The 115,583-nt window shown below is 41.5% G+C and overlaps 3 protein-coding genes across 13 annotated transcripts in view; all 3 read left to right on the top strand.

Annotated features, from left to right (window-relative positions):
- Nucleotides 1-1,801: 1,801 nt before the first annotated feature.
- On the top strand, nucleotides 1,802-48,818 carry TEAD4 (TEA domain transcription factor 4). Of its 9 annotated transcripts, none has more exons than XR_014944990.1 (13): nucleotides 1,802-1,969; nucleotides 13,739-13,993; nucleotides 27,615-27,679; nucleotides 28,538-28,600; nucleotides 31,333-31,467; nucleotides 32,043-32,086; nucleotides 33,521-33,576; nucleotides 34,098-34,228; nucleotides 35,427-35,600; nucleotides 41,178-41,318; nucleotides 42,438-42,649; nucleotides 43,391-43,551; nucleotides 45,693-46,278. XR_014944990.1 is itself a non-coding variant. In XM_015871755.3 (13 exons), exons 2-12 carry the CDS (start codon nucleotides 13,987-13,989, stop codon nucleotides 43,502-43,504), a joined length of 1,083 nt encoding a protein of 360 aa, XP_015727241.1. In that variant the 5' UTR covers nucleotides 1,802-1,969; nucleotides 13,739-13,986; the 3' UTR covers nucleotides 43,505-43,551; nucleotides 45,693-48,818. The 9 variants fall into 9 exon arrangements, 8 of the variants coding, with proteins under 8 accessions (XP_015727241.1, XP_032302661.1, XP_015727251.1 ...); XM_015871755.3 differs by having other exon boundaries at nucleotides 42,438-42,590; nucleotides 45,693-48,818; XM_032446770.2 differs by lacking the exon at nucleotides 45,693-46,278 and having other exon boundaries at nucleotides 42,438-42,590; nucleotides 43,391-43,627.
- A 4,379-nt stretch (nucleotides 48,819-53,197) lies between these two features.
- Nucleotides 53,198-106,263, top strand: PARVB (parvin beta). Of its 3 annotated transcripts, none has more exons than XM_015870134.2 (13): nucleotides 53,198-53,442; nucleotides 70,325-70,414; nucleotides 72,983-73,053; nucleotides 80,783-80,885; nucleotides 83,973-84,113; nucleotides 84,881-84,996; nucleotides 90,084-90,142; nucleotides 91,738-91,757; nucleotides 92,641-92,702; nucleotides 93,957-94,025; nucleotides 96,232-96,333; nucleotides 98,906-98,978; nucleotides 103,276-106,263. In XM_015870134.2, exons 1-13 carry the CDS (start codon nucleotides 53,328-53,330, stop codon nucleotides 103,350-103,352), a joined length of 1,098 nt encoding a protein of 365 aa, XP_015725620.1. In that variant the 5' UTR covers nucleotides 53,198-53,327; the 3' UTR covers nucleotides 103,353-106,263. The 3 variants fall into 3 exon arrangements, with proteins under 3 accessions (XP_015725620.1, XP_015725637.1, XP_015725630.1); XM_015870151.3 differs by lacking the exon at nucleotides 53,198-53,442 and adding an exon at nucleotides 63,868-64,006; XM_015870144.3 differs by lacking the exon at nucleotides 53,198-53,442 and adding an exon at nucleotides 67,847-68,318.
- A 1,736-nt stretch (nucleotides 106,264-107,999) lies between these two features.
- The window catches only part of PARVG (parvin gamma), an 18,922-nt gene continuing 11,338 nt past the window's right edge, over nucleotides 108,000-115,583 (top strand). The window contains exons 1-4 of the mRNA XM_015870123.3: nucleotides 108,000-108,135; nucleotides 111,436-111,537; nucleotides 112,022-112,086; nucleotides 114,707-114,809. Coding sequence (XP_015725609.1) covers nucleotides 111,459-111,537; nucleotides 112,022-112,086; nucleotides 114,707-114,809 — 247 coding nt within the window. The 5' untranslated portion in view covers nucleotides 108,000-108,135; nucleotides 111,436-111,458. The remainder of the gene's footprint in view (nucleotides 108,136-111,435; nucleotides 111,538-112,021; nucleotides 112,087-114,706; nucleotides 114,810-115,583) is intronic.

Here is a 115,583-nt window from a genome sequence, read left to right as displayed (position 1 = left end):
CCCAGGTGCCATGAGTCTTTTTTTTCATAAAGGAGTCCAGTTGTCTAAGTCAGTTCTTTCTCAGGTGCCTTTAGCTGTAATTCGTGCTTCTCAAGGCCCAGGATAGTGTTCTGGACAGTGGCATGGGGCATAGGAAATGCTTTCTAGCCACCTGGTGGTTACTGCCACCACTGTCAGCATGTGGTGCTTACTGTATCAGATTTGTGGAAGTGATGTCTGTCAGCTCATGGTTTCATGATAAGCATAATGGATTTTGAAGTTGGGAGGGATACGTCTGTGCAAGTAAATGGAATAAACAATTGTTTTTAAATAGTTAAAACTAAAGGGGAGATAAAAATAGCCAGGTGAAGTGCTGCCATTGCAATAGTGCTTGGGGGAGAAATAGGTGAATTCTATGTATGTAAATGTAAAATGTAAAAACAGGAGAGGAGAAAGAAGAGTAGCATGGTGGAAGACTGATCCACTGATCAGAAATGACCACTGAGAAAAGAATTTGTAAAAGACCAGGAAGAACCTGTGGGACTTAATGGTGAAGATTTTGCTGCTGTGGAGAAGAGATGAGCAGTGTGGAGAGATGGTAAAACAGGTATTGAGGAAAACAGCTCGGTGTCTCTCCTTTGGATCTCTGTGAGTACAGCAGGCTAGTAAGGAGGTTTGAGGATTCAGAAATAGCTGCGTTGGAAGGCGAGCTTAAGAGATGAAGTTGATTGATGGGATCGGAAAAGAGAAACTATGTAGTGAATGAGACCAGCTGTCAGATCTATTTCAAACCTGCCCCGAGGCAAGTCTGGCAGGCACAAGGGGATAAATGGCTGCTACCGAGCTGGGACTGCCTACTTTGCCTGCTTTGCCAGTTAGGTGCGAATGGATGGAGTGATGGGTCGGTCATGAATATGCTCTGCACATGAGGGAAGACTGGGAATGCAGAAAGGGAGAAGGGATGCATGGAGCCCCCACGGGAACATGGGAGTCATGTTAGAGTCATCTACGTAGCAGGGTGATTTGATAAAAGCCACAGAGGACATCCCGACATCCCATTGCAGTTATGTGAATAGTTTCCTTTCTTTGATGCTCTGAAGACAGCTAAACTATCACTAAACAAGCATTTCTGTATTGTAGCTGTATAACTATGCGGGTTGAAAGCCACATCCCTGAGGTAGTTCCGAAGAGGCCTGTGAGTCAGGCCTGGCTGCAGGGGTCTAGCTGCGGTGTGCGCTGTGCTGGGATCACGGCGCTGAAGGGCCGAAGCCTGGCTTCACCAAGAGCGCTTGGACCCGGCAGTGGAAGGGAGCTGCAGCGGGGGCTGGCGGCTCTTTAGATTGAGCACTGTAGCCCCGGGGCTTCCGCCGCTGGCTTCTCGTCCGCGTACCCCCACGCCTGGGAAAACAACAGGCAGGCGGCTGCGTTTCCGCCGCTTGTCCATGGCTTGGGGCCGAGCCGTCCTGAACGGCGACTGCAACTTCTGTTCCCGACTCAGAGCGCCGCACTGATTGCTGGAGGCGGCCATGTCCCTGCGGCCAAACCCCTTCTGCTCTCCTCACGACTTTTCCTTCTCGGCCGCCTGGAGTTTCCTTCCTCTGCCGCCGTTTGTGGGGCAGCCAGCGCCCGCGGGCTTTTTCTTCCGGCCATTGCCCCGCGATTCCTCCTCTCCGCCCCGAGACAGAGAGAACCGATCCCCCTCTGGAGTTTGTTCCCAACTCCGCCTCGGCCTTTCTCTCGCCTCCCCCTCCTTCCCCCGGCCAGTCCCCTCCCTAAACCCTCTTCCATCCTCTACATTAGACTGGAGTCCCCTCCCTCGGTCGCGTTCATTTCATACCAACTCTCATTCCACGCGTTCCCCGTTTACTCCTTTCAAACTCCAGGGAAAATAAAAACCTTCTGTTTTCCTCCCAAACTCGGGCCCGATCGCTGCCAACCCCCGCCGCTCCGCGCCGTCTCGCCATCCCGCCCTCAGCTCCGTGCTCTTCAGGTAAGTCGGCGGCACACGGCCGGGCCGCTTTGTGTGCTCCTCTTTAACTCCGGCCCGACATTGTTTGTGCTGTCCTGCCCTCCCGGAGACTTCGGGAAGGGAGTGTGGAGAATACGGCCCGAGGGGAACCACCTGGAAACTTTCCTTTCTCTCTGGCTTTGGTGGTAGCGATGCTGAGTGAGAAGCTGATCCGCTTCCCTGCCCAAAGCCCTGATCTCACCCCTGCGGATTCAGGGGTGGGGATCGAGCAAGAGAGAGACAGAGCAATCAACTTTATCTGCTCTTTCGGCAGAAAGTCCTGGGGCAGGAGGAGGATTTGAAGCTAGTCCTCGTTTCTCAGGTCAGGACATGTTATTTCCCGATCGTTTTCCCTCGGGGTAGTGGGGAGCGAGTGCCTGCTGGAAATAAAGGGTAAAAGAAAGGGTTCAGAGCTGGTCGTGTACGACAGAGATGTGAACGTACGAAGGAAGTGGTCAGAAAATTCTCAATGGAGGCTACTGGTTCCTTTCCCCTTCCCGTGCCTGCGCAGGACTTTGGGAACTCGGTAGTTTGGTGCATCAGCGCAGAACTGCTAACAATTGTTATGGAAAAAATAGGTTTCTGTGCATCTTATAGAGGGACAGTTAAGGGGAGGGTCTGTGCTTCTTGTAGTAAGGATATAAGTTCTATTGTAAGCTACGGAAAGTGTTTTGGAGAAAAAACAATGAACAATAACACACACACAATAGAAAAAAACTGATAGAACCAACCCCACTCCCCCAAGCAATCTTTTATCTTGTGCAGAACTTGATTGTGTTTTAGAATGGGGGAAAGAGTGCAACAGTGCCGTTCGAGAAGGTATTCTGAGGACTAAGTGAACTAGTTTTTGTTTTGTTTTTAATTGAACCTGAAGTTAGACTCTTGCTACTTTCTAACCTTAAGAACAGAGCTCTGTAGGTCCTCTACAAATAATCAACATAAAATAACTTTTTGAACACGTGGGGGATGGGTGGCAGGGAAGGTTTTGTTTCTTGTTTCCTATGACTTGGAACAGATCTGTTTCCCCTGGAGTGAAAACTTTTGGTCTTGATGGCTTTTTCTCCGTGTGAAGAAGAAGTTGGGCTGTTTTGTAATGAATACAGAAGATCTTCTTTATTAAGGCTGTTGGATGCCAAGGGACTCTGGCACACGAGGGACTCTTAGTTCACAGACCAAAAGGCAGCCAGCCAATCAGTACAGTTACCTTGCAGGGTTTTTCTAAATCCTGGTCTGAACTATTCAAACTGGAGCATGTGACAAGCCTATCATCTCTAAACTGGACTATCAGCTCGTTGTTCTTGCCCCTTGGGTGATCCTGGGATGAATTATTGTGCATGAGAATTAATGTTGATAATGGATGTTTTAAATTTATCTTCTCTCTTGATTCCTGTTACTTTTATTTATTAATTATTATTATTATTATTATTTTAAATAATTTTGCTGATACTTTTAAACTACTTCAGGCTATTACTGTGGTGGTCTATTGTTCCTGTACTATGGAACTTCTGGGGGAAAATGGTATAAAAATAGTAATGACAGACTCTGACGAGAAAGATTCCGAGGTGCAGAATATTGCTTGTGGTTGCTGTTCATTCTTTCCCTCAGTATTTGTTTCACAGAACACAAATACATTATGAAGGTCACTGAAAAGTACAGTTTCTCCAGTTGATACTTGAGATTTATCTCCAGAGTGACACTGTTCTCATTCACAACTTATCTTAGTATTCCAGCTTTATTCAAACTGACTTCAGTTCTTGGTTCTATCACTACAGAATTATAGGGGTAGATCCACAAATACTGTGGAAATTCAAGCTAATTTTTGTTAGCCTAATGCATTACCTTTTGCCTTGGCATGTTACTATTTTTCCCTCTCCTTTTGCACTTGCTAATTCTAGGCTATTAGAGATCACCACCGAGACTATTTTTTTTAATTTTTAATTTTTATTTATTTATTTTTTTTGTATTTTGCAACATCTATTATTCTAGGTCTAATGATTATTCTTTGCACTAGTCCTTTTATTTAATTAGTCTGTGTTCCTTTTGTGCAATGATAGGTGATACTCCACGTGTTGGAGGTGATTTATCTTTCTCTGTTGCCTGAAGTGACAACTGAGCACAGGCAGACAAAAGTTATATTGGTCATTTTGTACAGACAAATCTCATTTGTTCAGCTTTCTCACTCATTCATATGTTTAGCTCCTGCTTTTGGCAGGGCCTTTTGTTACTTGATTTATCTCTATGTGTTTTTTTCTTCTTGTTGTTGTTTGTTTGTTCATTTGTTATTTCTTTCTTCTTCTTCTTGAAGTTGCTTCAGTTTCTTGCCATTACTTTTTCCAGGTAGTCTAATTTGTGTCCCAGCCTCCTTCTTCTTCCCCTCAACCCGTTCTCTTGTTTGAGCGGCCTTTACCCACTGGTGTTTGTAAACTTAATTCTGTATCATCTGCAAGTTTAATTAACGTTTTGTTTGTTCAGTCTTAGATCATTAATTAGGATGTCAATGAAAACTGGACTAAGATCCCCACAGCAACACAGTAGATACCTACTGTGTCTTTTCATTCCATTGGTATATATCATTACGCTTTTGAAACATTCATTTTCTAGTAATATGAGTAGTACTATTCAACTATCCAACTTGAATTAAGTTTTCAGCCATGATTTTCTTAGAGAGCAGCAAAAGCTTTTCTGAATCTAGACTTAAAACATTGCGCACTTCTACTCTTTTTATTTTCTAACTTCATGATAGCTCTATGCTTGTTTGAAAAGCAATTGGGTTTATCAAGATTGAACACAACATTCATAAAGCACTGATACTGATTATGGTATGTGCTTTTCTCCCTCTGCCCCAGCTTCTCCATCAAGAAGCTACATGCCCTAATCCTTACTTTGTAGAGCCACGATCTAGGAAAGAGCCTTGTAAAAAGTTGGTGATTTGCCTGCATGGAGCTCATTACAAGATATGAGGCCTAGATGATTAGATAAGTCATTGTTTGTTGTTGTTGGTGTAGTTGGTTTTGATTGTTTTTTCTTCCCCTCTGTCCCTCGAGTCCTACTTTTTCTGGAGATGATGCAGTCCCTCTCCTTTGTTTTTAACACCATATCAATTACACATTTTCCTGCTAGGGAGGGGCAGGTTTTCCAGTTCCCAGTGCTACTGACTGAGTCACTGGCTCCGTTTCTGTTCCATTGTAGGTTTATGATTACCATGTTCTACCTTTGTTAGAATACGATTGCTAAAAGGTGAATGTACTTGAGTGACAGTGGCTGGTTATACAAACCATTGAAGCATCTGCTTTGCTGTTGCCAAAGGCAAAGGAAATTAGCATAGTCCTCAATGCTTTCCTTAAAACAGGAGTAACCATTAATGACAGATGCCCAGACAAAGTCTAATCTCTTGTAACCATGACTGCTGTGCTTTAACTGAAGGAAAAAAAGTCAAGAGCACTGACTCTGTGTATACTGAAAATGGAAAAGGAGGGAGGATTTGTTGGTGTTCATCTTACCTGGTGATACTTCTTTATGGATAGGTCCTTGAAACCAACTACTGATACTGGCCTAGCAGGATTTAGAGCTTCTGCTGGTGAAAAATTCTTGTCAGTTTAAGGGGGAAATAAAAAAGAGAGGTGTTGAAGAGAGGCTTGTACAAGAAGGGTTTATTTAAATATACTTACTGCTTTAATTTATCTTCTTAAAAGAAAAAAATATTATTTTCTGTTCCTTTATTTATGAAAGATCTACAACTCCTGAATTATTCTGCTCCATGTTTTAGATGGAGCATATACTAAAAAGCTGAGCTCAGATTGTATCTGAATCCATAGAGAGATTGTGGCTTGATTGGTAGCCCTAAGTCAGGCTCAGCTTCACCAAGAAGCACTGAAAAGTCAGACCAGGAATAAATTGTTTATTCTTCACAGTATAAAATTGTAGAATCACAGGATGGCTTTGGTTGGAAGGAATCATAAAAGCTGTTTAGTTCCAAGCCCCGTGCCATGAACAGGGACACTTTCCACTAGATTTGCTTGCCCCAAACCAGCCTGGCCTTGAACACTTCCATGGATGGAGCATTTACAGCCTCACCAGTGGTGGGTGGGGGTTGAGAAGCCTTTCAATGTCTTCACCCTCATAGTGAAGAATTATTTCTTGCATCTAGTCTAAACCTACCTTTTTTGGTTGAAAACAGCTGACTTGTGTCCTTTCACTACACACCCTGACAAAGAGTCTTTCTCCATGTTTCCTGCAGACTCACTTTAGATACTGAAATGCCTTGAGGTCCTCTTGGAAACTTCTGCAGACTAAATAAGGTCAGCTTTTAGCCTTTCTTCATAGGAGAGGTCCACCAGCCTCTGATCATCACTGCCCTCCTCTCCACCCACCTGAACAGATGATGCAGATGTTTCACAGTTGCTCTTTACTTAGGCGTTGGCTTTTCAAAAGCACTGAAACATTTTAAAGCTCCTTTCTAACTCCTACAAAAATTGGGATACATGCTTAATTGGTTGACTGAACTGAGATCCCATTTTATACACCTCTTCTGCCTATTTGTATTTTGTTTCTGTCTTGAGGTTAGGAGCCATGAGAAGAAGTTAAACAGTCTATCATTCCACCTTTGCAAAGTGATGTTCCATAGACCTTACAGCTCCATTTGTGTGTGTCTTATCACATCCTGTATGACTGCATTATCTAGGGTTACACTAGTAGAAGTTCTCCTCTCTCCATGTTTTGATTTATATCTTTGTGTTGGATCTTACATCCTCTTGTTTCAGTCAAAACTCAGCTACTGCAATAATTAAAACCATTGTTTTGCTTTGCTCAGGAAGTCAGGTGCCTCTTGCACAGCAGCTGCTGCAGGTAATTTCAGTGTAGCAAGCAAACCAAGCTTGATTTTGTGCAAGGCATAAAAGCATTCTGCTGGAGTCCAGTTATATGTTGAATATGAACTAAGGCCAGTTTTTGTTCCTTTGTAAACTAAACTTACACAGTGGTAATACAGAGACAGAAGCCTCACAAGGCAATCTGTAGATGCAATGATTATATTACCTTGCACAATATACAGTTGTTCTTTTTTCCTTATCTGGCACTGCTGCCTGTTAAGAGCTTTTTGTTCACCTGCAGCATGTAACACCTACTTTAACTGGTTTTAGTCAGAGGATTCTAGTCGCAGCAATAGTGTTCTGGTTCAAGTAATAGCCAGCATTGCTCCAGGATTGCAGAAGTCTCATAGCGTAAGCTAAGACTGTAGTTAGTTTCACCATTTGGCTAAATTGTTAATAGAATGAGTGAATAAAAGACTTCCCAAAAAGCTCACTGAACTGTTCCCGCTTTCTCCCACTGATGCTGGATCTTCTTATGCAACTTCAAGCGGCACCAGCTCCAGGCTGATCTAATGACTACAGTGCTATTTCTTGGGCAGCCTGAGTAATTGGCTGCTGGGATGCTGCAAAAGTATTTTACCCTGCCAGCTGGTTAAGGACTATTTGGTCATGCTGCAGTTACATCTTCTTTCACTGCAGAGTTCCTTTAAGCATGTTGATGATCTCTGCTTGTTTGTCTGCAAACTTAATCACACCTCAGTTATTGCTGTATAACTGCTTTTCCATCTTTTCCTCTTACAGTGTTTTTCCTCTGCAGTCACTGAGTTGCACTCACTTGGAAATACTCATCTACTGACTGCAGTCATTCTTCTTTTTCAGAGGAAATAAACTATTACTACAGTGTCCTATAGATTTTCTCTGGTAAGTTTCAGTACTATGTTCTGTAATACCCTACAAACCATTAGAGGGCTGCTCCTCCTATTTGGCCCACAATGTCAAAGGCAAATGTTGGGAGTATGGCAGCAGATGTTGAACCTTCCTGCCAGTATCCCATTACATTTTGTTGTTGTGCAATAGATGGCAGCAGAGGCACAATCTGACAAAATGGCATCTGACATGGAAGTGTAGAAGCAAAGGTGTGGAATTAAATTCCTCCATGCATGAAAAAAATCACACCATTAACATTCATTGGCACTTGCTGAATGTAGACAGTGTTTAAACAGGGGATGTGAGCTCTGTGAAGTGGATGGTGGTGTGTTTCAGCAATGGTGACAACAACAGAGGGGTACGTCTGCTGGTACAGGCTTTTACAAGTGCAGCATGCAGGCTTCATGGCTGGCTGCAGTTTTTCATATCCTTAGGAAAGTATGATTTGGAGTTGAGCATCTGCCACAGAAACCTAAGAGGGAGCTGTTACCAACAGTAAAGAGTGTAGAACTGACAGCAGAAAGCAGATGCATTGGACTACGGAGTTTGTTAAAAATATGCTCCTTGTCAATGAGACCTCACTGGAGGGCTCGTGACAGCTGTCCAGCTCTGCAAGATCTCTGAATCACCATGAGATGCCATGTGTAAAAGAGAAGAGAGTTAGCACTGAAATCACCAGCTTAAGAACAATTAAACTGAAGGTGCTTTAGCTGAAAAATGTGTGCTTTCTCCATACTCTTGCTTTCCTCTGACTCCAAAGTCTGCCTCTGTGTGTGATGTGTATTAAGAGACAGACCATGACATAAAGAAGAACAGAGATCGAGAATAAACAAGAAACGATGTTTGAACAGAGAGAAATGTAACAAAGAAGTAGATATGGTGGTGAGGAGGTGGAGGTGCTATTAGGTGACCACAAAAAAAGGTAATTAATCATCTTAGTAAAATAAATAATAAGAACAACTTTAAAATATGAGACAAGAAATATAAGAACCCAGTAGTGTAAGATTCATCATGATGAAATCTGCAGAGAACAGATGTCAAGTCTAGGACCTCTGATAAATTTGCTGAAATGAGGAAAGGTCAGAAGATAGCCAAACGTCCTGCTTGATAGCGTATTTTAATGCTTACTGACTTAGCTGTAGCTTGAAATAAATAGGACTAACATTGTTGGTCAAGGAATGAAAAGCGAGAAAGTAACTTTAATATCTTTATAATTTCTTCTGTCGTTGCTTTTATATTCTGCATCGTTCTTGTTTTATACCAATGTGAGCTAAAGATCATATATGCTGTCTCTTGCTTTGAGGGCTTTCTTGAATACACAAGTGACATTTGCTGAAGTGAATGCAATTCTTCTTTTGTACTGGGAGAAGACAGTCTTGGGGGTTGACACAAAACTGAATGCGAAGTGTGTTTTCTCTATTACTTTATTCTGGATCTCGCATCAGAAAGGACCCAGAGTTTGCTCTGTTACTGGAGGTGCTTGGCACAGATATGAAGCCTTATAAAACACTGGATGTCAGGCAGCACCTCCTAGCATTTGAATGAAGAGTGGTGAGAAAAAGGAGCTATGCTTCAGATATATTAATGCATAAGAGTGCATTGTGATGAAATCATCTGCTAGATGTTAACCTGTGTCTATATGGGTCTTGAGGAGATGAAAGTAACTGAATTCAGGATGTTTACTTTTTATGTTTACAATAGTCATATATTCCCTAGGAGATGACTTTGTCAACTTGTATGTATTGATAGGGATTTTGGCTTCAGAACAGAGATCGTAGCTTCCAGTGACTGTGGCTCTGAAAGACTCAAAACTGCTGAGCCATATGAATCTTATCAGTTGGTGCAGATCCTGCTGGCTGCTTTAGTCCTACATGTCTAAATGCAGGTTGTACTACAAATACATTTACTTCATCAAACCTTAAGCTTCTTTCTGAATTCCATTCATTTCTCAGTGTGACAGCTGAAGTTAAAACCAGCCTGTGCACTATGTTTGTGGAGTTCTTGAAGGAGAACTGGCTGCTGTAGTTGCCAAGCCATTCCAGCTTATAAACAGGAGGGTAGGGAACTTTTTAGGCAGGTAGATAATGACAGGATGAGCGGCAACCATTTTTAAATAATAGTGCCTGGCATCCCTGCATGTGGCAGGGAGGTTGGAACTAGATCATCTTTGAGATTCCTTCCAACCCAAGCCATTCTATGGTTCCATCATCCTTATCTTTCCGTCTCTCCTTGGGAGCCTCCAACTTCTGCTTCCCCATCACTAACCTGTAAACTCTGCTGTTGATTCTTCACTGTTCTTCTGGCTTCAATAGTGCTTCTAAATTTAACATACTGAGCAACTAGTGCGGTATGGTGTCATGTTTTTGAAATTCATCGGGACTGCAACTGCGGCAAACACATATGGCAAGTGAAACTAACAGCAGTGTAGGATTTCAAAAGCAGCACGTTGATTTTGAGATGAGGTGCAGACAAGTCTTTAAATGATATATTAACAATAGCAGAGTTAACTCTAAGCAAATTCCTTTCCATCTGGTCGACCACATCCAAGCTGTGACCCCCTGGGACAAGAGAGATGTGGAGATGCTGGAATGGGTCCATAGGATGGCCACAAAGGTGATCAGAGTGCTGGTGCAACTCACACACAAAGAAAGGCTGAGGGAGCTGGAGAAGAAAGGCTTTGAGAAGACCTCACTGTGACCTTACAGAACTTAAAAAGGACTTTTAAACAGGAGGGAGACCAACTTTACATGGTCTGACAGTGATAGGACAAGGGGGAATGGTTTTAAACTAAAAGATGTGAGGTTTCAATTAGATATTAGGAGGGAATTTTTTTACTTAGAAGATGGTGAGGCACTGGAACAGGTTGGCTAGAGAGGCTGTGGAATGCCTAGTCCTTTGCCACACTGGATATGGCCCTAGTTAACCTGATCATGTGGATGGCAACCATGCCCCAGCAAGGGGTTTGAAACTAGGTGATCTTGCAACCCAAGACATGCTATCATAATTTTCATGTGCTCATTAATTTATTCTATTATTCTATAATTTTAATGTGCTTTAAATATGAAGAACATCAACAGGCACCAGTAAATAGGCGTGTTCAGAGAAACACTGAAAGAATAACAACTAAAACAGAGAGCTTTTGTTTCTATGCCGAGTCACTCTTTGGAAACCTTACTTATCTCCTCTCGTTTCCCAGCGAGAGAGTCTCTTGAATTAATCTTTGTTTGTTTGTTTGTTTTAACTAAACACCTGACAGTGAAAGGAGATATATTTCTGACTGGTAACTGGTGGTGGAACCAACTGTTACTGTTCATTTCAGGGCATCTTAAAGTCATATTGCCTGATTAAGTGCCATTCACAGTGTGCTTCAAATGTCTGTCCTAGAGTTAGAGTCCAAATATAAACTCTCCTTACTGATCCATTCACCCTCACAGTTTTATCTTCCTTCTCATGTTTATTAAAGATCTGCAAATCTATAGCATTGGTCGAGAGAATTCAAGTTATGTAACGTAAGGATTGAAATCATAGAATCATAGTATTGCTCAGATTGGAAGAGACCGCTAAGATCATTGAGTCCAATCACAACCTAACCACACTACCCTAACTCTAACAACCCTCTGCTAAATCATGTCCCTGAGCACCACATCCAAACAGTTTTTAAACACATACAGGGATGATGATTCATCCACCTCCATGGGGAGTTTACTTCAGTGCTTAACAACTCTTTCTTTAAAGATTTTCCTGCTATCCAACCTAAACTTCCCCTGGTGCAGCTTAAGGCCATTTTCCCTTGTCCTGTTGCCTGTCCCTAGTGAGAAGAGACCTACTCCAGCAACTCCATGTCTTTCCTGTGCTGAGGTGCCCAAAACTGAACACAGTATTCAAGGTGAGGCCTCACCAGTGCTGAGTACAGGGGCAGGATGACTTCCCTAGTCCTGCTCACCACACCATTCCTGATACAAGCCAAGATGCCATTGGCCTTCTTGGCCACCTGGGCACACTGCTGGCTCATATTCAGCTGACTGTCCATCAGTACACCAAGGTCTCTTTCTGTCAGGCAGCTTTCCAGCCACTCTTCCCTATGCCTGTAGGGTTGCCTGGGGAAGATGTGACCTAAATGCAGGACCCAACACTTGGCCCTATTGACGCTCATAGAGTTTGCCTTGGCCCACTGATCCAGTCTATCCAGATCCCTCTGTAGTGCCTTTCTCTCCTCTGACAGATCAGCACTCCCTCTCAGCTTGGTGTCATCTGCAAACTTATGGAGGGTGCACTCAATCCCTTCATCAAGATCATTAATAAATAGAAGTGGCCCCAGTACCAAGGCCTGGAGGACACCAGTTGTGACTGGCTGCCAACTGGATTTAACTCCATTGACTGAAAGTCTTTGGGTCCATCCAGCCAGATTGCCCATTGTATTTAGTCCCTCATAATTCCCTGTAACTGGAAGGATAGAAGAGAACACAACTTGTGTTCCCAAACCCTTTACCTGTCACCCCAGGGCTCTGAAATCCTTTTTCATGGTCTTTAGGGAAGTTCTTCCTATATCATTGCTGCCTACCTGAAATAACAATAGGGGACAGTAATCTGAGGGCCAAACTGGGGAAGGAATTTTCTTCCTTATGTCTTTAACCTGGGCTCTTGGGAGGCAATAGACCTCCCTGTGTAGAGGGTCTGGTGTACGTATTGGCCCTTCTGCTCCCTTCAGCAGAGAGTCAGCAATGACGATTGTTTTTTCTTTGCTGATGACGTTTTAATGCTAAATGAGGTCTGGTTAGACTTTGGTGACACTACCAAGTGGTGAGAACCATCATCACCACCATTGTCCAGTTGTCCCTGCATAGCACTGTACCCGTTCCACAAGAGCAGCTGGGGAGGCAGGGGAATCTCTCTTATACATTTCCTGAGCATTTGGTGGGCTACTGAGATATAAAAATCTACTGCTGTCTAATGTCATTAGAAGATCACCAAAACCATCTGAGAGCTAGTGTTGTCAACTTTTCCTACAACTTTACCTTTTGAAATGATAAAGTTCTCAAGATTTTAATACTTCTATTTAAAAACAAAATAAAACAGAAGTCAACTAGTCATTATTGGCTTTGAGAAGACTTTATGATCAATAAAATAAAAGAGGTAAGAAAACACTCTAAAAAGGAGTATATTGTGTAGCATATTTTTTATTTAATTTCAAGTTTCTGGAGACTTGAACCCTGACTTTTTGAACTTCTGAAGTTGAGCACATTGGTCTAATTTGTGGTTTATTATAATAATAATTACATACATACGTATTAAATCATCTACAGCAAGGAATAACCACACTTTTCTTTTCTAACTAGTTTTTGACATAGATCATGCTCAAATTTCTCCTCAGCCCTCTACATTATTGCTATGATGTTCCTGGGCTAATCTGACTTGGTGCTTTCCCTACTCTTTGGTTCAGTCCAACTTTGATGATCCTGTTGCTCTTGATAAAATAATTTTTGTGATTTTCTGTCTTTGTGGTTCAGACAATGAAACCATTAAAAAGTTAAACAACTTTGCAATTAAAACTGCAATTAAACTGCTTCTTAGAAATGCAGCTCATCCTTGAGAAATGTCAGTGACTGCTAACTTCAATTCCAGTGAAACAACATCTAATTTATTAATCACACCTTCACTTTGTGTAGTCTTTCATACAGACTGAACAACTGTATGTATGCTTCAGTAAGCTAAATAACATTTTCAATGTTAATCACTGCAGAAGGAGATTAGAAGATAAAGGCACAGGCAAGAAGATTGTTTCTGAGAAGAATGGGGAAGTGATGGAGAATCAGCAAACCAAATACTGGAGCAGGCTTTATAGAAGGATTTGTAGAAAGGGTTTCCATCTCCAACATAAGCGTGACTGATTTACTGTTTAAGATAAACCTGAAGTAAAATCCTTCCTCACAGAGATGTTTTAGTTTATTTAGTGTCACCTCATTTTTCTAATAAGGAGAATTGCCAACTGACAGATGGGGTATGTTTGTCATCACAGGTTCTGAGTCTGCTTCTCCACGTGGCACCTTGGAGCTTCTAGCTGGCACCATTACCTCCAACGAGTGGAACTCTCCTGCCTCCCCTGAGGGGAGCAACGATTCAGGGGGCAGTGAGGCCTTGGACAAACCAATTGACAATGACGCTGAGGGTGTATGGAGTCCAGACATTGAGCAGAGCTTCCAGGAAGCGCTAGCTATCTACCCACCATGTGGACGGCGGAAGATTATTTTATCAGATGAAGGCAAGATGTACGGTAAGGAGAAAGGACACATCACAGATTTTGTGACAGCCACATTCTCTTGTGCAAGCCACTGTTCCACATTCTGAATGCATTCTTTCTTAAGCTATCCCAGATTGATGTAGTTTGTCACTTCAAGTTGTATTTAGGGAAATCTATTAAGATTTTAATTAGCACAACATTCTATAGTCCTGTAAAAATTAGAAGGAAACTGCAAATCAGAATCCCCCCCCCCAAAAAAAACTATAGATTGGATGCTTTTTTTCAGAGAAGAATCAGTAAGATAGGTACCCAGAGCTGGGTACACTGCTGAACTAAATTTTGGATAGGTATAATCATTCCATAATGCGACTAAGTCTTCTGAGTTATCTCTTGCTGCTCCTGAAGTTTCATATGGAACATTTATCAAATCATTCTGCAGTTTGCTGTCCACCTGTCATTGTTCCCAGTTTGCTCTCACTGAGGGCATCGGTGGGATCTTCTTTATACAGTCTTATCTACAATTTATCATTTTCATGGCTATATACATTATAATATTTGTAAACGTGCAATATATTTTGAGTAAGTCTAATCGCCCTGAAGCTCCTTAAGTGTCAATATTCTGATGCAGATATCAGTTTCTGATCTATGATGCCTCTAATACTGTTACGGATGTGACACTGAATTGATCCAGCTAAAAATTTACACAGCCAAAAAGGAGGATAAAAAGAACATCAATTTGAATAGGCTTGCAGATTTGTTTCACTGCCCAGCTTGTGCCAGAATTTGGAGAAGGAATGATGAAAGTGGGAATGAAAAGTTTAAGTGAGGATAGGACTGTTTCTTTCAGAAGAAATGCTTGCTTAAAGTGTTGTTCGAAGTAAAATCATACTTGACAGTCTACTTTGTGGTGCCTTATGGTAATGAAGCAGAGATAGAGACATGCTCCTTGCTGCTCTAAGTCTGCTAGTTTTCCTAACAGTTAGCTTTTAAAATTACCCGTGAAACAGCTGTGTTTTAAGACTGTCTTAATTTACTAGTCATTCTATGCATAGTATTTGAACTACAGATTTAGGGTTAGTGTGTCAGAGCAGAGAGTGTAAGGTACCGGAAAATAAATGAGAGAGCAAAAGCAAAAGTGAACTAGAATGAACTGCCGAACTGTGAGAACTAGCTGGATTTTGATCTGACATTTTGTGGAAAGTCTCTGTTTAACTACAGTTGACAGCCTTAGAAGGTAAATAAGGTTATTTACCTTGCAGGGTAAAAAGTCTAATCTTGGCTCTGGGAGAAGAAATGTACCAGATTTTCTCCAAGCCCTTTTCCACTGATTCAAACAGGACAGTGTCCCTGCTTGCCTTCAGTGCACCTGTTCCCACCACAGATAGTGAACTCCTGACAAAATCCTAGGCCTCCTTTGCTTACTAGTCTCTAGGATCCATGCCAAGGAAGTGGGGCCCTGTCTGGGATGTGTAGAAAGATATGACCAGACAGGGAGAATAAATATAGATCCTGATTACATCTATACTGTTTATGAGTCAGGTCACAGAACAGGATATGCTGTATGTGGAGTGGATCCTGCCTCCAAGGGAAGGCTGTTAGCTGTTCCATGGCTGATTTGCACGCAATTCATTGAAACAAGAGGGGAAAAAATGTTACACAGAACCATATGTGCACCTTTCCCTTGACAAATGGGAACTATAGAATGATAGAGTAATAGAATATCTTGAGTTGGAAGGGAACCATAAAAATCACTTGAGTCCAACTACTTGATCCACACAGCCAAACCTTTTCATTGTTTCCCAGTAAGGCGTGACTTATGTGATACTAATCTTTCTTGTGTGATGTTTCATTTCCCAGAATCTCTACTGCGTGCAATTCATATAGTTCTCACCTGTTGAGAGGCAGCCTGCTATCATATGAAAATCAGTAGCTTTTACCAGTAAACATTTCAAACAAGTTAGTGTGCATCAAACCATTATGAAAAACTTGCACTTCTCAGTTTCAATCCATTTAAAATTACACCAAAATATGAGTTTTAGCCTGTACACAGGCCTCGTGCTCATGTTTCCTACCCTTTTGCAGTGTTAATGTTCTTACAGCTCTTCAGCTGACAGCCTTTAGGGCTGTGTAGAGTGTATGGAGCAGATATCATTCCTACTTTTTCTGCAAGTCAGTGAAACTCTTGATGCTTTTGATTTTTTATTTCTTTCATCATCTTTTTACCTCTAAGATATGTTACACTAATATTGGCAGCACACTGATTGAATAAACATATACTGGAGCAGTGCTCATAATGGAAGCCCTCTCTGTCTTTTCTAGTAGTCTTAACACTTTTGAGAGGCAAGTACCTCAGCCTTCTCCATGTCTGAGGAGGTCAGCTCTCCCTTTTCATTTATCTCCTTTGCCTTTCCCTTCTGCCCAATGAATCTAAAGAATCCCTTCTGGTTATTTTTCTCATCCCTTGCCAAGTTTAATTTTGTCCATGCCTTAGCTTTCCCAATCCCATCACTGCATGTCTGGACAGCACTTTGGTATTCCTCCCAAGACACTCATCCCTGCTTCTGCTGCTTATACTTTTTCTTCTTTTCCCCCCTCAGTCTGATCTGCAGGTCCTTGTTTAACCATGCTGCTTTCTTGCCTCATCTGCCTGATATCTTATTCTGGGTAAAGGGGTTCCTGTAGTATTTGTACCAGATAAATCACAGAGTTCAGAGTGGGAATCATTATTTTGTGATATCTTCATTACTATCTGGAGAAATGGGAGGGAAACCCTGGTAGCTTTGCGTGATGCTCAGAGAGATGTTTAAGAGACAGAATCTCCCATCAGTAGTCGGGATGGAGAAATGAAAATTAACTAGCAAAGTTAGATTTAGTTTAACAAAGCATCACTGAAATCTTGATAGGTGAGGAGGTAGAACTTGTGACAACTGCTAGAGTTAGTAGTTTAGCTGTACAATGTTCCCTTCCAGTAAGGAAAAATTAGGTATTGAACACATTTTTGTAACATGCACTAGAATTGGTGATTATTTGTTATAATGATGTTCCAAAGGAGGCAATAGTACAGCACATGGTTTATGAACAGCTAATTCTGCGTTGGGAAGTGTGGGGCAGACAGCTAGGGGCACTCACCTCTCATGCTAGTGCCCATCTGTTTGTTAATTAAAGCCCTGACACGGCTGACAGAAAATATTTTAGGATGTCCAAAACTCAGAGGCTGACTAACAGGAGAAACATAATTAACCACATTAATAGTTAAAACCTGGAGCAGGCATTAATTTGGTATTATCATACCTTCAGAGTGACCTTCAAAGGACATTCTGAAGCTGAAAACTGCCTGGTTTTCTACCCCTGTCCTGAAGTGTCTAGGTAAATCTGTAGAATATTGTGTTCAGTTCAGAGGAATATTACCAGTTAATGTTTTTCCCCAGCCTTAAAAATTAAGTGAAAAGTTAAACTGAGAAGCAGTCAAGGCCAAAGAAACATTTACTACCCGTTCTAGTTCATAAACACTTCTTCTTGAGTGGAGGAGTATTACAGCTTTTACAGATAGAAAAGCCTTCAATATTTTTGATGCTTTTAAGATCACTTGAAAGTGGAGCACACTGGTCCTTTGTGATTTTAGCAGATTTATAGTCCCGTTCTTATATGTCAGGCCTAAAAGCAAGCATGCTGTATGGGATTAAGTTATTCCCACTATATAGATCTGCAGCCTTAGAACATTGATCTTTTGGCCCTCCCTTTGGCTTTTCTGTTTTGAAATTTCAAACATTTAGTATTCTCCAATAAAAAGTTGATCAGTAGCAGTTTGCTATCAGCAAAGTACTTCTGCTTCTTTATTTTGGAGGTTGCACAGTGCATTGAATTTTTGTTTCTAGTTTAGTAAACCAGGCTTACATACTCTGGAACTTCATCCACTCTTCTGTATTGTTACCTGAGAGATGACTTCAATTTAATTCTTCAGCTTTTTCCCTTGTAGCAAGTCATCGTGATTCTGGGTAATTACACATTTGCAGTTGTTTTCTGAAAAGCATAATAAAAATCCCTAGTGTTTTCTTCTACTTTTTGAAATACTCCCTTCCTTCACAACTGGATCTACATATTTCCACTTGCTAACCTGCTCTTAGGTAAACAAAACATTCAATTACAACTTCAAGGTTGAATTCAAAACAATCAAGTCATAGAATCATAGAATTACCCAGGTTGGAAAAGACCTTGAAGATCACCAAGTCCAACCTCAGCCTAACCACTACCCTAACTCTAAAAACCCTCCACTAAATCATATCCCCGAGCACCACATCCAAACGGCTCTTAAACACATCCAGGGATGGCGATTCAACCACCTCCCTGGGGAGCCTATTCCAGTACTTATCTACCCTTTCTGTGAAGAAGTTCTTCCTAATATCCAACCTAAACTTGCCCTGGCGCAACTTGAGGCCATTTCCCCTTGTCCTGTCACTTTCCACTGCCTTGGGTTTATTTTTTTCCTGAAAGAACATGGAAATCTCTTCTTTCCAGCCTCTTGCATAAACATCACCAGAAGGATCTCACAAACAAGGACAGAGTTCTAAGAGCAATAAGTGTACTAGACTTAACACTGAGCTCTGGGAGTTGGAGGGACTGATTTAGGAAGAAGGACTGAAGAAGCTAAATATACATAGCTTGGCTAAGTGATGACTGAATGGTAGAGGAGTAGAGGTGACATAATAGCAGTCTAAAAATATTTAAAGGGTGTTAACATTTAGGAGAGAGGGATTTTATGTGGAACATTTGAGCAGGACTAGAATAAACTGCATAAAAAGAAGGAATATAGAATGAATATTAGACGAAGCTTCTGCATATCTAGAGTTCAGTGTCTAGAGATCTGTGCCATAGGAGTTACAATGGAGACGTGGTAACTTGAAATGTATCAGATAAAATTATAAGGAATTTGTAAAATTAGTCCTAAGGATTGTGTTTTTTATAAATGAGATGGATTATAGATTGACTAAGAAGCAGCTAAAAGAAGTGGTAGCAATGTCATTCAGATAGGATCTGGATAATGAGCACAGAAGAACTAGGACAATGTATTTCTTTAAACAGTTGCTCATTGGCTGATCCATAACAAGTTCTACACTCTGTGATTGGCAAAGATCTGGGCAGCAAAACTGGGAAGGCTGTGTGCAATTAATGCCCAGACAGATAGTCTTGCATCTTGGTCATTGCATAGTGGAACTCTGGGGCCTGGGTTAAACTGCTGCTGAAAGGTACACAGCAGCTGCTTCTCACTGTTGTCACCTTGAACTTCTGACCCATTCTCTGAGTACTCCTTCAAATTCTTTGCATCTCAGTGCATGCTCATAGACACAGTCATGCTTTATTGCGAGCTTCTGGAAGAGGAATTTAGACTGTTTCCATTGAAACTCTTCCATCTGAAATGTCTTAAAAATCCCTCTTCTTTTCACACTGAGCCATGGGATATGGTGAGAGGGAGTTAGGTGAAAAGGCAAGTACTTTTTCACCAGTAGCCAGCCATTGAACGGAGTTCAGCTTCCCACAAAGCTATGATGACTTGATGGTTTTAATTAATCTTCCACATACAAAATCTATATTCATTTCTTCCTGTAATACAAGAACAGTTTCTGGGTACATTCGCTGTCCTTATCTGCTGCATAATTAGTCAGGGGGGCAAAACTAGGTTCTGATATACAGGAAAGTGTAGCAGTCAGAACTTCATACAAGTAACAAGCCAGAACAGGCTAAGTGCTTGAGAACAAAGTTCTTTGTTGATCGTACAGCAACTGGCTGAATTAATCTCAGTGATCACTTTTTAGCTCCGATTTCTTGATTAACTGGATCTCTGAGTATTTGGTTAGCTTGCCATGTGGACACATGAACAAGATTAGATTAGCACCTGGGCAGAAATCTGCAAGAAGTGGAGTACTGTTGGTGTCAACAGAGGTAGATGGGTAGAAAATGAGGAGGAAGAGAGATACCAAAGTTTTTTGCTATCCTTTAAGGAATTACTGAAGTTGAGATTTGCTTTCACATACCCCTAAGCTATTGGCAGTTGTTGAAACAAGCAGAAAAGACATTCGTTGACCTAAGGAAGAGCTAAGCAGATATCTGAGTGTATAATGTAGAGCTTGGACTCACGAGCACTAGAGAATGTTATTAAATATAGGTTTCAGTGCTAGCGTCAGTGGCCATGTTTTTCTAACATGAATAAAAAAATGTTTATGTGTATTTAACATTGTAATTCTCAGGTGTCCTAAGAGACTAAAAGTTGTTAGTTTGGCATGCTTTTCCACATACAATTCATCTTGGCTTTTTTGTATGTTACCTGATACACTCTCTGACATATGAAATATTCATATTATTATATGCAGCTGCTTTGTTGTGGCTGTGGAATGCATCTAAACAATTGTTCATTAGTCTTACTTGGGAAAGAATCAGAACTACTCTGCTGCTGCAACCTTTACTGTGTATATGAGGGTTATTGGATGGATTATCTGTGGCCTGAGGTGATAATGTGGGAAAACACAGCTGATGAGGGCACTGAATTTTAATGTACTTAATGCTGAGGGTTGATGCAGGGCTGTGTAGCCCGAGGCTTCCATTAGCGTAATTGTGAGGGATTGCTACATGAATACATTGCTACACCTTAGTAAAAGATCGTCTTTACAGAGAGTAATCCCATGTACCTTTGGGAAAGATTAGGAGATTCTCTGTCTTCAGAGAAACAATTCAAGGGCAGTAAGAACGCTGCTCATTCTCTTGCCAGTATAGGTGTGTTTTTGGGTTAGGTGGAATACAGTTTCAGGCTACAGTTTTTCCGTCTGCAAGACAGGTTTACGTTTTGCCCTGATTCTTCCTCTGTTCTTTTTACTGTGTGGCCACAAAAGGACTTGGATAACCAATCCAATTAAAATAGACTGAAGGGAAAAGGAAAAACAAACAACAAAAAAACAGCAGCACCATAAACCCTTCAACCAACCAACCAACCAAAATTCCACATGCCCTATTATGGACTAGAATGTCCTATTATGAAAAGGTACTGTTCTAGTTTAACTAATGCATTCTGCCCCAGCAAATAAAGCTTTAACGTCTGCATCATTTCGGAGGAGGAAGGAGCTCAGCCCTTTCATGGTCAAATACTAAACACATATCTGTCAAGGTAGAGCTGAAGATGTGGTAGTGCTGATCACTTCATTACTGTGTTTGTATTAATCTGATTGTTTTGATAATTCCTCAAAAATGTATTCTATGGACTGCAGTGTACTCAGGAAGTTTTCTTATGGAAGGTAAAAATGGAGCAAATTTGAACATTGGATGAATGATCAAAGTGATCAAACTCTTTTCTCCTAGCTGAATATAAAATTCTCTGATGAGTGTAATTGTGCTACAGGGGCTCAAATTTGACTGCTAAGCACTGCGGTTCTGCAGTGACAGGGGAGAGATGTCTTCATACAACTGGCTAGTGCACTGTAGTAAAATGCAGCATGATTTTCTATGATCTATTTCATGCAAAGTCCCAGCGTGATGATCATAATGATGTGTTCTTTCATTGCTTACTAAATACATGTCATGTTTCTGAATTCAATATAGAATTTAGGAAGAAAAATACAATTTGTTAAAAATAGAGGAAGGAATTTGATTAGAGTTAACTCTGCTATTGTTAATATATCATTTAAAGACTTGTCTGCACCTCATCTCAAAATCAACGTGCTGCTTTTGAAATCCTACACTGCTGTTAGTTTCACTTGCCATATGTGTTTGCCACAGTTGCAGTCCCGATGCATTTCAAAAACATGACACCATACTGCACTAGTTGCTCAGTATGTTAAATTTAGAAGCACTATTGAAGCCAGAAGAACAGTGAAGAATCAACAGCAGAGTTTACAGGTTAATGATGGGGAAGCAGAAGTTGGAGGCTCCCAAGGAGAGACGGAAAGATAAGGATGATGGAACCATAGAATGGCTTGTGTTGGAAGGAATCTCAAAGATAATCTAGTTCCAACCTCCCTGCCACATGCAGGGATGCCAGGCACTAAATCAGGCACTAAAATGAATTGCCCAGGGCCTCATCCAACCTGACACTGGACAGTTCCAGAGATGGGATATCCATAACTTGTCTGGACAATCTGTGCTGGTGCCTCACCACTCACTCTCACAGTGAAAATTTTCTCCTGATGTGTAATTTAAATCCTTTCTCTTTTATTTAAACATGGTTGCTGCTCATCCTGTCATTATCTACCTGTCTAAAAACATCTTTACTCTCCTGTTTATAAGCTCCCTTTAAGGAAGGCTGCAATTAGGTTTCCCCAAAGCCTTCTCTTCTCCAGGATAAAGAAGCCCAGCTCTATCAGCCATTTTTCATAGGAGAGGTAATCCAGCTCTCTGATCACCTTTGTGGCCATCCTACAGACCCATTACAGCATCTCCACATCTCTCTTGTCGCAGGGGGCCACAGCCTGGGTGTGGTCCTCCAGGTGGAGCCTCACAAGGGCAGAGTAGAGGGGGACAGTCGTCTCCCTCACCCTGCTTACCTTACCTCCTGCAGCCCAGGATACCATTGGCCTTCTGGGCCATAAGTGCACGCTGCTTGCCCATGTCAAGCTTTCAGAACCCCTAAGTCTTTCCTGGCAAGGCAGGGAACTCAATGAGTTCTTCTGCCAGTCTGTAGGCATAGCTGGGATTGCTTCAACCCAAGTGGAACACCTTGCTCTTGGCCTTGTTCAACCTCATTATGTTCACGAGGGCCACTTCTCAAACCTGTCTAGGCTCCTCTTTTGGATGTTATCCCTTCCTTCTGTTTTATCAACTGCACCACTCAGCTCACTGTCATCAGTAAACTTGCTGAGGGTGCACTCAATCCCACTGTCTTGGTTCTGAGACAGACCCCTAAGAAACATCACTCATGACCAGCTTCCACCTGTACACAGAGCCATTGACTACAAACCCTTGGCTGTGACCACCAGACCAATTCTCTGAATTGTTCACCACCCTTCAAATCACTGTTTCACAAGGATGTGGTGTGGGATCGTATCAAAGGCATATAAAATGGAAATGATTATTGAAGGATTTTTATTGATTTTGGAGATAGCCTCAGTTTTGTTGGTTGAATTAATAGTAAATGTAGGAGCTGAAACCGTGAATGAGGGAAGGATTAAACCTTTTGAGGAGTCTGTGTGCTGAACATCACCAGTGTATTTTATACGTGTTATGTGAGGACAAAGATCTGAAAGAGGGATGAGAAGGACATGTGGGAGACATAGAGGCCAAAGCCTAATACTTCATAGACAATTTAGAGAGAAAAAAGGAGATCTGAAGGTTGAAAATGAGCAAGCTGAGTAATAAAGAAAGATGTGACATTAATGACTGTCAACAGTGAACAAGAATAGGAAGGGATGAAGCGAACCCAGAACTAAAAAGAAAACATCACATACTTCATACAAACTGGAAAACTACAAGAAGCTACTCACCTTTGGTGACTTGTGATAGAGGTGTCTAATAGTTAACGTTAAAACTTATGTTACTGTTGATATCAGTAAGAGATAAGTGTTTGTGCATCTTGGTGAAAAGATGGTAATAGCGATCAGAGTAATTAAAATGTTGTTTTGACACATGCAGTCCTGTTTGTGGAAAAGGTGATTCCCAGGAACGCATTAAGTGTAGGTAAATGAAGAAGCAGTGCCATGAGTGACAGCAAGTAAGTCTGTGCAAGGAATTACCAACTCACTGTACGTTTATGTGTACAGTGTAATTGTTTTGAGTGTCATTCTGAAGTAATCTAAAAGACTTGCTTTGTGTTTTGCTTTGTATGCATAGAAAAATGTTAATATTTAATGGGCAGCAGAAGTGTACTTAAGTTCCCTCTTCCGTTTAGATTTATTGGTCATATGACACATGATGCACAGTTCATTATTCATATCTTTACTTTCATCTGCAGTTAACAAGGTGCTTAGCCAGTTCAGGAGTTGTGAAACAAAGTGCTTTCCATAGGCTGAGAGCCTTCGGACTTCCAGCGTTGTAGTACTTGTTTACATCTAACTTCTGATAAAGAAGAGACACACATGCTTCTCCTGCAGTTTTTGTTCATGGTAATTTAATACTTTCTTGCTGCAGAGATTACTAGGCTTGACAGTTTGTATAACACTATCTTCAGTAACCCTTGTGATATTAATGTCTTTTCAGGGAGACTTGTTTTTCGCTACCAACATCTTTATTAGCTTAAAATACTCTTCCATTCTGTGTTTTTTTCTTGGCTCTGAGGGGATGCATTTCTGGAAGAGAAAGTTTGTATGTTTATTTGACAGGTGTCAAATGGGAAGTGAATTCTAAATCTAGAACTCTAAATCCATATTTAAATACTCTCCCTAAAGAATTTCTACATCAGTTTCTAATATTTGTAATTTGCACAACTCTGACATTTTTGCTAATGCTGTCAAAGACAAACAGTTAAACACATACTTGGGGAAGCAATTCTCACTTCTGCAGGCTCAACCTAAATTTATTGCCTTTCCTTTCCACTTCCTAATCTCAGCATCCCTAGCTTTATTCTCTGTGTATTACACCTAGTCCCCTCTGGTTCCTTTGTTGAGGTGGAAGGTGGCACATTTTTTTCCTACATGGGTTCTTGTCAATGGACTGGAGTAATGTCAGATTTGTCCCTGCTCTGATATGGATCCTCCATGGATTACAGTTGCCTCACACTGTACTCTTTCTGCCATGGGACACCTATTTCCACGAGTACCTAGCCAGCCACATCCCCAGCAATGTGAACTTCCACATCTCCTTCTTTTCTCCTTCCTCTTCTCCAGATGTGTATTTTCATACATCTTGCACACTTTTAATATATATACATTTCCCTTCTTGTTTCTTTCTGGATAAAAAGAGATGTTCAGAACCTGTTTTCCATCCATTTCTCACATCTGAAATGCATCAAACTGTCCTAAAAAGCCAACGTCAGTGGGATAAGTGCATTTTCTTATCACATCTGTTGTTTCTTACCTTGCAAGGTGGATCCGTATCAAACAGACAGAGGCTGTAAATAATTTTCTTGGCACTAGAGAAAGGTGTGTGTCACTAGTGTTCGGTATGAGATCTGTAAAAATGCTTACATTAGTTGGAAAAACTGTCAGGTGGAATGTAGCAACAACAGCATCTGCTCCTATTAAAGTCTTGGGCGAGTCACCATGCTTTGCTGAAGCTGGGAACTGAGAATGTCAGTGGTTACACGCTAGGCATTGTATTTCTGGTACAAAAATAGTTCCTAGTTTGTGTATGGAAGAGCTGGGGTTATTTTCTTTGTCTCAGATACAGACCTGATCCTTCCCTACACAGAGTAAGAAGAGCTTCTGAAATAATACCATTATGAAAAGACAAAAACAGGCATGTCTGAGCTGTAACTTGGCCCATGCCATTCCTGCAGCTGCCCCCACCTCGTGCCATAATGATGGCAGCTCTGCTTTGCCAAGTGGCCTGGCCCAGTACCAGGCATGCTGCCATCACTCAGCAATAACCAAACAGTGATGACTGAAGTTATGGCAAACAATTTAATGTATTTTGATAAATTGGCTAAACACAGTCCCATGAACAATGAAAAATCTGCAGTCTTTTTTTTTTTTTGAGGTACTGTATCACTAGTGTGGCCACCATAGATGTATCACTTTGCAGACTCTGCTCTTTCTGTCATGTTTCCTGCCTTGAACCAGCCTACAGTTCAGATCTATTGCTACTATTTTGTAATATGACAACCTGCTCTGGTGCTACCAATTACTCTCACTGTAAAGCAGAATTTTTTTCATCTTATGTTCAGATAGAATTTTGTGTGTTTCATTTTGTGCTCATTGTCTTGTCCTGTTACTGGGCAGAATTGAAAGGGGAGTGTGTCCCTCTTCTTCTTTCCCTCCCATCTCCCAGGCATTTCTATTCAATGATAAAACTACCCCTAAGTCTTCTCTCAGTCTTTAAAGATGTGTCAGTGTTATAACCATTTTTTGTGAACCTTTGCTGAATCACTCTAGCATGTTTATATCTACCTTGTGCTGGACACAATACTCCAAATCACATAAGAAGTACTGGGAAAAGGGGAATAAATGAATCACCTCCATTGACTTGCTGGCAATGCTGTTCCTAACATAGCCTTGGGTGCTGTTGTCCTTCTTAGGTGTAAGGGTACATTTCTACCTCACATTCAGTTTGTTGTCAACCGTGACACCCAGGTCCTTTTCCTCAAAGCTGCTTTCCAGATCATCAGTCCCCAGCATATACTGATAAGTGGATGGTTAAACTGGATGATCTTGTAAGTCTTTTCCAACCTTGGTGATTCTATGATTGCAAGGGAAGTGGTTGATCACAGCCAGAACCTCTGATTAACCATCTGAGGCAAGCAATGAGTCAGCTGCAGGAGCACAGGTGAAGGTAATTCAGCTGTGCTCCTGGAAGGGGTGGAGCTTGACTCCACCTCTCCCAGATCCCATTTAGTGGCTGACCAAAGGTAACATCTCTTTCTGGAGGTTACTCCTTTGTGGAGTTCTTCCAGTGAGCCTTGATATTGGTGAGTGCCTATCTTGAAGGCCTTAGAGTTGGTGAGTCCTTTTTCCTAGTTACACTCTGGCTATTTATTTTCAGCTATATTTGTACTATTCTAACTGTACATTATACTTGTATTATTTCAACTATACAATACTATACTCATATTATTTCCACTGTATAATGATTTTATGATGCAGGGATTACTTTTCCTGTAGATGTAGAAATTCATATTTCCCACTGTTGAACTTCAAGATATTCCTGCTGACGCATATCTTCAGTCTGTCAGTAGCTGTCTGAATGGCAACCCAGCCATCTGTTTTATCATACAGTCTCACAAGTTTTCTATTGTCTGTGCTCTCTGAGCATGCATTCTGTCCTGTTGTCTAGATAATTAATGATGATGCTGAACAATATTGGTCCCAGTACACTGCTAGGTACTTTGCTGTAATGGGACTTTGCGCCACTGTTCAAAATCTTCTGGGCTCAGTTGTTCACCTCCCTGTCTACTTACCCATGCTTCCTCAGCTTATCAATAAAGCTATTATGGAAGATAGTATCAAATGTTTTACTAAAGGTACACAATCCCTACCGCTCTCCAATCATCCACTAGTTGGTTATCTTGTTGTAGAAACTATCAGGTTGGATAACAGTGATTTCCCGTTTGTAAATCCATGTGAACTACTTACAAACTCATTCTTATCCTTTGTGTACCTGGAAATGGGTTCTAGTATTAGATTACACTTCCAGGTACTAATGTGTGGCTGACTGGCATGTTGTTTCCTGGTTATTCCTTCTTGCCTTTCTGAATGATTGAAGGTGAGTGGCCTTCTATTTTACTTTTCTGTTTCTAATTGTGATTTTGATCCATGCCTACAGATTCTACACGCTGTGGTAGTAAAAGTATTAAGCAGAATGTTTGATTCTACTTTCTTATTGGTAATTTTAAACTATATAGATGCAAGATGAGAGACAGAATTTGTAGCCCAAAGTTCAGCTCCTAAAAGTCAGACCTCTACCACATGAATTAATCGGTACCTTTCTAAAATCACCACGCTTCCAATCTTTATAGATAGAAGTGATTAAAAAAAATAAAATAGAAAATCTCAAAATTGGTATTTGCATTCTTTCCCTGTTTCAGGCCGAAATGAGCTGATTGCCCGTTATATTAAGCTAAGAACAGGGAAAACACGCACAAGGAAACAGGTAAGTGTAAAGTATTCGATTTAAACTTTAGGTGCTTTGGACCACTACACGTGCTGTGAGGACATAAAAGAAATTCCTTGCTATTCACTTGCTATTGGTTTTTAGCTTTCCTAGAAAGTATTTACTGGTTAATAGGAAATAGTAGGAAGTCAGATCAAGAATTTTATAATATGACTACAGTGTTTACATCTCTCATCCACCTCGTGACACACAATTTTTCTCCTGTTAAACACTGTGGGCTTTTATTTTGTTTACTAATGAATATTTTAGCTAACATAAATGGCAGGGTTTTGTTCAGACCATACAGATGGCAATAGTGATCTTGAAAACATATGGCTGATGGGATAAAAAAAGATGTTTCTTTGATTTGGGAATGACAGTACAGGTTAATCTGGACAAAGCCCTGACAAACCTGGACATACTTTGGGTAGAGGACTGAAAGGGTTCCTTGCAACCTGATTTTTTCTATGATGTGTTTTGGCTCAGATTCTGAAGTTCTCAGAATAAATATATTGTGGCCAATGTCCTATAACATTTTCCCAAGTGTAGGCCAGGGTGGAAAGAGGTCAAAACTCACAATCCTCAGGTTTATGGATGGGTTTTTCAGTTTCAGACAAGATCTCTGGCTTTATAAAGCCATCTGAATGGTAAAAGGCCTTCACTGGCCCATCTCTGATCCTCCACCTCACAGTAATCACAGTTACTTTTAGAAAAGCATCTAATTACTGCCTCAACTCCTCTCCATCCATCAACCTAAATAACTCCCTGTTGCACAAAGTGCCTAAAGTAAACTTTACTTCTGCGAGCAGCTACCAAATACCCCTCAGGACTGAAGACTGATTGTATCTTTCAATGCAGGTATCCAGTCACATCCAGGTCCTGGCAAGGCGGAAAGCCAGAGAGATTCAAGCCAAGCTTAAGGTACGATGGGTATCCTTTACCATATCATGCATTCCCTGAGTCAGCTGTTCTTTCATCCTCTGTCTTTGAAGAGCTGAAAAAAAGGGGGTGAGGTTAGCCACTGAACTGTGGTAAGCTGGGGAGGTAAAGGTACTTCCCAGGAAGTGCTGTGCAAACACTTGTATTGTTTGAGCTCTGTGACGTCTGAGGCAATTCTATTTAAAGAGTAAAGGAACAATGACTTTTGTTTTAATGTGTCTGATTTCTACCTCCGGTTTATACTGCTGTCTTTCAAGTTTGAGTGTATCTTGGACTTGGGAGCATGGGAAGAGTGTTCAACTGAGAAGTTGGAGTTTATGGCTACAAACGTTGGCCTCTAATCGTTCCCTGGTGCTTTCCCTTCCTTGGCAAGTGTAATTTTACAGGTATTGGTGTGCTATATAGTTCTACTAGAGGTTGTGATATGGAGTTGTCCCTGGTTAAGAAGTGTCTGAATTAGTATAACCACTGGAAGGAGGTTGAAATGCCACCTGACATCTTCTCCAGTAAAATGGTACCAGCTGAACAGATTTTGCACTTTGATTAATTCAGACCTTATCTGAAGAGTTCTGGGCTTATCTTCCTTCTTATGAGAAGGAAAATGGTTGACTTCTGTCTAGCTGCTTAAGTAAATCTGTGTTTTCCTTTCTGTAGTCCTTGTTTTATATCATTGAGAGAGCCAAGGAAGGAAGGTGCATACTGGCCTTCCTGATTTGATGTGATCTGAAGAGAAGCAATTTGCTTCCTTGATTTTTTCCATACTTCAGGTGACTATGAGTGTCCTGATATCTCAGTCTAGTCATGACTTTTAAGTGGACAGCTGTTAGTACATGATTCGTCTTCACTGTCTGGACAACTTCTTGCTGGGCCACACAAGGTGTGGACTGTCTGTGAGTGACGTTGACACTTAGTCTTGACCAGTGCTGGAGTGTGTGCATCTCTAGCATGAGCAGTGATTACTTCTAAAAGTTACGAATGAGCACTACCCTCCTTCCACCACCAGTTCCAGGTCCATGTTATAAGCTGGTGTTGTATCCATAATTTGCCTGTTGTGTTTCCAGGTGTACTGATAAAGGAGCCACAAATTACAACTAATTCAGTGCTTCTAGGTAGTGCCGCCTAAGTTTTAAGCCTGTGGTACTGTTAAGTGGAGAGGCAAGTTAGAGTGAGCAGCAAAAAACTGCCCAGGGTGTTAAAAAGATTTACTGCTTATATCTGTAACCTTGATTCCATTATTTGCATGTCACAGCATGATTGAAAAGCCAATCAGATGAGTCTGTTTGCACTTAGCATTTAAGAGCTGGCAGTTTTTGTTCTCAGGGAATGGAGGTGTTTTGGTGAGCAGCTTGGAGATATTATTTATTCTCCTTTCACATTACTTCTGTACATGTTGAGAGGTCTCCCAGCTGCATGTAGTGAACTATTCACCAGTACCAGAGTGTTCATTTTTGCCTGTCGAGGCAAGTCTGTAGCACTGTTTCAACTCATTTATTTTTTTTTGCTTTCCCTTATCATTTTCATAAAGCAAGGAAAAGGAATCACAATAGCTACTACCCTTCTTCCAGTTTCAGCTGGTAGCTGAGTTTTCTTCTGTCACTGTTAATTTTTCATACTTAATAAACTTATTCATATTTATATAATAGAAATCTGAGCAGCTACATACTGACTTTTCAAGGCAATTAGTCTAATTTCTCCCACACAAATTGAGTTATCTTCTTTAAGTGTGCAGTGTGCCTGTTGTAGATAGATGTGGGGAAGTAGGGTAGAAGATCAAAAACTCTGTTTTTGTATTACATCCACCGATATCCCTGTGATTTGGCCTTTACAAAACCTTATGGGGGAGGATAGAGAGAGAAGAGACCCAAGAGCAAGAACTTAGCGCAGTTCCTAAAATAAATGAGCTCGTGGCTTTGAGAGTTCCTGAAGAGAACAAGATCTTCTTTCAGCAGCTTCTCCAAGCCATGAATTCACCTCCTGCATTGCCATTATAATTATGATGTCACAGATAAAAGCAGAGTGTCTGAAGGATAAAGATTACTTGTATGGGACTGTAGGAAGAAAGGAAGAATATGTGGAAGTACTTATGGCTGTCCATTCATATCCTGGATTTCTTTGTAGAAGAAACAAAGAACGCGCTTTGTTTTCAACATACATTAGCTCCCTTCTTTGTGGCAACTCCACAGTCTTGCTAAAGTACAAAACAGAATGTTCTTGCATATGTTCTTATCCTGGGATTTCTTGTTTCCCCAGGGATGATCAGTTCTACCTGAGAATAAAAGACCTGAACTGAGATAATCTTTTTACAGTGATGATGCCAAACTCCCTTGGTACTGACAATGAGCTTGTTTTTAGAATTTTATTTTATTTTTTTGAGAATGGAAGGTCTTTCCATTAACTATCCTTACCAGTACTTAAAACACTAGTGAATTAGAGTACTAATTTCCATGAGAAAACATTTTAGCTGCAGACAGAAAGGAGAAAGGAGAAATGCTTCACAGTTTCTACAGTGTGAACCCAGCATTTCAGGAAGTAAGATTAGCCACATCTGAAGGTATAGTAATGGTTGAGAGTACTAAGCTTTGAAGAGTTCTTAGGGTATTAATTGGTGAGTCCTCTGCTCAGGTTTTCAGAAATGCTCAGAATCCATTAGATCAGGCAACATATTTATCATTATAATTATTCTGTTTTTTCTCTCTTTCTACTCTTACCCATAGGATCAGACAGCTAAAGATAAAGCTATGCAGAGTATGGCTACAATGTCATCAGCCCAGATAATCTCTGCAGCTGCCTTCCATAGTAAAATGGCCTTGCCAGGTCTCCCACGACCAGCCTATCCTTCTGTTTCTGGGGTGAGTGAACTAGTGTGTTAGAAGAGTTGGGCTGATGACACTTGAATCTTTGAAAGACTATCAAGACCTGCCAAAAGGTGTTTTCTTTGTACAGCAAATTGCTTGCTCACACTGATATGTAACAGTGGAGTTTCATTGTATGCTTTTAAAATAATGACACAAGCAAGAGAATTATCATATTCTCTGGATTTTTCAGCTGCTTGAATTTTTTTTCCTTTTCTCAGTCCATGAAACATTCTGGACCATCCAGACCCTTTGTCAAACTCATCGTTCCCTTGCTTATCCTGAGTGCTTAGATCACAAATGATGATGGCTCTTACACAAAGCTTTTAACACAGAGGGCCTGTCAGCATCCCCTGTCCTTGTGTCATTTGCTTTTACATCACTACTATTAACTATTACTGTGTAGAAAACACCCTCCAAGGATTAAACCAGGAAAGCAGAAAGAGGAGCTGCAGTTGTATCATATCTTTGTCTGAGCTTGTTGTTTCTTTCTTCAAACAGGGGCAAGCCTGGCTTTTTTTTTTTTTCTCTATCCTAAGAGTAATCACCTTTGCGTGTATATTCTCTTGCAGTTTTGGCAAGGAGCTTTGCCAGGACAAGCTGGATCTTCACAAGAGTGAGTATTCCTTTGTCTGAGCAGGTGTTTCCTCCATGCTCCTTGAGGAACATTAGCTAGTTCAAGAATTTTGAAGTGTTAATGTAATCCTTGTTCTTAGGCAGATTCCTTGACTATGGATCTGAGACCTAAGGCCCATGATAAACTTAAGAGTCGCAAGACAATCTTAAACAAATAAAGCCCTATGTCTTCATATGGTATCTTCAGCATGGATTGTACCCTTTTAACATGCCCCATGACTCATCAGACAGCCTAATGTGGGTTAACTTAATGAGCTGCTGAATCTAGCAGCCTGAGACAAGGCAGCTGCATCTCCTTGCTCCCATTTTCAACCAGTAAGGGCGTCTGAGCTTGTGTTCCTGGTGGGCACGCAAACATATGCATTGCACATGCATGCAGATAAACATTGGCCCCCACAAAAAAAAAAACACTGACTAATAGAAATACAAAAAACATCAGCAGCCTCGTTCTGTATCTCTCTCTGGATGACCCGGGTAAAGGTGTGTTAAGGGGATATAGACACATACTGTGGATCTATCCAGTATCTGGCTTTGTGCACTCTGTCCAGTAGCTATCCTTCGATCCTTTGTTTCCCTTTTTGCTGGTGCAGATCCCTCACTTGCACACACAGATAAAACACACATGCATATGAACAAATACACACAGTGAATCTCTTTGGTAGCTGGGCTTGGATATACAGTCCAGCCAGTAAATGGTCCTGTATCTTGACTCTTTCCCAATTTGCCACTCACAAAGATAAACACACACAAACTTGGCTTTCAGTTGCCCTTCAGACTTCACAGTCATTATGTCAGTTGGCCTGGATCTCTTTGTCCCACTGAAAGTAGCCTCCTCAAGGTGCCTCGTCCCTGAAGACATATAGTTAGCCCCAAAGTCATCTGTTTGCTGGCTAGTCTAGCTTGATATTCAGTAGTGAGCATACTCTTAATCGCTATAGCTTCCGACATTACAGAAACATGGCCCCTGCAACCCATAAGTTGGTTCTGTGAATGGCACTTAGATGTCCACAGGCACTACAAAGTACAAAGGAATGAGACCCTTACCCAGGAGAATAATTGGAAATATAATTTAATATGAAGACAGTACCGACTGTAGTGGTAATGTGTAGGACATAGCTAGACAAATGTGCTAATCGTTTTGTATGCATCTTTTATCCTTTTTTTTAATGCTTTTCACTCCAACTATGTGTTCTTGCTCTTTTCTTGTTCAGTTGCTGCTGTTTGTAAGGCAGATCAGGAAACAGAAACTAATAAGCTGTTTTGTGGGGAAAAGTGGTTCATGAAATACTGGAAGCTGTTCTGGAAGAAATGAAAAGTGTTTGTTTTAATAATCTAATCTAAACAAACATTTGATCAAACGTATTTTCCTTTTCCTCTTTCCTTCCCTCCCTCAACTATCTTTGCATACCTGTAGCGTGAAACCTTTTCCTCAACAACCCTATGCTCTACAGCCTTCACTGCCATTACCAGGTATGTAAGAAATACAGTTATTTCTTTCAAATTATGTATTAACTGTCTATTGTTCTTCCACCATGCTGCTTGCATTAGAACACTGAATTTCATCATAACAATTGCCTTTCCTATTCCTCATTGAGTGGAATAATAGATATATTTTTCTTCTCAGTTTCCTCATTTTGAGAAGTTAATCATGTTGGTGATGCTTAATTTTCTGATACTAAGCCAACTTATTTCACTGCTAATTTAGGGCATTTTCAGGTCCTCTTAAAGTCATGTGTTTTCTATGAAATCAAAACCAGGTAGATTATCTTCTATATCAGTTGGTACAACTCTGACAACTGCTGTCTTAGCAGAGTGTGACTGAGAAGCCATTTCTAGCACAGGGGGAGTGAGGAACATATGAATGGTATTTTGCATGATGACTGAAGTTAGAAGAAAATGTTATCGTTCAGCTTTGACAACAGGTTCTTTATTGGAGAGCTGTTACAAATCACCTGTTTCTAAATTTCAGTATATAAATCTTGTATGCTTAGGGTTTGACTCTCCCACTGGCCTCCCACCTTCCTCATCAGCACCAGCTTGGCAAGGACGAAGGGTTGCTAGCTCCAAACTTTGGATGTTAGAGTTCTCTGCATTCTTGGAACAACAGCAAGATCAAGACACGGTAAGATACACTTTTGACTTTCACTCCTCATTTATATTTGGTATTCAGGTAGCTCCTCCTCATTGTGAATATGTGCTATATATGTATGACAATTCTTGTTTAGAAGGCCATCTTTGGGAAACAAAGAACCCAGTTAAAACAGATCCTTTTCTGAAAGGACAGAATTGCTTACAGCAATATAGCCAGTTACATGCCATTTGCTTCTGGCCTCCCTTTCCAGGGTCATGAGACAGTAGTACAGCCCCCACAGGGCTATTCTAACTATCCTGTTCAGCCTAGGAGAATAGACCTAGAATCAAGTGATGGTTAGATCACATGGAGCCACATAATCTCTCTTGTGTACTGAGAACTTAAATTTGGGGTCAGCTGGGACAAATTTGCATCAGTGTGTTTCTGTGAAACCATATATAAAATAGGAGTGATAAGACTTGCCTGTCACACTAAAGCCTTGTGATACGTAAGAAATACATTGGTGATGAGCCAGTTATACTTCCTTTCTCTGAGACAGGAAAACTGCACTTCAAAAAAGACAGTTGCATTTGGCTGGTACCTTGCTGTGGTAACTTAGGCAGTACTTGACAGGATAAGGAGCTTTGATGTTTATTGGCTGAGTGACTTGTGACAGGTAGAATCCTGCATCTCAGGTAATTCCAGACTGTTTTTATGAGGCAATGGCTTAAGAGTGAACTTAGGGGGGAAAAAAAACACGGTAATACTTCAGAAGAAGCAAGAAGCTGGATGTATTCATAAGAAATTAAAAGCAGTATTAACTGGTATTAGTAGAGATCTTTCGGCTAATATTTCTGTTTTATTAGGAAGTGCTATCAAATTTAAAGAAAATTCCTGTAGTCAGGTTTTTCTTGCTGTTTCCTTCTGGATTAAGGTGACAGAGCATCTACTGTCACGGTTCTGGAGTGATGTGTAGAGCAGAGGTACAGACCTTTCCGTATAATCATTTGTATCATCTTCAGAACCCAGCCCTTCATGCACTGTTTATGCTCTCCGCATCAACTGATGAAATAACTGCGTACTTTCTGGGCTTGAAGATCTTTTGAAGTGGTCTTAGAAGCTTTTTGGATTTTTTTGTTGGGATGGACTCACCCAGTTTGCTAAAACGTCAGCTTTTCTTCCATGAAAAGCTGCATGTTCAGAATTTACTGAAAAATTTCCTAATCCCTTGTTTTTCGTGTTCTTGCAGTATAACAAACACCTGTTTGTGCACATCGGGCAGTCAAATCCCAGCTACAGTGATCCTTACCTTGAGGCAGTGGATATCCGACAGATATATGACAAGTTCCCTGAGAAAAAAGGGGGCCTGAAGGAGCTGTTTGAAAGGGGGCCAGCAAATGCCTTCTTCCTTGTCAAATTCTGGGTAAGGGAAGGACTCTTTGTAAGGTATCCATTTGCTATGAAGTTCTTACTTTAAAAGCAGTGGCCTCACAACCTGTTAGATGACAGCTAGATGGCCTCTCACTGAGAGCAGAAGACTAAATACAGTCACAACTCTCTTTGGGGTTCTTTCCTTAATTGCACGGGGTCTTAATTCTGTATTGGAGTGAGATGTATATTTCATGATGTCATCTGTACAGCTCTCATTAGGAGTTTGGTAATGGTGACTGGCACACTTTGAGTTGCTTAATTATATACAAGAGAAGAATTCACAGAAAGTTCTTCTTTGTGCCCTTGTGTTCAGTGTTGAGTGAATTCTCAACACTCAAATGTTGCAGTGGCAACATTTTTCTGACTCCTCTCCTATCTCACTAGCTGTGTTTTGTGCTATGCAAGTACCAGTGATGAACAGATGCACATTGACTGCAGGGACAGTGGTTGAGAGAGCAAAGATAAGAGAGATATGTTATGAAATTTTGATATTTTACTGAATTTATTTCTGGTACATTGGCAAAAGCTTTCTTAATTTAGCCAGGAAAGCATTTTCATTAACGTAAATTTGCAAAGACTGTGCCATTGTACTTCAGCATACAAACAAAACAGTTATGATCATGACAATTATCATAGGTATTACATGGTTAAAAATAATAAAACCTTGGGGCAGTTGCAAGATAGATAGCTGAAGGGAAAGTGTAATGTGATTTGGAGCTTTTCACCTTGAGCTTACAGCTTCAACCCCAGGTCAGGAATGAGATGATGAGAAATGAGCTTCCATATCTTGTACTCTGTGCAAACAGACATTAGAAAGCCTCTTAACTGGTGCCTTCAGAAGTAAGAAGCATTAATCTGTGTGCCTTGAGTTGTGACTTCCGAGCTGTCTCAAATCTAACCTTTCCAGAGCTCAGTTGGAGAATGCTGGCTAGAAGTCTGTGTTTCAATGTCTGATGCTTAGAGCATTAGTTATCAGCAATTCTTGCAGACATAATTTTATTACCCACATATTGTGTACTACTAAGCTTGGTCCCTAAAAGAATTAGCCTCTATCAGAGTACCATCAAGCCTGCTTGAGAAAATTAAGCTAAAAAATTAAATACCAGCTCTGTTTGCCTGTTAATGGAAGATACTAGAGAGAGCAGCACGTTGCTGGGAAGGGTCTCTTTTGACAAACTACTTTGTGTAGTAATTGCCCTGCTAAAAAATGTTTGAGAAAGGAAACAGAAGTCTGATGTGACAAAAGGAGAGGGTGGCTTCTGAGGAAAGGTCCTTGGAAAAGGACATGGAACACACAGTTGCTTTGTTCTATAGAGATCCTAAGCAGATGTTCATGCCAAGGTGAAGTACACTGTCTCCTTTGTGGTATCACATTGAAGTGCTTTGGAAGTTTCAGGAACAAAAATAAAATAGAGGGAGGTGTTAACCAGAGAGACCATCACAGTCAGAATTCCTTAAAGGAAGAAGAATCATAATGAACTTACAATCTAGTGCAAATGAGATTTTATTTATCTAAACTGACAGCATGCTCTTTTTGTGCTTGCAGAGTTGTCTTTGGGGATTTTGTTTGTCTGTTTAATAAGAGAGAGGCAAATGTGGCCTATGTACCTTGTCATACTAACCTAAGTTAGGCTTTGAAGGATTTACATGGTGGAATGTCATTAAGGCTGCTCTCACTGGGCCCACGTAAGGTATCTGGTTTTCAAAGAGCGCCAACTCACTGAAATTGGATTTCCATAAGGAGATGTGCCATAGGACTTGAAAAATCTGTACTCCAATGCCAGTGGTACAATGCACGATGCCTTGGGGTTCATGTCACGAGAGTTATGTGTCTGGGCCTTGATTTGATATTTTGATTTTTCTCTCTCTTGGGTTTTTTTTTTTTTTTAATGCTCTTTCATTCTCTTTCATTGTTGAGTCATATCTGGAGTTTATATCCAGTTTTGTTGGTGGAAATATTGACAGCTGTTTATTACAAGTGAGATAAGTTTACAAGTGAAGTCACTGATTTCGAGAGGAAGCCACTTAGACTTGTATAATGTAAATAATTCAGTCTTTTATATGTTTCTCAGCGTAGGCAGTAGGTAATGAAAATGTGACTTCTGCTGTGGCATTCTGGATGAGAAAGCTGGAGTGCTTCTATGATTCGTATTGTGTATGAAGTATGCATAGGTGTTACTTACATTACTCCTGTTGTAAGATTTCAGCTAGGATTTCCAGGTCAGGTCAGTATAACAGAACTAGTTTAAATAAACAAATATGTGGCAATTTCCTTTCCTTGAGGAAAAGTCCAAAACTTTTTCTTGGTAGATTTATGATTCAGCATGCAGTACTGCGGTCTTATATTTAAACAAAGCTTGTGAGTCATGCCTGTAATTCACTGTGGTACATTTGACTTATAAATCCCTGAGTTTGATGTAATAGATCTGTGTAGTGAAACTCCATCCAACGGGAGAGACCAGATAATATAAAGCAGCAAAACCTGGAAATTCTACAAGACGTTATACTGCTATTTCCAAATACAGACTTAAGTAGACTTGACCAAATGTTTTACAGATTTTGGTCAAGAGCTGTCATACTCTATCCCAGGCTGAAACAAACGCTTTTAACAGATCAAACCATGTGGTTTTAAAAAGAAGAAGAAAACTGAAGTTCAGCTGAGATTTTTATATCTCCCTGAATTTTTACATCTCTATATGTGCCTCAGGTGTTTTACTGTTGTATTGCTTGATTGCTATGGACATCTGTACCAAGTACACTGTCCAAAGATGTGTTGGATAAAATAATTGCTATACTACTGAATTTATAGCATTGTTTTTAACATTACAAAAAAGGTAGTGTGACTGAGAAAGAGTTTGTATTTATTCAGTGGTGTGGTAAATTGTTTATACAACAGCTAACAGCTAAAGCTAAAAGTTGACTAATTTGAGACATAGACAGTGTTTGTAATTCTGCCTTGATTTTGGCATTGGGAGCCTGATAAAATGAACTAGCTCTTGGACCTGGATTGTTGTGCATGACATCTCCATGACATTTCTTCTTGTTCCAACTGCATTCTAGCACATGACAATGAATATGAGACATTAACCTTCAAACACACGGGCAGTGGCTGCTCTGCTCTTTTCCAATGTAATATTATCTTTGCCATCTGTTACTTGTTTCTCCCCATGAACTCCTCCTAAATGCATCGTTATTAATAGTTTGAGGAAGAGCAGCTTTCAGGGCTTTGCCTGTTACTAGAATGGTGTACTTGCACAGTAGAGCTTTCAGAAGTTGTGAAACTATCTAGAAGATATATGGAAAATGAAATAAGTTAAAGACTGACAGTACTTTCACCAAAGCAGATATATGCAGATGAGCGTTACCACCCTCTGTAAGCACCTTTCATATATTGGAAGAGAGCAATAAGGTCTCCCCTCATACTCCACTTCCCCAGACTAGACAGCCCCAGTTCCTTCACTTACTCCTTGTAGGACATATTCTCCAAGCCCTTCACAAGCCTTGTTGCCCTTCTTTGGACCTGCTCCAGCACCTCCATGTCCTTTCTGTACTGAGGTGCCCAAAACTGAACACAGTACTCAAGGTGAGGCCTCACCAATGCCGAGTACAGGGGCAGGATGACTTCCTTAGTCCTGCTCACCACATCATTCCTGATACAAGCCAGGATGCCATTCTCACATTCAGCCGACTGTCCATCAGTACACAAAGGTCCCTTTCCATCAGGCAGCTTTCCAGCCACTCCTCCCTATGCCTGTAGAGTTGTCTGAGGATGTTGTGACCAAAGTGCAGGACCTGACACTTGGCCCTATTGATGCTCTCCATGGATCTCTCCATGATCCTAGAGAGGTTAATCTACCCTCTGGAAGTCCAGTGTGGTAGTTTTGCTGACTCGCCTCTGTGGTTCAACAAGGACTGAGAAATCTAGCATCTTGTGGTCACTACATCCCAGACAGCCTCCAACCTTTACATCCCCCACAAGACCTTCTCTGTTAACAAACAGCAGGTCCAGGAATTTGCTTCCCCTTGTTGGTTCCTTCACCAGGAAGTTATCTCCCACACAATCTAGGAACCTCTGAGACTGTTCCCTATCTGCCGTATTATAAATCCAGAAGATGTCTGGGAAGTTGAAGTCCCCCACGAGAACATGAGGTAGAGACCTTGAGACCTCACCCAACTTAAAAAATGTCTTGTCCACCTCTTCATCCTGATAGCAGCAGTGCAGATTCCCTTTGTCATCCTCTCTTGTCTGCTGTATGCCTTCATTCCTGATTTTTATGATCTTTGCACTTTAATTTCACTGGCAGTCAACAGCTCAAACTCCTACCTAGTAATAGCATATGTAAGGGATTTCTATGTCAGTGGCACGTTTTTCACCAAAGTAATTTCCCAGAGTGTTCAGCAGTCAAAACATGGTTGGCTGCAGGAAGCAGGTTGAATTGCTGAGGCAACTGATACCGAGTATTTAAATGACACAGTCCTGGAAAGCTAGCTAGGTTGCATTTACTCTTACTGTTGGCGAGGACTTCTATTATCTTCTAGCTCAGGAACTGTGTCTTCCCCCTTCTTAGTAGGAGTGTCTCCAGTTTTGAACCGTTCTTAAAGATTTGTTTAGCACATGCTTTTCCATTGACCACAAGGGACACGTGTGCAAAGCTATAGTTTCTCACAGCATTTACTATAGTTTGGATTCTTGCCCAGTCATTGTTTTTGAAAGCCTCAGATGAGCTGAAGACTGTGTCTCAGGGGTCACATTTTTTCAGCATGGAACTCATTGGCAAGTTGAAGACGCATATTTAGAAATAAAATTGGCTATGGCTGATAACAGTGGCTTCTTTTTTCTCTGTTAAAGGAAGTAATCCTATATCTCCATAGCAGGGAAGGCTAACAGATTGAATTCCACTCCTGAGTTGCTGCAGTTCTTAGGTTTTGTATTCATACACATTATTAACATTTTCAGTTTACATAAACCAAGTTGAAAGTAATTCGGGAGCAGATAATGTGTATGTTAAATCATCTCTCATACAAGGCCTGTAGCTTCCATGAGAGGATGGAAACCAGTGTCTGTGATCTGTAAGGCCAATACTCTCTTAGTTTTGAAAGAGGAAGGCAAGTTGCACATTCCTACATGCCCTCTGCGTTTTTGGAGGGAAGTGAATATCACTTCTTTTCTTACATTTGAATGCCCCCTGGTGGAAACTTCAGAAAAACAGCATTTTAAGGAGCTGGTTCCCAGCATTAGAACTTCCATTTGCCAAACTTAGACACAGACATTTGTTGTCCTGCACTGTCCAAGTGGTAAAGATCAGCTAAGGCAAGAGGCTGTGTCACACATTCTTAGGGTTCAATTTCCCTAAAATACATGCAAATTCCCCCCATCATTTTCTGAAGTGGAAACTAGTTTTTAGTGCATACTCTCCAGATTTCTCCTGCAGGCTTGATGCACATTAATCTGTTTTGGACCTTTGGACACTTCTGGCTAAACAAGATTACTTTAGTTCATGGCAAAAAAAAAAAGCCACCACAACAGGTACTTTGGTAACCATCTATTTTTCTTCTTTTTTTTTTACAGGCTGATTTGAACACTAGTATTGAAGATGAATCCAGATCTTTCTATGGTGTTTCTAGTCAATATGAGAGCCCAGAAAATATGGTCATTACCTGTTCCACTAAAGTGTGTTCCTTTGGGAAACAGGTGGTGGAGAAAGTGGAGGTAAGGAGTAGGAACCTTTGCACAAGGTTCTCTCTGGTCGCTATTCTATTATTTCAAGTATTTGTATGCTGAATATGTCTAAAAATAAATATATCCCATATTTCTTGCCAGGGAGATGGATGCCATAGATTATTGTTTCTAAGCTCTGAAGTTATAAAATTGCTTCAGCCTCCAACATTGCATTTTTCAAGACCTGACGGAGGATCTGATAATATTTGATGTTTCTTCCTTAAATCTTAGGAAGAGCTTCTTTACAGAAAGGGTAGTTAAGTACTGGAATAGGCTCCCCAGGGAGGTGGTTGAATCGCCATCCCTGGATGTATTTAAGAGCCATTTGGATGTGGTGCTCAGGGATATGATTTAGTGGATGGTTTTTAGAGTTAGGGTGCTGGTTAAGTTGCGGTTGGACTTGATGATCTTCAGAGTCTTTTCCAACCTGAGTAATTCTATGATTCTATGAAATCTTAGTTTCTGGAGCTTTGGTGATTCTCTGGACTTTCCGGGGAGCAAAGAAAGGTGAAAATAGATCTTCTATAGACTATAGTCAGTTAACAGACTGTGACCATTTATAGACTATGCAGTTATGAGGCTTATTTTAGTTCTTGCATATTTGCAGTTCTAGCAACTGCATAATTATATGTATATCTGGCCCTGAAGAAATTCTTTCTAATGCTGCATTCAGCTGCTGAGAGCTGCTCTTTCTTGCTTTGTCCTGTTGTTTTTTTCAAGGAGCCTTTAGATGCAGAGAGAGCAGCTGAGTGCAGAACGCCAGAAATGCTGTTGTCAGCAGTCAGTTCAAGCTACATTATTTCCCAAGAATCATCTCCAGCCATATGATAGACATATCTGGAATCTGGTTATGGGTTTGCATACGATGGGACTATGTAGATCAAGAAAAACTATTGTGATGCAAAGAAATCAAGCTGAGAAAATTGTAGGGCTCAAGAAGACTGAGGTCTTCTCTTGGTGCAGAGAACTGCAGATAAATGATTAATCAGCTCATTATTGTTAGTAAAATGACTTGAAAAAGTCGTAATTTTTCTGTTCTGAGTTTTTATATGACTGATACTGATGTGATAGCATTAACCTTTTAAGTCCCTTTTCTGTTTTAAACTGCAGACAGAGTACGCACACTATGAAAATGGACACTATTCCTATCGCATTCATCGTTCTCCTCTCTGTGAATACATGATAAACTTCATTCACAAACTCAAGCACCTTCCTGAGAAGTATATGATGAACAGTGTGCTGGAGAACTTTACTGTCTTACAGGTGGGACTTTGAACTGTTTTCCTTGGAAGCCTGTAAGCCCCATGCAAGAGTTCTCTCTTGTGAGTCAAAGCAAATTTCCTTGTACAGTTCAGCATCAAACTTTACTTCATTTTTCACAAGTGCTGTATTGTACCTCAGGACAGGAACTTTTGTTATACTATTGGTCTTTCCTGACTCAGATGCAGCGTAAATTTGGGAAGAGGGCAAAGTTATCTTAAAAAGTGGATTCTTGTAGCGGACTATGAGTTTTAGCCTCTACAAGATGCATTGCAGATCTTTCCCAAAAAGAACCTGAGGCCAGGTGAGCAGATGAGACCCTAGAGGCTGTATCATAGAATGGAAATAGAGTGGTGTTCATTCAGTTCTCTGAAGATGTAGGACTTCAACTTATTACTCTGTTCTGTGGCAGGAGTGGGTGTGTCACAGAAGGTGACCACTCTAAACACAACAAACAGAGCAAAACCATTTGTTTTTGCAAATCCCTTCTCTCTGCAGAAATCTCTAACATCAGGGGGCTGGGGAATAGCAGACCTGCATACTTGGTTGGTCACAACTTTCTTTTATCCTCAATAGACTCTGCTTGGCTCCCTGTCTCTTCATTGCATTGTAGTCCCAACACTGTAAAAGTGCTTTCCTTGGGTGTGCGAGCATGTAGATTGGGGGATGTGGTGACTGAGCTGTGTGTTGTTCCTGTGGAGAATTCTGTTCTTTTCTTACTACTGATTTTTGCTCTCTGTGTTAAAATGTGCAAGTAATCAAATAGCAGATGTGATCTCAGCTTCTTCTCCTTTTCTGTCTAGGTTGTGACAAACAGGGATACACAGGAGACCTTGCTGTGCATAGCATATGTTTTTGAGGTGTCAGCTAGTGACCATGGTGCCCAGCATCACATCTACCGGCTGGTGAAGGACTAGAGACTATCTGCCCTGAGTCATCCATGAGATGCATGTCTGAGGAAAAAGTCTGTGCTTGAAAATCCCTTGTCTCTTTTCACCAAATTGAAAAATAAACTGCAGATACTGTGTATTTTCAGAGAAGCACCTCCAATCTATTCTTTGATTCACAGTGGCAAATATGTATGTATCTCCAGGTTTGTGCAAATGGTGGAAAGGCTTAGAGTCAAGGAAGCTGGCAAATAACTGCTTAAGAGTTTCACTTGAACAGTGTTCTCTGGAATGTATTCCTTACGTTCTGCAACACAACCCTTAAGTACACATAGTGCTGTACATACAGCAGTAGCAGTGGACTGGACCACATACTTAGAGTTTGGCTAGGTGTATTTTATGCCTGGTCACAGTGTGTGATTCCACAAACATTCATCTAGAGGTCAGCACACACACAGACATGCTTACATTTCAATAGGCTGCACTGAAAGTAGTGCTTCCTACTTTTCCCATGGAAACTACAACATGCATAGTAACTCTTCTTGACAGAGAACATTCTCAGCTATAAAAAACTATTCTTCAGTGTAGTTGCCACCATTAGCAATGCATTTTTGTCAGCAATAAGCAAGAGCCTGCATGCCACACTTGCAAAAATCTGCAATAGTGGAGGTGATCCACACGTGCTGTCACCATTACTGAAATGCACCAGCCACCACCTCATTGTGCTAACATTCACTGTTTAGTGTCCGCAAATGTTCAGCAAGCATCCACAAATGTCAATAGGTGCCATATTTTCCATGTGGAGGAATTAAATTCCATATCTTTCTTTTACATGCACTTCCATGTCTGATGCCATTTTGTCAGTTTGTCCCTCTGCTGCCATCTGTTGCATGGCAACAAAATGGAATAGCATCGGGAAGCATCGATGTTTACTATCATACTCCCAACATCTGCTTCTGATGCGGTGGGCCAGTGTAATAAAATATGAGGCATTACTTTCAGATCAGCCCTCACATGTAGATACTTGTTCATCTAGACATGCATGGGAACATGTGTGTAGATATTCCACATATAACCTACACATCTCCTTGTCCAGCTGTTCACCTTAGCAGAGAGGCAGTTACAGGCTCCTCAAGCCTTCCTCCTGTTAGAGGCTGAACATGGTCTCCGTGGCCTTTAAATTACATTTATGCTTAGAAAACTTGGTTTGTTAAATCATGTTGTCTTGCCTAGAAGGTCTTCTGCATGTGTTGGATCTGGTCTCTTAACTGACTAAAATAATTCCTGATTCTTCTGTTTTCCAAATGCAGTTAATACAGCTCTGGGAGCTAGACTGCTCTTTTCTTATGCACCAGTGAAATAACTGTCTCAAGATAACTTGTTACACCTGTTGGCTGCAGACAGTGAGGTGCACAAGTATTGCCAAGAACGCCATTTGGACAGCAAATCACAAGTGGTTCTCTTTCATTTCCAAGGCAGTCAAACCCAATCCTTCTCCTTTAGTTGTAAATAGAGATTGTTTACTCAGGAATTGCTGTGAGTGAACAGTCTTGGTCCCCACAGTGCTACTGATGGAGGGGAAGAGGTAGCCATTCATGTTACTTTAAGGGAAGAGGTGGATGGAATGATATTCTCTGCAAGTCACTGAACAGGCAGTTTATTGCCTATGGCCAGGTAAAGTCTATTAGTGCAGACATGAAGAGGTGATGTTAGATTTCACAATGCAGCATAGCACCTTAAAGGAGACACTTCACACATTTGTTTCAAATGTTTCCATCCTTGCATTTTTGGCATAGAGAAAAATAATTACTCATACTTCAGGCATCTGATATACTGTCTAAAATCAAAGGATTTATTGGAATTCCAGCAGGTAAGGAAGACTTCAGTCATACGCATATGAAATCTGACTTTTTTCAAGAATTTATGGGCTTTGGTGGTACTCCCTTCTACAGATCTCAGTGTGATGGTTAAAGGTCTTTGTGGACTTTGTGAAAGTCCTTTATATTCAGGCCTATAATGCTGCCTCTAGGTTTGTAATACTTAGTTTATGAACTAAGGTTGAATATAACCATTTCTGAGTCTGTGTTGAAGCTGGGTGAGTTCATTCTTCGCAAGGAAGTCATGTCCAAGCAACAGTAAGAAACAAGCTACTAAAATTCAACTTAAAAATCAAGATAGTTAAGTTACTCAACAATGTTTTCTTTTTTTTTTATCTCAGTCTTCACTGGCAGTTGTCTCTCCCACATCTCCCAAGTCACAGAATCTCAAGACAGCCACCCACCACAGAAGAAGACCGGATCTGAGACTATCTGAGGAACCTGAACGTGTTGAAGTCCATGGGACGTGATGAAATTCACCTCAGGGTCTTGAAAGAACTGGTAGCTGAAGTATGCTAAGCCACAGTCCCTTGTATTTGAAAAGCATTGGTGAGGTGAAGTCCCCAGTGACCGGAAAAGAGGAAATATGACATTTGTTTTTTAAAAGGGTTAAAAAGAAAGACCCAGGAATTACCAACCAGTCAGCCTCACCTCGGTGCCTGATAAAATCATGGAACAGATCCCCCTGAAGACTATGTGATGGTATATGCGAGACAGGGAGGTGACTGAATGCAGCCAACATGGCTTGACCAGGGGTGAATCATGCCTGACTAACTTGGTGGTCTTGTATGAGAGAATGACAGCACTGGTGAAAAAGGGAAGAGCAATGGACTTGACTTATGTACAGCTTTTGATACAATCGCTCCAGAACATCCTAGTCCCTAAATTGGAGAGACATGGATTTGATGGATGGCCTGTTCAGTAGATTGGCTGTATGGCTGCGTCCGAAGAGTCATGGTCTCAATGTCCAGGTCAAGTGGTGTCCCTCAAGCGTTTACAACTTAATCCATGATGTAGGCAGTGGGATTAAGTGCAAGTTTGTGGATAACAGCAAGCTGAGAGGTGCAGATGATATTTTTTAAGAAAGGAATGCCATCCAGAATGACCTCGACAGGCTTGAGGAGTGAAATTCAACAAGGCTATATACAAGGTCTTGCACCTAGGTTGAGACAGTCCCTGACACCAACACAGACTTGGTGATGAACTGATTGAGTGCAGTCCTGCAGGAAATGACCTGGGGATACTGATGGATGAAAAACAGGGAACAATTGGATATGAGCTGGCAACGTGTGCTTGCAATCCAGAAAGATAATCATATTCTAGGCTGCATCAAAAAGAAATGTGGTAGGGAGGCTGAGAGAGGTGATTCTCCCAGTATTCTGCACTCATGAGATCTCTCACCTAGAGTACTAGATCTGAGGTCCCCAGTGCAAGAAAGACGTAGACAGTCAGAGTAGATTCAGAAGAAGGTAACAAAGATGATCTAAGGGCTGGAGTGCCTCTCCTATGAAGACTGGCTGAGAAGGTTGTTGGGCTTTTTATCTTTGTGACCTAGAGAAGAAAAGGCTCCAGTAAGACATTGTTGTGTCTTCCCAATACATAAACAGAGCCTACAAAAAAGATGAGAGACTCTACCAGGGAGTGTATTGATGGGACATGGGGCAGTGGTTTTGAACTGAAGGAGGGTAGGTTTATGTTGGATATAAGGAATAATTTTATTTTTTCTATGGGATTGTTTAGATACCGGAAGAAGTTGCCCAGAGAAGTAGTAGATGCCCCATTACTAGAAATGTTCAGAGTTGGGTTGGGTGGGACTTTGAGCAACATGATCTAGTGAAAGGTGTCCCTGCCCATGCCAGGGCAGGGAGGGGAACTCAATGATCCTTAAGCATCTGCTCCAGATCAAGCCATTCTATGATTCTAAGTTTATTATGGGAAATAATAATAATATGGAATTCCTCTCACAACATTTTTATCTGAAGTATGTATTTTTGCTGATTAAGCTACCAGCAGTAAGATGAAAAGCAAAGGACTAAAGGCTATTGACAAAGATGGCAGATGACTGTTAGCTGAGAAGAGGGTGTGTACTGAAAAGATCAGTGTAGGTCTTTAAACATGTTTAACAGAGTAATGAGTGACCTGGAGGAGAGAGAAAGCATCAGGATAACTTAATTTGCAGATAGTACTAAAGGACAACTTAGCTAACTGGGTATGTATTGGAGTATTTTGAACAGGACTGAAACACTAAGCTTGAACTGGGAGAATAAAATTCTAAGAATAATTTGAGATATAAATTAAAAGGTCCTTAAAAAAAATTCTAGCCAACAAAAAACATGAGACAGATGGCATTTGAAAAGTGAACTATCAGAAAGGTGGTCACTGCTTGAAATTTTTGTGGAGTTCTAGAACCACAGGATCATAGAATTGTTTGAATTGGAAGGGACCCTTAAAGGTCATCTAGTCAAAGATGGTGAAGGGCCTTTGCAACAAACATAGTCTGAAACCATTTCCTCCTGTCCTATCACAACAAACTTGAGAGTCAGTTTGTTTCCTTATTATAGCCCTCATTTAGATACTGAAAGGGTGCAATCAAGCCCTTTTCACCAGGTCTGTGTTCTACCCTTTTGACCCCCACCTTATCATAGTATTATAGTATCGTAGTATCGTAGTATCATAGTATCATAGTATCATAGTATCATATTATAGTCTCGTGTGGGTTGGAAGGGACCTTACATTGATAGTGGGTGTTTCTATGACACAGGCGCAAGACCTTGTGCTTGGTTTCATTGAACCTCATGAGGTTCTCTTGGGCCCACTGCTTGAGCCTGTCTAGGTCTCTCTGGATGGCATTCCTTTTGCATGTTGACCACAGGATACAGTTTGGTGTCATTAGGAAACTTGATGCAGATGAAGCAATCCTACTGTCAGTGTCATTGAGGTAGGTATTAATGAGTATCAGTTTCAGTACTGACCCCTGAGAGACACCACTCACCACTAATCTCTATCTGGACATGGAGACTTCAGGCACCATTCTCAGTGCAAACAGTTCCCCACCCACTGAACAGTCCATTTGTCAAATCTATGTCTTTCCAATTTGGAGAAAAAGATGTTATGAAGAACCATATCAAAAGCTGTAATGAAGCCCAAATAAATGATAACAGTGGCCCTTCCACAAACCCAGTTACACCATCATGGAAATCCATAGAGCATGATCCCAAATTGTACAGAACAGAATTAACTGCCAAGGGTCAGATGTACAAAAATCAAATGCCAGTGCCAGAACTGAACATGCTGCTCATGGCCAGCATGTAATACAGAACCATGCAAGAGAATGAAGGGATGTGGGTAAAGAGAATAGCAAAGATGCTGCTATCAAGTCAGAGCTGGGGAAAGACTGTTTTGCTCATGTTGTTCAAGAGGAGTCCATGTATGTATTTGTTTATATAAATAAAACTTTTCCTCCTAAACTTGCAGACCTTGTACTTCCAAGACTGTTTCTAAGAACTGTGCAGGGCAGTATTGTAGTTTAACCCAACAGGTGACTAAGCACCACACAGACTTTCTCTCACTTCCCCCCTTCCCAGGGGGGCCACAAAGATGGTGAAGGGCCTGGAGCATCTCCCCTGTGAAGAAAGGCTAAGTGAACAGAGTCTGTTTAGCCTTGAGGAAAGAAGACTGAGAAGGGACCTGATCCAGGTCTATAAATATCTGAGGTGTGGGGGGCAAAGTGGTGAGGTCAGACTCTTTTCAGCAGTGTGTGGAGACAGGACAAGGGGAAAGGGGCAGAAACTGGAGCATAGGAAGTTCTGCACGAATGTGCATAAGAACTTCTTTACAGTGAGGGTGACGGAGCACTGGAACAGGCTGCCCAGGGAGGTGGTGGAGTCTCCTTCTCTGGAGATTTTCAAGACCCACCTGGACGCCTACCTGTGTGACGTGGTGTAGGGAGCCTGCTTTGGCAGGGGGGCTGGACTCAGTGATCCCTGGAGGTCCCTTCCAACTCCTATGATTCTGTGATTCTACAGAGTCTTCTAACCACTCTGCCCCAAGCCTGTAGTATTGCCTGAGGTTGTTGTGGCCAAAGTGCAGGACCTGGCACTTTGTCCTGTTGAATGTCATTAGTGCTGTTGCACTAATACAGTGACTAAATCTGGTCCAGTTGGTAGCTCTCTTTCTAAAATACAAAGCTGAGGATATGTCTTTGCAGAGCTCCAGTTGACATCCTTCCCCTTTGTATAAAGTTTTATGAATTTACACAAGCAGGATCACGGATGTTCAAAACAAACATTTGTGTGAATGACAGAAGTCAGGTCTATTTCAAATAACAACATTTGATCTAAAGAACCTCTTTTCAGTGTGTTTATCCGACAGCCTTGATAGCAAATACGTTCAACAAAGCATTTCTGAGTTTTTTGTTATTGTAAGATAAAAGATGACGCTATGTTAAGAATGTCAACAAATGTTTCTTTCTCCAACGCCATCCACATTTTGACATACACAGAGAAATATTTTTAGTGGAAAGAATGGAAATGTTTGGATAGCACAATTCTGTGAGGGTTTTCTCCCAGGAGTTCAAAGTTCCTTTGGCTCATATTGATAGAATTAGATGTATTCTATTGCCTTTGGAGCTTGGGCTTGTGGACATTGCTATTAAGGTCTGCTCAGGTTTAGTCCTTTGGTTTCCTAAGCTAGCATTATTTGGCCACTTAGAGGGCACTGTTACTTGAGGAGAATACAGATAGAAATAATTGAATCCTTAGTCCTATTTGAAATTTGTTGCAGATGTTTATAGTTTATATAAATGGTGTAAGGAAGGCCTGCAGTAATAAATGTGATTCAGAATCATAGTGCTTGCTTAAATGGGCACTCTTGGATACCACAGTACTTACAGAGATGTAGAGATTTTACTGCTTTTACATCTTGTGACAGCGAGATGGTGATAAACATCTGCAAGCGCTGTATCTGAAGCTGGACCTCATGGCTGCAGACCCTTAATGTTGTGTGAGCAGCTCAGAGGTGGCAGGTACCACATGAGGCAGAGTTTCTTCATCTGTGTAACGACTTCAGTGCTTATAAGTTCCTCCTAGGGGCTGCAGTGCATGATGGAGCTGCATCCCCAAAGCTGTTCTGCAGACAGACTCGCTGTGCAGATGGAGGGCCGCTCAGCAGCTGTGTCACCGCAGGGCTGTTGGCCAGCAAGATTGTTAAAGACTAACAAACACTTGATGAAGTCCTGACATAAGTTCTCCGTTTCCTATTTAGAAGATCACTGTTTGTTTGAACTCCACATTTTGCTTTGTTTTGTGAAGTGTGATTTTGCTTTCTTTTGCCATAGACGTTCTTTATTTTTTCTTTCCTCAAACAATCCAGCTTCCGTTCATTTTGTACCAGGCTGACACGCTTTCCAGTTATGCAGCAAATCGAAAAGTTTGTTTCATAAACAAACAAGATATCAAAGCTGGAGGGGATGTGTCTCTGTGGATGTGTCTCTGTGGTTTTATTTCAATAACTGACAGATATTTGCATGTAGGCCTTTACGTTTCAAGTGCAGTACTTCAGTCAGTTTGGTTTCATATGCTGTCGGATGTGAACCAGCTTCTGCTTTCTTGGTTGGAGTTTGTATTCTGCTTTTCTGCTTACAGTTTCATAAAGAAACATTGTGCTACAACAAGCGAGGTTTTATTGTGTGGGTTTGGATTGTTTTTTTTTCCTGTTTGCCCAAAATATTGATCTTAATGTTAGCTTAAAGAGTGGAAATAACAGCAGGGACCATTGCTGGCTCTGGAAACAACGTCTGCTTGGCCTTGAGCTCTTTGCTGCACGGAGTGAATTTGGCACGAGTGCTTGTTCTGTACACACAAGTCCTATAGATGGAGGGTACCACTCAGTGAAGATTTTTAGAGCATTCCTCCCAAAATCCTCAGCAGCTGCATTAGAATGAACTTATTTAACACATTCTGCAACACTTCAACACTCACAGCACTGACACAGCCACTGGATGTGGTGCAGACGCGCTTTGCTGGCCAGCCTGGCGCTGTGGGTTTGGGGTATGGACAGTGTGTGTGTGAAGGATGCCTGTATTCACACCACACGTGAACCTGGGTGGCAACCTTGCATCTCATTAACAACTCCAACGGTTGAGATGTTCACTGGAAAAAACGTGTACTAGCTGAAGTGCGTGTATTTGAACACACAGGCGAATACCTGACATTCTTGGTAGAACCCACTTTTTCCACTAGCAAATGCATGGCATAAAACTCCCCTGCCATGAGCAACACATCCATTTGAGGAAACAGAACATATCTGTTCTTCCGAAGAAGTAGGATTGATAAGAAGCATTCATCAGAAGGTCCTTCACGTGCAAACACAAAGCAGTTTTGCTTGCTGTGAGGGAAGAAGGTGTTTGAAGAAGTCTAATTCAGAACACGACAAAATCAAGAGCAGCACAGCATAAAGCTTGTTCAAGGCATTGTTACCTGTGAGTTTCTGTGCCAAAGCAAGGTGTGAGTGTGGATCCAGAGTGATGCAGGTGAGACCATGAATACACTGCTGTTTGCATCAGCTCCAGATTAAACACTGCGTGTGGATGGATCCTGATAGCGCCCTCTCATGTGTGCCCCAAGCAACGCAGACCACAAGACCTCGCAATACAAAAGATCAGAACTGAAGGCTGCTGGCAGGCCTGGGACATGGCTGAGGAAACAGGAAGAGAAGCTGAACTTATAACTGATGTCTTAAGCAGGATTTCCACTTATTGAAATTAATTTCTGAAATCATGAGAAATAAATTCTGGAAAGGAATGAGAAAACTAGATCAGGTTGCTCAGGGCCCCATCCAACCTGGCCTTGATTTCCTCCAGGAATGAGGCACCGCAGCTTATCTGAGCAGCCTGCGCCATTGCCCTCTTAGTTAATGATGAACCGTCTCCCTTGAGCCTTCTCCTAGGTAAATAAACCCAATCCCTCCGACCTTTCTTCACAGGAGAAATGCTGTTCCTGGGCTGCTTTGGCTGCTGTGAGGGCTCAGTCCTTGTGCAGGAGCAGAGAGGCACATGATAACCTCGAACCTAAGCCATTAAAGACGAACATGAACAGCAGGTGCTGCTCTAAACTTGTAAATACAGCTCGGGGCCGGGCTTTGCTTAGTCTGACTGTAATGAAGCAGGAGGTGCTGAGCCCCTGAGGGGATCCTGTGGTTCCAATGCAGATAGATAGAAAAGTGATTGGAGACACAATGAGGTGAGACAGCACTGTTTTAGTCACTGTGTTAAACAATACTTTCAACAAGGAAAATCAGAATATTCGTATACAGATGCAACTGTAGATAATTAACAGCGTCCCTGGCTGCAGGGCCGAGGTCAGGGGCACAACTTTAGGTAGCGCTTCAAGAGCTTCATGTTCAGTGTGCACACAAGGGCTCGCAGGGTCCAGCCTGACGCTAGGGACTCTCCTGGATCCATTTTCAGCTCCGTGCATCCCCCAGAGATGCAGAGATCTCCCCTGTCAGGCTGCTCAGCGCTGCAACGAAAACTCTCCAGGATCTCCCGTTTCCGTGCCCGCCTTCCCCCCCAGGATCACGGCGGGGCTCTCCACAGCCCCGCTTTCCTCGCCGCCAGCAGCACAGCCGGCTGAAACTTCACGTTTCCACACTATTTCCATTGAGGCCGTTTCCATTGCTTTCCTCTCTGCCTGCCGGCACTGTGAGGCAGCAGCCCTGCTCTCCCGTTGCCGTGCCGGCTCTCCATGCGGGCCCGCCTCCCGCCGTGGCAGGGCGCTCCCATCCCGCCCCCTGCCCTCCGCCCGCCCGCCGTTCGCACGCCCCCCGCCTCCCGATCCGGCTCCCCGCCGGCTCTTCGCCCTTTCTCGCTGCCGACCGGACGCTTCTCTCGCCGTCGGGCTTTGTTGGGTTCTTTGGGCCGCTTTAGCCCTCACCCCGGGTAGGGCAGAGATCGGGCGGGCTGCCCCGGGCGGAACCCCATGTCCTCCGCTCCCATCCGTTCCCCGACGCTGCGGCCGCACAGGATGAAGAAGGACGAGTCGTTCCTGGGCAAGCTCGGCGGGACGCTGGCGAGGAAGAAGAAAGCGAAGGAGGGTGAGTTCGCCTATGCAGGAGGGAGGAAAGAGCATCCGAGCCCCCGTCCCTCCCGGGCAACCCCCGGCTTTGTTCTCCGGGCGCGGGAGGGCCCCGGCGGCCGCGGGTGGGCGTGGAGGCGGATGGGGCTCTTCGGTGGCCGCCGCTGAGTGTAGGGGAACCCCGGCCTCAGCTTCTGTAAAATAAACTTCTGGGAATAAAGGTGATCGTGGGCGTCTTTACCGGTCGGTAGAAGGCGCGAGAGTGGTAAAGCTGGGAGGGAATGATTAAATCCACCTGTGGTTTTTGTTCCCGCTCTATCCGTAGCTTTTACAGCTGTCTTATCCAGTGCTTTTACTTAGGTAGCCCGGTGGGCCGCCCCCTGGCATGGCCTCATCGCCGGGTGCTGCCTCCTCGTGTTGTCCCACCCGCCCATGGGCACCGCAGGCTGTGCACAGATAGGACTGTGTGTTCCGAAGCTCCCTATCTGCCGAGAAGAAGCTGTCGTCTTGCCGGTGGACTTGATAAAGATGGCCCGGCCGTGTGTGTGCTAACTATGACTTTCCCACTAAGCGTCTGCGCCTCCAGGGCTGCACACTTGGCACCCTCTGATTCCCCGACTGACCCCATGCCCGCTTCATGGTGAAACTCATGCCCTTGTTCCATGGCCATCTGAACGTGGGTTCCTTATGCCGCATTGCACTTGGGCTTTCTGGTGGGCTAACAACAGCCTTGGCTCGTTCTGGTGCCTGATGGATGGGGGGCAGGGGGGGTATTTCCAATGTCAGTCTTCTGAGTGAGTGTGCTTTGCCCTTTGCTCGCTGCCCCTGATATTAAGAAGGCATCTTGGTAATATTGAGGATATTTGCCCTCAAAAATGCAGCTCGGTGGAATTGCTTCCCTTCTCATGGCTGTTTTGGTGTGGCTTTCTGGTATTTCCTCCGTTATCTATTTTTAATCAGGTTTCTCCATTGTGGTTGTGCTGAGGAGCAGCTGAAGCAGCCGTGCCTTTCCGGTGATAGCACTTACTGCTGAAGGAAGGTGATGGAGAAAGCCCATCCCCTGGAGGGGATGGTGGCGTGTGCTTGGAAAACAGGTTTCACTCAAAACTGATTCCTAAGCCTGAACAGGTTGACAGCTCCGCTTCTTCAATGAGAAGCTTCAACGTCGCGAAGTGATTATTAGGGTATAGTCTGAGACCACCGGCTTGGTTTGCTGAGTTTGCTTACTGCTTCAGCAACACGTGTGGCCTCAGCTCCCCTTAGCTCTGCGATAGCAAGTTTTAGAAGCTGCCTTTGGTGCTCTCTGGGGACTTGTAGCTGCATTGATACAAAGTGTGGTCATGCTTTTGCTAGAAGGAAATGGAAATGCGTGACTCAGCTTTTAGGCTGAGTATTCCTTCCAGTTTGACGAGGAGAACAGAGAAGAGACAGCAGCCACGCCTGGAGACCACCTCCTCTGCACAGTTCATCATGTGTTTGTGCACAGGGCTGTGGTGCTGCTGTTTGAAGGGGAAATAGCTTACTACTCTTCTAGGTTCTCTTGTGTTGGAAGTTTGAAGGCCTGTGGAAGGCATGCTGTGCATGGTATTGCGCACCATAGTGGGGTAGCTCTGAAATGCAGCCCATGGAGAATGCAGCCCATGGAGAATGCAGCCCTGGACCAAGGGGGCGAAGGGCTCAGCTGTGAAGAGGTCCTGGGCTGGAGTCAGCATTGGGGAGAGCGTCTTGGTATGCGACTGTGAAGCAGAAGTAAGTTGGGAGCTCACTGAAATGGCACTGAACTGAGTTGACAGACCACATAAGAACTGTATGGGCAGCTTTCTCTTGGGCTGAGGAACCGCTCCACCCCTGGGGACTTCCCTTGCCTCCTTTCAGGCAGCTGCTGCTCAGCTCCCAGTGGACCAGCAGAGGTCAGTGATCTCCCAAGACTAATTACTGTCCTCACCAACTGCTCTCCCCACTAGCAAGTTGAAAGGTCGGCTGTTGACTTGCCACAACCAAACCATTCTTGCCTCTAATGGCATGAGAAGTAAGCAAACCAAAGTTCTTGATAAATTTTGCTTTCACTGGTGTGTCTTTTGTATCACAGCATAAAGACAAGCTTTGTGTGATAGGACAAGGGTGAATGGCTTAAAATGGGGACAGGGGAGGTTTAGGTTAGATAATAGGATGAAGTTTTTCACACAGAGGGTGGTGAAGCACTGGAACAGGTTGCCCAAGGAGGTTGTGGATGCCCCATCCCTGCAGGCATTCAAGGCCAGGCTGGATGTGGCTCTGGGCAGCCTGGTCTGGTGGCTGGTGACCCTGCAGAGGAGTTGAAACTTGACGATCATTGTGGTCCTTTTCAACCCAGGCCCTTCTTTGATTCTGTCACCATCCTGACTGTATGTAATCTCTGTTTTAAAACTGTTTTAAAACTGCTGTCTGTGCAGCAGTTGTAGTCCAGTTATATTAATCTTTTTATTCTTTGTGCACAACTTGTCCATGAGCCATATAGCCACAGAATGATGCTGAAAAGGGTTTTGATACTTAATGTGGGCTTCTTTTTTGAGTCGTGATAGGCAGCCATGTCATAAACAATTGTGATGTGTGGCTATCAACCCATAAGCAGCGGAGTGTAAATATTCTTTGGCAAAGTCCTTTATAAGGTGCTGTAAATCTATTTTTAGGGAGCTTATATTCAGAGAGGTGTGATCACTAGGCTTATCAAGACTGCCACTGTAAGCCTGTAACTTTTCTTTATGGTGGGACAGTAAATACAGTTCCTGGGCATGGTGGTGATAGTAACTATGGTGGTATTTGAGGAATTGACTATGGCTTGTTAGAAACTTTGCTGCTACTCCTGCTTTAGCAGCGTTACATGGTATAGTGCTCTGTTAGCAGGTGCCTGGAGATAAGGCAGGATTACGATTTCAGGTCCAATTCTTCAACATTGTAAGAGGAAGATTCTGTAAGTAGTTTAACCCCTTGAGGAAGACTTGGAATTTGTCCCTTTAACCTGTGCTTTACACCATTGCTTCTTATACTTTTGTTTCTGAATTGTTATGACTGAACTGACTTTATTAGTCAACGCTGACTTAAAAGAAACAACAACCAACTGTTGTTGGTTGGGTAACCATTTTTAATCCAGTTTCCTATGGCCATGGTGTGTGATCTCACTGTCTGACTCCTTCCTTCCTCTTCCTTCCCAGCAATGTTTTTAACCCCGTCATTTAGCTAAAAATGCCCTTGAGAGCAAACTGCCAGCCATCAGGGTTATTAAATGACCACAGACTTTGTCAGAGTGAGCAACTGATTAGAACAGAAAAACCTCAGTGGAGCACCAGTGCAGGAAAAGCTACGAGTGATCTCAACCTTTGTAGGATAGGAGAAAGCCCATGTGGGAGGGAAGCTATAAGAGAAAAGGAACCGTCTATGGGGAGAGTGCTGCGTGGGGTTGTGTGTTTCTTTGTGTTACAATAGGTTGTGACACACATCCTGAGAAAAGCAGGATGTGTTAATTCCAGTGCTCATCTCGCCACGTGGATTACAGTTCTTCCCCACATGAGGTTATATGGAAATGGGCATCAAATCTGCATTTGCCTGGTTGTAACCGTGAAGTACCTGTCTTGGTATCTTGGGCTTTCAACGCAGATCTGTGCCAGATTAGCTTTAAGTAGCCTAGGAAATTATTGGGGTGCTGGTAGAGCCCATGGCAGGGTGCTGGCTGCGAGCTACTTTTCAGACCCTCTAAAATATATTGTTTTGAATAATGCTGTACTATATCTTCATTGATTAAAAAGGAACTAAAAAAATACACGTATCTCCTTTATCCTGTTAAAAGAGCGGTGTCCTTGAACTGAAATAAGGGAGCTATTTTGCCACAAGTTTCAGTGCTGGGTTACTCGCAGTGCTTTGATTTCCTCACAACACTGTAGGGAAGACGTGGGCAGCAGGTGTTTGGCAAAATAAAGCTTCTATTATTAGCTGTGTGTGTATCTATATATAGGTCTTATGGAGGGATCAGCCGGAGAAATACAACATGCTTAATTGCTCGGTGTTGTTTCCCAGTGACACAATTGAAAGGAGGACATAGAGATTAGGAAAACACTCCAGAAAAGAGCAATGTGTGCTAATGCCTATTGTCATCAGTGGTGGAAAGAACTGACTGCTGCAGGAAGCAGCCGCATGTTATAAAGCTTTATGCACATCAGACCAGGTTAAAGGATTGGTTTTAGGGTCTGTGCCTCTGTGTAACAGTGAAACGCTCTGTCTGGGAATATTTTCATGCCTCTCTGGTGTTGGGGTACTTGGGCAGAGGCATTGCATTGCCTGCCTGTTTCCAGCAGCTCTGCACAAGTGGAAGCTCATCTCCACATTGTTCAGGTGGAACTGCTTGTGCTGCTCAATCCATTTCAGCTTTCTCGAGGGAGGAACAGGAGGAAATAAGCTCACATGCAGAGTTAAATTGGAAGAAATCGTTTCTTCATAGTTCCTTTAAGAATGATGGGGCTGCTTGTACAGGTAATTGCTCTCCAGAGAGAGAGAAGAGGTTCAGAAACAGGCTCGTACCTCATTGCCTTTTTGTGTGATGAGCACATCTCGACTCGGAGGCGTCCCTTGAACACAACAGGATGGGAGAATTGGAGTTAGCTTGGAAAACAGATCTCATCTCCTTTCATTTGAACAGGATGCACTGAGCGCTGCTAGAAGCTCTTTTCAATGCTGTCTGTTGCACAGTCTCCAGAGGTGCATCGGTGTGTATGCACTGCCAAAAATTGAACTCCTCTGTCTCAGTGTGTTACAGCTTTGCTTTAGTGGCTGCTTGAGGCTTCTAACAGAAGTATTTAGCTTTGAAATGATTCTGAGAGGCGACTTTAATGTAGATCCTGGAAAGATACAAAGCTGTAATGCAGTCTTAACTTAATCTTCATTCACCTTGCAGGTGGCACTCATGCTGGCAGTGTTACTTATGCTGGGGGTTTGTCCTGCTCACAAGCATTCTTTGCTGTGCGAGTGGCTTTTTGTGCTGACTGTGCCCATGTATCCTGCTTCATAAACTGGTGCTGGAGGAGTAATTGCTTGAATTGCTCTGATGTAGAACTAGCCTTTGGCATTCAGATGGTGCCCAGAACACTCAGGACGGAGTGCGCTGCTGCTGAGTGCCTGTACTATGCTCCTGAGGGGCATCTGTGTTTCTGACAAGCAGTGAAGTACCGAGTAACCTAAAGATACAGCTGCTCCTCCATTTCTCTCTCTTCAGAGGAAGCAAATCTGCCTTCCACAAATCTCTGAGATACAATGTGATGTATAAGCTTCTGCTGGTTGCTTTCGACTATCTGCTGACCTGATAATCATTGTATTTTAAGGCTTTTCCTTTTAATAGACTGATGATAGAACTTGCTCCAGCTTAAGTTACTCTCCATGCTTGTGGTGTGTGGCAGTGAGTTTGCAGCTGGATGGAGAGCTGAGTACAGAGTGTGTAGGGTCGAGTTCTGTGTTTCTGGTTCACTCAAGAATGTTTGCTGCAGTCTGAGAGTGTACTTGGTGGGGAAGCGCATTGATTTGTGCATCATCGTGGGCTGCTGCTGCTGCAGTACTTGATCAGAAGACGAGATGGGCGCTGGTTGATCAGAATGACTTGCTTTTAAAGAGAAGAATTGGCATATAACGATATTGAAGCCACGTACCTTTCTAGGTAATGCATACACATCCATATGTGCAGACAGAAGCAAATTCAAGATGAACTTTCTACCCTTTCTACTATAAATTTAAACAGAGAGAAAGTCCTGAATTTCCAGTCAGAACCTGCAGCCTGATTGCTGAGTTTTCCTGCAGGGCTCATTTGTGCCTCTGACCAGATCCATCTTCAGTCTTGTCTTGCTAGAGCAGTGCCTGATTCGGTTCTGATATCGCATTCTGTTCTGGCAAACGTTTCTTACAAATACTAATGCAAGGAGTTAGAGAGTGATTTCTTTTCTCCTTAAAAGCTAAGCTGCCTCTCTTCAAGGCAATTGTCCAGCGATATCTGTTTCTCCTCATTTCTTCTAAAGGATTTGTTAACGTTGACATCTTGGGAGAGACTTCCGCACGCAGGCATCTGGCAGTTTCTGTTATGTGGAGCGTATGGATGAGCCCTGTGAGACTCTGATGTATGGAGGGCTGCACGCGGAGCTGATACAGAGTGGGGGAGCTGCAGGGTTGTGCGTGACCTCGTGCAAAGTCTGTGCAGATGCTTATTGCTGAACAGTGTGAATGGGGGATCCCTGATCCTGCTGGTGGGTCTGTGCAGGGAGATTAGGCTGTGCTCTGCCGTGCCTGTTATCACACTGTTTTAAGGGCCTGTTTTTTCTTTAAGAGTTGTGATACTCCGGATCTCTTTATAAATACAAACGTACCCTACAGATTTGTATGTTGGCAATACAGGAGTCTGGAAGACTAAGTATAGCAGTGCATATGTATTTTAAGAACTGCTACAGGCCAGCTGATCCAAAAAACACATGAAGCTGCTCAAGTTTTTCAGCGCAGTGCTTTGAGCTTTAGATCATACCTTGATGTTGGAAGATTTGGGAGATTAGCTGGCAAGCTCTTTTCATTGCAGAAGCATGTCTGAACAACTTGTTGCTAAGGGATCTGAGGTTATATGGTCTGCAGTGAGGCCAGAGAGAGGCAGAGTCTGCTGGTTAGAGGGTTAGTTAGTTTTTCAACAGTTAAGAGCTTTGCTATTCCACTGAGATGAGAATTTAGTGCATATATCTTCTGTGTATAGTCGTCATGAACACAACTGAGAAGCCTCAAGTTTGTAGGCTGTAGAAGCAACGTGGCAGGTACTTGAAAGCTGCTCATGAGGGATTTGCTTTTCATTTTCAAGGGGAATTGTGGTCAGATCTCTGAGGCACCATTAGAAGTCTTGACCTACGAGGGGCGGTCTCTATTGGGGTTCCTGGGAAATGGCATGTCAGTGGGGAAGTAAGTGCTGATAGTTACATATATATATAGTTATATGACATGGATATGTAAGGAGGAGGAGTCTTCTTCATATGGCATAATCTGTTTTTATTGTTGCCCATGCTGCTGCTGGTAACGCTGAAGGCTCCAGTGTTTCCTTATAACCCTGGACTCTCAAAATTCAGCCTTTCTGTGCTCTTACACCAGTGAGTCTTGGTCTCCACTGCACCAGCAAGCTAAAGGCCATCCCTCAGACTCCTCACAATTGCTTCTGGAGGCCAGAAAGCTGGTAAAAAGGAAGGGGAGATGATGTCTTCTTTTGTGCTAGCTCATTATCACAAACATCCAGGTTTCTTGAACAGATAGTTGAAGAAAGCAGCAGTTTAAAAGTCAACCACATAGCTCCAGAGGAAGATCTGACCCATTATCAACCCATGCTTGCCTGGACTTGATTAATGATATGGGTTCTGTCATGGTACGGATTATCTATCACAGTGTTCGCTAAAAGATGCCTTACTCTGCACCACGCTCCAGTTGCACTCTGGTGTGGTGGCTTTTGTGTTTGCTTATCCCCTCTCTTGTACACTCTCTGTCTACATTGTGAAATGTGTTGTATGTGTGCATTGTCACTGATAAAGCTTAGCTTCTCCCTCAGGGCACTGCAAAATCAGGTGATGCAATTTTCAGAGCTGCTGGCTGCAATCTGCAATGTATACGCGTCTGCATCAGGTCTTTCCCTCAGTATGGGGCACGTATGTGCGATGGCCCTTGCTTTATGTGCTGCCCCTGAGACTGTGGTGTACATGCCTTTGGTAGTCATCAGATGTGACGCTGGCTCTTAGGCTGAGGAATGGAGATGGAGGGAAGTGTGGCCTGTGTTGTAGCTAGGAGGAGGGAAGGTAAAGGTTAGGGTGAGCACTGGGTTGTCTCTTGAGGCCTCTGCTGCATGACAGGCTGCCCAGTGACAGTACACACAACCCCACCACTGCACCCTGGACTGCAGGCAAGGGAACTAAACCAGCCTGACTGATGTGGGTGACAGTGACCCCTGGTTGCCTTTGGGAGTGGGCTGAGTATGGAGGAGAAACAGGAACTTTGGTATTGCACAACTTGTAGATCAGTGACCAAGGGATCTCTCTGGGCTGAAGTACATTCGGCCTGTTCAGATGTAGGCTTCCTAATTTGGGCTCTTGATGGCAAAGCAGAAAGCTGTGAGACAGAAATTTTAACTTCTTTTGTATGCGTATATATTTAAAGCGGAGAAATATTACGGCTGATATATGTGGCTTTAGCGTTTTGCAGTTTGAATCTGTCTAAGTCTTGCTCTGAAAGCCAGATGTGAAGAGAACATGCACACCTGGCACCGTGTGCTGGCCTGGAGCTCTGGGCACTTAAATCACTGTCACTTCCTCATGGAAGAACATGCATCTGCACAGCAAAGCTTCTAATTAGAAGTGCTGGATGTGTAATTGTTACCATACGTTGGCTTTGGACTTCTCTCCAGGGCCTTTAGGCTCAGAAAGTAGGCCACAGCATGTTGTTCTGGTTTTGGCTTTGTCAGGGGGAGCTGAAAGGATCTTTGGGAATTCAGGTTTACCTCTCAGTGATTGCTTCCTGACAGTCCCTGAAACCTGTCTGCTGATCAGATCTAGCTTGTGTTTTGTTTATAAAATAGTTGAACTGCAATGAAATACACAGTGAAAATAGTGTTTTATCCATTATAGCCGCCATGTGGCCTTATTGATCTTCTTATTAGCTGGGGTGGTTGTGTACGTGGTCTCTTTGTAGTAGGAAAAGAAACTGAGGGCTGGATGAAGAGGGGAGTGATTCTGATGTATATGTGGAGTGCAGAGTCTTTTCTCTGTCTTTAAATAGAAAAATGTGTAATTCTCAGAAAGTGTCTTTCCACTAGGTCTGTTTGGCAGATGTATGCATATATGTTATTAAACAGATACAGAATCCTGTCACTTTTAAAATAGAATGGTGATGTTTGCTATCAGGCTTGCCTAGTCCAGGACACAGATTTAGGGACAGTTAGTCTTGTAGTGAGTTGGTTCCACTGGAAAATTAGGCAGAATGCAAGAGTGCGTAGCTGTGTCTTGAATCTGTACTGAATTCTGTCTGTCAGAGTTCTTGGCTGTATAATGGAGCCTTCTATTTGGGAAAATGGTTTTTAATAGGATGCAAGACGTCGTGCTCAGATTGGTCCTGCTGTAACAGGTGACTAAACTCTTCGAAAGGGCTGACAATAGCAGGACACGGGGAAATGGTTTTAAGTTAAAAGAGGGAAGATTTAGGTTGGATGTTAGGGGGAAGTTCTTCACTAGGAGAGTGGTGAGGCCCTGGAACAGGCTGCCCAGGGAGGTTGTGGATGCCCCGTCCTTGGAGGTGTTCAAGGCCAGGTTGGACGGGGCCCTGGGCAACCTGATCTAGTAAATGTGTATGTTTGGTGGCCCTGCCAGGCAGGGGGGTTGGAACTACATGATCCTTGAGGTCCCTTCCAACCCGGGTCATTCTGTGATTCTGTGAACTGTATTTGTAAGCAGTTGTGCATAGTGGATGAAAGAGAAAACAGGAATAAACTGAACCCCATGCAATTAAGACTAGATAAAGGGAGAAACTTCTAAATGATGAGCGCTGTGAAGCCATGGGACGCGATGCCCAGAGACTTTGTGCAGTCTCCATTCCCGAAGGTTTTAAGATGTGGGGGATAAAGCTCTGAACAGCCAGGTTTGATGAAATGTGATGTTATCTTGTATTGGCTTTTGTTTCGTGATCACGTTTTGTTATTGTTTGGGAGGCTGAACTGGAATGGCAATGTGTGGCCTGGCTTCGTTATTTCAGTGTGGTCTTCAGCAGCATGGTTAGGAAATGATAGTGTCTATTTCTTACTTAAACCAGGCAGAGTTAAGCATCTGTCTGAATAGTCTTACTGGAGCTATTACTTTCACTGCACTTCTCTCTCGTGGCCTGTCTTTTATCTGACTGTGGGCTCTGAAATGTGGACTTTCTGTTACTGTAAGGTTTGTAGCTCTTATCACTGAAGTGGTTGCCTTGGCAGTCTTCCTGTAAGCAGCAAAATAATTTTCCACATATCACTGGTCTGGAAACCACTGAGGAAACTTCTTTGTATTTTTCAGTCTGCCTGTTTAGTGAGGTCTTTCAGTTTGTTTTCAGTACATTACTGCCTTGTGTGCAGGTAGCTGCTGAGCAAAAGGTGCTCAGAAAGCTTTGTATTGGCTGCTTAGAATGAAGTTTGAAGTCTGAAGCACTGCACATCCCTTCGTTGGTTCTGTATGTTCTGTTGAACTGAAATCTAATATTCACCAGAAAATCCTAAATATAAGTATTGCAAAAACATAAGTCTTTTTTTTTCCTCCAGAGTTTTCCTTGTCTTTCTGGGTGACGTTTGGGCAACTCCATCAATTAGACACATGCAGTTTTTTGTGGTTAGCAGGATCGTTTATCTCAGCTTACTCTTCCTGTAGAATCAAGTTGCACTAGCAAAAAAAAGGGTGCTTTTTGAATTGCAAGTCATAGCTCTAGCCTCTTTTCCATTGGTGTGGAGCTTGCTCGTTGAGTTCTCTACCATCAGCTGGAGAAGACAGTGCCTTTCTGTTACATTGTGTGTTCACCTGCCATCACTGCCTTCAGAAGTGAGTCTGTTCCTCTGTACTGCGCTTGGCCTATTCAGAAAAAGAAATAAGATGAAATGTTTTTGCTTTTGGTAGTTGTTGGTGTCTTTGTGCCTTTGGAGAAGGGGCTGAAGGATGTGGGAAAGGTGGTAAGATGAAGCAGGTAAAACTGCTCATGCTGTTAGTTAGCTAAATGGGTTTCATTTAGGTATCTACAAATGAAGTTTCAAATCATGAGGGAAAGGCAGAAAGAAAGCAGTTGTAAAATTCATTAATTACCATGAGCAACAATAATGACTATTTTCATACTGAGCTTGATGAGCTTTGGGCTGTTAGATTTGTATATGGATCAGAGAAAAAGCTTGGAGAACGTGTTAACCTTCGGTGCTGTTTCCTCTATTTTGTCATGTTGGAGAAAGCAAGAATTGAATGAATTCTAGTCATCTCTATGCCTGAATAATGCTTTCAGCCCTGCTACTGACTCTTGGTGACTGGCTATGGCAGGACTCATCAGACTTGCATACCTTAATGAGCTGATTCTCTTTTTTGGAGTTGGTTTTGGTTAAATAAGTCTTTGTGATGCTTGGTACTCGTCAAAATCAGTCAGCTTAGGTAGGGATCTCACACCAAGTGAATGCGTGGTTCCATTATCTTTGGTGTTATAAAACATCATTCTTTTCCTCAGTCTTATTTCTGCCACATTTTTCTATTCAGCCATTGTGTATCTGCACAGTGAAACTTAACTTTGTTTTTTGCCCTGTCTCATCTGGTTAGTTTTCATCCTCGCTGTGCCCTTGCTGTGACATAATGTGGGTGCGTGAAGAGGAAGGGGTGTGTGGCAGCAAGGAATGGAAGCGAAGCCAGGAGTGCCCCTCTGCTGGCAGCCTGGATGCCTGCCCAGCGCACACAGCTACGCAAGCATGGCTCAGCACAGTAATTAAGGAAACAGGAAGCAGGGACTCACCACAAAAATGATGAGTCCCAAGGTGGAGTTTTTGTTCTAGCTCCAGAGCTCTCTGTGCGCTCTGCTTAAGTGTACATATTGCTTTTCTGCCTTATAAGAACTTATTTCTCTGGGTTCCTGATTGTTTACTGAGTTCTATCAGGCTTATTGCATGAGTAAAGCAGGAAGGCACTAAAACAGATGAGTTCTGGCTTTGTCCTGTGCAGCTGCAAGACTGGAGGAGGGTTGATAGGACTGCTGGAAAGACCCAAAGCTATTCACAGTGGCTCTGCATTGATATTGTGGGCTCACCTTGCCTTTTAGCATTGCCGATTTGTGCCCATGCAGCTGTGGGTCAGCTCCAGCTTTGTCAGCTTTTACCAGAACCAAATTAATATCTGTGTGGGGGTCATTTGTGGTGATTCAGCAGTACAGCAGCACTAGTCGATTGGCTGCTGTGTTGCCTATAGCTGATGAGCTGGTTTCACAGTGCAGTTTGTGGCTGGACGAGGACAGGAGCTTCCCTGTTAGCATCTGCGGAGCCATGCAGAACACTGAGTTGAAGCAGAGAACTGGTTCAGCTGGCAGCAGCTGGCTTTATGTAGGTTTCAGCTACATTAAAGTGAGCCCTGCCATTATGGCTAAAAACCGTTCTACTTAGTAATAACAGATTCTCATTTTGTTTGGTTTGGTGTAGAGTTGCCAGTGCTGGCAATGTTGTAAGTTGCTTGTGGTTGCTGTGGTTTGTTTGTTCTCTCCCAGGTCATGTCTTCTCACCCTTAAGGTTGCCTTCCTCTTTCTGTGCTGGCATCACAACAGATACTGTTTCATCAGTGACAAAAGTTTGGGGGTGGTCTTTGTTCAGGCAGTCGCAGAATAGGCCTTGCAAGTTTACCTTGTCCATATCCACAACTGCGGCTTGCTTGTTGAGACTGAAGCAAAAGGATTATTACAGCTCTTTTCCAAAAGCTGTCTTTAGCTTTAACTTTCTGTAAGTGGCAAAGCCTGGCTGTTGTGGGTGCCTTTTTTTGCTTGCTGGGGCATACAAATAATTCCCCTTATTACTATTCTGTTTTGAATGCAGTCTCTTGGTGCAGCGCCTTTATGTGGATTTGAAGAAGTCTTTCCCTTTGATCTGCCTGGGGATTATTAATTCTCTGTTGTAATTAATGGAGGCTTTGTTTTTCTCCTGCAGTCTTTATCAAAAGATCGCAGAGCCTTTTGTAAATGTTAAACGATTTGAAATGCGGCAGAGGCTGGTGAGTTGTGTGTGTGGTTTGTCCCTAGAACAGAGACAAAGAGTCTCAGTGTATCTCCACGCACTGTTCTTGGGGACTGTTTGATGTGTGCCAGTACAGCAGTCTACTTGGAAATGCCAGTTTTTGCTAAACTCTCTCTTTTTTCTTCACTAGGAGAGTGGTTAGGCCCTGGAACAGGCTGCCCAGGGAGGTTGTGGATGCCCCGTCCTTGGAGGTGTTCAAGACCAGGTTGGACGGGGCCCTGGGCAACCTGATCTAGTAAATGTGTATGTTTGGTGGCCCTGCCAGGCAGGGGGTTGGAACTACGTGATCCTTGAGGTCCCTTCCAACCTGGGTCATTCTGTGATTCTGTGATTTTAATGTTGGCTGCTCCATTAGGATGAATTATCTGGTGTATACGTCCCTCAGGAAGAGGGAAGGAGTGTTGTGCCACTGGTCTGCATGGGGTACCAATGGAGTTTTATAGGACTTTCCAGTTTGCAGAACTCTCAGGATATGAGCTGCAGGCAGGCAAGTGACTGGTTGAAAAAGTACCCCTGGTCCTGCTTGTGTCTCTGTGAAGAGCAAAAATACTTTGGGGGCACAAGAAGAGCTTTCTGTACAGAGCTGGTTGTACAGTCCATGCGTGTTTCCCTTCCGTGTGCTGTTTGTACCAAAGAAGATGACAGTTACTTGAACAAGTTGTGAATAGTAAAGCCAAGAGTAACAGAGCAGTGCATTAGCTTCCAAAGTTAGGGTTTAATCATGAGATGAAAGTATAAAATGTAAAAGCTGTGGTCCAGCAGTGCTGAGGAGACAGCTCAGCACTGGTTGAATGAGAAGGAAAGCCCTGTACCCAGAGCTCTGTGATGGTTCTGTGGCAGCTGCTGCTTTCTGTGGGGGAGAATGAGCCCTTTAGTCAGAAATAACCAGGGCTAAAATTAAGTAGCATTTGCTTTTGTAAGAGGCTGACGCTTGTGGTTGGCTTTTGAATAGCAAAGCAGAGACTAGTAAAGACTTAAGAGGTGAACTGGGCTATGTCCCTTTATCTATCTATCTATATATACCCATACATATGAATTAGACTAGAATTATTCAGATGAAGGTAAAAAGGATGAAATTGCTGCCACATTTGCTCCTTCTTAAAAAGAAGAAAGCAGAGACTTCTTTCAGTGCTGCTGCTGACTTTAAAGGTCATTTCCCTACTGCGAGAGACTCTTGATAGCAGTGATGGTGCTTCCAGCATCCTGCAGCTGATTGCCGCTGTTCTGTGCAGTTTGCATTTAATCCTGTGCACCAACACGGCCTGCCTGGCTTATAGACGTGTGCTGCTTTGCATGTGTGTGTGCAGTCTGGTTGTTAGACTTTTTGGAAAGGCCAGAACAGCTCCCACGGTGACAAAATTGTGTTGATTGCTGGTACTGCCAGGGACTGTTAAAACAGCAGATTGCTGCCAGGAGCCCTCGCTGCTTTCCAGGGTACTGGTGGAGAAGTGACCTTTTTCTTTTGAATTTGAATTTCTGGATGAGGGAGGTACTTGGGGCTTTGGCTGAACGCCTTGGCCACTTGCCCATCCGTCATTGCATTTGGACTTTGCTAGCACTGGCTGCCAAGAGCCCAAAGGATTTGGGAGGACTAGCCTGCTAGTTGAGCATCAGCTCAGAGAGGGGATCCCAAGCCAGACATCTGAGAGGAATCCTAGCTAGTTCTTTCCAAGGCACTGTCCTTCTAGACCTGTATTTACACCTGGGTTGCCCAGTGCAGGTTCACAACTCGGTCATTAAACTGTCAACCCGTGTTACCTTAAGGCTGCTATAAGCATTTATCTATGCTAGGCGCTTGGCCATCTGCAGAAGTGACAGGGACAGGGAGGATTCCTTGCTGGGAGCTAGTCTCAGGGTGCCTGTTCCCTTCTCCTGGCGCCTGCCTCCACCAGACAGCTGAGAGCTATCTGAGTGCCTGCTCCGATATCACTGGCCCCGAATTAACAAGGCGTTGGCAGCTTTGAGGTGTCAGCCTCTCATCCAGTTGCTGCTGCCCCTTCAGTGCTCAGCCCATCCGTGCCATTCGTCTGCTGTTGCGTGTAGCAGACCTCTGGGTGCTGGAAGGGCTGACATGGCAGGACTCCTGTGTAAGCGACGCAAAAAAGGAGGTATGTGAGATTACATTTCTAGCAAGAATATTTTCCTAAGCTAAGGTGGCATACAGGCTCTCTGGGCAGCAGGTTTTATGAGGCTTGCTACTGATGCAGCAGGGGAGGATGCTCTGGTCCTGTTGTGGCAGAGCTTCACTGGGTCTGAAGGCACGTATGAGGGTTTTATCTGGCTCTCCATGTTATGAGGGAGGGTTGAGGGTGGGGGCTTAATACACAAATCCATATCGATGTATTTTAGTTGTTGTTGTTGTAAATTGTTTAGGAACGAGATTTGTGTTAAGAATGGTTCTTCCTGGTATTCAAACAAAATGAGAAAGTAACATAGTGGAACTTCTGGGGATAAAAACAGTTCAGCTGCAATTAAAAGTTTTATGTCTTGAGATTTATGCAGTAATTTGTTTCTATAGCACGTAGCGTGCATTCCGGGCTCTGAGGAGCTTAGGAAATCTCTTCTGCATTTGTAGACCACAAAGTACACCAATAACCTGACCTTCCTGAACACTTGACATTCACAGATCACAGAAGTGCTGTAAGAATCATAAGAAAGGCGCATCTAGAAATGAAGTGTGATTTTAAGTGGAATTTGGGCGTTTATGGTCAAAAGAAGGCTTTAAAAATATTGACCTCTGATATCCAGTTTCCACATAATTTTTCTTAGGGCTTCTTGTGGCTGTATTCCTGTTGGTGGGTCCTGTAGGAGGAAGCTGTAGTTGGGAGCATACAAACAGGGCAGGGTAGGGCATGCTTTGAAAGTTCTTTGACCTGGTGACTGAGGCTGCTTAGCTCCCTGACCTTTGGAGAGCTTTACAAAACTAAGAAAGAATGCACAGAAGGGGCAATTAAGTGTCTATTTAACAATGATGTTTAATCAGGTGATTAAATCTCAGCCTGTAGATGCTGCGTTTGGTTTGGACTTGTGAACTATACTCTGCTCCCCTTGCAAAAGGTGTGCAGTGTAGAGTGCAGGCCACTCACAAATGCTTTTAGCCATTGCTTACACAGAAATGTCACTTTGATGAGTTATCATGATCCTTTTTTATTTCCTGCTTCAGATGCATCTGTTTTTAAAGGTTCACTGTAAGTAGTTGCATTCTGATTTTAAGGGGAGGTAGACCTCAGAGACCATAGAAATGCTATAGTTCACAGAATCACAGAATTGTAGAGGGAAGGGACCTCTAGAGATCATCGAGTCCAACCCCCCTGCCAAAGCAGGCTCCCTACACCATGTTGCACAGGTAGGCGTCGAGTCGGGTCTTGAATATCTCCACAGAAGGAGACTCCACCACCTCCCTGGGCAGCCTGTTCCAGTGACATTCCTTACTGTTAAGCCCTATGATAGTAAGCAGTTGGTACCTACCTCCTTACATAATGTCCTATGTGTCCCATTTTAGTATCCTTCTTAATGATGCAGGGTACAATACTGACTTTACAAACTGAGAGCTGTATGTTTGGCAGCGTGAAAGATTTCAAATTTGCCTTCAGCAGACCATGCTGCATCTATTTTTCAGCCACTGGCAGTGCAAGAATTAAATACATTTTCATTATTTGGTAGGATTTTCTGAGGCTTTTAATGAGGCCTGTAGCAAATAGTGACACTTGGTGTTCTGCCATTGGAAAAAGTGGTGATGAGTTGTGGTAGTGCTATCAGAAAATGAATTAGATTTTACAGTTAGCTGTCTGCTGTAGATCTGGCCATTCTGCAGTCCACACCCCGTCCTTCTGGAGAAAGAAGCGCTCTGATATTACTTTTACCACAGAGTTGATTTTCTTGCAAAATATTTTCAGCTGGTAGACTGGTGACTCGACTCAGTTTAATAAGAAGCTATAGATGTTTGTTGGTTTTTATTTTCCGCTGCAGCTGCAGTTCTTCATGCTGTAAAGTTTGGGTTCATTTTGAAATGGATTTACAAGATATTTTTTCTTATTATGTCTCTTCTACCTCTGCATATCTGCAAACTTTGTATTTATTTCAGTCTTTCTTTCTGTTTTATCCTTCTCCGCAGTGAGTGACCTGCAAGAAGAAGGTAAAAATGCTATCAATGCACCAATGAACCCAAGTGCTGTGGACATCCATCCAGAAGATACTCTGTTAGGTACAGTATGCTACAGATTTTGACTATGCAATTGCTAATGTGTGTGGCCACTGTGACCACACATTGATTGCCTTGCAGTTGATTACAGATTGCACAGTTGAAACTGAGAGAATTGAGAGCTGTTGTATGTCATTTCCACTGACTGGAAACTGGAAAGTCTAAAATGGAATTTAAAAAGCAGTGCCAGCTGTGCAGCTGTTCTTAAAGTAGGTAGTTTGTAGGAAAATTGACTTGCTCGGTGAATTTGCAGAGGAATTCCATTCTTCTCTGGTCACCTGGAAAACAAACAAGGTTGCAATTTTGCAAAGAATTGAATGGAAAATAATGCTGGGATTGTCTGCTTAAGAGTTGCTTCAGTTTCATTGACCCATGGTCCAAGGACATCTCACTCGTTATTTTTCCTCACAGATGTCTTCCTTTGGTAGAGAAGTATCTTTACACATATAGGTGGTAAACTGAAGGATTAACTCACAGAAAGTCTGTAGCAGAAGAGTGTGTTGTGGTACCTATGTGATCATTAACCTGCCTTGACTGAAATGTGTGTGCTTCACTGTTGTGGATGCTATTTCTTTAGTTACTTTTGCCTCTTTTAAGTGATGGTGCAACAAAATGGGATCTGATAACCATTTACGATGCTGAAGTCAGTAATTAAATATGATTAAGATGAAAATATGTAACTCAAGCAGTGCTTTATAGAAAGAATGTAAGTATTCAAATTCCAGTTCCCTTCCCCACCAAGTCTTTTAAAGAGTAGCATCATAATTTTATAGAAATAAGAAGTGAATAACATTTTCTGGAATAAATAAATATATACATATATATATTCCTTTCCTGTCTCTTAATGTACAGAATTAGTTGAAGCAAGTGATCATGGAGGCAAATATAAAACCAATTCTGAAGGCCACTCATTCAAAGCTGTGATGACTGGTTATCTTTAAGCAAAACTCTGTGGTGAACTGTGTACTATTATGGGTCAAACTTTGTTCGGAATTTCAGTTAGAAGCTTTCTGGGTGTGTAGTGGGTGCCACTTCCTTACAGCCAGGCTTCTTGACTCATCCCAGGGAGTAATAGGGAAGTAAAGGGACTGGAAGAGAAAAGCAACAGAAAGAAAATCATGTTTCTCTGTAGGTTTTCTGTAAATCTGTGATGTGTCTGGATAGAAGGGCCTTATTTTTATTTTTTTAATAAAGATTAGAGACACTGCAAAATACTGGCCCCAGATGTCTGGGAAAAGCCTAAGGTAACACAGTTACATGCTATAGTTTATCTGAAGTGTGAGTATTATATTTGTCATCTGAGAGTAATGAAGTCTCACACCATAAAACTAGAGTTGCTGTAAGACTACCTGTTGACTAGGGGAGGGACCGGAATGCTGCTGTAGGAGCAAGGCACTGTAGATGGGTCATTGTTAGATTTTAGAGTTCTTCTATCCAAAGTAAAAATGACCTGACCTGTGGCCATACCAAACACCTGGTCTCCTTTGTTGTCATGCAGGAAGGAACTGGGAAATCAAACAGAAAGTAGAATTCTATGTTACTTCTCAAGATAAACTTGCGGGTTCTATAGATAATTTAGTAGGCAGTGTTTGCTGACCCCTTGAACAGATCTAACTTAGATCACAGCTATCAGTTGACTACTAAATGAGGGGTGCAGGGAGAGGTCTAATACTTGAAAGCACATAGCAAAATTTAAAATATGAGACTTGCTCCAGGTGATTCTTAAATATCAATATCCATGTCTACGGGAGCGTTTATACATGCATGTGATGTATCTGTCCACACGTGCTTTTGTAAAGATAATTCTGCCACAGGTTGGTTGGTTGTTAGCTTTACTGAGCTTAAGCTGATTTTGCTTCCAGTTGTTCAATATTGAGTCATCCATCATAAATGTTAATCTTTCCATTCCTGCCTCTCGTGGTTGTTTTGCTGGACATTGTAGAGCATTTCTCACATCTTTCCATCTGACAGTATCGGAAGAAACAGATTATTCGCATGAAAAATGTATTTTAAGTTCCTCTTCCAAACATAAGTTGAACTGATGTAAACGTGGGTCATTTTCATTCCCTAGAAGTTAAGCAGTTCTTACACCCAGGGCCGTGTGCATGTGAGCCTCTCTATGTGCCATGTTTCGGGGAAGCAGATTGTGGAAGCACAAACTGTCAGCCCAGGTCTCAGCAGCACTAGTGTCATAAAAGCTTGCTTTGCTTTTCAGGGTATTGTGATTTAGGAAGGTTTATTTTAAAAAACAAATTACGTACAAACTGAGAAGAGAGAGGAAAGTAACTGACTGCCCTTTTTGGCATGTTAATATTAGCATGCCCCACAGAATGTAGAGGATGGTGATTTTTCTGATGTATTCTGAGCTGGAGAAGGTCAGTGGAAACAGTCCTATTTTAGGAAGTTATTATCTTTCTGTGTCTAAAAATGCTTAACACTTTGATCATTGGATATTCCCCTGCCAGTGTGATGACTGGACACAGTCATTTCTTAATCAGCTGACAGGCCACTTCATGAGCAGTAATACAAGTGTACATTTCTTCTAACTAGTTTCCCATTTTATTTGGACAGAGGAGAATGAGGAACGCACTATGATTGATCCTAACTCAAAAGAAGATCCTAAGTTCAAAGAACTGATCAAGGTAGGATGTTAGTTCTTTGTCTTTCTTAAAATCTTTAACTGCTGAGCCAAAATCATTTACAAGCTGCTTACCAAGCATACAGTGAAGAAGGAAAGACTCATTACTGAGGTGTGTCTGTGAAAACTGAAAGCACAGATGAGGATGGTATTGGTAAGGCTAAGAGCAGCAATGAGAGAAACAAAAAAAAGCTGAAGGTCAGGGTGCCCATGGTTGTGGAGTACAGCTCTACTACCGTTTTTTGTAGTCTTATGATTATTAAAGTGAGGTTCAGAGCTTAACTTGGATCTACCTGCAGGTCACTGCACATAAATCTAGGTTTCTTATCTCTATGAAAACAAGAAAAGAGCCTTGGGAAGCACTAGAGAGATTTCAGAAAAGGCAAAAGTCAGACCAAAATGAGCAAGCATGTGGTAGAGGACACTGCTATTTTTCTTGCCGTGTGTTCTGTTATATTAAAAGAAGGAAAAAGGGAAAAGATGCTCCCACATATTGTTACTTAAAGCCATTAAAATTTTTCAGTTTCCATAAAGAGTAACGTGCTGGTCTCCAGGGCATGAACAAAGACCAACGGGTGAGTGAACTGATGGACAGCTTAGGCTAATTACGTGCACTTTCAAGCCATTCTATAAGCAAAGAAAAAGGCATTCAGCTAAACAGTGATTTGCTCTTCCATGAGAACATGTTAACTCACCACCTGGAAATTCAGTTGCTTACAAGTTCTTAATCATCAGAGTTTGTTCTGATTATCTTTTATGTAATTCCTACTGTTTTGATTTGACGTTTGTGAAAAGAGCCATCTCTCTCGTAGAACTTCAGTTTTACATACAGTGGCTTCTTGGAACAGAGGCATACATCCATTCTGCAGTACTGCTTCCCTGAATGTGGAAAGTGGCTTTGGTTCTCTTGTTTTGCACAATTCTGCCTCTTATTTTTTCCTTTCCTTTATTATCCCTGTATTTATGTTTTATGTGGCAGAGAGGTAGGAAGTAGGATATCACCTGTAGGATAGGGCAGGGGCCACAGTGTCCTGAGTGTGTGTTGTGGCTGGAGACATGTGCCCACGATGCTAGTGATGATACTGTGTTCCCAGATGTGCTGATGTGATGTGTGGCTTCTTCCCTCCTGTCAGTGCTTATAGTTTCTGCCAATTATTTGATGGCAAGTGCTGGCAATTCAGAACAAATATGATATATTTATAAGGAGTGTTTTCCCTTACGATTCCTGCTGCAATTTCTCTTTGTTAATTTAATATCATTAAAAAAGTACGTATCTTTTTGTTGGAAACAACAATCCGGCTGTAGTGAGGTGGGTCTGAAAACTTTGGCTAGTGTGTCCACCTCCAGATAGAGGAGTGAACTGCGACATGTTCATTTCAGGAACCAGTGTTTGCTCTATCTACAAGCAAATGCTTCACAGAATGTCTCAGCACACAGTTCATCTGACAAATCTTTAAAACAAGTGGAATGATCTGTTGTTAATGTTACAAGGATGTGTTTAGGATTTGACAAAACCACATCAAAAGGACTTTAGGGAGGAGTAGCCCTCAAAGTTTCTTAGTTATTCTAATTTGTCTGGGATGTGTTCTGTTTTTAAATTAGGTGAATTTGCACATTCTTCTTTTTTGTTGATTCTCAGATCCATTAATTCTTCCAAAAGGCACAGTGGCCTTGCACCACTCTTTCAAAATATACTGTGGTTTTGTTGCTAATAGAGCAGAAATGCTGCAATGAATGATTTAGATGAACAAGATTTGTTGCGGTAAAGGAACCAAGTGCACTCTGTGATGCAGGAGACTTGATAGTGAAATCATCATTGCTTTTAAACTGAAACTTTTGCTATTGAATTCAATATGAGGTGGTGTGCTTTGCCTGGATGTCATCTATCAAGGTTATATTTTTCTTTCTTGAAAGGCTGAAGAACTTCAGGAGGAGTGAAAATCAGACCAAGAGCCTGAGTGTTTCAATTGCACTGCAGAATCACACTCTGGTTCAGTACATAAGTTTGCACTTGCATGTAGTAAGGGTAATTCACAACCAATTAAACTGAAGCAGCTGATGCAAGGAGCAGCATGTAACCTCAGATGGTTTCCTTGGGGTCATCAACCATGGAAGGAGATGTGTCCTGTGGAGTGCATACTTGAAAAATGATGTGATTTAAGTAATTTATAAACATTTGCATACCTCTCAGTGTTTTTACAGAAGCTTAGCAAAGAAGCATTTAATGCAGTGTCGGTGTGAATCTGTTTAGGGAAGGAGAGGTTTAAATTGTGTTGGCAAAACCTGTTTCATGTCACAGAAGAACAAGCGCGCGCACACACACACACACAGAAAAAACAGTTTATCCTTTATTGTGTGTTCCTTGGTTAAGTTTTCCAGGAGCTTCAGTGCTAGACAAGAATTAGCTACATTAAGTGCTACGCAGCAGCAGCCAATCGAAACTTTGGGCCTCGCAGAGATTGAGATCAAAGATCTCCGTGGAATAACAAGGAATCAAGGAGTTGAATGGATTGAGGTTTTTATAGTATGAAGTGGTTCTCTTTTCCCTTCTAACAGGAATGTGTCAATAGCAGAAACAGAGCCTGCTGCCTTTTAAAATTTGGCAGTATGACTTAGTTTAATTGGTGCCAGCCCAAATCCCTTTCAGCACTGTAGTATGACATGCCAATGGTTCGCTATCACTGATTCTGAGTGTTTCTGTTTCCCCCATCAGTCACATGCAGTTGAGGTAGATGGAACATAGTGCAAAGAGGAAGCAGAGATCTCCTTTGCTGACACCACTGTGATATCTCTTTGTCTCCACAAAATATTGCTCTAATTTCTGCTAGGCCTAGTGCCATAGGAATTATATACATAATGGATTAATCGGTCCAAGCTTTTGTGAGCATTTGGAAGTGATTTTGACAGAGCGGTTGGGAGAAAAGCTGTGTACTATTGTGGTAATGCAGAAACCAAAAGAAAAGGAAAAAAACCCACCCAATTTCTCATTTGTACTAAGGCAGATATACAGTGAAAAACCTCTCTGAAGGCTGCTTAATTGGCATTGCAAAAATACGTACTTTAAATCCTCTTGCACATATGAAAATTGTCAGTAATTGAAGTTATGCCTTAAAGTGTTGTTTGTTAACATCCTTTACTGTATTCTCATTGACAGTTTGTCAGTATGAAGTGATATGTTCTGGTGTGTTCAAATAAGTTCCCTCTGTGGCCAGCAGCCTTTTCTTCATTACTTCATGTGCTCTGTGTGTAAATACAGTTTGGGGCATGGCTGAACAGATCCAAAGCTGAAAATTCAGGTCAGGGAAAGAGTGGAGTCATGCTTTTATTATGTGTCTAAATAATTTGCACAAGTCCTTTATTTCTAGTGTCTAAAATGTGTGAGCTGCTTTTCCTCATTGTCACATATTTGCCAAGTGACAAATGACAAAGGTTTCAAGTGTAACTAAATGAAACCTTGCTTCCTAAAAGCTCACTATTTTGCTTTTAAAAAGAAGCCTTCTCTCTCCTTTCAGGCCTGGCAGTGCTTTGTGTGTAGTCAGTAGTTTCCAAGGCTGAATATGAATTTCTGATGCTCGTTTCCATTTTCAGTCCTAAAATCAGTTAAGCTTTTGTACCTTTGATCTGTGCTTCCTAATTCTCTCAGAAGTCAAGAGCGAAAAGGGTCATTAAAATCAGAGTTTTCTTTTCTCCCTGTTTTTGTGAGTGGGTTTCCTGTTTTGCCATTGTGGGAGGCTCATTCATGTAGCTTGCTTTGTTTTTCATGTTATTCTTTGCTGTGGAGCAGTGGCCATGGGCTCTTTATGCCCTTGAACTCTGCAGATTAACTCCGAATGTGCCTCAGTTCTGTGTGAGTAGCCAGCCTGCGGAACAGAAACACTTCCCAGAAGTGGTGAAGTTTGATGTAAAAGCCCATCTTCCATGAACCGAAAAGCAAATAGCCTGGCAGAAGACTCATTTTTCCTTCTAGATTTCTACCACTTTTGAATTTCAGCTGTCTTCCTCACAACAAAGTTCAGATTTCAATCCAATGTTTATTAATACACCATGGCTGATTTAATCAGACATATGCATTTAGCCAAAAATGATGTAATAAGTGGATGTGTCAAAATTTAGCGCAGCACTGGAAATTTTAGAACTGTAAACGCACATGTCTGAGCATTTGACGCCGTTCTGAGATACTTTCCATGAGTGTGGATCTGCATGGAAAGGCAGCCATGGTTTTCAGGACGTGCAAATATTGCTTTGAAGTTTTAGGATCAGTGTTAATCCTGAATACATAGAAAAGCAGATTTATTTTTTTTTTAAATTTTTATTTTTTTTTAAGGTATGATCTGGATGAGAGGCATAAGCATCTCGGTGTACCTGTATGCTGTTTTCTGAGTCTCCGTGCACTGACCAAAGTGAGCCTTAGGTGCACAGAAGATTGCTAGCGATGTGCGGGATGTGGTGGTGGCTTCACCAACCATTATGTGTAAGGAGAGGCATAATGCTGGGGCTGACACTGGGACAGCAGGCTATGCCGTGAAGCTTTCCCTCAGTTCTGCAGTGTACCTCTTTACATCTCTTATTTAATGCAGCATATGTAGCCTTAACTTAGGCACTGGAAAAATCCTGGCTGCTCCTTAGGTCTGCTTCCCACCAAGTGCTCCATGACTGTGTCAGGCTGTTTAGGTTTTTGGACATTCAGGTTATTGAAAACTTTCAGCTTCTGTCTTTGCATGAGGGAGCAAATATAAAGAACTGGAACATTGACCTTTCGTGAGAAAAGAGTCAGAAGATATTTCCCTGTGTTAGTCGTTTCATTAAGAAAAACAGTGCTTTATGTCCCTTGAAATAGAAATAAAAATAAGTGCAGAAAGATTTTCCAGGCTCCTAATTAAGACATGATCAGGAAATCAAGAGGGAAAATGGTAAATTCTTTGGTCATGTTTTTTTTTTTTTTTTTTTTTTTTTTAATTGCAACATTTGTCAGTCTTCCAGTGCTGTAAAAATACTTGGATTCTTTTCTGTTTTATAATATAAATTGCAAATTCAATTTCCTACTACAGCTGGATCTGTAGTCTGAGTATTAAAAAAGCCAGAACATTCTCTGGGATATTTTTCTTTCTTTCAGGTGTTACTCTATTAAAACAATAAAAGAACTATGGGTGGACCTCATACAATTTCTACCATTGGAATGTAATTTTTTGTATCACTTATAATTTTTTGTCAAATGTTTTTCAGTGTTAAATATCTCAAAGACATTTAAGTACTATATAATGTAAGCATTTCCCTTTTATCTTAATAGCCTGTACCCATATCAACATATTTCCAACATGTTTTCTTTGTAATTCTTCTTTACCTACAGTAAATGGGAAAATTGAAAATGGGATATTCACTCCTGCATTAGAAGGCACTTGCAGAATTCTATTTTAAATTCCTTGGCATTTTCAAGATTCTGACTGCAATACTATTCAGCACAGGAAAAAATGGTGCGTTAGTTACAGGTTTCAGGTAGTTTAGTGCCCTGAGACTTCTACAAAAACAGAAATCTGGCATCTTCATATTAGGGTCTTAAAGGGATTTTGATTGTCATACGATAGTAAAACATATATCATTTCAGAACTGGGCAATCACCTTATACTGAAAGGCTTCTGAAATCTCTCTTAAGGCGATGTCTCATTATTTAGGAGTTGATTTTCAGTACCACTGGTGAATAGTTTTCAAGTCCTTCTTGTCTTTCAGCTGTGGCAGTTTTTTTTACTGACTTGCCTGTCTCTTCAGTCCTTTGCTATAAATGTTCTTCTGTCCCCTGAAAAAAAAAGATTGAAAGAGACAAAAATAGTTAATAGGAGTTTTCTTTCCAAATGTGGTCATAGTTTCCCACCTGCAGAGCAGAGTTCTGTTGCTTTATTTGGGCTGCATCTTCTTGCAGCTGGCTTTTGCTGGCTGTAATCTCTAATGAGCTGATTGTGTTAGAGGTTTACAAAGGAAATGCAAAGTCTGGTCGTCCAGTTCCTGATGGTAGATGATGTGCCATAAAATCCTAGCTTTAAATTTCAAAGAGAAGAAATGAGCAGTGGGACTTTACCTGATCCAGAGACAGCTGAAGAGGCATCTTAAGAACTGCTAGAAGATGCAATGCAGGAAGAGTAATCATAGTATCATATCATAGTATCATAGTCTCGTGCGGGTTGGAAGGGACCTTAGAGATCATCGAGTCCAACCCCCGGGATTCGAGCCTCTGTGTAGCAGAGCGGCACTTCTACCACTTGCACCACAGGGGGGATTCGAACTCCGGGCCCCAGTGTTGCAAGGCGGCATTCCTACCACTGCGCCACCGGGGCACACATCATCTTGGTGTTCTCCTCTCTGTTGCTATGTGATGTCTCTATCAGGCTGTGACACTAGAGCAAGATTACTTAAATATCTCTGTGACCTACATAGTCAAATATTCATGTCTCCATGAAAAGGCATGTGTTTTCCAGTGCAGCACTTTATTTGCCTTACATTTCATATTATCTTGAATATTAAAAAAGAGAGTTCTTATCTATTGTGACTGCCAAGAAGACGCAGAATTATAAGATCTAAACAAAAAGTGAATTTTAAGAATCCACAGTTTCACACAGGTTGCTCCAAAAGTAATGCCTCATATATTTCCATGAACGCTACAACAGATACAGGGAGCACAATAACACTGATAGCGCAGATTTTCAGCTACATAATGCTATTTTTCAACACAATCACCACCGCTAGCTGTGCATTTTCACCAACGATGAACGAGAGCCTGCATGGTGCACTCGTAAAAATCTGCATAGCTGTCCAGAATGTGACTTCTCTTTCATGTTGCCGTTGCCACTGCTGATATACAGTATGTGCCACCTCACTATGCTCACAAGCATCAGTGAATGTCAGTGGGTGCAATTTTTTTTCCGTGTGCAAGAATTCAGTGACACATCTTTGCTTCATTTGCGCTTCCATGTCAGATACCACTTTGTCAGACTGCCCCTCTGCTGCCATCTGTCACATAGCAGCGTGATGTAATGGAATGTTGGTTGGAAGGTTCAGCCTCTACTGCCGTATCACCAGCATCCACCTCTGACATCATGAACCAGCTTAATAACATAAGAGGCATTACTTTTGAATCAGTTCTTCTATATGAAGCAAATAAAAAAAACAGAGCTTTTTAATTGAGGCACATTAGTTTAGGTGGCTCTACTTGTATTTTGCATATCTGTGATGGGCAATATTCTTCTGCCCTTATGTGTTGAGGATTTAGCAACACAACTTGACATCTCTCCTCACAGAACTCTTATTATTTCACAAAAGGCATTTAGTTTCCAAATAATAAATGGGAGAAAAATACAACTGCCAACTTCAGTCAATGCTTTCTGCAGTCTGTTCCAATCCTGGCAGGCCTGCTGATAGCTTGAGACAGGTAAGGCCTGAGGCTTGAGACATGGAGAGCAGGTTTGCTAGATATTGGCAAAGGCTGTTGCTACTGTTATTGTTTACTACTTGCTTTAGAATTGGAGCAGTAAGAAGGTAAAATAAGAAATACAGGGCACTAGAATTACCATGTTGCCAGACCTGAAATAAAAACAATAACAGCAAAAACATTTGTCTGTTTGTCTCTGTAACTTAGGAATACGCAAATATGGTTATTTTTGTTCTGTTTTCTGTTCCTGGTTACATCCTAAAGGAACATACTTGGGTGGTTTTTAGATATCTGCTTCCTCTTTCTGTACTCCCAGGTTCTAATTGACTGGATTAACGATGTGCTGGTGGAGGAGAGAATCATTGTCAAACAGCTTGAAGAGGACCTTTATGATGGGCAGGTGCTGCAGAAGCTGCTAGGTGAGTTCACACAAGAGAAGGTGGCTCCAGAAAGCGAAAGAAGCCCCAAATTAATCCCTTTCATAGTTGTGGACTGTCACGAAGTTGTGCAGTAGCTCACTGCTTCACCAGGGGTACAGTTTATTTCACTGATAGCTACAGCGTCAGCTTCCCATCTGTTCTTCTCAGGCACTCTGCCTTTGAAAGGGGATCATTCTTAGGTAGCTCATTTGGGGATTAGGAGTAGTACAGAGAGCTGACATGTAGCAGAAGAAAAGGTGAAGAGGAGACCAAGCAGAAACCAGGTGGTCCAAACTTTGTCTTCATAGTTTGCTCCTGAAAGCTTTTTGGACTGAGAGGTTTTTTTTGAGTTCATAATTACTTCTAGGGAAAAAAAAAGAGAATGCATGACAGCAGGCACACACTCACAAAGTGCTCTTAAGTGCAAATGGTACATAAGGAGATACATTTAGTTAAGTGATTTTGCAACCCCTTTACATGTTTGTAGTGTGTGTTTTTGCAAGAATCAAAACTGAGAAGAACTTGTAGTGGCTTACCAGCGTGTTTTCAGCAAAGAGACCAGGTATCCATTGTAGATCCCTACTGTTTATTGGAGATAAATAAGTACGGTGAGAGCTGTCTGCTGTTTTCAACAGTGGGTTGATATATTGAATATAAGTGTCAGAGGGGGATGAAAGGATTTAGTGATGCTAATTCCACTGGCATTAATTGAGACTACTTACTGAATGTTGTGCACATAGTCCTCAAATAACATGCATGCAGTGTTTTGGTGAGCAAAAGCTTTTAAAATTGGTTAACAACAACTGGTGCGTAACATTTGTATGAATACAAAACTGTTCTAGATTTGGCGTAGCATCTGTTATGTCACTGTAAGAGAACTTTCAGCTGCCCATTGCTCTGGTGCTGTACTCCTAAATAAAGGCACTTTAACAAATCAGAGCTCTCTATGGAGGCCATGGTTTCTGCCCTCAGGCCTGCATACACTTAGAAAGTGTTTGTTGTCCATACATGCATGACTAGTTGGACTTCTACAGGAGAAGAGGTGGGCATGTACATCTTGCAGGCCTGAGACTTTTACTTAGGCTGACTTTTCCTTATGTTCACCCTGTTTGGTCACTAACTGGAGAGCAAATGCTTCTTCCCTGGCCTGAAGCCATCACAGCTAGGCCCCATTGTGGTGTCATCTCAGCATGAATGTTTTGGTGGTATCTCGATTTATTCAGCAAGACTTACTCCTGAAACTGTTCATACCCTCTCAGTGATGCAAGATACAGCAAAGCTTGTCATGCCTGGTGGTGGCGCTCCTGATGCTTGAGTTCTCGCAATTAAGTCAATCCTTAGTTTTACAACAAAGTCTTCTTTCTTTTGCTTACAGGAAAGGCTAACAGAGTAGGGTTATAAAACTTTGAGTGGTAGTTACCTCTCCTTGTCTGTGAGAGGTATTTCAAGAATATCTGTCTTGGTGGACAGACAGAAAGATCTGCCTTGATGGGCAGATGAAAGACAACAGCTTGTCTGCAGGTTTACTTTGAAGTTGTTTGAAGTCAGAGATGAGCAAATGAATATCTGACCAATTTTGATAGGGCTCCTTGCTTAGTGGATTTTATCAACTAAATGCAAGCAGTGCCAATGAGAGAGAGGCTGGAATGGTGTAGTGCTTTTGGTGTCAGGGTAGAAAGAAATCTGCTCACTGACTGGAAGTTCAGGTGGGCAGAGAATGGATTGGAGCTATAACTTGTGACAAAAAAAAAAAAGAATTTTGTGGAATAGATTATTTTTTAATGAAAAATCTAAGGTAATGTAAAATAATGCTTACGTGTTTTGGCAGCCAGCTACAAAAAGCCTCACAGACATCCTGGGTAAGGAACACTTTTTCCCATTAAAATTATTCAGATACTGATAACAAATTCTTAGATTGATAGAAACAATCAAAATGTTGAAAGTGTTCATGAATTGATAACCTGCAAATCTTTTCTGTTTGGGTTATTAAAGTAAAGCTGTATTTCTGACATTTAAAAATACATATACAGCTACGTAAAATGTCCAAAAGAAAATGAGTTCTTGAACTTGAGACCAGAAATATTTCCATTTTTGAAAGAGTATGTTTTGACAACTTTAAAATGTTTCTCTAGCCTATCCCATGTTGTGAAAAAGGTTGTGATGAAAGATGTTCTTTTGTTCTAAAGAGTGGAATATGTAGTTGTTATATGTTCATCCAGTCCTGACTTGCCAGCGCAGAGAGTCTGGCCATTTTTTTTCCTCCAGAGTGAAGAGAGAAAAGAGATCAGCAGTTTCCATTGCTCTGGTGGATGGAAAAGTCTGTCCCACCTTCCTCAGCTCTCTTGTTTGAAAGAAGGATGTTTGACTCCCTGCCTCTTTGGCAAAGGTCACAGTGCAGAAGAAGAGAAAAGTGGCTTTTCTATGATTTTTACAACAAATAATTTTATTATAGAAACAAAGTTAACATTTTAGTTACGTCATTTCAGAAAATAATGCAGTGTTAGTTCATTTTGGAAGTAAATAACTGGGACAACATTATGACAATGCAACAATATTGTAGTAGCTTACTTATTTCTTTAAGCCACTTCCAGTAATGTCAGTATGAATCTATGACTCTCTTGAAGGCTTGAGGAGGTGCAGTTTCTGTAGCTTAAATTCAGACCTTCAGCTAGCCCAGAATACATTTCATAAAGCTGAAGTAAATGTTTGTTGAACTAATGGAAGTTCCTTGTGTAGGATAGGCTTTGTTGTGCCAAATGTTTTTTGGCGATGAAAGAAAGCAGGAGATGCCATTACTGCTAACTTGTTTCCTGTCTGAAAGTTACTAAATATTTTGTCACCTGATAGGAGAGCATGTTCTGCCAGACATTTATTTGTTTTCTGTCGCAGGATCTATTGGAACTGACACATTTTGATAAAGGTTTGCTTTCAGTTATTTTGCTTTCTGAAGAAAAATGATTCTGTTGGGAAATTTCTAGCAGAGCCCAGCTCTGATCTCCAGTACTGTGCAGTTCTTATTCCCACCCAGTTCCTTTATCAACCTGGTATTGCTTGTTTCATTTTGTTGTTGGCTTTATTCAAATACAGAAAAACTGGCTGACCGTAAACTGAACGTGGCAGAAGTGACTCAGTCTGAGATTGGTCAGAAACAAAAGTTGCAGACGGTCCTGGAAGCTGTCCATGATCTACTTCGACCACATGGCTGGACAATCAAGTGGAACGTTGACTGTAAGGACATTTCTGTGGTTTCTCTTTCAGCTTCACAGACAAGGGGTGTGTGATAATCAGTTATTTATTTGCATAGAAGATATTACCAATCCATGCGTAGATTGTAATTGGTACCTTCTTCTGTAGCCCTTAAAGACAGGCATATGTGACTATGGAATAAGTGCTATTGCTTTAAGCGTATGCTGTTATTAGAAAGCTATTTGTTTGTTTCCCAAATTTGGATCCTACAAATACGAGAAATTCAGCAGTCAGTCAATTACTAGAGGGTGATCTAAGCCTTGTGGCCATTACACTGTCCTGTTTAAAGATGCAATTTCTAAGAGGCTAAGAAGGTAGTGCCCCACGTTCCAGCTTGGCCAGTTATGGTCCAAAAGTGAGAATGGAATTTGAGAAGATGCTTTGCTGAGGTAGTGGATGTTATTTGTCTTTTACAGCCAGGAAAGCTTGTGTTAACACTCTGAATATCTTCTAAAAGCAGGATTTTCCAGTACAGTGGAAAAAAAGTGATTGATTCTGACTGTTTTTATTTCATTGACTGGAAAGAGAGCTGAAATGATTGGACTCCTAAATTAGTTATGTAACCTGAAGGGAATTGAATCTGGGCTCTGCTGCCTTTGTTAATTTAGGAAAAAGAAGGGAGAAGGAAAAAAGAAAGAAATTAGTCTTCACTGTAGACCTTTTTCAGTTCATCCACCTTTTTCCCAGGGATATTTGTGTAAAATAAGATGCCAGTATTCTTTTTTTTTTCTGCTTGCTTTTCCCTGCAGCGATCCATGGCAAGAACTTGATTTCCATTCTTCACCTTCTAGTAGCTTTGGCAATGCATTTCAGGGCTCCCATTCGACTGCCTGAGCATGTGTCTGTACAAGTGGTGGTTGTACGGGTGAGTATGAAACTTTATAAAATTTTTGTCAGAGCGATAATTCTCGAGTATTCTGAATTAATGTTGCTGGGCTGCTCCTGTCTGTTGCCCTCCCATCTCATTTAGAAAGTTCTTGTCCTAGTTTTTTTAGTGAGTCCTAGTCCTGGGGATGCATTTTGTGTGATTAAATATGATTCCAAGAATATTCTCTTTCTAGTATGTTTAGGACCACTATGTGAGGAAATGTCCTGAGCTGCGTGAGAAGAGGTTTAGATTGGGTGTCAGAAAGAATTTCTTCATGAAATGGGCATCTAGGAGTTGGAGCAGACTCCATGGGGAGGTGATGGGGTCTCCAACCCTGGAAGTATTTAAAAGATGTGTGGATGTGGCACCTAGGGACATGGTTTAGTGGTGGACATGTCAGTGTTAGGCAGTGATTGAACTTGATTATGTTGAAAGTCTTTTCAAACCTATATGATTACATGATTTTCTATTGCAAGATGAGGTTAAAAATGTGATGTGATTTTGTATAAAAGACAGTTCCATCTGTAACTTTGGCACTTCAGAAAATGTTTTATGCCATGCATTTTTATAGAGAAGTCACTGAAGTACAAATAGTACAGGAGAGAGTTTCAACATTTAGAATTGCCTCATTCTGTGAAGCCTGTTACTGATGTTGTTTTTCCCCAATGACTTATTATTCAGACCTAGATGTGTTGTTTTCCTTGGCACACTAGTGGAGTTTCCATCATTTCTTGCACAGCCTTGTGTTTTTGTTAGCTTTCCTTAGATGTGGAGAATAGATTTCATCCGAGGAACCTTGACTTCTTCCCTTCTGCCCTAGATATTGCTATAGTTACTCCTTTCTCTGCTTGACTTGAACAGTTTCTTTTCAGTCTACAATGGCTCTAATTTCAGAGCATTTCTACTCTTGCTTTTCATCTTGCCTTCTTTTCCAACTGAAGCTCTCATGACAGCACAGTTTGTAGTATGTAAACCCAACTTTCCTGAATGACGGTTGCAAAACCAGGCAGATCTGTTCCATCTGGCCATCCTCTGATCATGCCATGACTATTTGCTGTGGTGCTCAGAGCTGTTGCAAGGCAGGCTCAGCTGCTGGTAACAGGCTATGGAAGTGCCTTCTGCACATGCCACTTCAAGAAGATAAAGTGGTCTTTGCTTTGCAAATATTGATACCCTTACAAGATGCAGTTGAATTGTGGTTGATTAGGCAAGCCTCATTTTCCTTTATGTTTAAGTAATAGCATTTTTTAGACTCCAGACCTGAACACTCTAGAGGTACAGGGTAAGATATAAGTGATTAATTGAGATATTCCCTACCTCACAATAAATGTATACATTCTTTTCAAGAGATGGTTTTGATCTGCTTTCAGACTGCTGTAGTTCTTTCATTTTAGGAACAGTGAATTAGGTATGAAATAATGTGAGTGTAATAGAAGATCAATTTTTATTTTAGTTTCTCTTGACTACTTTAGAGAAGAAAGGGGGAAAAAAAAAACATACGGTGGTCAAAAGTCCTCTGTCACCCTCATGTTAGAAGTCTCCTTCTACCCAGGACAGTGAAATGTCTTCTGTAACTGTAACAAGTCAGGACAAAACCCTGGGGTTACAGAGAATGCTTGCCTTTCCTCGTCCTTTCACAGCTTATTTCACATCCTGTAGTGGATGGAAATCTTTGGAGAAATTGTTCACACATCCTTTTTTGCTGGAGTTATAGAGAGGATCTGATTCACCAGAGTCCCTGAATCTGGAGATTAGACAGGGCTGAGATGAAGGCTGACCAGAAGCAGGAAAAGAAATGAAGGAAGAAAGGAAGAGGAAAGAAAAAGGAAAGCAAACAAGGAACTCCCATGCCATGTACAAGGAGTGTTAACTGAAGCTTCAGAAGCTGTAAACTCCTGCTCTTGAACCTAGAGTCTGGGGTCCTGGAAATGGTTGTGGCAACTGCTGGCTGTGAGCCTACCTCAGCTGGGCCTGTGCAAGAGCAGGCTTGTTTCATTGCTTGTTTCATTCAGCTTTGTTTATTTCAGTGGAATGCAAGACAAGATATGAACTGAAGTGTGTTTCTTTACGGTGTTCCTGCTGAAGGAATAACTTCTGCTTTATAGTTCGGAAAAATGCATTTTTGTAGTTCAACATTCGTCATCTGGTCTAAAAATATATGCTGTTTTAGTAACACAGATCTCTGTAGATGGATTTTACTTAGTCTTTTTTTTCACTGACAAAAATGAAAATGGTTACGAGGTTAGCATTATTCTCAGTTTAAGTAAGAAAACTACTACAATTATCAATTTTATTGTTAAATCATTTCTTATTACAGATCCTAATCACTATTAGGGCTCTTTCAAACTGGATCACAGTTAATGTAAGATTATAATCTGAATGTATATTTAAGGAGATAAATCAGTAGTTTGTAAAGTGTAGGATGACAAAGCTTTGCAGAATTGATACCATAGCAAGAAAACCTCGAAAGATGTGGGAGAATTGTCCAAGAACACACCAACACTGAAGTTTTCCAAAGTAGTTAAGTTTCACTCTCATGGGTGACTTTGACACTTTGAATTAAGCTTCTCAGTTTAATTGAGCTGTTTACGCACTATGCAGATGCCTGAGGTGCTTCTTACCACAAGGGGCTGTGTTTACATGGTGCAAAAATGAACCCACAAAATTGATTGTTTTAGGTCTTCCTTTCTTCCAAATAAAGTAGAAAATGTAAGCGTGGCAACATAAATCCAAATTATATGTGAAGTGTCCTAGCAGAACAAGGGTTAGGTGAGTCTTTTAGTTAAGATCCTGTTGACAGGTCCTTGAAGTGCTGAGTTAAGAGTGTAAGTTTGTACTTGCTTTAATAATAGTGTCACTCAGTGTTTCCCTTTTGTTCCAGCCCTTCTTAATGAGGGCAAGGAGGATTGAAACTTTGTGGTTTCATTGTGAAGCTCCAGTGAGAATTGGAAATCCCGAGATTTTTCTTACATCTCACAGTCTCCTGATATTTGAAATGTGAACTTGCATGATGAAGAAATACTGTAATTCAGGAAAACAAAAATGTTCTCAGAAGTGAGTGTAAAAGTTGTTTGTAAGGCTCCCTGCCCATTGGTTGTTTTTGCAAGGCTCAGTAATTGCTGTTTTTTGCACTCAGCTTTCCTAGTCCTCATTTTTAACATTGCTGCATGTCCCACCTTGGTGCAGGTGGGAGATCTGAGGAATTTTTACAGTAATTCCTCTGTAGCCTGAGGTACAGAAAGGTCAGAGGCAGAAGACACGTCTGGTGGCAATTGTGCAAGCAATCCTGGTTTTATCGATGGATGACATTTGTTTTGGAATGCAAGGCCAAGGGACCTGGCCTTGTGTGTGTGCTCAGCTGCCTCTGAGAGGGCTGCATAGAAGTGCTGCCATTTCCACCCTCTGGTGAATCAGTGGTGGGTATCCAACCCTCTGCCTCATCAGCAGTTTGGAGGCACTATTCACTAGTCACCTCGTATTGAGGCTTTGTTCACAGGGCACACAGTGACCAAATGATCCAGAAACTGTTGTGAGTACAGCAGAGTCTTGGGATGGAATAAAGATAACGTTGTTCCATATACATGAAAACACTGCTGTGTCAGTTGCTTCCTCATTTTTCCATGCATGTTGTCATCCTGGCTTTCTTTCCCAAACCTTTGGCACCATTCCCGTGGCTCCCTCGGGGGAGCAGGGTTAGGTATATTCGTGATATAGAGGTAAGGTGTTGGGAAGACAGAAGTGGGCTGGATCCAGCTCTGGGCCAGGCTCTGGAGGGAGCAGCCGCAGCTCAAGGGTGGGAGACAGTGGCTCTGACTCTGCTCTTAGCCAGGCTCCCTGGGTGGCTTAGGAAAGCAGCGCTGCCCTCATTTATTGAATAAGGAGTAGAAAGGAATGAATTCTTGTTACTGATTTTTTTTTTTTTATTGCAATTCTTATTTTAGGTTGCTTCTGGGGAAGGATGTGCTTCTCTTCAAAGCTGTTCTGCCTAATAAGTTCTTGTTTGGGGTTCAGCTGGTGAAAATGATTGAGACTATATATGTGCAAAGAGCTTGTGCCTGAGGGAGCTGGTTTCCCTGCTTACCAGAGCTAGCAGCTTTCATTATTAACTGTGTCCTCAGTCATTCTGACAGGACCTGGTTCCTAGATGACTGCTGATATTTGAGCTCCTAATGTCAGCTTTTTTAATGTAAAGGAGGGAGGCAAGAACATAAGGCTGTGTGCTGTAATGTTGTAACGGACCCATAGACTCAGTGAAAAGAGATGCTGAGAAGTTTTTCTGAATCAGATAAAAACACTTCTGGCCTCAGAGGCATCTGTGACATGCCAAAACTGGAGTGCTGGTACCTCTGTATTGAAGTGCTGTGTCTTAACAAGCTAAGGAAGCTGGATTGCAGTGGTCTTAGCTAATACTAACGCTTTGTGGGATTCAAGAGTTTCTGCTCGTACAGAAAGATATTGCAAGGAAACAAAATCCAGCAACAGAAAGATGCTGTCTGTTGTGAAATCACTGCTAAGGTCTTCTATGCTCTTTACATTTCTGTGGTGATGGCTGGTAGGAGTCTGACTGGTGGCTTCACTAACGTGTCTGCTCTTGGAGAGCCTCCCTGGTCTACTGAGGGCTTTGCCAGCACAGCAGAGCCCTAGCCAGGGCAGTCTGTTCTTCAGTGCTAGTCCTCTTCTGAGAGCCAGGCTGCCAGTAGCGTCAAAGTTTTGGTTGACACTGACCAAAATAAGTAACCCTGGGGTGTTTAAGGTGAGGCTGACAAACTCTCTAATCTGTGTTCCAGGCACAGTGTTGACTCTGATCTCAGGCAGAGAATGGTTAGTTAGTTTATTGGCTGCAAATATATACACATTTCCCAAATGCTCATTTGACTGTCAGCTTGATAAATGAAACTGTTGTAGGAGTGAGCCCTTCTGTGTCAGCTGTTTCACCTCTACCCCTACAAAACTTTGCCTTAGCAAACATAGTTTACACAGTTTTCTCCTCCGGGATTCTAGAGGATGATGAATGTTGTTGAGCCTCTAATGAGCTTCTCCTGCATTAATGCTGTCTCTGTTTCTAACTCCCCCTTCATTTCCAGAAACGCGAAGGCCTTCTTCAGACAACTCATGTTACAGAGGAGCTGACGACTACAACAGAGTAAGCACAGAATGTTTTTGTTTGAGTCTGTGTCTGTGAAATTTTTCACAGGGACAAAACAGAAAAATAATTAAGAAAATCCTGAATGTGTTGCTTTTTAGCTATATAAAAACAACTTTGTTTCTAGAAATATGTTACAAAGGAGATCAGTGTCTTCTTGACATTCTTGTATCAAAAAAACTTTCATCTGGGTACCTCGTTGGAATTGACCTTTATTCACCGTACATAACTCATTTCTGTCTGGAGATGTTGTCTCTCTTAAGTGAAGGACCAGTGCAGATATTCTGGGGGTAGATTAGTTTGACAAAAGGCAATGGCTCAAAACTGAAGTGATACCCTGATAAAGGTGTAAGAAGAGATCTCTTATTTTTGTATGGGACCTAAGGGCTAGAGCTCAATAAAAATAAACATCCTTGCTCTCCAGTTTTTGCAATGGGTTTACTCTGCCTTATGTTTTTACATTTCTTTTTATAAGGAAAAGGCAAGACGTGCATTTTGGCTGCAAATAAAAGATGAGGCTCTCCTTCATGTGGCCTGAAGTCAACTTTTCTAAAAGGGGTTACACAAGCCCTCCTTCAGTCTTTCTGTGTATTGTCTCCCTGTGGAGCTGGCTCAGCTTTCCATGGCTTTGAAGATAAATGAAGTACCATGTGGCTTTGCTCAGCAGGGAAGATATTTCAGATGGAAACATTAAAAAATGAGATCATAACATCTCTGTGTGGATGTTAAAGATCCATAGTGTTCTTTGTAGGATTTGAGCTCTGCTTCTGTATTGTGGACCAAAATTCCTTCTATGCTCTTGAACAGTGTAGTTAGCTTGTCCTCTCTCCTTCTGGTGTGGTTTGGAAGATGGAATCTGTGTGGTAGGGTTTGGACATTTTTTAGCAAGAAAGATGTTTACAGTTACTTCTGTGTGTTTATGCATGTGTTTAGTATGCGTGCTAAGTTACTTAATGATATATAAAAAGAGGTTACTGTTCAAAGTGTTGCATACCTGGACAGGTACAGAAAATGCAATAATCAGCAGACTCCAGCATTAGGTGAATACTTTCCAATTCCTCTGAGCAAATTAGGGCCTGATGCTCAGTTGATAAACATCTGCGTGCTGATGTCACTGGGCTGTGTGTATAATTCACATCTGTCAGTATTATTTACTTTACAGTCAAATATGATGTATGCTTTCTTTCTTCAGATAAAATAGATTAAAGCAAGATAGATAGCCTTACTCTTTCTGAGCTATGCATTATAGTCTGTACCGAAGATATATGTAAAAACTGTCCACAGAAAAGTGCATTCATTCACTCTTCGTCATAAAAACAGTGATGCATTAAAAAAAAGAAATCACAATTCCATATAAAAACATGACTTCCATAATTTCCATTCGTTTCAAATGTATCTCCCTGACATCACTGGTGATCTGCTGTGGACACTGCAGCACGTTCCATCATGTCTGCAACATGCCCAGCCTCCTGACACAGTGGGAGCAGTCAGCCCTCGGCATCTTGCAGGAAAAGACCTGTTAAGCCCATGGACTTGTATTTTCAAAGTGATTATTCATAAACTAACACAGTGTTTTTTAATTCTCTGACTTGCAGGATGATGATGGGAAGATTTGGTAAGTAATAAAGTTGGCCCTGATTTTGTTTTATTTATGTTTTGTTATATCCAACACAGAAATTTTGTCTGCTTTTTCTCATGAGATCAAGACACTGAACTGAGCAGTGCCACAAGTTTGAACTGTTGGGAAGATTTTCTTTGTCTGCACACAGTGGGTAGAAACGGATCATCTAGTGCACAGCCTTTGTTTTTCAGACTAATCCTTGTTGGTCTGTTTTCGCTCTTATGTAATACACAGTAAAAATGCCACGCAGGGCAGTATTTCCTACTTCCATTACTGGTGGCCTGTGAACAAAAATCTTTGCAGCCCCCACCAGTAAGTAACACCTTCCTCAGAGCCTGACTGCTTAATTTAAATATAAATGGGCATATGGAAATTAATGAAACAAAGGTACATGGTATGAGTGCAAGGAAAGCTCTGTTTATCTGCCTGTCCACTTGCAGACTCTGGTCCTAATCCTTTTACGGTACTCATACAGTGCTTTCTCTCATAGAATCATAGAATTACCCAGGTTGGAAAAGACCTCAAAGATCAAGTCCAACCACAGCCTAACCATAGTACCCTAACTCTGACAACCCTCTGCTAAATCATATCTCTGAGCACCACAACCAAACAGCTCTTAAACACATCCAGGGACCATGACTCAACCACCTCCCTGGAGGTCAGTGAATGATGCATTTATTTGCAGTTACCCCTGAAATTTCTAGTGTGGTTTGCTTTGGTGTTTAGGTAGATGCTAAAACAAGGTGATTACTTTTACCTTGGATCTCTGTTATGCATCTTCCTCAGACAGGCCCTTAAACTTATGAAGCATAACATCCTGTACTTGGCTGTTGGAGGTGTATTCATTTTAATATATATTTTTTCCCTGTAAAACCAGAACGCGATGCCTTTGACACACTCTTTGATCACGCACCGGACAAACTCAGCGTTGTCAAAAAGGTAAAAAAAATAAATAAAAATCAATATTTTATTTTCTACATTGGTTTCTTTTTACACTTTTGGAAAGGTATCCAGAGAAATCTGAAAGTGAAAGAAAAGGATTTTAAAGTTATAAAAAGGCTGCTTATTCCCAAAAGATCACTGCTTCAGAGACAGGTCGTACCTTGATTGATCATCTTCAGTAAGGCTCTTGTCTGGTTACTGCTGTTTACTGCCCCAGGCTTTTCTGTGTAGTGCTAATAGAGGCATTGATGCTTAGTTTGCAGCCATATATGTTGTTTTCAGTTGCTCCTAAGCAGCCAAAGATCAGCAGCCAAAGATCAGTGCTTCATGTTGTTGTCTCACTGCATCAGCAGCTACTTCTTTATCTGATCCAATTAAAGTGGTGCAGGTTAGAAAAAGCCACTCTGCAGAGTATTTGCAGTGATCCAGATCATTCAGTCTGGACAGTTGTACATGCTTTTATTCCTCAAGTGCTATCCTGCAGCAAGAAGGCACTGAGCTGAAGGGTAACGAGCATCAAGTGGTGGCAAAAAGTCTTCTGGAAGTGTCTTGTTAAAGCTGATTGAGTTAAGTTAGCTATACCTGTGCTACAGTTGTGTTGACTTCCAACAGTATGTCTGTCCCTTTTGAAAGCATTCTAAGCAAGCTTCTGCTTTGATATTTCAAGACCTGTCTGGCTAAGCAGGATTTTGCATGTGTGAATAAAAACACACAGTACAGATTTGGGTTAAATCCTGACTGCTGTTTTAAGTGCCTATCGCTGCAGAAACAGCAGTGGGCATGGAGCTGTGTGCTGTTGGTACCAACTGTTGGGAGTCTTAGCTGAGTGTCGCTGTTGCCTTGCACTCAACGGGTGTTCTCTAACAAACTGAAAAGATTAGTGGGCAATAAATGCACCCACTGCTGACCTCATCTTCACAAAGAAACTGCAAAGAAGCAATGCCGTCACTGCCTTTTCCCACTATGCTGAGTTATGGTTTATGTGCTGGAAAAGATAACAAGTGTGTAATAGCACCACCTGGTGACTCCTGGCTTATGTTGCAACAAAAGTGATTATTCTACTCAGCTGTTTTCTTCTTCTTCTTCTTTTTTTTTTTTTTTTTTTTTTTTTTCTTTTGGTATTGATTTATTTAAAAGCAAATAGCACAAAGTCGTGTTTATTAAACTTAAAAATGACTTAAAAGAGTATATTAACCCTTTCATGTAGGCATCACCTATAGTTCTAACATCACTGGTTCTGGTGTTTTATAGTCTCTGATCACCTTTGTGAACAAACACTTGAACAAACTGAATTTGGAAGTAACGGAGTTAGAAACTCAGGTAAGTTTTTTTCTGGTTGTTTAACTTTGTAAATGACAAATGTAGGCCCTTTTCCCCTGTAAAACGGTGTTATGGAACTACTTCTCTTTGGACACATTAATTTATAGGCTCTTTTAAATAGCAGTGGCGTTCACTGGTGTTAGTTCCCTTTTCGCATGTTTACCTGTGCTTCATATTGCTGTTGATTTGCATTTTAAGGTGAAATTCCTGGATATTCACTATGTCCATTTTAATGACTGTAGAATCCTCTGAATTTCAGGGCAGCTTGACTCCTGGATCAAAGTGGTATGCTGTAAAGCTGTTGCTATAGTTATGGATGGGTGGTGGATTGTATCTTACTAGCAGTGAGGATTCCTAATGAGCTGGTGGGAGCTCTTAATAGCTGGCTGCCTGGGGCTCTCAGGAGGAATCTGGCCTGCAGCATGCAGTTCATTACAGTGATATCAGTGCTAGCTTTGATCACATCAAAGAGGGACTGGAAACAATTTTGCTATTGCCACAAAGGCCTCTGTGTCCTCTTTATCCTGTGAGCGCTTCTCAGCAGTGTGGATTAGCAACTCTGAGCTCATGTACTGCCATGGTTTGACTGCTGTTTGTTTCCAGGTTAGTTTGTTTAAAGCTTACTGAGGTAACTGTCTACCACTACAGTCAGCTCTGCAGGAGCCCCCCATCTCTAGCACTAAAATGGGTACAGAATATGCTTGGAAACATTAAGTGTGAATTTCAGTGTCAGTGGAGTAGTTCTAACTCTGGAGGTCAAGTTAAGCTATTTTCAGATTGGCTTTTTGGTTGAGAAAAACAGAAACAAGTATTCTTTCTAGCGTTCATCGTGCTGTAGAGGGAAGGTTAACTTAATGTCCTCGCAAAAAAGAATAAAAAATCATGACATCTAGAGAATTATTCCGGGAGTACTGATAGCTGATTTGAGTGACTTGGTTTAGTACCCGTCATTTGTTGATATCTTACATCTTTGTTGAAATAAATGAGTGACTTGGTCTGATCTGTCACTACAAATTGCTTCTAAATGCCTCGAAAGTATCCAGCAATTTACTTTTGAAAAGGTTGGAGGATGTCACATATGCCATATCAGGATCACAGGTGAGAGTTCTGTAGGAAATAGCATCTGTCCCCCTCCACCAGCCAGTAAGTAGTCATCCTGTCTGGTAGGAATACTGAAAAGTACTGCTGAGAGTATTTATTATAGTGGTTAGTATTTATGGAAACTGAAGAGTTTATTTTGAGTTGGAACAAATTCTTTATGAAGTTAATGTTCCTACCTGTGACAGCTTTTTTTTTTTTAATTTGAAGTTCTGATTAGAGGCAGTGTTGAATATACATGACTTGAGAGGAGGGACTGCAGTTGAAATTATTATGTACTGTAGGAATAGGATTATGAATATATGAAATCATGTTTTCCAGGAAGTCTGGTTGTCTGGTTTGTCGTTGTTTTTGTTTTTTAAACTTTTAATCAAGAAAGCTCTGTTAAATACAGTAGTAAAGTTGGCAAGGTTCTTCAAGAAAATCAAAGGAGCAAAAGCTCATGTTTAAAATGAGCCTTTAAATAAAGTAATCACAACTGAGAACAATCTGACATACTTCTACATCATCCCGAAGTATTCAGTAGCCTGATAATTGAGGGTGTTGGATTTGGCCCCTGCCTAGTCAGACTCAATACTCAGCATCCTTAAGAACTGCCAGTTGTATGTAGCTCCCAGGTAAATAGTTTCTAATTTCTGCTGTCTGGAACTATGTACAGTATATAAGTGATTTAAACACTACTTGACAGATGCTCTTGAATGGGTTAGCATTGTAGCTGATAGGCTAGTTTTATTCAGGAAATGAAAGCAGAGGAAATAATCCTACCATATGTAGGGATAGAGCCTTGTATCATATATGTACATAACAGCGTGCTTCTAAGGAATTTGTTTTGCTCAGCTGTACTGGTGATTCCAGTGGTACAGGTGAATCCAGAGAGCAGATGAAACAAAGCCCTAAGTGCTTATTGCACATGCTGTCAACTCCTTGCTGTTCATGATAGGAAAAGTCGATGACTCCCGAACTGTCGTAAGCCTCTGTGCTAGCAAATAACAGTGGTAGAAATTAATGCATATCATTTGGGCCAAGCATTAATTGCTGTGCTCGTTTTTGGGTGCTTATTTGAAAACAGATGCTTCCGCTTAGAAATGTCACCAATATTTCTATTTAGTTTGCAGATGGTGTTTATCTGGTTTTGCTCATGGGTCTCCTTGAGGACTATTTTGTTCCACTTCACAACTTCTACTTAACGCCTGAAAGTTTTGATCAAAAGGTGGGTAGAAATTCCAGGTTGTATTCTGTTACTTTTGTTACAACATGATATTTTCCAGTCACTGTGTCCTTTCTCTTTGTGCCCAGTAAATACATTCTTATCTTCAGGAGCTGTGGCAAAGGTATATTGGCTGTGGCACTTGATAGTTAATATAATCAAGTGTTGCTTGTGAAATTAATGGGTACATTTCCCATAGTTAAGTAAGAAAGTGTCATTTGCCACATAAAACTTGTAAATATTTAGAAGAAATAAATCAATAATATGATCAACAAGTCTTTGTGCTGTATAATGCTTTCCATAATTAAAGTGATTTATTAAATTGCAGTACAGTTTGAAGTCTTTTTGTGCTCAAGGATGCTTGATTGTGTTAGGCAGCAGAGCTGATGCCTGGCATTTCCTAGCATTTACTATGTAAATAGGCAAGAAAGGCAAAAGTTGAGTGATGGGAAGCTCTACTTCATCTGCATCCCTATGCACTAGAATAGTTTCTTCCCGAAGTCACAGAGTAAGTCAACCCTAAAAACCAACCCTTCATCTCATTAGTGTCAGTTGCCTAACACCTAGTAGTCCTTTTTCTGTAGTTTATGTAGTGGTTCTACAAACGAAATATCATTAATTGATATGTACTTGATATGCTTGATATGGTGTAGGAGGAGTGGTATCCAGGCTGTGGTCTTTGGTTGACCTGGGGTTAAAAACTGTGTGTTTGAGAGCTCACTGATAACAAGTTTCGTAGCTGTATAAAGCTAAGATGGCCAAGAGGCCCTGATCCTGAGTCACACTGATGTATGACTTCAGTGCTCTCTTCAGCAACAGTAATGCTCCCTGACAGAGAGACGTCTTATCATTGATAGAATAACCCAGTTTTGTCTGAGTGGATCATCTCGATAATGCAGGAATAATTGGATGTATACCAGGGAACACTGGTACAAGCTCAGCCTACTGTGCTGAGCATGCTAGTTCTATTAGTTACATAGTGTTTGTTGACATCCTTGGGTGACTAGTTGTTGTCTGGGAGCTTAAAGGGGTTCCCTGAAGGAAGGAAATCAGGCTCTGGCAAGAGAGCTTGTTTAGGTGTTGAGTTTCTAGATAGGAGGGGAATTAGATAATGCAGACTTGATAGAGTAGTGAGAAAACGTTACATAACCTTCTAAACAAGCTTGCCTTTATACCTTTTTCTTGCTTTTTTTATTACAGTACTTTGAGTTTTCCCTCTTTTTAGAGATGCAGTATGCTGAGTCATAGCCTGTGCTCATTAGGTCAAGATTTTGTTGTTAATGGTTTAAATTAGTGTTATGCAGTATTCATGAAGTAACATTTTGTTTCTGTTTGGAGACTTTGCTTTGAGAAAAGAGGATTTGTAACTCAAAGTGCAAGAGGTAAACCCCGTCTTTTGGGAAGGGGAAAAAATATATTTTTATCTGGAAAATGACTGGCTTTGTTATGATGGATGAAGGGAAATTGGACCAGGTAAAAAGATTAATAAAGTCCTGAGCAGTAAATGTCAGTGTAAGGGGACTTTCATCCTTGTTGCAGGGGAGCTTTGTATGCAGAACTCCCTGATTTCCAAGATGAGTAGCTTTAATTAAATCTCCCCTTTTTGCTGTCCATCTCCAAAACTGTCACTCGCAGGGATAGAACTGCACAGGATTCAAAATCCAAATTTACTTGTTTATATTTCATTCAACATGGCAGAGAAAGCTGCTGTGTAGATCTCTTTAACCCATGATGTTAACTCCTCAATGAGTATCTTCTTTTAATCTTGCCTCCTTCTTGTATTTTTACTTTTTGTCTATTATCTTTTATCTGACTTCACATTCATGTGTGGTCCTTAGAGGCTTTCTGCACAGCTGTGCCTACCTCATTTTGCAGCATAAGACTGCTCAGGAACTGCCTCCACAAAGCATTTCATTTACTTTTATTTGAGAAATCTGGTTTGAATTCAGTCACTTTCCAAGTAAAGGTAAAACATCAAGATGCCCTGTTTCTTGATGAAGAATCAGAAGAAGATGATGTGATACTGATGTTACTTGAAATGCAGTTGATAATAATGCAGAAAAGTCTAACATTAATCAGAAATATTTCATTTATTGCCCTTATTTCTCACACACCTGTGTGTATTTTGTCATCTCTGGTTATGTCACTTCTGTTACAGTCCTTTTGCCAGGATGGCGACTGAGCTTGGGTCAAAAGAGCTCCACAAAACACAGCTCTGTTCAGGTAGTTAATGGGAGCTCTCTGGCCTCTGCCAAAAAGACTGAGATTAGGGCTTAAGGGACTTTCCTGGTTCATTTGGAACCCAGTTACCTTTTTACTTTTGGAATTCTGAAATTACTTTCCGTGTATGAAAAAGTCAGTATTTGACCTATGATGACGCAAGCTTTCTTTTCTTAGGCCCTCATGAGTACTTTCTGTCATGCTTAAAGTTGTAGATGTGTTTTACAGATTGAAATAGAATTGTCATTTTATATATCAAGTAGAGTGAAGAGACTAAAACATCTTTTAAAATTTTATTTAAAGGATTTATAATGCCTGTGTAACTTCAGGAATCTAAATAGTTCTTTTTTCTTAGGTCCACAATGTTTCCTTTGCTTTTGAGCTGATGCAAGATGGAGGACTGAAGAAACCAAAAGCTCGCCCTGAAGGTATGGACATGACACTTGTCTTTGAACTACATATGAAGATATAATAGCGATATAATAGCAGGTGCATTTCAAATGCATCTCCATTCAAGACAACAGAGTAGTATTAAGTGGAGCTACAATGTGCAACTTAACACTTTCCCAAAAGACTAATTGTCTCAGTCTGGGGTATATGCCTACCTGTGTTTCTTATCTGGAATAGGTTTATTGAAATAAGCACATCAAGTTTTAGGGAAAAATTCAGGAGCTGTGCAGTGCTGTGTTATAAATTTGACTGGTATTCTCAATCACAGTCTAAGCAAGAGCTTTTCATGCTCTAATTCTCATAATTATTACACTTATTTTGTATTCTTGGGGTCAGATAACTGAAAGGCTTTTCTCCTTTAGGAGATCCGATAACAAACTCTTCTTGATTTATGCAGTACTGTCTTGGACTCTGCTTGTCACTTTGGTTCCATCAAATCCTCTGTAGGATCAACATCTCGACAGTACAGTCATGTAATACATATTTCTTACAACAAGAATTTATTTTGTCATAGACTTCAGCAGTCTTTAGAAAGTGAGCATAGTATTCTCTGTTAATGCCAAACCCATTTATTATTCTTCCCTAAATAGGCTGGAAAATGTGTTATATGAATCCATGTCCTTTTGTTGGAATTGTGTTATAAATGCCTCTTAAATTAATTTCAGCCCATGCTTTCTGTGGTGCTCTCAAGAAAGGGGTGGTTTGGTGTTTTAGTGTTCCTTTGTATCAGCGATATACAAAAAAAGGAGTGGGCAGAACTCCTGCTCTCTGTTCTTCCAATAGATTGAAGCAGAACTTGATGCTGAGTTACTGCAGCAAAACTGTGTTGTGCTGGATTAATTTTTTACCCTCTGAAGGAGTTGTTATGGGATGTGAAACTTAAAATAATGGAATACTTCAAATGTTTTCATGATTGACAGCCACTTTCAGTTAACACTTTATTAGTTATTGTTGGGTATGTTATGACTGTGTACGCTTCATCTTAAAATAAGAAACGTGAGGCTGGGAATGTGCTTACTTCTGGGAATGCCTGCAAGATAACAATAAAGAATACTGTAATAACCCACACAGGGAGGATGCATCTTAAAATACCACACTCTTTAATGTAGCAAACAAAGGCGTAACAAGGTCTGGAAGATAGGAAAATGTCAAAGTAGAATTACAGTGTATCTTTTGCAACAGTGAAGGTAATTAACCATCAGTCTGAATTGTCAAGGGATATAGATGGAATTTCTACCATTGGAAGATTTGAAAAGAAAAAAACAGAAGTCAAATGTTAAGCTTATATTTTAAGTTTAGTCATCACTTGGTTAGTAAGCTCAATGCAAGATTTTGAAGGTCAAGTTCACGGAATCATGAATAGCTGGAAGATACTTCTGGAGGTCTGTCCCCAATGCTCAAGCAACGTCAGCTAGAGTCAGATACCTGGGGCCATGTCTGGGCAGCTTCTGAAGATCTCCAAAGAGGAAACTGCACAGACTCTGGGCAGCTTGTGTCACTGCTTCGTCACTCACATAGGAAATATATATATAGGAAATATATATATAGGAAATATATATATAGGAAATATATATATAGGAAATATATATATAGGAAATATATATATAGGATATATATATATAGGAAATATATATATAGGATATATATATATATATATATATATATATATATATATATATTATATTATTATTATTTTTACCAATGTTCAGAAGGAATCTCCTGTGTTTCAGTTTGTACCTATATGCCCATTGACTCTGGTCATGGCACTGGGCACCACTGAAAAGAGCCCTTCTCTGTCCTCTTACACCCTTCAGGTATTTGTACACATGGATAGGATCTGCCCAAGCCTTTTCTTCTCTTGACTGAACAGTCTAAACTCTCTCTGCTTCCTCATATACCCGTAACCATCTTTGTGGCCATTTGTTGGCCTCTTTCTAATACATCCCTCTTTCTTGTGCTGCATAATCCAGAACTGCACACAGAGCTCCAGGTGAGGCTTCAGTGGTCCAGAGGAGAGAGGAAGAGTCACCTCTCTTAACCTTCAGTCAGTGCTTTTCCCATTTCAGCCCAGGATACCATGATCCTTCCTTGCTGCAAGGACATACCCTGAAGACTGTGCTGTACATGAGTTCAGATTATGTAACCACAGTCGTTTCTTCTGACTCTTAAATCCACATAACATCACACTGCTGAATAAAAGAACTGGGTCCACTCCCTCTTTTAGCAATAAATACCTTTGCAAAGCTCTGATTCCTCAGGGTTATCGCCACAGGTGATCAGCAGCAGTCACTGCAGCTCACAGTGCTCCTGGAGATGAGTGAGTCAGCCTTAAATGCCTCCAGCAACAGAGGAAGGGCAGGTGGCTGGTGTCTGTCCAGCTGCTGGTTTGGGTCCCTTCCAACCCTGCCTGTGCCTTAGCCTGATGTTTAGCTCTTGCTCCTGCCCTTTCCTGCTGCACTTGCTCCCACTACATCTTAGGATGTGCCATGTTTTTGCAAATGCAAAATACAAAATCTTAAACGAGACAGGCAAAGTGATACAATAAAAGTCTTAGAGGTTACTGAAAATCCCAGATGAAATGTGGAGGATATAAGACTGTTATTCGGTGTAGGGTGGGAGGGGGAGATTGGAAAGGTCCTGGCAATGATTCTGCCAAACAGGCAGTCGCTGTTTCCTCCGGACCACATGTTAATTGTACTTCACGTGTTAATTTTTGCTGTCTTCCTAATTCCTTGTGTGATTTCTTAAAAGAAATCTATTCTTGCTTCCTTCTCCTTCCATAGATACTGTTTCCTGTGTATCTTTTGCTTTCTCCTCTGCTTCCCTCTTTACGTATTTTACCCAACCTTTATTTTCACCTCTTCAGCCTTCACTATTATCCCTGGATTACTTGTGGCATTTCCTGGCATTTTATTAGAGTAACAGGATGGGAAGTGTTAGTGGAAAAGCTTTTTTATTGGCATTGTTTTGTTCCCTGGTCTAGCATAGTAAGAAGGATATTAGGTAATAGAAAGCTTCGAGTCTGCAAAAAGAATTTAAGCTTTATTTGTGGAGCATATCACTGCTGACTTGTGGGTTTCATAGAGTCATTTGAGTTGGAAGGGACCCTTAAAAATCATCTAGTCCAGCTCTCTTGAAGTGAACAGGGACAGCTCGATCAGGTTTCTGAGAGCGCCATCCAGCCTGGTCTTTAATGTCGCCAAAATGTGAGCACCCACCACTTCTCTGGGCAACCCGCTCCAGTGCCTCACACTCTTATTGTAAAAAACTTCTTCCTTACATATCCAAACTAAATCTCCCCTCTTTAGTTTGAAACCATTTCCTCTTGTCCCATCACAACAGACCTTGATAAGAAGTCTGTCCCCTTCTGTCTTATAGACTCCCTTACATACTGAAAGGCTGCTATCATGTTTCCTTAGAGCCTTCTCTTCTCCAGGCTCAACAGCCCTATTTCCCTTAGCCCGTCATCATAGGAGAGGTGTTCCGTCCTTTGCATCATTTCTGTAGCTTGCTTTTGGATGCGCTTCAGCATGTCCATGTCACTCCTGTACTGAGGACTCCACATCTGGATGCATTACTCCAGGTGAGGCCTCACCAGTGCAGAGTAGAGGGGCAGGATCACCTCCCTCAACCATGATGGCCACACTTCTTTTGATGCAGCCCAGGGTATGGTTGGCTTTCTGGGCTGTGAGGGCACATTGCTGGCTCCTGCCCAGCTTGCCATCCATCAGCACTCCCAAGTCCTTTTTGGCAGGTCTGTATTTTATCCTTAACACCTTCCAGCTTGTTGACGGTGGAGGTTGCTGTGACCCAGGTGCAAGACCTTGCACTTGGCTTTATTTGAACCTCATGATGTTCACCTGGTCCTACTGTCTAGAATATGTGAGGTTCGGGATCTTTTATGAAGTATGCAGGTACATGTTTGCTTCTTCTGTGGCTAGTAAAGTTGGTGGAAACTCAGACAATACTATAGGAGTGATGTTGCCAGAATGTAGCATTTCCTATATCTCAGACAGAATTAGGCTTACTCCATAACTAATTTTACATGAGGGAAAAGAATGATCTTTCTTCTGTTTCTTAGAGATGTTAGCTGTGACTGTAGCATTGCGAAGGTGTTTTGAAATGCGTCTTGTATGACAAATTGCTTGGCTTGGGGTGATTGGAACTGTTTTTTTGCTGGTCCTACAGGCTCAGAGTTGTGAAGATTTGTGTTTCTTTGGGGGCAAATTATGGAGAACAAAAAGCAAATTAAGGATTTCTCCTTTTCCTCCACAGATGTTGTCAACTTGGATCTGAAGTCTACCCTCAGGGTTCTATACAATCTGTTCACAAAGTACAAGAATGTGGAATGATCCTGGAAGCTGCTGAGATCTTCATTCTACCAGTCTTCTTAGGCAAAAAAATCCTATTAAAACACCCTCTGCACATTCCCTTTGTGCCTTATGCTATACTTAATGTGTTCGTTGCACAATTGCTGTGATCTCTGTAACTGTTTGTATGACAGTCCCACTAAAAGTTATGCATGTGTAATCTCTATGTCACTTAAAAATGTGTAGATATTTTACACTTTTACCAGGAGATATTCTTGAATCTGTTTGCTATGATCAACAAATATTCTCTTGATAAAGGAAATATACCACTAACTACTTAACTAAGCAGGGAAAACTTGAGACTTTACTCATGACAGTAGACTGATTTTGTAATAACCTTTCTTTCATTTGATGATTTTCCAGACTTAACCATTAGTATTAGAAACCATTAACCATTAGAAAATCAGCATTGAAATTTATTGGGAAGCTGTGCCTTTTCTGTTAAATAAAGTTTAGTACGTTCTATTGAGTGAGTGAGGTTGAGGCTAATTACAAGCACTGTCTGAAGCTTCAGTTTTTGTGTTAACCTCATACTGCTCTGTTATTTCCATTCAGTGTTTACACAGAGTAAGACTTGCAATGGGATAAGCATCTAGTCATTTGAGGTCTTTTATTTCACCTCCTCTCTAGGAGAAATATGTTTGCTAGAACCACTGTCATCCTTTAGGTATGCAGTTTCAATCAGGTCAGTCATCAGGAGCTTATCAAATATGCCCAGGTTGGATTAATGCTTTCTGTCCCAGTCCTTTCTGAGATGTGTGTGGGGAATAATGAACTTGACAGTTCAAAGGCTGGCACGTCATTTCATGTAACTGAGATAAGGGGTTGGATTCCTCTTGAGGTTGTTGGCACCTGTACAGTTTTGGGGGTCAAGCATCTATAAGCAGTTTTTATGTATTTTCTTTACTGAACATTAAAAGCAAATTCGTATGTAAATAAGAACTTACCTCGTTGATCACCCTGACTTCTACATAAGGCAGAGTGTACTTAGTGCAAGCCAGTAGTTAACTCTTCAAGTTGAAGCTCTTCAGTGATGTTTAGTTGTGCTTCAAGCTAATTTCAAGTTGTCCTGTGTCATCCTGAGAACTGAATTGTAGAATTTTACAGTGGGATTTTTCTCCTTCACTCCTTCAATGTTTTTTAATCTTAGGAAGAAAGGAAATGTGCTTCTGCTTATTCGCTTCAAGTAATGAATTACTTGTGCCACCTCCCCTCGTGCCTCCAAAACAAAAGTGAAAGGAAGCTGCTCTGTTTTTCCGTGAAAAATTCAAGTCCGTGTATTCTATGAGATTCTTTGGGGGTCACTGTACTTCAGGAGTGACTGACCTTGTGCTGTTCATACAGTGGCTAGTGCTACAGGGCTTGAATTTTGGATGAGATCATTGGACTCTACCATGGTCATGGCAGTTATTGCAGAGGAGACTTACAGAAGCACCGGGACCAGGTGGGTCAGCTCTCTTGGCAAGTGAATTAAATTGATCTAACTTTTGTGCTGTGAAATAGGCTGGGAAATGATTGAACTGCAACATCTCTCGAACTTTCTGTTTAACACGGTGCATTTGTGGGAAATGAGTCTGTAGAAAAGCCATCATTCCACCCACCCACCCCCTCAAGCTGATGTGGAAGAGCAAGTGCTATCTATATTATCTGAAATGTTGGGAAAGACCTCCAGAGAATCTAGTTCTGAAATTACTGGCTATATTAATATAAAAAGCAAACAGAAAATAAGAAGAGGTGGATGAGAGCATTTTTGGCTTGAGAGAAGGAGAGGCTATTTCTGAGATGGGATTATACATCTGGTGTTTTAATTGCCTGTGAGCAGATGTGGGCATAACAAATTTTAAGAGTCTTTGTCTTGTTCAGTTATGTGTTTGTAGTTACTCTGCAGAAACCTGAATCCCTCCTCTGCAACCTGAGGCATTTCTTACATTAACATCCCAGTTGGTCAAGACAGGATAGACACACTGGATGTGCTGGGGGCAATTGTCATACCCTGTGGGTTTTGTTATCTGTTTTGTTATCATTCTTTAAGTCTGTTGGTACACATTGCACAGGGAAAATGCATTTTTCATTCCTTAGCTCACTGTTGTGTAACCAGGTCACTCTTCTGAGAATGCTGTCTTTCTTTATGGTTGACCCGACTGGGAGAGGGAATGGACCTTAACTGGAGCTCCATTGCAAGCAGAACAGTTTACAGGAAGAGCAGTGTAGGTAAAGCCTTCTCTAAGCGTGTGTTTTTGTCATGACTTTGCTATATATGCATGATACTTACTCTCAAAAAGATAAGTCAGTGTTTAGAATGTTATTCATGAACTCTTTACTGGAGTTTCAGATATGTTCCCCTGGGTACCAGTGCGGTAAATTTGAACCCAATTGTGTTCATCTGGAATGCTGATTGCTCTGCAACACTAAAATTTCCATGTTTTTAAATACTTGATGAATGTCTGTCTTTTTCAGTCCACACAACTTGCCTTTTAGGTATGTCTGTTTGACGTACTGAGATGCAGTGAGCTGCATTATCACAGAAGAAGCCCAGATATTCCTTAGCTACATCCTATTTCTCAAGATGAAAAAGCAGCAAAGCAGGTTTTATTATTTTGGTAGTTAAAACTTAAAGGGCTTCTCATCCCTGCTTCTCAAACCCAGGGCTTTCAGTATTAATGTATTTCTTTTAAGAATTTTTTCTACATTTTTTAACAGTGTTTACTCTTGATATCTTACTAAAAACTAGTCTTGCAAATAAAATTCTGGACTTGTCACGTGTGACAAGAGTTGTGTACTGTAAGCAAGTTACAATGCAATGCTATGTTTGCTAAAGACAACAGCAGGAGTGTTGTGCATGGATTTGTGACTGCTGTACTATTTATTCAAATAAAGAAATAAATGATGATCACATGGTTTTCCACATCTTTTTTTTTCTTCACTAAGTGGACAAATCAGAAAGATAACGGGCTTCAGCTGTCTTCTTTATCAAGGGTCCTAAATGCATGGTGACTTATGTAGACCTAGCAAAGCAGTCTGGGAGAGCAGGAAAATACACAGTCAGAACTTGTTATTGGTTGGGGTACCACCAATTCCTTGGATTGTTCTTCAGTGGCTGTTTTCTAAGAAGCTGAGGTGCATGCATGAGATGTGCTTTGAGAATGGATGGAAAGATTCATGGGACAAGATGCAGCTCTGGCACAGAATTTACTAGTGTAGTTCTGCGGAAGACTGGATGCTTCATGCACTGTTGATAATATTTTGGAAGAAAAATATGCCCATCCTCCATGTGTATTTGAGACTGTCCTTTGCCTTATCTTTCTCTGCATTGTGTCTGAGGCTTTTAAGAAAGAAACATGAGTTGCTAGTTGAAGCGGGGAGTGACCTAATAACTACAGATCAATTTCCCATGTTTTAGTTGTTCCTACTCCCTCTGCCTGCTGATAAGAAACTATATTTCAGAAGTACAGCATTTCCATTAGTACTTCTTTTTGATTTTACTCCCTACATTTCTGGGCTGTGGCATGCACTCCTACGTAGCATAGAACGTACTCTTAGTCTTTTCTGAGCTGATGAAATGTGCTTTTTTCTGCTTAGAGAATATGCTAAGTTTGTACTTCGACCACTAGACAGAATCACACAGAATCACAGAATGATTCTGGGTTGGAAGGGACCTCAAGGATCATGAAGCTCCACCCCCCCTGCCTGGCAGGGCCACCAAACATACACATTTACTAGATCAGGTTGCCCAGGGCCCCGTCCAACCTGGCCTTGAACACCTCCAAGGACGGGGCATCCACAACCTCCCTGGGCAGCCTGTTCCAGGGCCTAACCACTCTAAAAAGGTTTGGAGACAGAAGTTTTGGAGGTAAATTCTCTGTTATTAAGAATCCATAGCACCTGGAAGTCTGTTTTCATCTCACTTTCTTTCATCCTATTTAGCTCATGCAGAACTATTAGTTCTTATCTATGATGTGGAGCTAAACACAGAAGTCAGTCCCTTAATAGTGTTAAAACAGACTGGCTTAATTAGCATGGCTGTCTCCTGTCTTGTTCTGGGATTTCATTGAAGACTGCAGAGCTATTGCTTTTTCATTCTGGAAGACTTAACAACTGCAAGTGATACCTGGAAAAGATGTCCAGGGAAAGCAATGGCTGTGGAGAGCTTTCCCTCTTTAATCACTGGTAGAAAAGGAGAGGCAGAGTATCAGATCTGCTTAGCAGAGGTTAAGCTTGTACTAGATGAGCGTCTGGGGCACTGGTGTGACTAACTGGCTGTCCAAGGACAAATGAGCTCATTTCCTTCTGCCTAGGTCCCCCTTCTGCCAGGTAGGAAGAAAAGTGCTGATCTGCCTTATAAAAAGCTTCAAGGACCATGAGTAAGAGGTGTAATGTACCATGATGATTTTATCTGTCACTGGATCTTTTATTAAAGGCAAAGAAAACATGCAGCGATGTGGACTAGCAAACGATGTGGTGCTATGAAACAAGGACAGTACCTTGCTTAATACTTTCTGGCATTTCAGGAGTTGTGAGGATGCATGCTTCCTGCATTTGTATTTCTGTTTATTGCAGTCACCAGCAGGAACTGAGCACGCAGACAATGAAGTTCCGCTTATGACTCTGCTTTCGTTTTCAAGTACTGTCAGTGCGGAGTGGTGCAGCTTCCACCACGCACAGTGTGCGTGCTTTGTGCTGCCCTGTGCAGTGGAACCGAGCCCCTGTGCAACTGCATCGCGCTGCTGTCTGAAGAGCTTCAGGAGAAATACTGAAGAATTGAATTGTAAGTTTGGGACTCTTTCAGGGGAAGTTTTGGCGTTGTTTTCTTCAGCTGTAGAGCTTCATGATTTCGCATGGATTGTTCTTGCTGAGACAGTGTCTCTTCTGATGCTAATGACAAAATATTGCTCTTTGAAAAGCCTGATACTGAGCAAGGAAGCAAAAGTAAGTTTTAAGCTGGGTGCACGGCACATGTTCTCTCTCTCTTTTGATTTATTCTGCTTTTTTGAAGGCAGAAGTATTATCACCAGCCATCAAAACTGGGCTTCGTTCCCTGTTTGTGTGATCTGTTTAGAAAACTGTTCGTAGGAAATGTGCTTGTGCTGATGCAGAGCAGGGCTTTTGTCTTGTTGGGACAGGAAGTTCAGCAATTGAAACAGTTTGGTAACGTCGGTGAGTGCTTGTGTATATCCAACCATCGATTCTGATGTTGAGGACCGCGGTCCTCTCACCAGTGCTTTGTATCACACATCAGGGATGATGTCAGACTGTGAGAAGACTGTAAGAAGTGAGGTGAGCTGAACTGGCTCACTAAAAGAATGAGTTGGTTTATCTGTCGTCGTTACATTGCAGCATGATGCAATGTAGTCCAGTTCTCGGCCTAGCAAAAATTCACTCATCGGCACCACGGCAGGTGGTGCAAGAGGAATACAACAGCTGTAGCTTTTAAAGTGAACAAGCTGTGACATCTCAGTAAAAGAGAACGAAGGACCACATAAAACCATTTCGTTTGAATAGTTTACAATGTTAAAGCTCAATTTTATTAAGAAATTCCACTGTGAAATGCCACTGCAACCAATATTCAAACAGTTGTCTCCTAGAATGATCTCTCCTCCTAATAGTGATAAGTAATTCATGCAGGAGGCCAGAGAAAAATAGCCTGTCAGTAACAGCTCTGGATAGTGAACTTGAGTGCTCGGCTGCAGAGGTTATGGGAAGTGTGGAAGCTTGCAGGTGAGAATCAAATCTCCCATCCTTTCCAATTTCTCATTAAGCAATTAAACCCAAGGAGGAGTCCAGATCCCATTTTGTTCTGTTTCACGCTGTTTCTGCAGCAGGTTATCTTTTGAAAGGCCACTACCTAAGATCAAGCCTCACAGCAATGACACTTGTCACAAGAGACTGCTGAAGTGCACTAATTATTAGTAACGAGTAATGAGTCTATTAAATGCTAAGGAGCTGCAGTTCTTAGCCTCCGAAATGGCTGTTGGAAATCAGTGTAGGTGAACGCAAAGTGAAACATGTAGTGGGAGAACACAGTACTGGTTCTACGGATAAGTGATGGGCTTAGAGCAGTGTTGGTATTTAGGAATAAGATCTTGGAGTTTTAATAGACAGTTCTGTTCAAGTGTCAGCTCAATGCTCAGCAGTGATCAGTAAAGCAAACGATGATAGGAATTAGAGGAAAGGCATGCAGAACAATGCAGAGGGTATTGCGGACACCATCCTAAACTTGTGCAGTTCTGTTTCCTAGCAATTGAAATAGGATATGGTAGCACTGGAGAAAGCTCATGGGTGGGCTGGGAAGTTCATAAGAACTAAATATTCTGACAGCACCAAATCACTAGGACTCCAGTTTTGGTTTAGAAAGGCCGAGCAGCAGGGTATTGTAGCTTGTGAGATTGTGTTAGGGAAGTAACTTGTGAATGCTTTGTTTTCTTTTTCCCTAAGCATCTGACTTTGGGTGCTGTAAGGGACAAGCAGCATCCAAATTATCTCTGATATCGGGTGAGACATTTTGTCTGGCCATTTTACCATTCTGACCAAGTGCGACACACAAGACCTAGTCCTTGGAGTGCATTAACTTTAGCTAGTGTGAATTCTTAATTTCAGACCCTTTCCTACAGGCTTCCAAATGTTAAAGGTAGCTTTCTGATGTCTGGGCTCCTTGGCCAAACAGATGAAAGGATGTGGCAGGCAGTATGCCTTATTTTGATGTGTAAATATCCAAAGGAAGTGCAAGAGATGTGCAAGTTGAATATTGCAGTGAAGTTGAGTTGGTAAGTTGTGGTTTATTACATAGGGCTTTAGAGTAAAGCTGTCAAAGGCAAAACAAGTGCCAGAAACCTAATTTAAGTTAGACTTGGGTTTCTCTGTACTAATTACCTCTTTCCTCCTAGTTTGTCACATCTAGACAGCCTCATCTCAGATAGTTCAGTTGCTTCCCAGGCAGTAAATGACTCAATTTCTCTTAAGTATCTTAGTTTATTATCCACGTTTCTAGTGACAGCGTTCAATTTTGCAGCTGTAATGACAGTAATTGCCTTGTGACTCTTTTTCCTTGGTCATTTTCTGGGCATTTTGTATCTAATTTGTTTGCAAGACCGATATACAAAAGTATTTAATTGCCACTTCCTACCAATAATCGTGGCTTGCCAAGATCAGTGTTAAAATACATGTTTGTAGTGGACTTTGACTGGAGCCTTTAATGAACACTGAGAGAGTCTGCAGAGGAGAACATTAGGAGACATCTTTGCCAGACCCTTCTTCATAGATCATTGCTGGTGGCAGTGAACTTTAGTTTGGTAGGACATGTGGAGGGTTATACAGATCCCTGCTCCCACAGCTCCATTCCCTGCCTTCTGCTGTCCTGCACTGCTCCTAGCCATTTTAGAAAAGCCTGCCTTTAGTATTGTTTGTTGGCAGGGTATTTCCATCTCTGTGTTGTGTGCGGCTGTTCTGCTTTCATTCAAAGATGGCTCGGCTGTGTAGGAAGGTCATTCTGCAGTCTCTGTATAAAGTACAAATGGTTGAGAAGCTGTGCAGCTAAATCTAACATGAAGTTGAGGTTGTATACCCAGAAGGAAGCTGTGTTTTTTACACAACCATACCAGATGGTCTAGTAAAGGAAACTGCTTGTATTTGTAAGCTTGTGTCTAATTGAACTACTGCATTCTTGATTTAATTGTTCTTAAGTGTTGATCATTTTTATATGTATTGATATCTAGAAACCAGAAGCTTTTTTTTTTTTTTTTTTTTAATGTAAATTGAAAAAAGATTTTACTAATTAATTCAGATGAAACAATTAGTTGGAATGATGGCAAGTTTTTGTACTTAAGGACTTCCTTTCCTACATTCTGATTATTAACAGGAAAATTGAAGCTTATTTTTAACCTTACTTTTTTAATACACATTTAGATATTATTTTCAGATTGTTTTTAGAAGTGATCCATAAGTCATTAAATAATAACTAAAAAAACCCAACAAAACAAAAGCCCTTTCGATTGTTTTCTTCCTAACACTTAATTTGTTAGATTCATGCCTTCTTTACTTGTGTTTCCTTTCACTCTGTATCTTTTATCAGGTAACCAGGAGTGAAAAAATACAATGGACGCAGACTTCTTAAATGCATTTACACAACCTGCTGCCCTTAATCAGTTCTTTGTTGAGAATGTCATCACTCCAGGTACGTACTTTGTGAACCAAGACATAAAAAGGTCCAAGGAGTGACCCGAAGAGACAAGCAGAAAAACTGCAGTACAAACGAATCGTGTATTTTTTAACGGTAGTCTTCTGGCTTCATCAGCAGCAAGTAAATGCTGTGACGTGTGAAGTTTGGCCTCTGACTCTCTTGAAGCAGATAATGAAGCAGCAACACAAGTCCTAGCTGATTCTTTAACTGAAATTGATATTTCATACGTAAAGGTCTGCCTAACTTTTGTTTGCTTCCAGGATTGTCCCTCTATATTTATCATTTTGAATTACATTGAAATATAACTTCTGACTGCCATCATTAGTATTTTGATAAGTCATTTTCTTCCTTGTGGGGAACCAGTTGAAATAAAAAATGGCAGTTTCTACATATGTCAGTTAGTGATAATGCAGATTTTATAAAACTTGTGTGAGTCATATCTGATAATTGTAATTGATCTTGTTTCTTTCCTTCATAGGAGAGAAAAGGAAACTCATAAAACCCACCTCAAGCAACAATCCCAAATTGGAAGAATTAAAGCTGGTACAATTTCTTTTACTATTGTGTTTAACTCTTATCTGAGATTGCTGTGACCTGCTGCGTTGCTGCTCAGCCATGTAAATTACTCAGTTCCTTGGCCCCAGACCCAGCTCTCTAAGGGCATGGGCACTTCTTGATGCTGGCACTTGGGCTTTGTCAAGTACAATTCTAAGCTTTATGTGCTGTGTGCGTAAAGTGGAGAGCAGGTTTAAAATCTGTGATTTTTCTTGTATGACCTCTCAGAACATATGTATAAAGGCTGTATCGATAGTGTCACGGCATTAAGAATCCATCCAGGACAGACAGCTGTGATTGAAAGGAAATCCATGTCAGTGCTTGTTATGACTAACAGGAGATGTTCGAGTACATGGAAGTTGGTTCCCCTGATCCTTTGATAGCAGGCTGTGAAATTGCTATGGTGATGGTCAGCAGTTTTCTCTCTTGTCCTCTGCCTTGTGACTGCAGCTTCCTGATGGCTGCTGGCTTGGCGCAAGCTAAGGTGCAGCCTGATGAGTTAATAAATAACAGAGTAAGGAGGAGTGAGGGTGTGCAAGTCACCACTGGAACAGAGCAGAAAAGCCCTCAAGCTGTTGTGCAGTTCATTGTCTGCTTGAGGTAGCTGTGACGGATGAATCCTATTTCACGGGAAAGTGCTTTATTTCCAAGTAATTTTGAAAATTCCCCCTGTGCATTCAATCACTGTATTTTTCTAGTGGCATAGCCCGGGGGAAGGCTAGCATACTGAAATTTCCTGCAAGAAAAGTGGCATGTCTCTTTTGAGACTGGCACTTCTTGCATTATGGAGATACTAAAAGCGTTAGAAATATTACAAAAACAAGCTTAGGCTTTGTGCTGATGTGTGTGTTATATGGCATTCATAAATCCATAAATATGTGTGCTTCTTTATTATGTTTTCTTAAACCTTCATGCACATTTGATCAAAAATATTTAATTTCTGTGTCAGGCTTTCACAATGTTTTTGTGTGAAAGAGAAAATCTTGAAAGGTGAATGCCACGAAATGCAATTATGTTGTCTACAGAGACATTGCATTTGTTCTTTCCAGACTGCCAAAAATGAAGAGATTCCTTACTATATGGAGATTTCTGTGAGCTTCAGTGCTTGTTTCTTTTCCTCTCAGAAACTCCTGTAAGAATGTTTGTCGCTGTCTGTCTTCTCTGTGGGAGATGGCAAGGTGGAAATGGGGACCCAAAGGCAGGCATCCTTCATGTGCCATCACTGCCATTGTTTGCCCTCTTGAACTGGAGTGTTTGTGGCTCTTTCAGAGATGAGCTTGAGGTGGAGAGAGGAAGCTGTGGAGATCCTTACTTAACTTGAAAAAAGATGGTCTTGCATTGTATTTTTGTTCTGAAGAGCTAAGAAATGTGAAATGGCTCACTGTAGTTACTGTAAATATTGAAGAACGTGTAAAAGAGAAGATGGTTGCTTTAGAAGCCAGTAGCAAACATCTTTAGATGTTCCTTTTCTCCTTTCTGAATTTATTCACTTTTGCACACTGCTCTGAAGCTGAGTGGGACCCCAGTAACAGGACTTGAAAGAGTAGTATGAGCTACATGCTGCGGTTGTGGTTGTAAAGAGCTGAGATGTCCAACAAGGAGTTTCACACGTCTGTACTTGGCAGTACTTTCTGCTTTTTGGTCTTTCCTGTCCATGACACTTGGTGTACGTGTCTAGCCCTTGCCCACCTAGACATCACCAGGTCTTAACCTGCAAGCACTAGCAGGAACAGAGCTTTCTGCGCTGGAAAACACCGTTTACTTCTTTGTTGAGGAAGTGTGCTACACATGCTTTGTGAGCTCCTCAGTTCAGGAGAGTGCCTGAGGTAGGCATTTTTTTCTCATGCAGTTTAAAGCATCTCAGAGATCATTATTTTTATTCTTTTATAAACCATTTCTTCTATTTTTCTTACGGTTGGCTAACATACAGGGATATGCTATGATTTGTCTCTTATATTGACATCAAGTAAGGAGGATATCACCCATATGACATACTCCAAGCACTCACTTGGAGCAGTAAAAATAGCAATATGAGCAACACATGTCTTTTTTCAAGAGATTCTTGTTAGTAACCAGCTGGGGCTGCTGCTTTTTAGTTCTGCTTCAGCATGTCCTCTTGCCTTTATATTAGCATATGTGACTTAATAAGGGCTCAGGGAAATGCTGAGGTCTCATACATGCAGGATACAACTCACAGAATGAGAGAAGGCTTTCACAAACTTTTGTCTGTGTGTGAATTCTCTGATTTCTAATAAAGGCAGGGGGTTGGAGGTCTACTATACAGCCTTCGCCCTAATGGAAGTGGCAGTAGGGTCTGCCTTCTTCCCTGTATATCTGTTTCTACAAAATTCATGAGAATATGACTTGGGAGGTACTTGTCTCACCTAAAAGTTTGCCCAGAAGTGACCAACGAGCCTTGTATTGTTAGGAAGAACTAACTGACACTTAACTTCAATTTTCTTCAAAAATAACCAAAAGGCAAAAAGGAAATAGAGGTTGAAAGCAAAATGAAATAAGAGACTACAGAGAGAGAGCTGAAACATGGCAGAGCACTGATGACTTGTCCAGACAAAAATATAATTGTCAGCTGTTTTGTTTTCCTCCTCAGCTGCTGATTGACTGGATTAACACAACTCTGAAAGCAGAGCACATAGTAGTTAGAAGTTTGGAAGAAGATCTGTATGATGGGCTGGTACTTCATCATCTCTTAGGTAAGCTGCCTCTGAGTTAAGCTCACAAATCAATAATGGAAAGACTTTACAAAGGTAGAATAAACGTACTCTTGAATGGAAAGATCTGTGAATAAGTTGTGATAAAGGCAATTCTGAACAGATGCCTAGTGATCCACTATTGTTTTATTCAATTATTGTTTGTCTTCTCAGGAAGTCTTTAGCATCAGCCAGGAGCACAAAGGCAAATGATGATGCTACCAGAAACACTGAATGGGATCAGTACAAATATTTGCATGTTTTCCAGCTTTTTTGTTTTAAGTTCCAGATCTAATACTATGAATTGATGATTATCTATTTATTAAAGATGTGACCTCTTGGAACAGCCTCTTGGTCCATTTGCTTCTTCAGTTTTCCTGTCCCTGCTTTGTTTTTCTTTTTTGTGGCACTCCTTTCAAATCCCATCTTCTTTTCCTCAAGGCTGAAGATAGCAGAGTGAATAGGATTGGCTTATTTTCATAGATTGCTTGTCTGAGCTGTGATTTCTTCTGTATGTGTGAGTTAGTACAGTCCTTGTGCAGTGCCTACAGGAAGGATTCATGTATTGAATTCCTGTAGCTTCCCCAAAGAGAAGGAGCACTGTGGAGTGCTGGGGATGGGAGATGCTGCTGTAAAGAACAGGCTGAGACCTTTAGAGTTCTGCTGATTTTACTTGAGGCTATCAGAGAGTGTGGGAGTCCGGCAAGGCATATGCTTTGTCTGTGGGTCTGAGCTATGGGAGCTGTTAAATAGTACTGGGCATTGGGAACAAGACTT

Source organism: Coturnix japonica, chromosome 1 (genome assembly GCF_054131305.1).
Source record: "Coturnix japonica strain WE chromosome 1, WE-NBRP24, whole genome shotgun sequence".
NCBI lineage: Eukaryota > Metazoa > Chordata > Aves > Galliformes > Phasianidae > Coturnix > Coturnix japonica.
The sequence above is the reverse complement of the archived record's forward strand: the minus strand, read 5'-3'. Positions and strand labels throughout refer to the sequence as shown.

What these genes read in the sequence shown, in the direction of transcription:
- TEAD4 (XM_015871755.3), top strand. An exon ending in AGATTCAAGCCAAGCTTAAG is followed by an intron (nt 28,601 to 31,332) that starts GTACGATGGGTA and finishes TCTTACCCATAG; the next exon opens with GATCAGACAGCTAAAGATAA. An exon ending in CCTATCCTTCTGTTTCTGGG is followed by an intron (nt 31,468 to 32,042) that starts GTGAGTGAACTA and finishes ATTCTCTTGCAG; the next exon opens with TTTTGGCAAGGAGCTTTGCC.
- PARVB (XM_015870134.2), top strand. Translation starts at nt 53,328, where the DNA reads ATGTCCTCCGCTCCCATCCGTTCCCCGACGCTGCGGCCGCACAGGATG. An exon ending in GATGATGATGGGAAGATTTG is followed by an intron (nt 91,758 to 92,640) that starts GTAAGTAATAAA and finishes CTGTAAAACCAG; the next exon opens with AACGCGATGCCTTTGACACA. An exon ending in CTGAAAGTTTTGATCAAAAG is followed by an intron (nt 96,334 to 98,905) that starts GTGGGTAGAAAT and finishes CTTTTTTCTTAG; the next exon opens with GTCCACAATGTTTCCTTTGC.